The 109,156-nt window shown below is 33.0% G+C and overlaps 1 protein-coding gene across 1 annotated transcript; it reads right to left on the bottom strand.

Moving 5' to 3' along the window:
* Window positions 1-21,338: 21,338 nt before the first annotated feature.
* Window positions 21,339-108,621, bottom strand: LOC131853445 (uncharacterized). The gene is made up of 5 exons (XM_059204335.1): window positions 108,306-108,621; window positions 60,621-60,951; window positions 23,993-24,119; window positions 23,422-23,479; window positions 21,339-23,331 (listed from the first exon to the last, which is right to left on the bottom strand). The coding sequence occupies exons 2-5, from the start codon at window positions 60,700-60,702 to the stop codon at window positions 21,787-21,789; spliced, it is 1,812 nt and encodes a 603-aa protein (XP_059060318.1). The 5' UTR covers window positions 60,703-60,951; window positions 108,306-108,621; the 3' UTR covers window positions 21,339-21,786.
* Between the last annotated feature and the right edge of the window lie 535 nt (window positions 108,622-109,156).

Here is a 109,156-nt window from a genome sequence, read left to right as displayed (position 1 = left end):
CAAAATCATTAGATGTTTTAAATAATTCAGGATGCGATTTAACAAATAGGCACAGTTCGTAAATGTACATAGATGGCAATGTTTTAATTTTTGACATAACGGTTTGCAACTTGTTATTGGTGAAACATCAAATATGGCTCGTATACATTTCGTCTGGGAAAGAAAAGCTCTACTTAATTCCACCGAATTTCCCCATAAAACTAAACCGTATCTTAATTTAGAGGCAACGTAACTGTGGTATACTAGAATAGCGGTTTTTGTTCCTGCTATTTTTGCTATTCGCCATATTGCATATGAGAAACGATTTAGTTGAATACATAGATTATCAATGTGGGTTTTCCAAGTGCAGTTTTTATCCAAAGCAATTCCTAAGAACGTTAAAGCATTTGTTTCATTAATCGTTTGTCCCTGACACGTAATGTTTAGATTTCGGCAACTATTGCCATGTTGATTTTGAAATTGTATTGCATTTGTTTTTGATATATTTACTTTTAAATTATTATATGTCAACCAATTGATAACATTTTGAATAGTATTATTTATATCATCATTATATTTTGTCAAATTATTATTACAGTCTGGTATTATTATTGAGATATCGTCAGCAAAAAGTGTGCACGTATGTTCTGTTGTATTTGGTAAGTCATTTATGTAAATGAGAAATAGTAAAGGTCCCAAAATGCTACCTTGAGGTACTCCTACTCTGTTAAATTTAGATTGTGATTTGTATGTGTTTTCTTGTTTATATTTATCAATTTTATTTATCTCAACGTACTGAATTCTATTTTCCAAGTAACTATGTAACCATTTTAGAGTCTGACCTCTTAAACCATATTTTTCGCATTTAGTCAATAATACTGTATGAGATACAAAGTCAAAAGCTTTGCTCATGTCAAAGAATATAGTAGTTACTGGAATTTTTTTATCCACGTATTCCATTACTTTAGTAACAAGTTTGAAAGCTGCTAAAGTTGTTGACTTACCTTTCGTAAAACCATTTTGCTTATCTTTCAATATACAGTTTTTTTGTAAGAAACAAGTGATTCTGTAATGCATTGCTTTTTCAAAAACTTTAGACAGCACTGGTATTAGTGAGATAGGTCTGTAGTTCTCTATAACTAATTTATCTCCTTTTTTATATATTGGCTTAACTACTGATACTTTTAGGATTTCAGGAAATGTTCCTTGAATAAATGAGTTATTAATTATATAACTGAGTATTGGAGCCAATATTTTAGCAGTTATTTTTATTAACTTTGTCGGTAAGCCATCGTATCCTACAGAATGTGTATTATTTAAAGAATGTATAATTTTATTGATTTCATAAGCGTCAACGGGAAATAGAAATATACTATTATTATTATTATTTAGTGTCATATTATATTGTCCTTTGCTTTTGTTATTAAATTTAAAATTAGTCATCTTAATAAAATATTCATTGAACTTATTTGCAATTTCAGGGGATTAGTAATATATCGTTTATTTTCTATAAGTTTGTCAATACTTGGTTTAGGTTTATTTGTTGACATATTACGTTTTATTATATCCCATGAAGATCTACATTTATTTTTTGACTTTAGAACGTATTTTTCGTTGCTCAAGCGTAATGCAGTATTTATGCAGCGCTTTAAAATACGAGTATAGTTTCGGTATTTTATTTTATTTGTTACATTCCGTGATTTATAATAAGAGAAGCGTAAATATCGCTTATTGATACAGGCTTTTCTTATTCCTGTTGTTATCCAGTTCGTGCAGGAATTTTTCTTTCTCACTTTTATTCTATAAGTGGGGAAGCAAAGATTGGAGAATAGAACTAACGTTTCATGAAATATATTAAAACTTTTATTAACGTCATTTTCTTCGAAGACCTCAGACCATGACAGACTCTTCAAGCATTCGCAAAATTGACTAATATTATCGTCACTAAAATCGCGGTATGTTTTGAACCAATATTCTGGGATATTGTTCATTTTTTTAACTTGTACGGAGAGAGTTTGAGCTGTATTATGATCTGATAGACCGAGTTCGTGTAACTCTCCTATAGCTTCAGGAATATTACTTAGAATTAAATCTAGGCACGATTCCCTTCTGGTAGGTTTGTTTATGTGTATGAAAAAATTATGATTTTGAATGATTGAGTGGAGTTCTTGAGTTACTTTATTATCTTTCAATACATTAATATTGAAGTCCCCTGTTATTATAATTTTTTTATTTGTTTTGTGTTGTAATTTTGTCATGAGTGTATCTAAATGAGTCAAAAAATTGTAAGGATTTGATAAATCACTATTTGGAATTCTATAAATACAAATAACAATAATTTTGTGTTGCGTTAATTCTACGCCGCAGCATTCAAATATGAATTCCTTAGACATACTTTTGACAAATGTAATAGGTTTATGTTCAATTTCATCATTACACAAGATACAAACACCACCCCTCTTTGATTGTCGTGAATAATAATCACCAATAACAAATTTATTCAGGCTAATATTAGTTTCGGTGCCACTCTTAATAAAAGTTTCACTTAAACACACTATGTCTACCTTTTTATATATTTCTGCTAATTCATTTAACGAAATCTGTAAGAGGTCACGTTTACTAAGAAATCCTGCAATGTTTTGATGAAATATAGTCAATGTATTATTCACGAAAAAAAAATATTTTCATTTACAGTGTAATTTTTATCTAAGTTATCGGAATATAAATTCGGAAGTTCTGAGTTTGGTATTTTTGGTTTTTTTTGTTTATTAATGACCGGAAAGTAATCGAGTATTGTTTTTTTAATGTTTAAGGGTTTAACCTGATGTGAACTGTTGAAATTATTAGTGACAGGGAAATAATCAAGTAAGGTTTTTTGTTGTTTACTTTTTTTAATTTGTACTTTGTGTTGTTATCAGTATGCCTTTTTAAGTAACCGTTTGATATTGGTATCGGTTTTTTTATTAAAGTATAAAAATCTATTTTCGTAGTCAATTGTGTCAATTATAAAGTTTATACGTTTACATATTTGTGAAATAGATAGATTTTGTACATTTATAAAATGGCAATTAGTGTATTTTTTAAAATAAGGCGTATTTGTTTATTTAAATTACTTTCATTCAAGGAATTGTTTTGAATAACACTTAATAGAAGTATATTATTATTTTTATGTTTCTGTAATATCGTACATAGGTTAGACATTATTTTAATAGGATTTGAGTCATTTTCGCCAATATTTATAATCAGTTTGTCATCTTGATTTAATATAATACTCTCGCACCCTTTCCAGACCTCTTCAGTTGGTGCATATGGTTTAGTTAATCCAATTATGGAGTACTTCTCATATGGGCTGTGATTTCGAGATTTAATAAGTTGTGATGTAAGACCAATGATTTGTTGGGTACCAACAATATGAATCTTTTTAAAGATTCGGAATTATATTTTTGGCATTTTATTTCTGGTTTACTTGTAGTCGTCTTGGATATATTTATTTCTTTTGTTTCGTTATTCAAAATTTGTGTCGAATCTTCACCTTGTTCTTGGATTGAATTGTCATTATTAAGCTGACTTGATATTTTGGTTCTATTAAACGCGCTGTTTATTCTTCTTTGTACAACATACGGTATTTAAAATTAATTTGTAATGTTTCCTCTTATTTTCAAGGGTCACAATTTTTTCTTTTAAACAGTGATTCTCCTATATTGGTGTTCAATTTCTTTATCGGCACTAGTTATTTTGGATTTTAATTCTAGGATTTCGTTTTCTATTTCACTTATTTTTAAATTTCCTGCTCTAATAGATATATCCGGGAGGCTATTCAGTGAGATATCGTTTAAATTTGATAATTTGGATATGTCGGTTGAGCTATTGTCTAGTGATAATGATTTCACTTTATGCTTGCCGCGTTTTGTTATGAAGCATGTAGTACTTAATTCAGAGTTAAGACTAGGTTTTTCTGTTGATAGTGTTTTCTCACTTTCGTTAGGAAAATCGTAACACATATTTTGTACAGAAGACAAATTGTTATTTTCTTGAATCTTGGAGTTATGCGCCTTATTATACGAGTATAATGGAGTACTGGTATTTGTTTTCGATGTTGATGGTATTGGCGTTGAGGTACAAGTCATACATTTATTACAATTCCACAGGTCTGTCTTTTCCTTATTCATTAAACAAAATCGTTTTTGTGTTATATTAATGCAATTGATATGTGATTTTAATTTACATGATACACAAGTCAGAAATACGCGATTCATGATTAATTTCTTGCAGTTATTACATTTATTCGAGTTACTCATTTTGTTGTTTCTATGTTTTACGCCCTCTATCGTTATTCACTAGTAGTACGGTCTCAATATATATTATAATCTCTTAAGTTCCACACTTTTGAATTAGATGGCATCTAATTAGATTGTGAATTTATTACTAAGTAATGTTTAAATAGTAATATTTTTCGTAGTCGCACAAAAAGTCAATGCCGGCGGTGAGGATGGAACGCAGTACTAAAAAGCATAGGTGATTATTCCAAACTATGTACAACTACTCCAACAGCTGCTTGTGAATTTATGGTGAAATAGTGGATATTATAATCGTGTTATAAGTGTTCGTTACAACATCTTCATTTGAATGACTAAATTATACAACAACCGCACTTTTTCTGATTGTAAACAATAAAATTTTTAACACTGACTTTTGCTGATATTTTTTATAATACTCGTATTTTTGTTAGAATATATACCACTGGTGTCAGAAAGTATAATTTGCACTGTATTTAGCAATGTCAGATTGATATTTGTTTTTAGTCTTGAAATCACTTATTTCACTTCAAATTATACTTTTAATTATGCACTATTGTTGGGGATAACACTGTCACATGATATTTGGATAATATTAATTGTATATTTGAAGAAATTACTTGCAAATAATCAGAGATAATATTTATAAACTTTAAAATATGCAGAGCCTAATGTTTACAAGATGACAGCGCCATCTGTCATCAAACCAAAGGATATGTTGGAATTACCCTTAAATAAATTCAAAACATCTGTTAAATCATATTTACTGAGCAAAGCCTATTACTCACTAAACGATTACTTGAATGACGAGTGTGCATGGCAATAGTTGTTCATGCACTCAATTTTCATTTAATGTTAGACATAGACACCTATATAAATATACATTGTAAATAAACTGGCTTTAAAAAAAAGTAATTCAATTGTGTTTCTTGCCAGTTCTTCTCAATTGGATCTATATACCGAACTGGACGGTAGGGAAAAAAATAAAATTAGAATGTAAAAATTTGACGTTCATAAGCGGCTAAAATGTCCTACATGAATAAATGATTTTTGAATTTGAATTTGAATTTGAATGGTCACCAAGTGTATACCTACAGGCTGCTACAAAACATACCGGCGTTATAAATTTTAATGGTCATAAAGACAATAGAGGCTGCTACCAAAGCATACCAGCATTATAATCTTTAATGGTCACCAAGTGTATACCTACAGGCTGCTACCAAAACATACCGGCGTTATAAATTTTAATTGTCATAAAGGCAATAGAGGCTGCTACCAAAGCATACCAGCATTATAATCTTTAATAGTCACCAAGTGTATACCTACAGGCTGCTACCAAAACATACCGGCGTTATAATCTTTAATGGTCACCAAGTGTATACCTACAGGCTGCTACCAAAACATACCGGCGTTATAATCTTTAATGGTCACCAAGTGTATACCTACAGGCTGCTACCAAAACATACCGGCGTTATAATCTTTAATGGTCACCAAGTGTATACCTACAGGCTGCTACCAAAACATACCGGCGTTATAATCTTTAATGGTCACCAAGTGTATACCTACAGGCTGCTACCAAAACATACCGGCGTTATAATCTTTAATGGTCACCAAGTGTATACCTACAGGCTGCTACCAAAACATACCGGCGTTATAATCTTTAATGGTCACCAAGGGTTTACAGGTTGCTTCTGAAATATCTAATCACTAGCATATAAACTTTAATCCATATTCTGAATCAAATGTAATAAAAATAGCTAGGAATAACTATTTTTTTTTAAATTTTCATTCTGTCTTTATACTTACTAGCCTTACTTGTATCATAATTAGTAGAAGGTACATTGTTTAGGCGATTGTTACTTTTTAATGTTTTAACAATTCAATGGACAAAAAAGTAGGTATACCTAATATTTGGCAAGGAAAGGTAATTTATTATTATTTTACTTGACATTACTTTTTACTTTCAATACGTATTTCCGGAATACCCCAGGTTCTAGACTAATGGGAAATACCAGTTTCGCGCGAGTAGTTCCGTGGTACACTATTAGTAACACTGAACCATGATAACAACAAACCAGACAAACCAACATAATTATATTATTATTCTAACACAAGGAAATCCATCCATCATGATGTTAGATAAATCGAATTATGGTAAACATGAGACTCTATAAAGAAAATATATTAGGTATATAGAAATAAGTACTGTACTCACTTATGTTACTAAAGGTCGGAAAGTCTTTTAGTCGTGTATTTGGCACGCGTGTAGGGTTGCCACCCATTTGGATGTGTCCGGATTTGTCCTTGCTTGTCCCGGTCGCATCCGGGCGAGGTAATATCCGGCCGTCAAACAGCATCAAAGGTTTCAACACATGTTTCAAAACCTGAGATATATTTTTAAATCTATGAACGGGAATTTAATGAATTTACTATATATTTCTTTGTTAAAGGCTGAAAGGATGTGGACGAAATCAGGTTATTTAGGTCATTATAGATATTTCAACACGACAGTAAGTTTCATAAAATTTCCGGATACAGTTGTTTGTGTAAAACTGAATAGAAGTTCTATATGACCATCAAATTAACCAGGTCAAATGGTCGGGTTCGTTCTCGGAAGAGTATAGGTTGAGGTGTCTGATTGTCCGCTCCAGAGGCACTGGATATCGTAGCATTGTGGACCCAGTGCTTCTGGTCGTGGACACAGATATATGAATTAAGTGTATTTCTGTATCTTTATATTATAAATTACTAACATAGTTTTAAAAGTTGTTTACTAAGATGTAATCCGAATTAAAATAAAATAAATAAATATATAAATTATGTTTTGCTTGTAATAAATCGGCAAACAATATGACGGTCCATCTAAAAGTAAGTGGCTCATTCAAGTGGCCATTCTGGAAGACCTGCCTTCTTTATAAAGTTTATCGGCAGGCATGCATTAAGCATATATAGATGAGACAAAGATCCAAACAGACGACTTTGTAAGATGTAAGAAGTCTACGATTAGATTTTTTACCAGGGATGTAATGGATATGAAATTTCGGATACGGATAGGTTTCGGATATAGTAATGATTATTATACCGGATACGGATATGGATGCGGATATGAAATTATTTCGGATTATCCGTTAGTTTCGGATAATTTCGGTTACGGATATAAATGTTTTAAGGAATTTTGAAAAGGAAAATACAAATAGCAAATAAAATGGTTACATAACGTGTTTTAATTAGGCTCGCCCCTATCCGATATTATCCGACACATTTATTTCGTATTCGGTTACGGTTACGGATATTTTTCCATATCGGATATCCGATAGATTCGGTTACGGTTACGGAGCTCCCTAACATCCCTGTTTGTACTAAGTTGAATTAGTTAGATTTGATGATTCGAAAATTAAAAATTGAACTGTATAGTTTAGCACACGTAATACTAAACAGTATTAACTCAAAACATGCAAAATTTGAAAAACAACCTTATATTATTACCTTTAACGTGTCTATTTTAGTACTAGGACGTAAGAAGTCTTCGATTAGACTTTGTACCTACTAAGTCGAATAAGAATTGATGATTCGAAATTTAAAAATTGAGCTCTGGAACTATATGTCTTAGCATACATAATACTAAACAGTATTAACTCAAAACATGCAAAATTTGAAAAACAACTTTATTTTATTATCTTTAACGTCTATTTGAGTAAGATTAATATTTTTAATTTAATGCAGTTTTGTATTAAGAATGGGTTATTATAGTACCAACACAATAATGTAATTAATATAACATGTGCAATTGACGTCATTTAAATTCACCATGGACTTGAAATTGCAGTTTTATGTTTCAACCCCCTGTTGTATACTAAGGGTTGAGTGGATTGGTTAATTAATACCATTTAAATACCACTCCAATCGCGTCATTAGATAGTGTTTTATTTATTATCTGATGATTGCTACCATTTGTATAATTACGTATATGTTACCTTGACATTTATTTGACAAGGGTGCAAAATATATCGTTCGTTTCTGCACTCTCTAATAGATAAAAGTGGGGGATTGTTAGTAATTAATTTAATTCAGGTTACTGATATTATAAATACCTTATAGACGAACATACATATGAATGATATTATCATTAATATAAAATGTAAGTATAAATTGTCTGTGTGGTTACGGCACTGACTAACAATCTGCCACGGTAGCGACCAATACACCGCACCATTCGCTCGTAGTCCTCTTTTGTGAAGGTGGGCAGCATGTTAGTGGGGACCCGGGCCACCAACGCCTTGAAACTCGCATTGTGATTCGACTCCAGCTGCGACATCCTCAATGTCAGGTTACTTTTGGTCCGTATGTAGTCGACAATGTCCTGTTCCTTGATAGCGTAATGTAGGCGGGATAGCTACATTTCCTCCTTGTGGTCGAATTTCAACCACTAGGCGACTAGTAGGTACTCATTGATATATCTTTTAAATCTTAGCGGTACAGTATAATGTATGTATTCATGATTAAATAAGCAAATTTAATTGATACTAAAATCCAGATTCGCTTTGTTATTTTGCTACGAGCGGAATACAAATTATATTTGGATAATGAATTATTACGCGAACCACAAACGGTACTATAAATCTGTACAATGTAGTTATTTCTAACCACAGTTGCAAATCGTTAATCTTTAAACTGTAAATCTATATATAATTATGTACATTACTCACGTTCATATAATCATGTTTAATTTTAACTAGTAATGTAGATTATATTTGTTGTTAAAATGCAAGTAGGGTACTGGCACTAGTAGTCGGCCCCGCACCAGTACTCAGCCTTTTTCGGTTTAAAACCAATAGGAATAGCGCTATAACAGAAAATACCTAATCAAATTATTTTAAATAGCTTCTATGACTGCTAGAATTAAATCCAAACATAATAGCTACGTGGCTGCGAAGTACATTAAATATGAATCTATTTCGACGTCATCGGCTGACGAGGCGACATGCGGCGTGCGCGCCATTTTTTTATTAGTGAGAAGCGTTCACAGAAATGGTAATTTATTTCATTTTTTTGTTAATTTTAGGCCACATTGTATTAAAATTTACATTAATTAAGACTTTTGGCATTGTAATCAATGAAAAGTATCATGTTTTTCTTAAGAATTATTAAATAATGAAGTGGCCGACTACTGGGTCCCATTTTTATATACATTATCTAGTACTCAACCACCCCTGGCTGACTACTGGTTTTAACGCTGTTTGTCAAAAACCCAATAGTCGGCCACTTAAATAGTTAGAGTTTGTTACATGGCTGAGTACTGGTGACAGTAGACCCAGTGTTCAACCGTCCATATTTAAATTGTTTTTTATATAGTTTTTTATACAAAAAAAGAAAAGAAGCAGCTCTAGATTCTACCAAAAGTAAAGTGAAGGAGACTACAAAGAAGAAAAATTACGATTATGATAAGGAATTGAGCGTAAAATACACAAAGACAGGCTGTGATTTAGTGGAAATCAAAACAAAATAAAATTAAAATTCTCAGTAATATACTTCTATATCCTGAAACTCCTGACACAGAAACCTGTAAGGAAGATAAGCTCCTAAAAAAATTGTTAATCGGCGACTTTTAGAAAGAAGAAGAAGAACTTGAAATCTTTTTAAATACTGATGTTACTAAAGAAGTTTCCGACTGATTTAAATATAAGTTAGATAGGTATTTGATTGTTGTGATTGTTAGGGCACAGTTAAGTCCTTTTAGGTTCTATGACCGGACTAATTATTTATTAATGTTCTTAATCTTTAAGCTTGAAACTATTGATCTTAAGAGAGGCTGACCACTGGTGGCAATATGGCTGAGTACTAGTTTTTGGCGGCTGAGCACTGGTGAAAAGTGCCTTATTTTGTTAAAAAGTATTTTTCACTTTATTAAAGGATAAATTTGTAATTTTTGTTAATTTTGTAACAAAGTTTAATAAATGAGTAAGTTAAATTATACAAAAGACTTTCAATTTACTCTTTCTAATATTTTCTTATATAAGTTTGAACCCAGACTTACCACTAAAAGGCTGACTACTGGTGCCAGTACCCTATCTTGCTCGTTCTTCTTGTGAAGTGACAGCTTTCCGAATGAGCGGTAGATTAAAAAAAAAGTAATGACTATTCAAAAGTGCTTCAATGTAAGTTTATTTGAGTAAAGTATTTTCTATTCTATTCTGTTACTAAGTTTATGTGAGATAATGATTAATGGTTTGTAAGTTGATTTGTAAACGAATTTCTTGCAAAATTTCCTTATTCTGCAAGAGGAAACATAATGTAAACGAAAAGAATGCAATAATGAAAAGTTTTGTCATGTATTTATTTTTAATGCTAATATTAAAATAACAAAGATGAAAAAGCAAATGTTAAACGTAGTTGTCTAAATCTTACGTAGTATAAAACACACTCGTCTCCGCTGTTTTTTCGCTTATATCTTTTAAATTACGCTACGGATTTATAATGTTATTATTACGAAGGTTTATATATATTATAGATGCGTGTTATAGTGTAGAACTAGCCGAATATTTAAAGATTTGTAATGCATCCGTGCGAAGCCGGGACGCTATTATAGTTACAGTCACTAGTATATAATAATTTGAACTGTAGAGTGCGATCGTACCGTGTATGGCAAACTTTAGTCGCGTCGGAGATTATTTTTCGTAGAATTTACAACTCTCATAAATTTTATGAGCAATGAAAATTCATTGATCATCAATGATGAATATGAATTCAAGAGGTGCAGCCATTTGCAACTAACAACGAAATTACTACTATACGCTAAGAATTATTGACTTTTATTTTGCATTGTATTAATATAATAACTGATTGAAAATTATATTAATTAATACTGAAAATATTATAATTTGTTAAGAAAAGCTCTGCTACCAAAAATGTTGAGAATAAATGTGGAAGCGTGTGAGGGATAAAGTCAGTCGTACCTTTTAGATGCTCCGAGGTTTTCGATGATCTTCAGCTCTTATCAGGGTCCAGGACAGGTAATAGCACTATATCACTGTTTAGGAACTTGCACTCGTTGAGTTTATAACACGTTATTACTTTTAGGTTAGGAACGTCTCTCGTGCGTGTCGGCTCGGTAAGGAGTTCTTTGCAATAGTCCACGTCATGGTTGGAAAAAAAGGAGGAAAAAAGAGGGTAGGTCAAATATGCCTACCTACATTTTTGAACATAATTGATATATATGAAAAAAACTCACGGATATGAGTTGTGCTGTTCATGTATCGGTTACCACTTACCATCACAGGGTACTCAGAGTGTTTGCCATTCATTGCAACTGTAATTATGGTCGAATTTCGATCACTGAGCGATCTACTAATATATACAATAATAATATCCCTGGACAATTCACACAACGCCATCTAGTACCGACACCTATACATGAACGGAAATCCGTTGTGCTGATTATGTAGATAGACGACGGTTACCACTTACCATCACTTGTAATTGCAAGCAATTGTAATTATGGTCGAACTTTGACCACTAGGCGACACAGATTGTTTGCTCCAATTAAAAATATGGAAATTGGAATTATACAAGTTTATTGTAATAGCTTGTAATTGAAATGATATTGAAAATTAAGAAAATGGCCTATTTCTACTTAACCTGTTAACCGAGCGGGACGTATAAATACGTCAAATCTAAACACTTGCGTGTTATGTATATGAATACCTACATTTTTGAAATTTATGTTGCGCCCTGGAACCTACAACGGATGGGACGTATAGTTGCGTACAACAAAGTTTTTTTTCCCTTGTTGTTTATAAATAAAGGAAACCATATATTTCATATCATTACATAGTATAAAACAAAGTCACTGGCGCTGTCTGTCCGTCCCTATGTATGCTTAAATCTTTAAAATTACGCAACGGATTTTGAAGCGTTTTTTTTTATACATAGAGTTTCAGATTAAGAGGAAATTTTTTATATATAATACATGTACACCCGTGCGAAGCCGGGGTAAGTAGCTAGTCAAATATATATATATATATATATATATGAAATTATATTGTACTGTGACGTACTGACACGTCCTAGTGAGAGTCAGTGCCCGTTATATGCTGCGTAATTAAAAGAAATCCCCAGTTAACTGGTTAGAAGGATTGCGACTAATCTGCAATTCCCCTAGTGTTGTGTGAGCAAATGGGCGGTAGTAATCACTTGCTATCAAGTGGGCTACAAGTTCGTTTGCCCCTTATACTAATAAAATTTTCAAACTGTAACTCTATGTATTAACAGTGTACACTGGCTGGGCACCAGTGGCTGATAGGATGAGCCAGGTCAGTTAGCTTATTTGCATTAGGAATTGATATTAAATAATAGTAATATTTCTGGACAATTTACACAGCGCCATCTAGACGGCGCTCGGGACTAGTCCCGAGTTAAGTAGAACTTATGTTATTACTAGACAACTGTACTACTATACTTTTTTTTTGTAAATACATGAATAATATATATAGAAAACACACAGAGCGATAAAAATAATACTAATTATTATCTTTATTTGTCTCAAATAATAAGCTATTACAATGGCTGCTTATAATAAAATTTAGAAGTAATAATCGAGGCAAAACGGTCAACTCTATAACTCAGAAGAGGCATGAATACAAATGTTTGTATCGTTGAAGGAATTGTACCTGCTATCATCGGAAGTAAGACGATGTGCTAAACCGCTAGACTACTGAGGTCGTCATAAATAAGTAAATATCGAGTCCTTGGTCTCAACTATTTCAGCCTCTGTTCAGACGAATCTGTAGAATCTCTCTCCGTAGAGACTATATAAAATGTGTTACCCTTATCCAGATTGTTATCTCGTTTAATTTGTTACTGCAAAGGAAAAGGGTCGAAGGCGAAGTTAGACTCGTGCCGCCGGAAGTTGGGATAACGAGGTTCTACGTACATGTGAACGTTTGGGTATTACCTATACGGGTGTATGGTCAACACGAATTAACGCATGTATTCATAGAAAACTACCTACAACTCTAAACATCATAATATTTAAGATTTTCTTTAACAAAATCGAAACGAGATTTAACACTCAATCTTATATGTATCTTGTAAATATACAAAACAAATAAACGTTGTCTTGTAAATGTATACATAATATACATACATATATATAAATACTCAAACTCATGAATACAAATGTTTGAAACTTGTTCACAATACAGCTATTACAAAAATAAATACCTACGATCGAATTAACTTGTAATACAGACCAGTCTAGGGTAAATAGTTTTATAAAACATTGTTGCAAACACAGCAGTGAAGTATTGCTTTGTTTGTGAACAAATTAAGTTATATATTTCGTTACAATTCGATTTTTTAGATTTCCATACGGCATCTCGTTGATTTTATCAATAAAAAAGTAATAAATTTGACTAATTTTGTTACAGGTTTTTTCAATGAAATGACTATGTAGTACATTCCATTGCGGTCAGCGTTATGAAGTTTTATAGAATAATAGAGCGGCTTTTTTCAAAATATAATAATATATAAATAAGAACGTCTATATAAACTATCCTGGACAATTAACACAGCGCCATCTAGACTCACAGTAAACAGAGTTTGTGTTATGGGTACAAGGCAACTGATACAAATACTTAGATATTTTTTGTTGTAAATACATACATAATATACACAGAAAACATCCAGACCGGTACAAGCAATCATACTCATGAATACAAATGTTTGAAACGAGCGTGGAATCGAACCCGCGATCATAGGAAATAAAGCAGTGCGCTAAACCGGTAGATCACCGAGGCCGTCTATCTATGTCGATGTAAAAAATCATTTTAAATTTGTTTTGCAGATAGTCTCTCCTGCAGAGAGTGTTTTAGGACATGGAAGAGATAGACTTAGCACAAAATTGTCTGTATTAATAGGTGAGACAGAGGTAACCTTTATTAACTATTTCAGCCGCCAAGACTCTTGTTTTGTAAGCTATGTTGGTTATAGGATGAGATATGGCAGTAAAATAACAAGGTATGGAGACAATACTTTAGTCCTCCAGAACGGCGGCATGAATCAACTATATAGTGTAAAATCAAGATAATATTTACTTCAGAATAGATAATATATATTAGAATAATGGTTTTCTTGCGAAGTAACTTTTTTTTTATTTTGTAGTCCTTACCCTCATTACCAATGAGGTAATGAGGGTTAGGACTACAAAATAAATATAATATTCTAAGAGTTACTTCTAACTACAGTGATTTTATGTGAAGTTCCAAATCATACCAAGATTGGTTGATTGATTGATGAGACCAATTATTAATTTGTAGAGATCATAAGAAAACCCTCAATAAGATAATGACTTCCTGTTGAAAGCTCAATATATTTAATAATTTCATCAGCTTCTAGCTATCGAGCGATCTGTCGGAAACATGAGAGAGATATATCAATTACATTCCTCGAACGCGGGAGATATCAGTGGTACTGACAGTTGATAAAAAATCAACTACAACAAGTTAGGCATTTTTTGTGTGTCATTCGTATGTTTTCACATGTACATTTATTTATGTTTATATATATATACTAGCTGTACCTGCGACTTCGTCTGCGTAAAATAGTGACCTTGACCAAATAATGAAGAAATATTTAGTAATCGTGTATTCAACCGCATAAAGATAACATTGTATTTCCATTTTCAACCCCTTACAACCCTTTTTTCGCATTAAAAAGTAGCCTATGTCCTTCCTCGGCGTCTAGACTATCTGCGTACCAAATTTCATTTAAATCCGTTCAGTAGTTTTGCGTGAAAGCGACACAGACAGACAGAGTTACTTTCGCATTTATAATACTAGTAAGGATGAGGATTGGTCTGTTCAGGTTAAGAACACTGATTAAACTATTTGCTTCTGCAATAGCATGCTGGAGGTCACTCTATTCTCCCAAAATCGAATTTTAAATTCGATGAATTTGTATTATGTACATCATTTATTTGAAAGAATACGAGCTGAGTTTCTTATCAGTTTTTCTCATCTCCAAATCATTCCGAACTGACGGTAGATTTGACATACTATAAGTCTGTTATGGACCTACATGAGTAAAAATATTTCGAATTTTGAATATTTAATATGATGCTATTATAGACATATACATATAATATGATGTATATATATATGATAACATATAGATATTGGTACAGGTGTGAATAAAGATAGACCTACTAATAATTCCTTGGAAGATAAAGGAAGGGTCCCAATACAAATACAATTAGCTGTGCGGAATATCGACAGCCGCTGTTAACGAGATCCAAATTATCAGGGATTCTGGGTATTTAAGTGGAACATGGTGGTAGTGCAGACATACTCGTTGATTTTTATATAAAAAAAAAATCCTATATTGTTAATACATGATTTCTTTTTAATTCAAATTTTTTAAAATTCTAAGCATATTTAGATAAGAAAAAATATCTCTAGCAGTATATTACAAAGAAGAATCACGTAATGATTTTGCAACATAAAGTATGAAAAAAAATATACTCTAAGTATTACTTTTATAATATGTTTCACATTCACGGCCCTACTTAGGTTATTAATTTCTTATGATATTTTTTTAATGTAGAAAGTGTTGCCAATTTCTACATTACAACAAGAGTTGCTTTTTATATAAATTTTATTAACTTTTTATAATTTGAATTTCAAACAAATAATATAAAGAACTGAAAATAACTTTAATTCCGAACAGAAAGTAAGTATAGTTTTCTTCAATTGATACCTATCTCAAAATCATACCATCAATAAGAGCATTTACATATACTTAAAACCTTCGCAGCATCTCTTACATCCACTTTTATTACCCACTTTAAGATTCAATACATAGATTTCCAATTTCAACAAAATATACTATTTCACTATTTTTCCCTTTGCACACATTCCAAATAGTTCGTTCAAAATGTAGTTATTATTGATTCATAGCTATTATTTGTATCTACTATCGTTTTAGTTGTATTTTGAAAAATGAAACTATCTTATAAACTTTTTGATCACAAGGTTGAAAGGATTATTATTCCTTATTTTAAAATGCCTTCAGTTAATTCTTGAGTATAATCTATGGATTTATCTTTGGTATACCTACATACATAATATATAATTATTTATGGTACATCCATACAACTAATAGAAAATAGTAAACTGAATAATCACTAAACTGTAGACAACCATTTTCCTATTCGCATAAGATTTTCAACTGCCTATCTCTTTCAGAATGAACCGTGCTTCAGGGGGTGGGAGGTCAACGACCCCGGCGTACTCACCCCACGTAGACTAACGAAAATAATATTCCCAACATTCACTGTTTGAAGTAGCCTGAATTTACATGGTGGGAATATAATCGAACGTTAGTTTAATATTTAAATAATATTATTAATTCTGAAACTTTTAATAATTTCTCTATCTGAGTATTTAATTGAATCAGTGTTAGTTGGTAGTGTGTATTCACACACTCAACTTAAAAATATAAAGTAACATTAATATTATTTAAAAGAGCAACACGCTAATATCAATCAAATCAATAAACCAATAATAAAAAACCGATGTAAACGGCACAGCGACGAGTTACTAGTCTATTAAAATAAAAATGCTCAAACTTTGCACTATGACTGCACTTTAAGAATTTCAATATTCGTAATGCACTTAATATTTTATAGTTGAAATGAAATAGTATTATTAGTAATAATAATAAATTTATTTAATTATCTAAATATTGTACTATTTTCTTAAGCCGGGGCTTAGACCTCTTTGTAAGTATAATTAAATAATTGTGATAGAAGAACACGCTCTTCTAGGGTTATTTAGCATTATGCTGTATATGACGTGTGTATGTGTGTGTATGTGTGAAGATAAAACTCAAATTGGATAGCACCCTCGTCATATAGTTAAGTAGGCCAAAGTAATAATTAAATGCCAACGACTGGCCTAAACTTGTAAGGGCTCGCAGTGACTTTCAAAGTGTAACTACTCCATATAATTTGATGATCGCAGGGTGTCGGGGTCGTAAATAGAATAATAGCCGCTGTCAGGAAGTACTGGATAATTTCGCGTATTTGGCAACATAAAATTGGAAAATTTATCGAATAGATGTGTAACTTAAATATAATTTGTAGATACAAAATTATACAATTGACCTGACCTCATACTCATCTTATCATCCTCCACCGGTGCCCCGCCAGCGTAAACCGTTAGCGCAGGCAGCACCATTTCATTATCATCCTTAAAAAAAATTACCTCGTTCTATAACAGAATTTGAATACTTGACACCTTCAGGGTCTATGTTGTACAAATTCAACTGATTCTTGTTGCTTTGTATAAATAAGCAATTACATACAGGTGATAAAGGAAATTATTGCATGAAGTTATTATTAAATTATGTCTAGGTAATTTTATTATGTTAATAATAATAATAGTATCAGGAATCAATTCACAAAGCGCCATCTAGACCCAAGTTAAGTTCTCTAAAGCTTGTGTTATGGGTACTAGATAACTGATACAAATACATAAATATATATACATATTATACATAGAAAACACCCAGACCGATACAAACAATCATAATGTTTGTGCCGTGCGAGGTATCGAACCCGCGACCATTGGAAGTAAAGTGGTATGTTATTGATTTCTCTCCAAAGATATGAGATTCACTCAGATTTCTTTGGGGAGAGTTTTAACCGCTACAACTATACTCTATACCACTCTAACATTTTCCGTCCAGTATGACATGACATCATAGAAATACTTTCAGTAGATGCAGTTTTATTACAGTCAACAAACTTGCAACTTATAAATAATATATCTGCAAGTCTGCTCACGAAATTCTACCTTACAATGTTACAAATAGGGTACATATGTAGACTTAGCAGAGCCTTGCCGAGTCCTCCATCCGCCGGAAATAAAGTAACTACGATGCAAACTTAATTTAGAAGTAATTCTGCCAAAAGACATCTTCTTACTAACATTGTAGACAGTCATGTTGGTATTTCGTATTTTTAATTTCTTCTACAATGTTTTAGACCCTCTTGTCGTAGTTAATGCTAATGTAAGTTTAAATGACGATAATTTAATGATGCACCCGCCTGCTCTAACGGTAAGCGTTGGTTCCAGTATCGCAACTAATTAACCACAATTTTTAACAGGAGAGTCCGCAGACTCAGGTTGAACTCATCTTATTACCAGTAGTATTGGAATCACTAGTTTCTGTTACTAACAACCGATCCCTCAACAATTGTAACTTATTCGGCCGCAAAGCAGTTGATTTTGTCAGCTGTGTTTTGCTCTGAAAGTTGAGAGATGGTTGTATTTACGAGGCATGACAACTGGCCTCAGGAAAGACAACGTATAGGAGATACTATGGTTAGTATATTGTGTGTGTATTTACAAAAAAAAGAATATTTATGTATTTATATCAGTTGTCTAGTACTTATAAGAAAAACTACTGTGGGACTAGATGCGTTAATTGTCCAGTTATTTATTTCTTATATGAAGCTGTTCATGTATATATAAAATAGTTGTGTTTCCCATTTGTTGCAGCTCATCTGTATTTTTTTTTGTAAATGATAATGAAATGGTGCACCCGCCAGCGCTAACGGTTTACGCTGGCGGGGCAACCGTGGAGGATGATAAGATGAGCATGAGGTCAGGTCAGTTAGCCCATCGTGACAAATTCACCAAGAATTTATCACGATGGTTTTCAGGAGGAACCGCGTGGAGGTCAACCTGACATGGTACATTGCTAGTGAATTTGAATTTGAATTTGAATTTGAATACTCGGGTGGTGGCTATATTTCCTATTCTTGTTAAATGACGAAGAAGTTAAGTAAGTGAGCAGGGGGAAGGAGATTGTTAGTAATGTGAACTAATAACCCTATTGCTAGCAAAGTATCATATCAGAATGATCACGCGGTTCCCCCTAGAAACTGTTGTGGTAAATTCCTGGTGAAATTATCACGATAGCTAACTGACTTGACCTCGTCGTCATCTTATCATCCTCCACTGGTGTCCTGCCAGAGAAAACTGTTAGCGCTAGAGCAATTTCCATTATCATCCATAAAAAAGTCGACATATAATGTAGAATATATAGAAAAACACATTCATTGATAAAGACATCCATTAATACAAATGTTTATTTTGTACGGAGATCGATTCAGTAACCGTGGGAAAGTACCCGCTGAGTATTTACGAATAATTCAAATACATACTTTTAAAAATATCAAAAACGTCGTTAACTTTTCGGCTATAATAATGATATATAGCAACATAAAGATATGGATCTTAATCGCAGAGAAAGAAGCTGTAATGTGCACCCATCCATTCCTAACTATCGGTTCATTCTAGTCAACAAACGGCCATAAAACTTTCCAACTGTAGAGTACTTTTATATGTAGTTTCTGAGTTGCTTTATATTTCAGGGGGTGTTATCTGATCTGAGATTGGATCAAAACACGAACGAAAGATACTGCGTCTATCTTGTTGGAGAAACGAACGTAAATAAATGAATCTGACTTATGACTGTTTCTTATTAAGCATTCTATTTTCCACTTCTATTTAATCTACAAAAACTATGAAATGAGGCATTTATCTAAAAATAACATTATAAAACAAGTTTCCTAATTAGACAACAGAATTTTAAAACAATATAAAATAATTTTTTGAGCAACATAATTTTTACAATGTGGGCATCTAAATTACGACTGCCTGAGCCGAGGTTCGAACCCCTAGAGGTGCCTTCAGCCTAAAGTCGTACCTGTCAGGCGGGAGTCGTCCTTCAGCCGCTCTATAAATCCTTCCGCGGGTTTGGAGTGCCATCTGCACTCACTCCCTATCGCCGGTGAAGCTGTAATGGCCAGCTGCGGCCAACAGCATTAGAGTAGTGCGAAAAAATTGTTACTGTAGAAAAATGTATCAAATCGGTGCAATGGTTTCGAAGTTTATTTCATGAGAAAATCTACGTTCCCTCTTAAAACAATAATAACATTACAGTATTATTATATAATTTGTACAAGTAAAGCGTGACAAAGGTTTAAATCTTAAACTTACTAATATTATAAATGCAAAACTTTGTGAGTATGGATGGATGTTTGTTACTCTTTGACACAAAAACTGAACGGATTTTGATGAAACTTTACAATAACATAGCTTATACATCAGAATAACACAGGCTATAATTAAAAAAGATATTATGTAAATTGGGCTATATATAATGATGTGATGCAGACGAAGTCGCGCGTGTCAGTTAGTAGCCGTAGTCAATAATGATGATAGAAATATTAACTTTGAATAATATATTTTTATCTGTGGTATTATTAACATAATATGCCATATAGTGCCAGTTTTAACCTCTTGGGAGGGTAATCATTGCCTTTGTAAATGACAGTTCTTTTCATAATGTTCCATTCATTGAATGATTTTTTTATGAGCTACAGACGACAACGAAAATAGTTCTGTCTGTTCTACAATTCTTCAATCGATAATAATTAACTATATATAATACATAAATACTTGTCTATGGTTTCGTCCACTTGTCGCTAGTAATTTCATTCATAGGGTAAAGAGTAGTGTCTCTTCTATTAGAAATACGCTTGGGTATCAAATTAGAAGACGGAAGAGTTAGAAGGGGTTAGACTAAAAGAGAGTCAGAGTAAAAGTATTTCGATTAGGCAGTGAAATTGTAGGATAAGAGGCATAATATTTTATATAAATATTGAATTTTGACACTAAAATGAAGTTGTCTACATTAATATTATAAATACAAAACTGTGATTTCCGTCTGTGGCTTTTTCACAACTAAACTGTTGACAAATATATATAGTATTTACATATACTCGCTAAACGAAACCATAAACGATCAACTGTTGTTAGCTACTTGCTTTCATAAAGATCCGTTTACTTTATGAAAGCAATACTATATAAAAGAAATACTATATAAATTTGTCAATTTAATAAACCCTAAAATTTCGGAGGTTCTTGCTTTATCCTTTATAATTATTTATTAAAAAAATAAAACAATTTTATTCTTGGATATCGTTATTATTGGATATTTAAAATGCATCGTTCCGCACTTAAACGTACCATTTACATGTCTTTATCTAAACATATATTTAGATAGAATCTAATTCCAATTTGGAAAGATAATAAATTATAAAAAAAAATCCGTGTCTTAAAATAAAATTTACTTAAATTTAACACATTGTTGGTAGAATGATAAAGTAGTAATTGAAGTAGTTTTCTAATGGAATTGATCGTTTCGTTTTCACAAATTAAATTACCACAATAAAAAGTTCACAGTGAGACATTGATATCAAGTTTAAAGGTAAGATAAGGTAACTACATTGAATAGAGCGACTGCAACACCGACTCATAAAAAATGCTCCATAAATTCACAATTATACAAAGATAAGCACTTTGGAATCTAATTTTTACTTTACACATTATCATCAACTAGATACTAAGTACATTTAGAAAATCTACATAATTACAAACTTTTACTAAGAATCTAGACTCTTTGAATTTTTTAAAGATCTCGAGTGGAAAGGGACAGTTTTATTTTTTTTTGTTTTATTATCTAAAGCATTGCTAAACGAGTCAGTCCCGCTCGACGGTGTACTAAAACCGGAATTTTTGGAACTCGGCGCACTGTTACCGGGGGACACTCCACTGTCTGTGCTCACTGACGCCGGGCTAGGACTGTCGCTCGTACTATTGCACACGGTCAGGTCCTGCCCTGGTATCGACACGATCTGCCCGATCGGCTTCTGTCTGACTAGATTTATGCTTTGGCACACGTTATTCTTCACTTCCCCATCACCTTCCTTTTTATGGTACCTAGTTAACGTTCCCGCCGAGCCCGCAGAATTCGGCCGGTACATTGGTACGAATTGTGACTGTGGGTAGTACTGCATTTCAGGCGGTACTTGTCCCTGAACCCAAGGACCCATTGTAGACACCACTGGTGCCATATGAGGCCACATTGGCATTGGAACCATATGCGCGCCATCGGGTAAATTAAAACCGGGGGCTACAGGCATTGGCCGAACGACCCCTACCGGTGTAGGAGCGCTGTGAGGTCTCATGTTCGGATGCGTGTATTGAGGAATGTATTCTTCACCTTCGTACATACGGTTAGGGTTTGGACTTTGACTATATTCTACATTTGGAAACACTGTATGTGGACCCCTCTGTAAGTAAGTGAACATCTGTTGCTGCGCTTGTTTCATAGCGACATATTGTTGCAAATGTATAGCAGTTTGTTGCCTTTGTTGTGCCAAATCTTGGTTAATATTTGTAGTCGAATTTCCATGTATGTAATAAATATGCGGTTGAGAATTGGCAGGCGTGGCGGGCTGCTGTTGCCTTTGATTGTTATATTTATTGTCCACAACATTATTTTGTGGATCCTGGTATTCCTCTGGAGGTGCTATGTATTTAGGGGGCGATGGTGGCGTAACTTGTTGTGACATCGGATAACTTATTATTTGTGCTTTATATGGCTGTTGAGACTTTGCTGAATGCGCGGGGCTGTGTGTTTGGAATGTAGGATTGTATGTTATTTGCGACATATCTTGGCCAGATCCCGTCATATCTTCTTTTTGATTCGATCTTTGGCATTCGTTAGCTTCATTTTTCTTAGGCTTTTGATTGTAAGGCCCAACTTTAGGGTTGTTCTTCCAATTTGCTCCAGCACTCTGTGGTCGCTTGACCGGTGACTTGGTAGGATCCTGCCAATTGTCACCGTTGATTTGTCGCGGCTCTCCTTGATGATGAGATTGTGCGCTGTGCGCTCTTCTCGAAGGAGGTGACATTCCATCAGGTACATGTTGCTGTCGGTAGCAACGTCTAGGTGACCCCGGACTGCTTTGACGTTCTGGTGGCTGTGGTCTGGGAACACGCCTTCTGGCGGGAGTTGGAGGACTTGGTTGTGATTGGAAAGATTGGGACGACTGTGACGCTGATCGCCACTGGTCTATGAGAATTCTTCGTCGTTCCTTTTCTAGTCGTACTTCAGTTTCGCTGGACGAGTCGTAGTCTTTACCCTGGAAAAGAATTAAAATTAAATATCGTATCGTATTGCATAATATATTGTATTTATTTAGAGTATTTTAAAATTTGAAAGTTATTAATACCTTTTCAATTTTATCGTCCAACATTTTGAAGAAATCCTGTTGACTGGCCGACACCTCACTGCCAACAAATTTTGATTAGTTAATTTTAAAGAACGCAATAAGTACATATACGCATTACAATTACTTATGTTAAACTATATTTTATTGCTTTTCGAAGAACTATGTCCTAAAATTATATAACACATTAATAATATGTTTTTATAGTCATATTGTATTACACGTTACATAATTAAAAATTGTTATCTCTATGAGCTCATAATGGATATGGCGTGAAGATAGACAAATAAATAATTTATCTTTTTTTTTATTGATTTGTATATTTTCACGCCATATGTCCAAAGTTTGTGGTATTGCATACCCTGTTACGGGAACATGAATCAAAACTATAGCGGCTTGAGCCTAAATTTTGAACTTATTCCGGTACCTTAGTATAAAGTTTCTTTCTGCCGCTCTGTAAGTCATTTCGCGGGTTCTATGTTTGGCTTCTGCACGTCCTATTTAATATAGTGAATTTGTAAAGAACACCTGCGGCCAACATTAGAACAGTTAAAAAAAACGTAGTTGTACTAACATTGCTGGTGGGTGTGCAGCAAGTGGCAGGATATGCTTGCTCTGTTCCGCGTCATCATCGGTATCATCTGCAGGCGCTGTCCCCCCCGCCGTGCCCTCCTCCTCGTCTGCTTCTTTGTCCGCTGCGCCTGCGTAAGTATACAATATATTTTTGACATTTTCGTAGTATGTTTCGCCATATGTGTGTAATATTAATATGTGAAACAAAAACATTGTAGCCTTTCTTACGAAAATTACATAAATGCGAGACTATGACAATTTGGTACAGTAAAAATTTACATATATAGAGAAGCAGTGCAGAAGACACACATTTAGCCATTGACAATAGAAACTCAATAGTATCGTTTAAATATTAACTAAACTGCAATTTTTTTTAGTTAATATAAAATGTACTATTATAAATTTCAACATCATCGAGGTTTTATTGTTGTTCAAATTTTGTCCATACGAGTATTGTGATAATAATTGAATGGCGATTTTTTCTCCATAAATAGATAGTACATGAATAAAAAAAAATCAACCTTACTAAACCTATAATATTTATATTATATCAAGAACGGAAAGATAAAATATTTGTTCGTCTGCCGGTACGCAAATCTACGTTCATGCCGTTTGGTCTTCGAAATGCTTATTTGGGTCAAATACCGACGATATGAATTATTTATTTCATGTCTTCTCCGTATTGATTTTCCCGTGATATTATCGGTCTCGGATATATGTAAATAAAATGGGAACTTTAATACCTAGTTTATAAATAAAGTAAATCGTAAATTCATCGTACATCCTTCATTCATTTTATCATTAAAATTAACGTAAAAATGTACTCAATATATTCTACTAACCGTTTCCCACAGATTTATCATTTATTTTCCATGTGTATTATTAAAAATATCAATGCATACATCTATCTACATAAATAAAACAAATCCTGGTTACTTACTCATAAAATTAAAAAAAAACGGTGGACCAAGTTTTATGAACTCCATTTTGTTCAATTGAATGTCTTTATCCTGAACTGCAGAAAAATTATTTCTTTAATAATTTTTCTGCTGTTCCGAACAAAGACAAATAGGAAATAAAAAAACTCTCAAGTCAGTCAGGCCAGTTAATTATCATATAAATGACTAAAATTTCTACTTTTTAAACTTACTGTCCTTATTGAGTGTTGATAAATAGGACAAATATTTAATAATTTGAGATTTAATAAGATTGAGAGCATGCAGAGATTCTAACATAATATATCTATATAGGTAATAATTGCTTGCAAATTTCTTTAGCTTTGTAATAATTTGATATTGTAAAACGTTGTCTGCGTGGTTGCTTCAGTTTCATCTATTTCAGCGGCCAAGCTTCTTGCTTTGTTAGTTGTATTTCAGTTGAAGGATTAGACAATGCAGTAAAATTACAGGATAAGAGGCATGTCATCTTAGTCCTGCATAATAGCAACGCATGAGTTATATCACGGGCATTATGACAATGTAATGTCCGTAGTGCTTTTAAAGTATAGATATAGATGATACTTAACATTTACTGTCAGATGGGTCGTTACTCGTTAGGTTGTTTGATACGTTCTCATTTATTTGCTGTGAGCATCATTATAGTTGTGTTATAGCATGTATCTTATCATTACATAGTATAAAACAAAGTAGCTGTCGCTGTCTGTCCGTCCCTATGTATGCTTAAATCTTTAAAACTACGCAACGGATTTTGAATCGGTTTTTTAGTAGATAGAGTGATTAAAGAGGAAGGCGAGGCTGGCGAAGACGGGGTGAATAGCTAGTTAATATTATAAAGGCGAAAGTTTGTGAGTATGGATGGTGTTAGTTACTCTTTCACGCAAAAACTACTGAACGGATTTTGTTGAAACTCAACAGTAATATAGTTTATACATCAGGTAACACATAGGCTATAATTTAAGAAGATATTATGTAAATTGAGCGAAATATAAAGTAAGTGTGATATAGACGAAGTTGCATGGGTCAGCTAGTGTTGTAATGCATTTATTATATTCTAAAATATGTTGTTCACTTAGAACACGGATCGGGTCTGTTCTGTACCAGACTTATACATACTCGTAATTCCCTTTTAACAATCGCCACCCACGTGGTCTTACACTGAACAGACGGCTATCAATCAAGGCGGGAAACCGTAAACAGCGCACGAAACCGGTTTATTGTTACTACAGCAATGGGCGCTGTTGTTTTCCCCGCAGGATGCGTCGGAATGCGGAATGTGCATTCGGAAACTGTGTTACGATCGAATTACGATACCGTTTGTTGAGCTGGGTTTGTTTACTTATTCTGAGGCAATTAAAATAATACATTATGGACTTTAATGATCTAACAGCTGGTTTATACAGCTGGTGTAATCTTCCTATCCTTTGAGCATATTCATGACAATACATGTTTGTATGATTATGGATATTCTTCTTTACACTTAACAAAGTTGACGGCCTTGGTGGTTTAGCAGTTTAGCCCACCGCTTTACTTCAGATGATCGCGGGTTCGATTCCTCGTACGGTACAAACATTTGTATTCATGAGTATGATTGTTTGTATCGGCCTAAGTGTTTTCTATGTACATTATGTATGTGCTAATACAAAAAAAAATTACCTATATTGATATATTGATATAGGTAATTTTTTTTTAATGAGAGTAGATGGCGTTGTGTGAGTTGTCCAGGGGTATTATTACTATAAAATCAGTAGTGACATTGAAAAATAAAATTTATTCCCAGTAATATATAATATATTTTATTCTAAACTGTTATAAGTTGATCGTTGAAGATGCAGAGGACAGTTACGGCAAACAATATTATTGTATTATATTTGACAAACGAAGTTTTACACATTGTTGTACTCTTTGTACCTTTTTATATATTTATTTTTGTACCAATTTTGAGTGTATTTTATTTACAGTTTTTAGAGTTGTCATATTTTTTATTGTCACCTTTGCTTTGTTTGTACCTTCATTATAAGTATTTATCTATTGTTTAATTTATATCAGATATACAGTCCATTCATTCTATCTCCCACAAACATAATAACTATTTTTAAAATTATATAATTATCCAAAAGTAAATATGGCTCCGGATATGTATGTTTATCATCAAAACTCCATGCAAAACGCAATATATTTTGTTCAGAAATGACACATATAACGATTCCATAGTGACCCCTTAACCTAAATTTAGTCGACGGATCTCCAAAAATAAATGTTTTCCAGGTCAATGCACTTAGGTAAGTCAGACATATCGTCAATAAATTAGCGATTTTCATCACTGTTATATAGCTAACATATTACTTACAAGCTGTGCTCGCGGTTTCATCCTCGTTAAATTTCAATGTAAGATATAGCTTACACATAGGTATATATTCATATATTGATGCATAAGCTATATTACAGTAAAGTTTCATACAAATCCGTTCAGTAGTTTTCCGTGAATCATCATTGCGTAATCGTCATTGCGTAAACATCCATACTTACAAACTTTCGCATTAATAATATTATATTAAGATTAAGATATTAGTCATACAATTTAAATACTCACCAATTATCACATTAAAATTATAAAAATAACAACCTAGGACTATTAATATGGTGAAAATATCTAAGCTCAAAAGTAGAGCTTGTACTATGAGTACTAAATAAAATATCTATAGAAATCATCATGACCCATATGTATTAGTCATGATAATGATCACATTACTCATTATACAAGAATTCAAATATACTTTTAAAGTCTCGTGTTAATACACATTATCAATATAGTTATCTATATCTATATCGGGTCTTAACACGAATTTTATGGTATATAAAATTAAAAAAAAAATTACCTCTCTCGATGTTTCGACTAAATTTTATTAGCCGGGGCCAAGAACTAACTGGAGTAACAGCGATTTCAATATAGCGGTAGCTGTCAACAGTTTGTTCAACTACCGTCATTAGATTGTCCAACGAAAATACCCGACACATAGTACTCGTGGATTAATAGAGAGAAATAAAAGCGCAATCATTTCACAATATTTTAATGTATACTTTATATGAGAAAAACTCTTTAGCATTCCATGGACTTACTGTGTGGGTGTCTGTTGCATCGTGTCATAGAGAGGGAAACTCCGAGCAGTTTCCGGGACTTCTGGGACGCTTTGCAGCCCTATATCAACTTTTTTTTAAAATACCTTCACCTCTTTTTTAATAATAATATCTTCACGAATATAATACAAGACTAAACTGACCCGCATTTGCCATTGTGCAACTTGCTAACATAATCTAAGTAAGAAACAATTTTCTTGAAATCCCACAGGGAGGGCAGATAATGAGCTCATCACCAAAGCCACGGGAAAGGTTAGTTAAATATAATATACGGAAGTGGAGTAAAGCGATAAGTCGATTTGTGGCCTTCAAGGAACGTAACGTCAACAAAATTGGTGATATTCGTGAGCCCAATTCTGAACATGTCAATGGCGAATATGCACGCAGACTTGATTGTAGAGAAATCAATAATGGTATATCTATCTGTGAGAACGGATTGTGAATTGAGTTGTGTATATGATCATTTGTATATTTCACTGAAGTAGACTATGAATTAGTCTGCTTTGGTACCTTTGTTCCGCCTAATTCAGCCGCCAAACCGCTTAGTAAGAGGTGTTTATAATATTTTTTTTCGGACTACTCTAATGCTGTTGAACGCAGCTGGCTTTTAAAGCTTCACCGGACGATAGGGGGCGAGTGCAGATGGCACTCTAAACCCGCGGAATGACTTACAGAGCGGCTGAAGGCCATCTCCCGTTTGACGGACGCCACTTTAGTTTGAGGGCACCGCTAGGGGTTCGAACCTCGGCTCAGGCCTCGTACTATCCATCCCCGTTTGAATTGGACGGGGGATCGTGATCGATCGTGATTATAATAGTAATCAACAATCTACACATCGCCATCTAGTCCCAAGCTAAACAGAGCTTGTGTTAGTTAACTGCTATAAATACATATATTTGTCAATAAATTATATACATAGTAAACACCCAGACCGATACAAACAATTATGAATACAAATGTTTATACCGTGAAAAGAATTGAATCTGTTACCATCGGAAGTAAAAAGAGGCCACATTGCTTGTCCTTCCAGTACTATAAAATAAAAAAAAAATTGGCACAAATTCAATAAAATTTGCTAATTAAATACCTCATTTAACTATCTATATCTTTTTGAGATAGTTATAAATCGTTTAGTTTGTCTTTACAATCACATATTATTACACTTTTTTATATATGTACAAAATAATGTACTCTTAATTCTACTAGACATATGTGTCATGAGTGATCTGTAGCACAGAGAAGATAATATTTCTGTAGTAACACAAAAAGGTTATAACCTCAATTTGGGAGATTGTCCAGAAGTTCAGTACATCAAACAAAACAAGTATTATAACTTTATGCGACTTTGTGTACAGTTTTTCTAACTGTAAACTTCGTGTTTGATGGATTGGCACTTAGGTATTACTTTACATACTCAATCAGAGGGGAGTACATGTGAACTGGCAACTTCTGCTCGGAGTTTCATATGTTCAAAGTTACTTGTCGGCTGTCATATAAATATGTTTGGGAGTGGAGAAAAATAAAAAAGGTTGATTGGAACAGAAATGCTAATGGCATTATTTCTGTATTTTATACTACTTAATAAAATGGCTACTGAGCTCCCAGCTTCCCATGTTATTTTAATAATAATAATAATCCTGGACGATTCACATAGCGCCATCTAATCTCAAGCTAAGCAGAGTTTGTGTTATAGATACTAGATAACTGATATAAATATTTTTTTTGGTAAATGCATACATAATATACATAGAAAGCACCAAGACCAATACAAAGAAACTCATGAATACAAACGTTTGTAATGTACGAGGAATCGAACCCGCAACAATTGTATAAATGTATGTATGTATGTATTGTAAGAAGCTCAAGTTATTAAATTAATATCAGTAGATTTTAAATATACCATATAGCACGTCCTGTAACTGAAAAATTATAAATATATGGAAATAAACTTTGAAATTAAATAGTTGATTCACAAAATTTATAATATTTGGGTTAAAGCAGTATTATATTAAGAGTGCGATAGTATATTTTGGGAATCAGGTCATCTGATGGTGTAGTACATCAGTAAAATGACAATGGTTTTAATAATTTTAACGACAATTATGTTAAAATTCATTCAATTCTTGCTATTCGAATTTCATGATAGCGCGTGGCCACAGTGTATTCAAATCAGGTCAAAAAAACTTGGTGCACATTAACAGAATTTTTATCTGATTCACTCCCCCGTGATAGAAATATCAAACTAACTTCATTCGATAATTGGTGTAAGCTCATAAAGGTCAGGTCAAAAAAACTTAGTACACATTAACAGAATTTTTATCTGGTTCACTCTCCTGTGATGGAAATAATAAACTAATTTCATTCGATAATTGACATAAGCTCAAAAAGGAGGGGTCCTTTGTTCTATAAAAAAATACTCAGGGAAATATGTATAGATTTAGAATTGACGATGCCTCTAATTACCCCATCTCGGATAACTGTCGTAAAGGTTTCCGAATTTGAAACGTCCATTATAGGGTCTTTTTTCTTTAAGAAACTTGACGATGTCTTGACATAAAGATATTAAGTTGAATTAATATTTATTCCTTACTTTGTAGGAAGGCAAAAATTTTTAATTGTCCTACAACGCCTCAAGACTTTTTTCTATTTATTTAAATATAATATATTTTCTTAGGGAAAGTGGTTTTTTCCTTATCGCTAGAAAAGTTTTTGAAGTGTTATTATCTAATTAGTTTGATAATTACATTAATTGTATAATTGGATGATGGGTGTTGCCTGTATAAATATAAAATTTAGCATTGAATATACTGTACTGGTTATTGTTTTACTGGTTTGCTTTGAAAATGTTATTTTAGAAAAATAAAGTTAAATTCCACGCAGACGAAGTCGCGAGAACAGCTAATTATGAATAAAAAATATATATTCTATAATATATATGTTCTATAATTTTCGTTTTCCGAAATCTAACATTACCTAACTTCTAATTCGATGGCAGACATTTGGTAATGTTAGATTTCGAATTGTCGTGTCAGTTTGTAGCATCGTAGTTTCTAATGACTGGACTGATTATTTTGCGTTTATGTTTTGTTTGAAAGACAAATTGATTGAGATGATTCTCAGTTACAATTTATTAGTTTTTAGTTATTTGGGAGTTACTGAAAAATATGAATTTTATAATAATGTAGATAGTTCTCTAAATCATTATTTGTTTACAAATTAATCTGGGTATCTCTGCTTTGCTACGTCTGCCGCTTGCAGCTTGCTTTGTGAAAGAGTCTACACGCGGTTCTATATTGTATTGTCTGTAGGTAAACTCTAACATATAAAAATAACACTATTTGTAATGTTATGTACATTAGAAAGTTACATAATGTGTTTTTATACATTATGTAACTTTCTAATGTCCTTTCTCTGTATAGATGATGTTTACTGTAGAGTAAACAGTTTATTTGAAATACCAGTAGCTTGATAACAAATTGATCCTGAAAATTCAGCACGTGGCACTTACAATGTTTGTCGACAAAAAAAGTGAATAATTGAAATTTTCAGTAACGAGCGTTCAGGGACATTTAACGGAAGCCATAAACCGGTTCGTTAATGGCACCTCGACCCATTAACGCGTTGTCTGCTTAATCACCATTATATATTCCAATAAAGTAGATCTTAATTGGTGAGTATGTGAATACAATGATTTTTAATAAAGTGAGTGTAACATTACGACTTTTTAATGGTCGCAATGGAAAAACTGAGGTCTCTGTGTATTTTCCATTGCACATATCACGGTTGTTCTGAGGAATTTACAGCACTAGTCCGCCAGGAACTATAATACCATCCCGATCATTCGGATGAGTTGCGGCCCATCACCGTGCGTTTTTCATGAAACATTTTGTTATGTGCAGAACCACATTGTGAAATCACCTTGCAGCAATATTTTTGAACAGCTACGATATTGAAATCTTCCAGAAAATAACTTATTCCTAAAAGCTTTTTAAAAGGCTGGCAATGCACTTGCAATTCTCCTGCTGTTTCGGGTGCTTATGTGCTGTGTTAGTCATTTACTAACAAGTGACCGCAAGCTCGTTTGTTCCATGTATGGCCCTCCATGATACGTGTCTTATTTTTTTAATAATGGGCTTTATAAGAAACATGACCTTCCATGGTCCACCCGAGGTAGACTGAAAAAAGACGTCTACTTAGGTATCTCAGTCTCAACGATTTCAGGCGAAGTCGAGTAGCGTGGTTTGTAACCTGTGTTTCGATTGTAGGGTGCAGATTAGGTAGTGCAATTATAGGATAAGGCATGAAGATACCTTAGTTTGGAATGTTAACGTCTGAGTGGCATGATGGGTGTCATACCGCTTACCATTAGAGGGGCTATAGCTTCATTGGCATTTCAATTAAAAAAATGGTTATTACTAAATATCTTTAGATAAATATTAATCGGTGACTATAGCACTATAATTTGTTATCGACCACAGATAATTAATTAACTTTATTGACCAAATAAAACATGGTTCAGTAGAACTTAATGCATGAAATGAACCGTAATTCACAAATGCAGTTATTGATTAAATGAGTAGAAGTCGGACGTAATAACTTAAAAGCTCACTCATAATATATCAAAAAAGTCGTAGTATATACAAATTCAAAAATATCTCACTTAAGATTTTCGCGAAATACATCATCTAATTGAGTAGTAACTTCTTTCTTTAGGAGATAGTAGGTAATTGAAGAATGAGTAGAAGCACTAAGACACGCTGTCCAAAAAAACCAACCATAAGACAAGAAAAGAAGTGAATAATGGGTCTATAAAGTGATTTATGGGCTCGTTCATAGGTACTAATATTTCATCGCCATTTTTGTATCGTACGGTGTCAAAGTTTAACGAGGTTAATAACCACCCAATGATGTCCTTGTTAACGGTCCGTCTGGTCGTCTGTCTACTGTTCATTATTTTGCTTTCCATTAGGCATATTAACAACTAAATTTTTATTGTGCCTTGCCCACGCAAAACTTATATTGTCTTTTTGTAATGGGAATGGAATTAGGATACCTTCCTTAGTAGTTAGCCTACATTATTAATGCGTAGGTGGAGGAATACAAACTAATATACTCATGACTACGAAGTTCGTACCGTGCGAGGCATCGAACCCGCGATCATCGATGGTAAAGTGATGTGCTAAACCGCTAGACCACCGAGGCCGTCGTCATTTAATTCAATTCAGCATGCTTAATGTGAACTTTTTTATATATTTGTTTGACAAACAAGATAACGGAAAGCAGCAACCGATACCTATATACATATATAACGAGTGCCACAGTTGTCCCAAAATGAATTTGTTTTTCCCGTGCCAGCTCTTATACGTTGCTATTCGTGTGAGGACTAATATCACATGCCTCTGTACTTTGTAATATCTTCTGCCTATTTCACCCCTCAAATCGCTTATAAAGCAAGATGATTGGTGGCTAAAATATTTGAGACAATTACAAACGAGGGGTGAGTTTTGGTCTACTAAGATTTAAGGTTTCTATAATTATTGCATGGCTAATCCTTGTTAATGTTTGTATATTTAAAACACCATTTATTTAAAAGAGCTACACGTAAGTTTCTTGTTAGTACATCTTGTGATGAGCCTCCTTTCTGAATGAGCGGTATAATAAAAAACTGAGACTATTCAAAACTGCTTATACTACTTTTATTTGAATAAAGATTATTTCTATTTCTAATGATTTACAATCAAGATATATTCCCGATTTCTGCAAATTTTTTATTTTATTAAAATAATTAGTTTCATTCTAATAGCTCATCTCAATTAACAACAGAAATCCCAACTTATTAAGTTGATACTCAGTCCCTGTAAATATTTACTCTGTGGAATAGTATACTTTAGAACAAGGAAAACGTCAAGTAAACTCAAATGTTTGCATATAATTTCACTTGACAATACATGCAATAACATGAAAACTAGTAGAGTCGCGCGTACATTAGGTAGGTAGAATATACAAATATAGAATATATACATTTTATTCATAGTTTCAAAATTAAAATTCTAATATTACAGTAGTGTAGTAGTGTGTGTGTGTGTGTGTGAGAGAGAGAGAGAGAGAGAGAGAGAGAGAGAGAGAGAGAGAGTTAATATAGTGTAAATAGTATGAACTGTCATACCATTATTATTTATTATATTATAATAGTATAATATCCTCGGACAATTCACACGACGCCATCTGGTTCCAAGCTGAGCAGAGCTTGGGACTACATAACTAACTGATAGTAATATACGTAGAAAACATCCAAACAAAAACCAATACATTCACACTTATGAATGTACCGTGCGAGGAATCGAACCCGCAAACATCGAAACTAAAGTGTTGTACTGAAGAACTAGAGTAAGCGGTCAATCTAATATATACAAATAGAATATACATCACGACTGTTATCCTAAGTGGGGTAGTCAGAGGCATTCTGAACTGTCGATGTCGTTATAAACCACAGAGTTATTCCTATGTTCTATGTAGATAGATAAAATCTTTATTCGTATCGAAAATATTACAAACATACTGCTATAAATAAGTCTATACTTGTAAGAATAATACATATAAGAAAAAAAGGCGAAGGTAGTGAACACATTACTTGACATGAAATAGGTATATGTAGTAAGCGAAATATGGGATTTCGCTTAATAAATATAACTTTATTAATACAATATGTCAAGGGCGAGCCTACTACTGTCTTACTGTTTTATTTTGTTTTGATATCAATGTTTCTTTCATCTGAGTGTAAATAAGAAAAAAAAAAATTATGTTACAGGTTTGAACCCTCGACCAGATAGATTAGGGTAGTAAACCATAATAATAAATATCCCTAGACATTTAATACAACGTCATCTAGTCCCATTGTAAGCAGAGCTTGTGTTATGGGTACTAGACAACTGATATAAATACTTGAATATTTTTTTGTAAATACACACGTAATATACATAGAAAACACCCAGAACGATACAAAATTATATGATTACAAAGGTTTGTACAGTGCGAAGAATCGAACCCGCGACCATCTGAAGTTAAGCAATGTGCTAAACCACTAGACCTTCGAAGCTGTATGTATTGTATATATATATTGTAATATACCTACATAATTTCGTTACAGATTATGTCGTAAAACTGATGGCTTGTCACAAATTTTGAACATTCATCAAAGTGCGAATTTCAGCGTAACTATACAAGAACAATTTGTTCAGTAAACTCCGAAATAGCTTCACCTTGTACTTTATAACCACCAATATCTTTGAGGGGTTGAGACACGTTAAATTTATGCAGGCGCTGTTACCCTAAAGGGGTGCATAAATACCTGGCAACGGCATATAATGCAGGGTTGAAGAAATTGAATCCATGTTTCCTCGACTGTGTTAGAGGCTAATGTTTCATATATGTATGTAAGTACATCTAATTTTATATAGCGAAAAAAGTAGCTTATTTTCAAACATATAGGTAAGTCTAATAATAATAATAACTTAGAACAATTTACACGGCGCCATCTAGTCCTAAGCTACGCAGACCTTGTATCATATGATGATGATACGGACGACCCCGGTGATCTAGCGGTTAAACACACTGCCTTTCGATGATTGCGGGTTCCCTTCTTCCAACATTTGTTTTCATGAGTACGATTATTTGTATCGGTCTGGATGTTTACTATGTACATTATGTATGTAATTTTAAAAATCATATGTATGTATTTATATCCGTTGTCTAATAGCCATAACACATGGTCTGATACGTAAAGAAAGTAATATATTTAAGAAAATAATGTAGTGATATAGAATACAAATGGGTGATCTGAATAACTAAAGGTAATAAAAAGATATATCTGCCGTTATGATACAATCTCACATTGCAGTGGCAAAAATTAAGTGAAACGCTTCCATCGCTTCCTCTCGCCATGAAAGCGGTTTATATCTCCGGTGCGGTGACGGGAATGACGTTTCCTCGACAATTTATCGGCACGAGAAATTGTTACCATTGTGAAATAGAATGCACGGCATTAATTATGCTGTTTTCTTTATGAATTAATAATATAAAACTAATATATTGATATATTGAAATTGACTGTGTGGTCACGGTATTGACGACGGTAATCTGCCACAGTAGTGCCGATACACCACACCGTCAGTAGTCCTCCTTCATGAAGGTGGACAGCAATTTGGTGGGGAATATGTACCGGGGCACAAACGCCTTGAAACTAGCGTTGTGACTCGACTCTACTTTTGTCCCCCTAAATGTCAGGTACTTGGTCCATATATAATCGAAAATGTTTGACGGCGGGGGAAAAGGGGATTGTTAGTAATGTGGATTGATGAAATTAGGCCTTAGTTTGACAACAATCTGCAGATTTTGCTAAGCATAAGAGGAAACACCACTACACATCTTATGTAGGTTGTAGTGTAGCCCACTTATGCATAAATGAAATATCTTGTTTGGAAAGTATATACTATATCCTAACGTAAAAACTAACGCTCCTAAGAACATCCTACAAATCTTATTCCCCACGGGTTCAGGCAGTGAACTTTGAAAAAGGGCGAGCACAATAGGTCTGTGCAGGTCGCAGTGTCACAGGTCTTAGCATCTGACTATTGCCCAAAACCCACAATAAAACAAAAATGTGGATTGATGACCTAATTGCTACCATTAAACCATGACAGGTTGACCTCCACGCGGTTTCACCTGGAAATCGTCGTGATAAATTGCTAGTGTATTTAACCTGACCTCATGCTCATCTTATTATCCTTCACTGTTGTCCTGCCAGCGAAAACCGTTAGCGTAGGCGTGTGCGCCATTATATTATCATCCATAAAAAACAAAATAGGTAGATTTATAAGTAAAACATATAAATATATACTGGCATATTCATATTAGTCCTTTCTAACTGGCCTGTGATTTATGTCGCCGCAGGGTGTACGAAACGGAGAATTATGTAGATCGTATAAAGGAAGCCTGTTGTTATTTATTTTTCTGTTTTATATAGACTTTGTAAATACTTGTTGTATAATATGTTATGTACATCTATATAATATCTGAAAATTAAAAGAAATAAACTTTTCTTGATAAATAAAAAATAATATGTAATTACAAATAAGAATGTTAGAATTAATAATAATCCCTGTACAATATAAACAGCGCCATCTAGTCCTAAGTTACGCAGAACTCATATTATGGGTACTAGACAATTGATATTTACCAAAGAAAATCTAAGTATATCTACTTAGATTTTCTTTGGTAAATAGATACATAATATACATAGAAAACTACAGACTCATGAGTATAAATGTTTCTACCGTACGAGGAATCGTACCCGCGACCATCCTAAGTAAAGCGGTGTGCTAAACGTTAGACCACCGAGACCTTTAGTCCATATATAAATATAAAAAAATGTAACTGGTCGTATATCGAAGATATATGAGAAAATCTATTATTGGGAGACTTTTAACGTAACCGAAACTAAAACAATGATCACTAATCCCATAAAAGGCCTTAACTGATTTGGGGACGGTTTTCTCTAATGTATTGTGGTAAGAATCTCTTAAGTATTTGTTTTATTCCAGTTTATACACATTTTTATGTATATTGTATTAAATAAGATCATGGTACACCTGATGGTAAATGGTAACCGTCGCCTGTATATATGAACAGCACCATCACGTTATCATGATGGCGCCTGTGATACCATTCATTGGCATTTAGGAGAATTAAGATGTGATGTCTCTATAACCTGATATTTCACTGCCTTGCCTCCACTTTGTAAGTTGTGTTTCAGTTGCAGGATGGACCCTATAACTAACAAACAACTTATAAAGCAAGTTAAGTTAGTAAGTTAAAAAATAGGTACATAAAAGTCGCCGGCACAGCAGGATATTTAATATCATCATACGAGTCTGTCTGTTTACAATTTAAAGGACGTAGATTAATTTCTTCGAGTGTACATAATCCGGTGCAAGATGCAATCAGGTAGAAATTATGAAGGAAATCAATGTGTAATTTCTCTCTGCTTTGCAGTAGTTTATTACTCGTGTTCATTGAACTGCAACACGTCTTAAAGTAGTCTCCTGATATATTTTAATATGCCATTAGAAGAAGTATTGAGAAATGTTTATTTAGAAGTTTAGATTCACTGTAGTGAACATATTAGTTCTATAATACCTTATTCTAGATCACAAATTTCCTTTGAAGTACTGTTTGATAGACAAATATTGAACATTGTAATAATATTTTTTTTATAAATTGTTGTTTTATAAACTTGATGTCTTTATTGGTGATGTCGTAGAAACTACGATAGAGCAATGAACCTTATGTCTTACAATTTGGCACTGGCCTTGTGAGAATGAAACAAAAACTAATCTATAGAAGAATTTAATAATAACATTCTAATGATTCTAAAAATAGATGCTTCTAAAAAAAGTTTACCAGTTTCATACAAAATCGTTTTGTTTTAATTGAAGTGAGCTTAGACTGGGTTATGAAAACTTTAATATCAAACTATGCAAAACAATTGAAAATAATGGAAATAACATAGATATAAAAATTATTTGTTCCTATTGGACGCAAGACTGGAATGTATGAGTAGAAAAGTATTTAATTTACAAAAAGGAACAAAACAAAATGAAAAAGTTTTATGTTCCACGTTCTATTTTCAAAATATTGTATTTTATTTTTAAGAAACTGTTTAATGGCTGTTGGTGTTAAGTAAGTATTATAAACTAATTTATAAATACAAGCAGGTATTTGTATTCATTATTTAATCGTTACAATAATAATTATAACCATCACCATTCTTATCACAGATGAAAATAGGAAAGTTGCGTTATAAGCTGTCAACATAGTAGTATAAGCAATAGTTGACCTGCCACATTTTTTTCACAAAAAATTAATACAAAGAATCTCATTTCGGTCGGTATGGTCGCGGTCTGAGTGTTTTCTATATGCATTTAAAAACGTATCTATGTATTTATATCAATTGTCTAGTACCCATTATACCAGCTGTGCTTAGCTTGGGACTAGATGACGCTGTTCAATTGTCCTGACATATTATTACATGTGAATTTAACATAGGAGGGAACGAGACTACCGTAATCGTCTCAAATTATTAATGAACACATGGTTTTTTTTTTTGGACTACTCTAATGCTGTTGGCCGTAGCTGGCCTTTACAGCTTCACCGAACGTTAGGGGCGAGTGCAGATGCCACTCCAAACCCGCGGAAGGACTTATGGAGCGGCTTAAGGCCAACTCCTGCCTGACGGATACGACTTTAGTCTGAGGGCACCACTAGGGGTTCGAACCTCGGCTCAGGCCGTCGTAATTTCGATCCCCGTTTGAATTGGACGGGGGATCGATCGGAGGGGAACACATTGTGTTTGTGTCGTCAAAATTTGAACTCACAACTCTTCGGTATATTTCGAGATAGTAAACGACTAAGCTACGACGCTCTTGGGGGCTCACGGGCTTGCCTTTAGTAGATACTTATTAAATCAATACTAACACTACAAATAGAATATTTAGTTGCACGTGCGAGTGCGACCGCCGTACTACAATAGAAGTTAACTTTGACACTTTTAAAAGCAACTTTGCTTCTAAACTCGGCTTTCAAGCGACTATTGAATAAAAAATGCCCACTCTGTCACATGGCAAGCCGGAAATACGTCATTGTGCATACTATAACGATTTGGAGCCTTTGTCAAACACAATGGGTTACAACTGGGGGGAACCATTCTGAATGGGCCAATGATGCACGTGTGTAGTGTAATAAGTCCATTATATCCTGTATATAATAATAACCCTGGACAATCCACGCAGCGCCATCTATTCACAAGCTAAGCCGAGTTTGTGTAATAGGTACTAGACAATACAATATTTGTAAATACATATATAATGTATATAGAAAACAACCAGACCAGTACTCATGAATAAAATGTTAGTACCGAGGAATCGAATCTGCGGCCATCGGAGGTAAAGCGGTATACTAAATCGCTATACCATCGATAGCAGTATTACACAATAGTTAGTTGTAAAAAATATAGGAAGCCAATAGACATTTCATGAAACCGAATAACTTTACCCAAAAGGTAAGAGGAAACATGAATATAAATTTAGAACTGCATATAAATGTGAAGTGTTTCCATTCGTTATCTAAATAGGAGTAACGGGTAGAGGAGATTCGTAGTAATGGTACCTACGTACCATGTCAGCTCGATTTCCAATCGGTCACCTCTGGAAACTCTCCTGGATAAAGCTATTGAATTGTCCCAAATAGTACTCAAATTCACAATCGTCACACGTAGTATAAAATATAAATCAGTAAAATTATTTAATAACTAGCTGTACCCGTGACTTCGTTCGCGTGGAATTGAACTTTATTTTTCTAAAATAAATGTAGCCTAAGTTACTCCTTATTACATTAGCTTCCTGCCAATAAAAGTCCCGTCAAAATCGATCCAGCCATTTCAAACAGACAGACAGACAGACCGACATAAATTATAAAAAATGGTATTTATATTCATATGCATGTAGTAAAAAACGGTTATTTCAATATTACAAACAGACACTCCAATTTTATTTAAATGTATAGACTAGCTAACCCGCACCACTGTTTCTGTATCGCACTTACTAGTCATTTATCCCAATTTACGTCAATTTACATAATATTTATAGCCTGTGTGTTATTGTGATATATAAGCTATATTACTGTAAAGTTTCATTAAAATTCGTTCAGTAGTTTTTGCGTGAAAGAGTAACAAAAATTCAACCATACTAAAAAACTTTTGCATTTATAATATTATTATTAAGATTTAAAAACTATTTGCAACTTTCCATTCTTTAGACTAGATTGAATTTTTTGAATAAGTAATATAGACTTCAGTTGACCTATTGCACTATACTAGCTGACTTAACAAGATTTATTGATTAAGTTGCTATTATGTTGTAGACAAAAATTTACTGTATAATTACTATTACATTATTTTATAAATTTTTTTGGATAAATAAATAAATAAATAAAATTCATCTTCCATTGGTGTCTTGCCAGCGTATACATTTAGTGCAGGAAGCAGCAAAACTTCATCATCATGTAATTTAGTACAAACGAGTCTAAGTGGGCACCCCTGTTGACTCAATATTCTACGATTTGCCATACTCGGACTTTAAACTTAATTATTGGAAGTTTATGAACGTTAATGGTCGTGATTGAGTTTCTTTGACAGTTTTAAGATAAATTTCAAACGATTCCATCAAATTGTTTATGGATTGTACTTTGTAATTTAATTTAGCCCTTATATCCGGATAATGTTCTATAATCGATTTTAAATTAAGAACGTTTCCTAATTTAATAATTTGAGAAATATTTGAAATTGGAACTAAAGTCGCTATGTTTTAATTCACATAAACGATTCATCAAAGATAGTGCAAAAAAATTAAAGTTAATAACTTATATATTGAAATGTACCTGTTTATTTATTGATATATACTCTAACCTTGCTGGTCTAGCACGCCGTGTGACTCCGATGTTTGGCCGATGGTCGCGGGTTCTATTCTCCGCACGGCACAAACATTTGTATTCATGTATTATTGTTTGTATCGGTATGTGTGTTTTCTATGTATAATATGTATATATTTACGAAAAAAAACTATATCTATTTATGTGTATCAGTTATCTAGTACCCATAACACAAGCATTAGCTAGCTTAACTTGGTCTAGATGGCGCTGTGTGAATTGTCCTGAGAATATTATTATTATTTGAAATTGGAATAAGCTCGCCATGTAAAATTTTACATAAAATTTTATACAATTCACCAAAGAAACTGTAACAAAATTAAAGTTAATAACAACCAAGCCATACTTAGGAAATTAGTTTTTAGTAGGGATGCTGTAATGATAATATTTTATAGTTTCAGTGCCGTTATCTGTCACGTACTATTCACATTAGATATAGACAGTAAGATATATGTACATAATGGACAATTTTATTGCCCTCACGTTCAGCATTTATTCATAAAATGGCAACCCACATTGCCACTAGCGTCTAGCGCCGCTCTTGTTGTTCACAGCTAAGGTACCACTATAAATTATTTATGGTTATTATTCTTTGAACTACATAATAAAGTATATAAAAGATATAATTAGATATCCTCACGTTTGTAACCTGTATATGGGCAAATCAGAAATACTACCCAACTTATCTATTATAGGGCACAGAAAAAGTAAACACAGAATCCTTTCAGTTTAATTCATAAATAGGTTTAAGGTGGTAAAATAGATTTATATAATAATAATTATTATTATTTAAATCTTAAGGAGTGTAAATTTGATCAGTCCTGACTCCAAAACTAGCGTGAATATAACTTACGCACCATAAATCAGGAGTCAGTTCCTTCCCAAAGTCCAAAAACATAAGTACATATTAGGTACAGGTATAGGTGCAGATAGATGACATATATATTTATAGCTTAGCGGCTTCGTGTAAGATTTCTAAAAACCATAAACTATATAAATAGTCTTCTAAATAAATAATTAAAATCCTTTGTCAGTTATAATAAAAACAATTCGCTACAATCGCAAAGCACCTATTTTTTCAACGGCCAAAAATATTTTCCTTTTTCAGCGTACGAGTAGACCACGAACGTTTGCCCTGTCGTTTGCAGAGCGTCGTTGTATCGAGGTATGGAATTTTATTCCTGGGTTGATAAAAATAAAAAAGGTCTGACGGTGCCGGGGTATACAGGTAAATTATCCTGATGGCATACCTACGAGTATATATGGCGGAATGTTTTTAAATTGCATGTTAGAATCTCTCCAGTGTTGCCAGGTAAATACTAAATTCTGAAGTAGAGGAGAGAATTGTCAGTAATGGTGAGTAGTGGTGGCATGGCTTGTTAGGTGAAGAAGGGGCATCTCATTCGTTGTTAGAAATGTGGACTTTTAACCTCATTGTTAGCAATGTATCATGTCAGTTTGATTTCCTCGCGGTTCGGTCTGAAAACCAGCGTTGTTAATTTCTTCACGATGGGCTACGTGACGTGATGTCATGTTTATGGTCATTATCATACTCCACTGGTGCTATATTCATCAAATATCTATTCGGTCCCCCTTGGTGGGCTATCTCACCAAACTTCATCTCATTATCATCTACTTAAAAATAAGCTAAATTATTTCATAGACCATGCGGATTTCGTCACCGAATCTTCTATGGAAGAAATACATACAATAGTGGTAAAGGATTGTTAGTAAATGCAATGTACTCAATCAGATCGGCACCACGCGGACGAGGTCCAAGGTTTAGCTAACTGACCTAATTTCATGCTTATCCTACCATCCTCTATTGGTGTCCTACCAGCGCACCTATATTATTACCTTAAGTGACTGCACCATACAATTTACATCTTAATAATATTATAAACTCGAAAGTTTGTAAATATGGATGTTTGTTACTCTTTCACGCAAAAACTACTGAACGAATTTTGATGAAATTATAGTAATATGTCTTATGCATCAGAATAATAAATATAATATTTTATATTGAAATTTAACGCGGGTGAAAGCACGGGCACAACTAGTCATCTATGTAATAATACATTAAGAAAAATTATGTACCCCTTTTTACGAATTTTTGTGCGGACAGAGGAATTGAAATTTCGCAAACTTATAATTTATAATGGGAGGTGTGCAGAATTCTAATATTTTTTATAACAATAGAACCTTATTAGTTCTCAAAATTATAATTTAAACTAATTAAGGTTGAATTTCGATAATTAGGTGATCATTAGTAAGTAAATAAAAATACATAAAACATAAAGCGTATTTCTCCCTGTTACAAAGGGGAGTTATCTGGTCATATTGATGAAGCCAATACCCATTATTAATCTGGTTCTGTCAATATTATCAAGCGGCAATTGGAAAATTGATTTTCGATATAGGGTTGCGTACTGACGATGCATAAACGTCATAGCATTTTCACTTTATGAATTAACTAATAACTTATCTTAGGAACTACCTACTGAATAATCAAATATCGTATTATAATAATAATAATCTCAGGACAATTCACACAGTGTCATGTAGACCAAAGTTAAGCTAGCTAAAGCTTGTGTTATTGATACTAGATAATGCATAGATATATATTTGTTCGTAAATATATACATATTCGACATAGAAAACACCCAGATTGGTATAAACAATTATACTATGTTTGTAATATAGTAATACAGATGTTTGAGCCGTGCGAGGAAACGAACCCGCGATCATCGGAAGTAAGGCATTGTGCTAAACCGTTAGACCGCCGAGGCTGTCGAAATTGGAAAATTATTTTAGTGTATGATGGACCATTTATAAAGGAAGGCTATATAAAATGCCGACCATATGGAGCGGAGCATCAATGAAGTGTTGGAAAATCAGGTAATATTTTTCCGTCTCTCTTTCACTTATGTACGTTGTAGGGGTTGTTCCTACACTTGTTGATAATGATAATTGATATTGATAATTGATAATTGATAGTGATAATTGATAGTTATAATTGATAATCTACGGGGATGATAAATAAAAGATACGTCCCGTAGTGAGCGCTTGATGTTATACACTGATTTATTGTATAGTAATATATGTATAGTGAAATGATATATGCTACGTAAGTGATAATTTATAAGTATATTATTATTATGGTACGGTGTTCCGTACATCCTGCCCCTCTAAAAAGAAAAAAAAAATTGCTATATTTGAACATTAAACAAAAATAATAATGAGTCTTAATTTTAAATGATATAAAGTTATTTTACATGCTATAAGGTGATTGAACAATATTTATCTTACAACTAAACAAACTATAACTAAACACTAATTACACAACACAAGAAACGTTACGTAGTTTGAGATTTTGTTGATAAATGTACATAACTATTCACTTCAGGCATCAAATAATCTTTATAAAAACCTCTTTCCTTTTCTGTGTAAATTTCCCTTATTATATTTTCTGATGGATAATGTATCCACATTGTACAATTATTTTTGTTTTGTTGTAATCCGACTCCATAATTGTTGTCTATTTGATAATTGTTTGCGAGCTTCTCTACATTCTTTATAGTAGTTTAGCGTTTTCGTTACATAACCCACGCCATAAATCAGACCTTCACGTTTTACTTGTAAAATATTACTATTATAAATTAAGCTATAAATATGATGATACAAATAATTATAAATGAATAATTAAATATTATTTTGATTTTATGTTAGTTATGAATATTGGTAGAGTGCGTGTGTTAGTGGTGCTGTGTATTTGTGGAGTCGTCATTGCTGAATTTTGTAGTCGACCTCCTACTTTTAGAAGCCCGTATTCGTCTAGATAAGGATTTAAACTAGATATTTTACTACTGGCGTGTACCCGCCCAGTCTGCTTAATATGACGTATGTCATTTTCAAAGTCATGTTTTTGTACTTCCTTTACAATTAAATTATATGATTTATTTATTTCTAATGACGATAATGATTTGTAATATGATGTATGAGATTGTTTTTCGCGTGTTCGCGAAATGAAACGTGAGATCCAGCCGACGATATTTACAATTCGTGTTAAGGAGCTGTACCTATTTAATAAGTCTATAATAAGTGAATTGTCTTTAATTATATTATTATGTAAAGCTGCATACACAATAATATTTTTTTTTGTTCGATAGTGGTAGGTTGATAAATATTATTGGTTATATGTTCATGATTAAAATTACGTAACCATTCTGGCCCTTCCCACCACAAAATATGGTTTGATAAACGATCAAATGATAAACCTCTTGTTGCGCAATCAGCTGAATTATCTTCTGAACGTACATGATGCCAGCGTGATGATGGGATCACCTCAAGAATTTGCTTAACTCTGTTGGCTACGAAAGGCTTCCATTTTGATATATCTCCGTGCAGCCAACCTAACACAAGCATGGAGTCAGTCCATGCCTGAATTGTGGTATTTTGATTTGGTACTGATTCTAGTACCTTTTGTAATAACTGACTCAAGAGTAAAGCGCGACATAATTCCAAACGTGGCAATGATACCTTTTTGTTTAATGGTACTAGTTTCGTTTTGGCGGCGATGAGTGTTAGTGTGACGTCGCCCTTATCGTTGACACAGCGCGCATATATGACACAAGCAAACGCTTTGTCTGACGCGTCACAAAATGCATGTAATTGATATAAGTTGTATGTATTACCGAAATATCGTGGTATGATAAGTTTATTGATATTTTGTAATTCACCTTTTAACTGTAACCATTCATCTTGTAAATTTGTTGGTAATACTTGATCCCACTCTGTAATACCGGATGACCATGCTTTTTGAAAAATAAGTTTTGCTCTAATTGTAAGTGGTGGCAACCAGCCGAGTGGATCAAATAACTTCGATATGTCGGATAATAACTGTCTTTTTGTGATAGAGTGTAAAGTATGATAGTCTAGGTGATGATTGAAAGTGAATGAGTCAGATGATGGATGCCACTTCAGTCCTAGTGTTTTTCTGGATTCAGTACATCTAAATTCATATGGACTATTTATTTGATCTGGATTTAAATCTTGCAATAACTCTGGAGCATTACTAGACCATTTGCGTAGATTCATCCCTCCCCTGCGCAGCATACTGATAAGCTGTTTCTGTAACTCTCTAGCTTCTGATAAGGTGTTTCCTCCACTGAGTAAGTCGTCCATAAATAGAGAGTTCTCTACTACTGGCGCTGCCAAGGGATATGTACTGCTTTCATCCCTAGCAAGTTGTTTAAGGGTTCTCATAGCCAAATACGGAGCTGCCTTTGTGCCGTACGTGACAGTAGTAAGATGATACTCACGAAGTAGTTGGTGGAGTGAGTCACGCCATATGATGGATTGTAGATGCTGGTCACACTGTCGAATGCGTATCTGGCGGAACATTTTTTCAATGTCCGCAGTAAGGACGTACTTATAAGTCCTCCAGTTTAAAATAAGTGTGAACATATCTCGCTGTAAATTAGGACCACTGTACATGAGGTCATTGAGGCTACTACCGGATGAAGTTTTTGATGATGCGTTGAATACTACTCTCAACTGAGTAGTTGTTGAATCGGGTTTTTCTACCCCGTGATGCGGCATATAATAAGCATTTTTATAATTATTGATATTTTCGACTAAAGTCATGTGATTAAGCTGCTCATATTCACAAATAAAATGTTTATAATTTTCTGCCAAAGTTTGATTTTTAGACAGTTTATTTTCTGACTGCTTGAACTGTGCGATGGCTTTGGGTTTGGACAACCCTAGTTGATTTTGGTAGTTAGGTATCATAGGTCACGCTACTTCATATGTACCGCTACTCAATCTTATAGTAGTATTTTGATCTAAATCCTCACAATACTGCTCAGCTTCAGTGAGATCAGATGTGGATTGATTAATTCCTTCTATCTCCCAATATTTTGATAAATCTGATAGGTCATGTATAACTACATGACACTTGAATGTTTTGGTATTACCGGACAATATCCAACCTAGTTTGGTTTGCTGTGCTATGGGTGCCTGTGCTGGACCCTTGATAAGACCCTCCATGATAATTTGTGAATAGACACTAGCGTCCAACAAAAGGTCAATTGGTCTAGACACGTTGTACTCGGGATCTGCTAGATTTAATTGTTGTAAGTGTGGCCATGATTGGCTGTTAAAAGACACAGAAGGTAAATTGTTTACCACCTTTGATATAATTAATGCTTGAGTTTCAAATTTATAATCGCCATAAATAGACTGGCAATTTAATGATACAATACCCCTACTCTGTTTAGATCCGGGACCTATTCCTGTAATTGATGCATGATAATGATTCCTTTTTAATTCTAATATTTGAGCTGCGTTCTCAGATATTAATGAGATTTGAGACCCTTGGTCCAAAAGAGCTCGTAATTTGATATAACTACCATCCGCGGATACTACATTTAATAAAACAGTAGTCAATAAAATTTCTTCATTATTACTCGCCACGTGATTGACCTTATGCTTAGTCTGCGAAGTTGTTGGCGTGGCAATGGTCGGCGGCGAAGGTAATTTTGCAATACATGCGTCATGAATTAGTGTATTATGATTTTCTGTACATAATTTACACCGTTTTGTGGAAATGCAATTTTTATCGTAATGATTATAAAGACAATTATGACAGTAACCTAATTTCGTAAGTGTGTTCAATCGAGTGTCCGGTGTCATGTTAAGGAATTTGTGACACATGTATATGTGATGATGATAATTGCACAATGGACACCTAGAATTGTTATGTGTTGTAATAGTATGATAATCATAATAATAATAAACTCTTTATTGTGCACATAGAAGAAATACAATAAGAAAAAAAAACAATAAATAGAAAATTATGAACAATAGTATGATAATTGTTATATGAGAAGTTTCGATGATTATGAATATTAGATTTATTATAATTAGGTTTATTTAAAGTATTTCTAGGTTGGTATGATGAAATGATATTCTGTTGCGATTGTGGTTTCACAACGCTATTCTCTACAACCTGAATAGGTTCCAGAGCTATGAATTTGGATTCGATGAAGGACATGAATTCATTTAATGATGGCAACTCTCTAGGAGAGTCACGTGCTTCTTTATAATCGCTATAGGTTTGGCTATCTAACTTTTTACAGAGAAGATGAACAAGTAATGGATCCCACGTATTAGTATTGATCCCTAAATTGTGAATGGCATGAATACATTCGGTGGATGTGTCATACAATCTTTTTAAATTAAATGAAGTTTGTTTTGGAATTACTGTCTGATTTAAAAATATCTCTATCTGTTTGGTAAAAAGAATTTGAGGGTTGTTATACCTATTTGTTAAAATTTCCCATGCTGTATCATAATTTTCAGAGGATACATGCAGGTGTTGTATTAATCGTTCAGCTTCACCTTTAAGTTTTCCTTTAAGGTGTTGCATCTTCTGAGCCTTAGTAATGGATTTATTGTTGTGAATGGTTTCAGTGAATAAATCTAAGAATGTGGGCCATTGGGTATAATTTCCAGTAAATGATGGAATCTCTATTTGAGGTGTTGATAAATGGATATGGGTTATGGACGCTAATTTCATATTTAACTCGCGTTTAATCTTTTTATATGATTGCTCGTATTCGCTAAACTCTTCCTCATATGATATATCTCCGCCTTGTAATATATGATCTATTTGAAGGTGTAAACTGTCAATAACATTCCACTTAGTTTGTACATTCCTAAGCTCATCTTCAATCTCCCACTTCTCTGTTATGGTGTTTATGCTAATGTTCTTTACTGATCGATTAAATGCTCTAAAATTCGTACGTTGTAATGCTATTAAGTTGTCAATTTCACCACTTGGTTGCGTGGCCTTATCCTCCTTTGAATAAGTGGATAATATCTGTCGTATGGACTGATACTGCTCTTGACAATATTGGTAAACATTTCTCGTAAAATATTCGGACTTGACATCTGGTTGGACCGAGAGTTGTAAATGATTTTGTTGAAACTCTCCCCAGAAATTATCTAGTATCCAGACGAATCTACGGGGATGATAAATAAAAGATACGTCCCGTAGTGAGCGCTTGATGTTGTACACTGATTTATTGTATAGTAATATATGTATAGTGAAATGATATATGCTACGTAAGTGATAATATATTATTATTATGGTACGGTGTTCCGTACATACGTAGACGTAGAACAGGTTTTTTTATTGAGGGTTTTTGGCTATTGTCAGGTGATTAGACCTGTAGCACTTCGACCTACATAGATAGACCTATTGTGCTCGCCATTTTTCAATATTCAAGAATGAAAGGATATTCTTATGAGCGATAGTTCTACCTCGAGGATAGAGTGTATACTTTCCAAAGGAGATATATCGTTTATGCTTGGACAAGGTGTTTCACGTTTTCTAAAACAGTAAGGTCAGTTATTTTATATACAAATATAGTAGAAAGAAAGATATGCCAGAAATGCATGTGGTTTTATGGATAAAATATCAACACAATATTTTATTTCTTTTGTGACGTCTTGTTATGATATGAAAGAATAACTTAGCATTTAAATTGTAAAATTACGATTTTGTTTTTCTTTTATTTTGGTATGTCATTACAAAACATATTTTATATGATATACTTATATTAATTTTCGGTTGGGGGCCTGGTGATCTGTATTACAGGTTATGCCTATTTCAGACACCAGCTCCTCACAGCAAATCGATTAAAATAATAAATTTAAGTATTTTACTATAAAGGTATATTCTTTCTAGTACAATACATTCTTTATAGTAAAATACATGTATTGTTGCCATCATGTTTGTGAGGAGAAATAAATAAATCATATTATATTATTATATTATATTATATATTATATGTAACACATTAAAGTACTTTTCTCTTAAATAGTAATATTTTTCTTGTTACAGTTTTTCTCCGTAAATTCAACATCTAATATAATATATGTTGTATATTAATTTGTTTAATAACGAGTTAGAAATATTTAAATTTAATTATTTTTGCTTAAAATATGATGATGTTTTTATAAAACAAAATCTTCATTTACACATGTATATATAATCATTTTTTACGCAGCAACACGCAAGTATCTCGCTCGATCTTTTTGACAAGAGTCTACGTTCCAATGAGTGGTAGAATAAAAAAAACTATTCCAAAGAGCTTATATTAAGTTTATTTAAATGAAGATTATTTCTATTTACATGTCTTTGTCACCTAACTTCTTTTAAACGTCTGGGCCAATTCCAATGAAATTTTGTGTAAATATTTCAATCGGTTCCTGGACAGTTTGGTAAAATAATCCATTTTCCGGACAGGATGACATCTGCCCTGTCCACAAGTATTATATATAAAAACTAATAGCATTTCCATAAGTATGATTGGATTGTTTTATATACATAATAATTGTCTGTCTGTAACACCTCGTCCCTTATGATATAGACAAAGGATCATAACCGCTTTAGATCTCTATTTTTAAAAACAAGTCTTTTTACGTTCATGGACCATCTCTACATAAATTAAAATTGTATCCTATTTAATATCGCCTATAACAACATTATTCTCTGCCCTTGAGGCTAATAAAGGATAAAGGATTTTCTTTCAAGAGAAATTAGAGACACTCTCGTGGGATAACCCAAAATCCTTTAATATTTTAATTTTAATTATCTATTATACAGTATTTGTAAGTTTCCTTCTTATTCTTATATGTTGTTAAATGTTTATTATTCTCTTAATAACCATACTTTACACACGATTCCTTATTAGAAACCTATACTGCAGATAAAAACAAACGCAATTCAACTTTTAGATCGCTTTGTCGCTTTTAATTTTAAATTAAGAAAATATATTTTTTAGAAATCACATTTTCTTTAAATATACAGAACATATATACATTTTAATACACACAGATTAGATACAGACATAGACACGGATACATTTAAGGACAGGTGCCATTTTAATAATTTTGAAACAAAGATTTTTAATAATAATAGAATAATACATTCGCCTGCCAATGAGCATGAAGACAGGTCAGTTGGCTTGTTGGTTTGTTGTAGGGAATTTACAGGAATTATTGACGATCGTTCACAAAAGTAATCGCGGGGAGGTCCTGCTAGTTCCTAATATTTATAATCTACTTCTCTTATTATATTGGCTCGTACATTGATTATGACAAGTCAACTTTTACGTGGTAACTGAATATTATCCTGATAGATTCCATGTGAATTTGTCACTATGGGCTAACTGACCTGACTTCATGTGATAGGGACACTCTTCGATTCCATTAGCATCCATTAAAAAAAGTAATGGTTTCACTAGACTCCATTACCGATTATTCCCCACCCCTCCTGAATAAGGGCTGCTTTTATAATACCATTGACATAGTATACCATACCATAGATATATATACCATGTATGTAGTAGACATAATTCAAATTCGACGAGCTTCTCGAGCGGGTTCGATTCCTTAGTACAAAGATTTGTATTCATGACTATTTGTATTGTTTATCTTAGTATTGGTCTGGGTGTTTATTATGTATATTATGTATGCATTTCCAAAAAAAAAAAATTATTAGTATCAGTTGTCTAGTATCTACAAAACAGGCTCTTAGCTTGGCGCTGTGTATATTGTACAGGGTTATTATTATTTCATAAATACAGTATACTTTATCATCATTTGTCAGATTTCAATCAGCAAATTGTATACTGTAGCGGTGTATTGATTTTTAAATGCAATACGACGGTAACTCGACGAGCGTTTTCCGTGCGTTGGCCGACTGTATAGCATCTGTTGATTACTTCGTTGTATGCATAAACGATTGTGTTTTCCGTCTATATGTACACAATAGTGATTACTTAATTTGTTTTATAACGTCCCCTATGTTGTAAAACAAATTAAGTAAAACAAAATTAAGTAAGCAAATCAGTATGCAGCTGATGGTAAATGATACATTTTCAGAACGTTTTTTTTATAGAAGTACTATTATAATAATAATAACAATAATATCCCTGAATTATTCACATAGCGCCATCTAGTCTCATGGTAAGCAGAGCTTGTGTTATAGGTACTAGATAACTCATATAAAATTTGTCTAAAGTTAATTTTCCAAAACCATTTTTCAGGTAATTCAGTTTACTATTAAGTGCGCGATGATAGTAATGCCGTTGATGTCCATACATCATACGCGCTTTTTGTTTGTTATGATTCCATAACAACCATACCAAACCATATAACATACAAGTTGTACGTTGGTACATACTGAAAGAGCTAGAAAAATGGTTAACTATAGAGAGTGTGACTGGAGCGAGTTTCCTATGCGATTTATTTAATAAAAATCCAAAAATATAGGCAACGAAGATAGTTCACAACAATACAGTCAAAATATATAATGGACTTGTTATTTATTGATCCTTCTATAATTCAATATAGCTTGTTTGTTAGTTGTTCAGTTTGTTAGTCACTAACTAAGAAATCACTATTAAATTACACTAGCTGTGGCCCACGATTTCACCCGCATTAAATTTATAGCCTATATGTTATCTGATATATAAGCTATATTACTGTAAAGTTTCATCAAAATCCGTTAAGTAGTTTTTGAGTGAATGAGTAACAAACATCAGTTATAGTCACAAACTTTCGCGTTTATAATATTAATAATAAGATTAAGTAAGAACTAGTACTAGCGCTTACTGAAACAACATTTCATCATGGTCCATGATAAAAATATTGTACCCCTTTTCAACGCGTCCGATCCGCTCTCAGCTCTATTATTTTCCTTTCTTTATTTCTAATTCCTTTACTGAATGAAAGTTGGGTCAATTGCGGTTAGCGGTATATTTTTTATTTGATGCTCTTATAATATTTATGTTGGAAGAAAAACAATCTTTATAATCCGATTCTAATCCAGTCTCTCGAGTTTTGTCAAAATTACGATTCCATTCCCTTCGTTGTTCATTTTAAACTGATTATAAAGAGATTTTGGTTTGCAATAGGGTAGGGGATCAACTTCAAGGCAAATAATCGGGGGAGACTGTACAAAGTCGTTTGCTTGGGTACCTCTGTCCCGCCTATTTCTGCCGTCAAGCAGCTTGCTGTGTAAGCTGTATTCAATTTGAAGATTAAGATTTAGTAGTAAAATGATACAAGTTTTGTCATCAATCTACGGAATGATACCTTAGTCCTCTGGAATGGAATATATGGGGCATTAATGCCACATTAGGTATAAAAAAATGTCTAAATCTGTCAAAAATTTTAAAAAATGTTAGGGGTGAACAACCCTTATCAGGAGTAGGAAATATATCCAAATATATTATTAAATAGCCGATTCTCAGAACTACTGAATATGCATATAAAATTTCCTAAAAATCGGTCAAGTTGTTTCGGAGAAGTATGGTAACTAACATTGTGATACTAGAATTTTTATATAAGATTATAAAACAACTTGTTATTAAACATATTAATTAAACACTAATTTGTATTCATAGTGAAGTGTCTAATAAACTTATTTGTGATTTGACCTCATTAATAGGAGATATACAGAAGATAAAAGACAGCAGTTTAGATAAAGATATTGTAGAGAGCCCGACTTGTAATAACAAGAAGGTTATTGTGCCGATAAAAGGATCTGTCTGTTCTTATTAATATGATAATAGCGGCATTTTCAACACTGTAACACGACAATTTTATGTATTAGATAGAAATATCTAATAAAATCGCGGACATAGCTGTTGATGATGTAATCTTACCGTCTCATTTTTTGTACTATTAGCAAACCGTAAAAATGCTAAGGACCCACCTGATGGAACGTCGTAACTGTTGCATATATATCAACAGCATCACGGAATCACAAAATAAATTGAGCTATTGGTTGCAAAATTAAGCGAGACAGGGATACCTCTGACAAAGACAAGACAATGTACAAAGTTTTCCTGTGATAAGATTGAAAGAAACGGACAGAAGAATACAATATCTATAATAATTACCCGAATACAATACTTATAATAATTAACCTTAAAAAACTGACTACGAAAACTAACAACAATGGATCAATCTGAATGTATAACGCTTTCAATTAAAAAATGCTTTATCAAATCAATTTATAAATAACGGAATTGTGATATAACAAACATAAAAAATACAGCCGAACTGAGAACCTCCTCCAGGTTTTTTGAGTCTGTCAAAAATAGAAGGATTAATAATATAATAAATATTTTGGGTGTTAACCGCTTCCTTTGAAGATACGAACAACTGATTATAAAATAAGCATCAAATTATTCCTAATAACTCAGTATATGACTTAAAACAGTCTATAGAAAACTCTAAAATCAGGAGAAATATCGAGGCAATGGTGGTCAGTATGAAATCGGGAGGCGAAGGTACTAAAACTACTAAAATTGGCCTGAATTTTAGAACAATAAGTTGGTAAGAGGATTTTTAATTACAATTTAATTGGTAAAAAATACTGTTCACCTGATGGTAATCCATAACTATCGCCATTAGTAACTATATCTATATGTATCGCATGTACATGAACAACACTACGAACACGTTATTGTGACACGTGTGAATTCACTCATGCGTTGCTATTCCAGAAGACTAAGATGTCATGCCTCTTATCCCCTAATTTAGAATTCATGTGTTCATACACATGGTCAAAATCTTGTATACGAAAATGCTCGTAAGCTTGGCATCCCTGGGGAGCCCCCTTACTGTTGTATATTACTCCTGATTTTAGGCCCGTGTGTAGTCCGTTTAAGTTTATGTTTGCCGGTCCCGCACCCGTCCCGCCCATTCCTTCCGGCATCTCATTAATAATTAGTGAAAAATTTTCAAGTTCCCCCATCTGCTACGAGATCGACATTGTTTATTATTATTACGGGTATTTCTAAAACAAATGTCTGGAAACACTAACTTCTTGTCGTGACTTTGAGTGGTTTTCGGCAATCCCTTACCATTGATTAAACAGTAGCACAGTGTAGTTTTCCTCTAAGAATTGTATGTCATCATATTATATCTTTATTATATATTTTTTACACATATGAAAATCGGAAAAACTAAGAGATAATCTGTTAATCAGTTTGTATGTTCATGTTTCACTTATGAGTTATAATGAATAACTGAAGTATATATGATGAAATTTTCACAAAGTAATTTGGGTATTTTAATATGGGTTTTTTATATATATGAAAATTTAATTAGGAAAAATGCCCCTGTGGCAGAAATAAATTACTATATATATATAGACGTCGGTGTTGATGTGGGTGTCTTAATAAAATATTTTATTATAATACTAGCTGTGCCCGCGGTTTCACACGCGTGATATTTATAGTCTATATATTATTCTGATGTATAAGCTTCATCAAATTCCGTTCAGTAGTTTTTGCGTGAAAGTGTAACAAACATCCACCCATACCCACAAACTTTTTACTTTACAATATTAATAAAATATATTTAAAACATTGTTTTAACTTCCATTACTTGTTAATTATTTTCTATGTACGAGTACGTACAAACAAATTTACAGATTTAATATATATAGACATATTTCGTTTTTATCATAATAGAATTATGTACTTGCGCGTTACCATATGTTTATACAGGGTGTCAGTGTAAACAGCACTCAGAACAAGAGTGATGATTTAGAAGCTGAAACAATATTCTATATTCATACTGTATCCAAAAAAATTCAATGTTATTACATTTATTGTTATATGTGATAATAACGCGGGCCCAATGGCTATATTCCATGTCTTATATCAAAGAGATAATATAACTAGTTGTGCCCTACGGTTTCAGTCGATTTTACATTCAGTATTACTAGGTACTTATTCTTATTTAGTATGGAAGTGTTTCTATATAACTGCAATAGTAAACAAAGCTCACTTGATGGTGAGTGGTAACGGTCGCCTATATACATAACACCACGGACATCCACTTACAACGTCATATCTGTATGAGTGCAAGCGTTGTAAGACTAAGATATCTTTATCAGATCATATCTTGTAATTTCGTTGCTTTATATCACTCAATCGAAAATATTACAAAGCAAGACTCTGCGATTGAAATAGGTGTGATAAAGATACTCAAGCAGACAATATAGTAGAAAGTCTACCTTTGTTAAGACATAAGTTTATTAATAACTACATAGCTACTCGCCCCGGCTTCGCACAGTGTGTATAATACATATACATATATTATACACTCTATATATTCCTAAAATCTAAATATAAATCAATTACGTATTTTAAAAAATCTAAGCTGAAGCGACTTCATTTTATACTATGTAAAGATTGGCAGTGTTTATTACGTAATAACTGAACTAAACTATAGTGTATAGGCAAATTGTTATTATTATTATTATTATTATACTCCCTGACGTTTTATCTATACATGAGGCGATCTAGGACACTCTCCGAGTTTAGGGTTACAATAATAATAATATTAGGACAATTCACAGAGCGCCATCTGACCCAAGTTAAGCTAGCTAGAGCTTGTATTATAGGTACTAGACAACTGATACAAATAGATAGATTTCTTTTTCGTAAATATATACATATTATACATACAAAACAATCATACTCATGAATACAAAAGTTTGTGCCGTGCGAGGAATAGAACCCGCGACCATCGGAAGTAAGGTGCTAAACCGCTAAACCACCGCGGCTGTCAATGTCAAGTTATGTGTAAAACCCTTTATTAATCGTTACTGGCTACAATAAGCGTCACTAAGCTATAAGCAAGACGCTATATATTTGATAGAGGTGAGGCATACCAACGATTACAAAGGACGCCGTGATTTCAAATATTCATGAGGCACCTTCAGAAGCCCGTACGACACTTTGTATTACTCTAAAATCTGCTTGTGAATACACAAAATTTACCTGTTAATTGTATTACATCAGTAATAAATGATAGAAGTGAATACTGGAATGTTACGTCGTGAAATTTTCCTGTAGGCTCTACGATTTTACTTTGCTTAATATATATTCATGACTGAAATCCCAAATAGGTCTTATAAGATTTATTTTCGGTTTTCGAAAATTCGATCATGTTTCCGAGTTTCGCACTAAACTCAAGTGGCCTCCTATTCGCTTTCGCCGGAATACTCACATTCTCCCTTCTCCATAATACCCTTTATCCTTTATAACTATTCAACTCCTAACTATTTGAAGAAGGAGCGGTTTGTTTTCCTTCATAACTCTAATAACGCCAATCTTAGGTCATCGGAGAATCTCCAGTTAAGGACACCAGTACATCATACTGCTTTTTACGACATGTCCTTCACGGTACTTGCTGTCCGACTATGGAACGAACTCCCACTTCCCATACGTAAATTGACATCACTGTCTACTTTTAAATCGAGAGTTAAAAAATATTATTCACGAAATTTATCTTCACAGTAACTTCGCTATTGTATAGATAATATTATTTTATTTATTTATATGTATGTATGTATATTTTATATATAATGATTATTATGTAGTTACATATAATTGTTATACCTCGACCAGACACAGTCTAATGACGCCTCTCCATCCTAAGGTTGCATGGAAGAAACCGCTATTTAGCGATAAGGCCGCCCATTGTTACCTCTATATTATAATGATGTTGTTTTTTCTTTTTATATTTGATGTACATATTAATTTAGGTAATTATTCTTTCTGTGAGAGGAACAATAAAGTGTTTTTCATTTCATTCATTTTTCATTTAGTTTAAAGCATTGTCTCGAAAACTCATCAAATCAAATTAAAATAAATTTATATATTAGTAGGACATTTTAGCCGCTTATGAACGTCAAGTTTTGCCGTCTGGAATGGACGGGGAGCGATCGAAGGAGAAAGACTGTGATTAAGGCAACATAACGTGCCAACTTTTCGCTGATAATAATTGATTTCTACGTGCCAACAAGTCTACCGCAATCTCTCGGATAGTTTGTTATCGTTTTTTTTATACTAGAGGAACGCTGGTCAGAGATTTAATTAACACATATAGTTTGCATAATATGATATCCTCTGTATATAATTCTTTCTTTCTATGTATATAATTACGAGAATGTAAGGACGGTAAGTACATATAATATGAAATGAGATGAAATTCGGTAGATACTTAAAAACACGATTCTCACAGTTACTATCGACTTAAAATAAAATTGAACAAAGACAATAAAACACAAACAAAACCAATGTATCATTTTTCTTTTTATATTTTAAAATCCATACTAATATTATGAATGCAAAAAGGCGTCTGTCTGATTGTTAGCTTTTACCGACTAAACTTATTATCATAATGAATTTTGACGTAAAGATGGTATCACTGTGGCTATTTTTAGTAAAAAAAAGCTATCAGTCAAACTGTAACAGTCATAATTATAACTTAATATAATCCTATTAGAATTTATTCATTTCCATTTCACATACAATGGATATTTTTGTGACCCTAAACATGGTAGACAAGAGTCTTCCCAAAAGCCTTGTATAGCACCATATATATAAATAAATATATATAGAAGTAAATGATGTTAGAATTGTCTGTAAAGACAGAACCTATTTACACCCAGTTGTCTCTATCTGGCCCTTAGGGAGCAAGCGTTAAGATAGATAATGTATAACAGTGTAACATTAATCCAATCTGTTACGCCCAAAGGTCGTAAGTTCATATTTAGTCGGCACTAAGAACTTTGTGTCCATTTAAATTTATAACTAACTCTCAAAACTAGTTTAATTCAAATTAGTACAAGACTATATGCCTCTGACTGCGTTCATGTGTATAATAAATTCAAATTTAATAATTTAGGTCTATTACAGGCTCTTATGATATGTATGTCAAATCTACCGCCAGTACGGAATGATTTCGAAATGTGAAGAACTGACAAGAAACTCAGCTCGTATTCTTTTCAAATAAATGTAGTACATGTTTATAATAATACAGATTCAGGGAGTACTCTATTCAGAGAATAGAGTGATCACAAAACAATTTATATTCAATACTATATAACAGACAGCTTTCGACAGCTATCGAGGTAGGCTGTGTACAAAGCTTTCCGATTACAGCTTGTTTTAAGCTGTGTTTGCGTTGAAGGTTGAGATATAGCAGTTAAATTACAGGACACAGAGGTACCTTAGCCTTCCGGAATGGCAAGATAAGGGTAACGCTGAGTGTTCGTGCTGTTTATGTGAGTACATAGACAGCAATTGACAATTACCATGAAGTATTTATTGTAAACTAGCTGTCACGGCAAACGTTGTTTTGCCTTAAAATAAAAAAAAAATTTAGGGGTGGACTACCCTTAACATTTAGGGGGATGAAAAATAGATGTTGGCCGATTCTCAGACCTACTTAATACGCTTGCAAAAATTCATGAGAATCAAAAACAGTTTTGTCACTAACACCGCAGCCTGCACCTAACTCGGACGTGGTTTGTGATAGATCCGCTTTCACAATAGCCTTCAATTCTTCATTATCAACCTTGGACTCCGACCGCCCACGGGGCTTGTTTTGTAGGTCGAAATTTAGTGAACGAAAACGTTGAAACCCAAAAAGCACTGTGTTTTTTTTGGGACACCACCGCCATACACATTATTAATCCCTCGAGCCGTTTCTGCACAGCACAGTAAATAACGCGATATTCGACGATAGTAAATAACGCGATCGGTCAAGCCGTTTCGGGGGAGTATGGGAACGAAAACTGTGACACGAGAATTTTATATATAAGATAAAGTATTTATGTATCGATTATTATACACGAAGTATGTATTATAACTAGATTGTATTAAGTACCATTTAAATATATAAAATTATTAGTATTTTTTATAACGTAATCGCGGCAAACAAGCGTACGGCCCATCATAAATACAAACTGATATACTGTAGTTAATAATATCTGAAGCAATGGCAAGTCTTACATTTTATGGTCAACAAAATACAAGGACACGTTACATAGCCTAGGGTTGCCAATTCACATATAAAAGCTAATAAAATAATATATTCTAACATACTGACCTGACTTTTTGGCACTGTTACCCTTTCCGCCATTTTTGTTTCTTCTCGGGTAGAGATTTATTTTGCTCTGACCACACCCCATCACAGTTGTTATTCATCCATCATCATCACCCGTGTTCACCTAATTATCACTCAATTCACTAGACATAGCAATATTAATGTTAAAATCTATATTTAATTTCGAATTCAGTTACGTTAGATTAACTTTATATTTTAATATGAAACGTCTGTTGCCAACAGTTGGAGACATTTCCGTTTCATTTTATATTTTTTTGTTTGTTTCTCTTCAACAGCGTTTCGACAGCGTTGTGTTGGCCGCATGATTTGTTGTCTGTAAAGAAATATATTTATATTACATTTGGAAATTAAATACATAACACTTATATGTATAGTCTGTAGTATAATACTTATATATTTATTTATTTAACTTTAATGCACATATTACAATATATAGTACAGTACATTTGGCGGACTTAACACTATGGGGCATTTTCTACCAGTCAACCATAGGTGGTGCAGAGAATAATTGTTGTATAATATATATAGTGTGTATTCACGCGAAGTTCATAAGAATGTAATTCTGAACAACATATATTTAAAAGAGCACGCAAGTTTCGTGTCCGTTCTTATTGTGATTAGTCTGCGTTCCGAATGAGTGGTAGAATTAAAAAATATGAATACTCAAAAGTGCTTATAATAAGTTTATTTCAATAAATATTATTTCGATTTCTATAAAAAACTAGCTGACCCGCACATCTTCGACTACAGCTCCAATCCTACTATTTATTTTATATCGTGATATTATCCTCCTAAAGCCTTCCTTGATAAATGAGCTATCTAACAGTATAAGAATTATCAAAATCGGTTCACTAGATCCAGAGATTACCCACTACAACCTTATAAACTCACTAACTTTATTTCTTTATAATGTATGCATACATAATATCAGAGAGAGATTTTGTACGTAAGTCTAAATTCAAAGGGTTTTTCATTATTTTACTAGTACAACCTTTTTGAAGTATTAATTAAAAAATGTTTTCAATATTACTGTATTATTTCATTATTATTTATAGAGTTTAGTAATTGCATAGAGTTTAAGATAGATAAATATCAGGCGATATGACAGTAAAATCCCATATCAAATATGATTACACCACATTGGCCTTAATACCAAATCCAGCCTCGCAGTCGCCGGACAACTTTATCCGGGTTTCCCAAGGTCAATATGAGGATCAAATATATGTTTAGTGTAAGCAGATTGTAACAATCAACCTACTCTCAGAGCAGACGTTCTAAATTCGAATTTATTTTTTATACGTTACGTGATATGTTCGCGATAAGTTTCTTTTTTTAAACATGAAAGTTTAAACCTATGCTAATTTTCTCAATATTAATAGTATATAGGATTAGTCATAAAGAGTGCACGCAGCTAAAAGCTAAATAGAAAACTCATGAAATTAAAACAAATAGGAGTGTTAATTCGACCATTGTCTCGCGCTACGGTCCATGAGGTGCAAGCAGGGAGATGTTCTCCGCGCAGGCACCGCGAAGTAAAGTCTTGGAGCTGTGTTTAACGAGGCGATATTATGGCGATAACAACTAATACATTAGGAGATATATAAGTGAACAATAACCCCCCTCCCCCTCCAACAAGTCGGGTTACATAATTTATAACTTAAGAACGGCAACAATGTATTAACATTGTTCCAAGCAAGATTAGAATTATTAAATTGCTAATTTGTTGTATTCATCTTCGCCCGAAAGAAGATATTTTAAAATTAAAATATTAGAATTGAAACATATGTAATCATAAATAACGAGATCAAATGACAACAGTCAGTATCAAATTGATTGATAGATCTTCATTCTAAATTGTTCTAAATCAGTCGATCAATCATCTTGTCAATCAAGAAACTAATTGACTGTTAGGCGGTCCTAAGTTCGTCGGGTCAATTTATAAATTACACGCTAAACTAATAAGTATCTCTAATAGACCTACATGAATAAACATATTTTGATTTGATTTGAAACTACTAAATAATAATAAACTAGGACAATTTATACAACGTCACCTAAGCCTAACTTAAGCTAAGCAGAACTTGTTTTGTGGGTACTAGACGATGGTGTTTGAAAACATTTTTTTTAAATAACCAGACCAATACAAACCACTCATACTCTGCGTATTATATATTTACCTATTTTGTATCAGATTTATTGACAATCTAACATAAAATTTGGTTCAAGTATCGACGATTACCTAGTTGATAACGTAATTGGTGTATTCTGTAATCGTTTAAGTGCGTTCGATAAGGTTTGATAAGAAAATATGTATGAAACAAGCTAATCTGTACGGCATTCTGGTTGAAAGCTACAACGCTTTGTTGTTTTTTGTTCTTTATGGTGAATATTTTAAGGGAATCACTTAAAATTCGCAATAAAAAAACAAATAAAAATTCCCCAATGTGTCACTAGTTCTGGTTGTTCCCCTCAGAGTTGATGGTAGGGCAAAGGAGTTCGATTAGAGCCCCCAAGCTTCACCCCTAGGGGATGCGGAGGTCTTATGTTTGACTGGGATTTCTTGAGTTTGGCTACATTGATTCGAGGTACATCGTGTGAATTTTTTATAAAGGAGTAATAAAATTGTTAATAATAGTAGTAAATAGGATTATTGGTCCTATCGCTTAAGGTATTATGTCCACCATGTGTATTTGTGTATTAGTTTTAATAAATAAAATAAACAAATTACTAGCAATATTACAGATCTAAGTAAATTCATAGTGAATGTTTAACTGCCCTATTTTTATCCTCGCACTAATGATCTTTCACAGGTGCTCTACCACACCGTTAGTGCAGGCGGGTGCACCATTCCATCATCACCCATAAAAAATGACTAAACGCTTTTGACTTTGATAAATAATCTTGATGTAATAAAATAAACATAACGTCGGTTAATCATTATAGCGTAACATTAACCTGATGAAGTTATTTATAGATTATGATATAAAGAAACAATACTTCCGTTACGGCTGTAAGAGTATAACCGTAACGGAAGTATGTTACATCTCGTTCCTCTGAACGAGATGTTACAGATATAACTGTAATATGAAAAGTCATAACAACAATTCACGTTTGATCTTAGCGAGATGAATCCTAACTAGCGTAGATCTGTTTTAAATAAACTAAATTTGTTTTAATTCGATTCGTAGAATTTTTATTTGGCATAATGTAAGAATCATAAACAAGTTTGAATAATTAAGAGTTGTAGATGTATTTAGATGTAGGTATGTATGAGGGGAAGGGGAGGTGCATTAAATTATATAATGAAATAATAATGCATAAACTGGCAGCCTGAGCACTTCAGCAGCTTGCCCCTGAAATTCCCAATTTGTTGTGAAGTCATTTTATACAATTGATTAAATATAGATGCTGTGATGATTGAGTTAATGTCTACTGATATAATAAAGGGGTTGCAGTGCCAAGTTCAACTATATTCAAAATTTAATTATTATTTGTATACATGTATGAATTAAAAAAAAATTGAAGTGTTTGTTTAGAATTTCAAAAAACAGCTTTTCACTAAATTCATATGAAAGTATATACAGTAGGTACTTACATCAATAAATTAACTTTAAAATGTATGTGTCTATCTGTTTGTTCTTGCTAATCTCTGAAATGGCTGGACTGATTTTGAAGGGAGTTTCGCTCGCAGTTAGCTAATGTTATAAGGAGTAAGTTAGGCCACTTTTATTTTAGAAAAAATATTTATTTTGGATCTACCATTTAATAAATTTTAAATGTTTATTGCGTAATACTTATTTAATAAACCCTATTACTCTACAGACGATTGTTTGGAAGATAAAATTGCCTGGCAGTAGTTGTTCAAGGAATTTTCGATATTTTAAATATGTTAGACATACCCACACTTATGTTAGTTTTAACCACAGATAAGATATTTTAACATTGAAAATTAAAAATGTACTAGTATAAAAAACAGTACTGTGTTCATACAATAAAACCATTCTTATTTTTTATGAACATCGAACAGGCGAGGCTACTTGATGGCAACAGGTGGCATGATTTACACAATGCGGCTTTTATGATGTTTTAATTCTTTTTTATTTGGCAGGTTACGGTCGTAGACACGTAATAAAACAAGAACTAAACCTAGAACTCGTTGTGAAACTCATCGACCTGATTCGTCATGGAAAGAGGGTCTGGAAAGATGCTGTCTCGAGATTCAGTCCGAAGGTCCAACTGGATAACTATATTGAGATAGCTATTATTAATAAAATTGTATTAGGAAACGATGGGTGGAAAGAAGAATCCCCTTGCTCTAATTCAAAACGCTAGCAAGTACCAGTAAAACATGAGATGAAGAGAAGTCAATCATGATGGTTAGGGGCTGGAGGAATTAGTAATAGAGACTATTGCTATTAGTCTACACCATGTAAACCACGTCGTCACCCACGTAGTCCTCCTGGAAATGATCCTGGTCAATTCCTGATAAATTTACTATATAACTTATTGACAAGATTTCATATACATCTTCTTCTTCTCTCATCGCCAATAATAAAAGCAGCCTTCTCCCTGTATATAGCAGAACTGCGTTGAAGTGTTGAAGATACAATTGTAATTATTAATCAAGATAATACAATTAATATTAAGTAAAATAACATTTTTTTTATAAAAAGCAGAATGTTTTTTTATGTATTTCTGCACATATTTTTATTACTATACTATATTACTATTAGTATTTTTATTATTATTTTAAAACACTTATCTCGTGTTAATACTGTGAAAACCTACATATAAGATGTTTCTTTCTTTCATTTATGTTTATTATTGTGCTTGTCTTGGTTTTCAAATATAAATAAATGAATAAATAAAAAAATACTTTGTTAGCAACGTTAGTAGCGGAGCTTATAGCTTTTATGACTTAGCAATTCTCCGCTTGTAAAAATCAGCACCTTGCCCCTAAAATTCCCACAGTATAATTTTTAGAAGTGAAATTTCTAAAAATCGCACTATTTTTCAGACCAATATAATTACGTTACACTACTACAGATTTGATAATTAGGACAAGGCTCAACGCAATCCGATTTTAAGTGGTTACAGCCAGCCTCTTTGAGAGCTTATTTTAGGCACATCCTTTCGTTATCGTGTCTTATTAGGTGGACATAAAACCAGACGCTATTATCCCGTCCTATAATGGCATAGACTCGAATACTGTTATGTCACTGTGGGATAAGTCTCCTGTTTGATGAGTTGAGATCACTCTAATATTGTCCTTCATTATTCTTATGAAAGTGTTATTTCCAGATGGCTTTCTTTATTTCTTTTATTATGTCTTGCTAGTAGTATTTACATCGTAAATGAAGACCTCAATTCGATTTTAGGGACCGAATTGAATGAAGGACGTACCTTTCTAAACAGATCTGCATATATTAGGGCATTTCGAGAATAGAGTGGGATATATAAGTGAAGGATAAAAGGATTTTAAAAGTAATATTTGCATGTTTAAATAAAATTACTTGTTACCTGTTATTGGCATTCTCTAGAAATTTACTGTTAATTTTATATATTGACGTGTAAGCTGTTGTTTTTATTATTTAATAAATTAAATTAACAAATGGATTAAGTTATAACAATGGATATAGAGAAAATGACAAGGTAACACGTAAGTAGAGTAATATTAAGGGGATCTTAGAATAAGTCTATCTTATAATGGTGTCGACTACACAACTATGCAACAAGACCCCTCGAATGTCTAAGTGGCAGGAGGGTACTTCAGGCTCTCCGCCTTTCATTGGCAAGCCCCTCTATCGAGGGTCGTAGGAGGTATGGTATATACAACCTTGTAGCTATGTATACAAGTAGCTTTGTCGACATATTCAGTGGCGAATTTGTTGTCTTTAAAGTTATGGAGTTTGAGAATATTTAAATGATACTAAATGTTTAAATTATAATTATAAGCAGAAAAGATTAGATTGATTTGCAATAAATAAAATTTCTCAATCTATTTGTACAAATTGATTTTTTATAATAAATTTTGTACCGATAGAATGTCAGACTATCAGTTAATAATTATATTCGATGAAAAAAAACCCATACTAATTGTAATTGTACGAAATTATCCGGTATACTCTGTAAATTAAATACTGAATGTGCAGTTTCATACTTTTTTATACCCTTGTATTATATACTAGCAACGTATTAATTCTACAATTAATGTAAACAACGAAGGAACTGGCTCTAAAGAACAGTACAAAAATTTACTGAATAGAAATTGATATAAGGATGAGACTCCAGTCCTCCAAATCTGCAAGTGTTGAACGAAAGTAATGTACATTTATTTCTATTAATAAATAGAATTTGTTACTCACGAAGAGTTCTCTAAGAATAATACTTCTTTGAAACAAATTTCTCAAAGTTAATTTGATTTATATGAGGACAGTCTGTTTAGGAAAGCGTTCCCGTTCCTCAAATAATGCCTTTGAAAGTTAAAGCGGAAAGCTATGACTCGATAAGTTGAAATGCTAACATTTAAATGTACAGTCCAAATTTACAATCTCGTAAATAAAATATATTCTTCCTTATTCACGCTGATATTATAAATGAGAAAAAGTTGTCTGTATGTTTGTTACATAGACTCATGACTAAACGACTGAACGGATTTTATTGAAATTTGACGCCTTGATCTTGACGTATCTCGAGAATGGATATAGGCTTTTATTGTTTAAAATATATTCTTCTGTTATGTTAATTTTAGACTGTATGTACGATATTAACTCGTAATCTAATGTGTGACTGTACATAGAATCACCAGGACTAGGACGTAATCATTCTCGAGGAAATAAAAAAAACATATTTCCTCAGTTTATGGATGCAGACGTCAGAACGGCCAATAAAAATGATTCAACGTGGGTACATGTGTACGTGTGGAAGTGTTGTAGTGAACACAAACAAACGCGTCATAAAATATTGCGTTTTACATTGTTTGCGTTGTAAATCGCTTCGCACCTCGCTATTCGTCTACTAAATCGTTCATAAAATATGTAAAAGAATCGAAATCATATTTGTTTTGACATGAAATTACTGGCGTAGATGTTATAAAATTATAATGGCGTACTTCAAGGACGTTACGTAGGACCAATGCTATTTTATTATAATAAATCATCTTCACGAATGTGAATGTATATTTATATCTGTACATTTTCTGGTAAACGACTTTAACGATTTCAATTACATACATTTCCTATCGTATAAGTCTATATTATGTACACGATCAAAGTTTTTCGATTTTAATTTTTGCTACTGACTAGTCTTATTAAGTATATATATTTTGTAGAATTAGGTATTAATTACATTGTTAGCCGGATGTTAACTTAATATTTTTTTGGTAAACAAAGGTATTTACCTCTCTTGACGTTTCGACTAGGTTACACTAATCATGGTCACCAGCTTACTGATAATTTCTAAACAATCTATTATTCATCAATACTGAACCTACAATCCCTGAACTGGACGGTAGGGAAATAAAATAGAATTTAACCTTTGGATGAGACTCTAATGTTCCAAATATCTAAAAAAAAATTGAATTTGGAATAAGAGTAATTCCAAGTATTTAGGAAAGAATTTTAGCCTTTAAAAATCTGTAATATTTTACGTAAAGCAGATCGATTAATATGTATATCTGTTTCTCTTGTTACCCTGCAATTCTCCATAATGAGGGAATGATATTTTTATACGACCCTACCACGTCACGTATAGCGTAGACCGACGTCAAAGTACTTTAGCAACCCATAAATAACGTCATTTGAGTAAAATGTAGATATATATAAATTACTACCTACTCTACTTCAGACGTCAATTAAAATGTAATATATCACGGAATTAAGTATAGTTCTAAAATACAAAATAATATGTTGAAACATAAATGAATGTTACATATATATGTAACATTCATTTATGTAGGGAAAAAAATTATATTGTAAAAACTTGACGTTCATAAGCGGCTAAAATGTCCTACATGAATAAATCATTTTTGAATTTGAATTTGAATTTGAATATGTATGTCGATTCTAATTTCAGAACTGTCTCAATTTTCATTGGGTTTTATCATATACTTATTTGTTTGTAAACCAAATAATAAAATTAAAAAAATTGTACTTATCGAGGAATCAAACTTGCGACCATCGAACGCAGGGTGGTGTGATAAACCACCAAGCTAGACCTCCAAGGCCGTCGCGTCTTCTCTCTTCAATTAAACACTAGCAATATTTTGAGTTTCATATTTCGTGTTTAATGGAAACACTAACTGATATTGTTATGGAATTAAATGGTTTAATCACAATTACGTTTTAAAATAACAATATAAAAATGATTTGAACTTAAATCCATATTGATATTGTACCCTAGATACCTGCTGGATCTGTTAATATATCTACAAAAGGAATATCATTATCCTCTATCTATATATGTATTTGTCATATATCTCAAATATATGTATAGGTATATTAATAAATTATAAATTATTCTAAACTTACTACATAAACTATGAAGACTCCTGACACAGCATTTCTATTTTATTTTCTTTTATTTTTATTTAACTTTAATGCACACAATACAATATATAGTACAGTACATTTGGCGGACTTAACACCATGCGGCATTTTCTACCAGTCAACCATAGGTGGTGTAGAGAATAATTTTTATGCTTAAAAGGCCTCAACAATTACATAGAAATTGTGTTATCTAAATAAATAATTCTGAATTATTAATTTTGAATATGCATATATATGTACATATACATAAATAAATAGACGAAGACGATCTGCCTGTGGTTGGTATGTACTCTCGGTCCGTCGACAATCAAGATGAGAATAAAGTAGTTTGTTCTACCAGTGTCTGGGTCTTACCTGAACAAATGGACCATTAGGTAGTTCAATTCATGAATATTAAATGGTATCTATGTAACTTGTTTATATTTACAACTAGCTGCTACCCGCGGATTCGTCTGCATGGAAATAAACTAAAATAAATTTCTAAAATAAAAGTGGCATGAGCTAGTTATAACATTAGCAATCTGTGTGTGAAAGTCCTGTCAAAAACGGTCCAGGTATTTCAAAGATCAGCACTAACAATTACACAGATAGACATACCACATGTAAGTGCCGTATATATTTACTTAGGCATGCATTTAGTGAAAAGCTGTTGATTTAAATTTACAAACAGACACTCCAATTTTATTTGTTTCTATAGATTTGAATTAATTTGTATGTGTAGAGGGTCTGTACCACCGTGTTAGTAGTCATAGCACTGAAACAAATCTCCCCAAGGAGTGAAATGGAAAATTGAAAATAATATTAAAAACTTTCATATGAACTGCGCAGACATGTGATCAAATTAGAATAAAAGTTCAAAGACGTTTTTTAACTTTATTTCTTAGTGTTAGTAATTCAGTTTTTATTATTGTTTGCAATTGTCGAAAAAAATTTTGGGTTTAAACATATACGTAAAATAAATATTGCCACATTGTCGTTCAATTTATATATATTTATTTATACTTTTTATTGCAACAATTACTGAATATAATTAAAATAGTAACTACACATTAACTGATACATGAAGCAAACTTATCGCTAAGCAATCTCTTCCAAACTACTTTTAGATGGATAGAGAAAGTAAATATAAGAGAAGGGCAAATAGAAGTAATCTTTATTCAGATAAACTCGATATAAGCACTTTTGACAGTCATATTTTTTTATTCTACCCCTTCTTCGGAACGCAGACAGACAGAAGTAAAAGGCATACGATAATCAATATAGAAACCGCTACGCATTCATTCTTAGTGCAATCAGATATTTTATTTATTCTTTTAAATCGGATATCCATCTGTACTATGTTAGTAAACAACTTATAAACTATGTTAGTAATTACAATTTATATCCTTTCAATACATGTATCTATGTCTATGTCCACGTCCAGAGGCACTAGGTCTACAGCAGTGCAGTGATGTCCAGTGTCTCTAGAGCGGAAAATCCGACATATTTGCTATGGTGTTTAGGAGGCTGTTTACGCTTGAATTCTACACATCATTGATGCAGTTCTATTCCGCATTATATCGCGATTCGTTCTCGAGATTCGTACTAAATATCTGTAAAATATATAACAACATGTAGTAACGCACAAGTGACACCAGTTTTGCGACTATATTTCACAGATATTTAGTACTAATCTATTCGGACGAAGCGCCTCGTATAATTATGATAGAACTTCACTCAGGTAAGTTCGTTTAATCCTTAAATATTGCTTCATATTATTGTCAGCGCAAAATCGCTAAAGCATAAAACGAAAACTGGGTTTCATTTTCTGATTTCGTACAGACAAAGCTAGAGCGGGCAGTTAGTATAGTATAATATCACAAAGAATAACTTACGAGTACAATGGGAATAACAAACGAAACGGAAAATCAAATTTGGCGGGTACTCCTTTAAAGCAGCAAGCTGTTATAATAAATTCGTTGCGCTGACGATTACAAAATGGGTTCTGTCAACATCAACATGAATGGAGTGGAATGTACATATCTCTCATAAATATTATGATACTCGAGGGATTTCAAGTTGCAAATTGAAATAAATACGACGTCTGTTACTCTAGATGGGATGCTGTGTAAAGATTTTGCATAGTGGAAATTGTATTAAATAGTTACTAACTGATATAGCTTATATTTAAATATATACTTATATAACGATATTATGTGATAGTTATAAAGATTTAAACTGTGACATAAAACAAAAATTTACTTCAATATGACTCACTGTTGCACACCTCCGTACTTGTGACGGTCGCGGGTTCATTTCGCGTCTAATACAAATTGTAGTCATGGGTATTAGTTCTAAGTTTTTCTATGTATCTGTATATGTATTATGTAGTAGTTAAGCTAAGCAGAGCTTGTGTTATTGATATTAGACAAGTGATAGATATACTTAGATATTTTTTTTTTGTAAATACACTCATAACATGCATAAAAATACCCAGATCAATACAAATCGTACTCCTGATACTTTCAGTACAATTGTTTGTACTGTGCGAGGAAGCGAACCCGCGAACAGAAGTAAAGTGGTGTACTAAACTGCTAGACCAACGAGGCCATCAAGATAAAGATTTAAAAGATATAAACTTTTGTTACATTGAAATGTAATTTAATTGCACATTTTCTTTTATATGACATGTAAACAAAATTTATAAATATGATGACATTTGATGAGTGACAATAAAGTAAATTAATTAAGCGAATGTTTGTGAGTATGCATGTTTGTTACTCTTTTACGCAAAAACTACTAAACGGATCTTAATGAAACTTTACAGCAATATAGCTTATACATATATCAGAATAACACATAGGCTATAATATGCGGGTGAAATCACGGACACAGCTAGTATAGAAATAAAAGAGCCTTCTTTGTATAGGTTCAGACTTGATGACGAAATCGCGCGCTAAATACAGTCTCTGGACAGTCAAGACTGGACTACTCTTATCACTACGACAGATTTACTCTTATCTAACCAATCACCGAACGTTCATATTTTGTCGCTAATTATTTAATACGATGTGGTTGTTTATATATTCACATATATTTTAACTTAAAAATGTAGAGTGTCAACATTCGTTTAAAAGAGCAACACGTAAGTTTCTTACTTGTTCCCTTGTGCTTGTGCTGAAACAGCGTTCCGAATGAGTGGTAGATTAAAAAAAAATTACCATGATTATTCAAAAATATTTGTAATTTAAGTTTACTCAAATTAAGACTTTTCTATTCTAGTCCATTCATCTTTATTTCACAAATTAAAGCCTCTTTCCGTTACAAAATAAAAGTTGTATATACGACGCCGCGATGGGGTGATTTTTATAAGTTTCTTTCATACCAAAAGGAACACTTTATAAGCGATTATTCCACCTGACTGTCAACCTTTGCCTTATTGAAAGGAAGGGTCTTCCACCAAAAGATCAAAGGCATCAATATTTAAACCCATCAACCTTGTTAGCTGTCCTTATGTGTGTAGAAAGATAGACATATCTCGAGAAAACTAATCCCAATACGCTTTAACATATTCAGATTGCCAGCATCTTTGTTGTTATAAATCTTTTATTAGTTATGAATAATATATACAATGGAATTCTTTGCGTTTCAACTTTATTTTTATTGATAATCTACAAACGAGAAACTTTTTAGATTCTATAAATATGAAATGGTGCATCCGAGCTAACGGTATATGATGTATAAAGAGATCATAACTGACTGTATTACATTATCCAGCCGTTGGATATTCGACAGCTTTGGTGGTCTAGCGGTTTGGCACACCGTCTTACTTCCGATGGTTACGGGTTCGATTCCTCGCACAGCACAAACAAATTTAATATTCATGAGTATGATTGTTTGTATCGGTCTGGGTGTTTTCTATGTCTAATATGTATGTAACTACGAAAAAATATCTATGTACTTGTATGAGTTATCTAGTGACCATAACACAAGCTTTAGCTAGCTTAACTTGGGACTAGATGGAGTAGTAATAGTAGTGAATTGTTCTGAGATTATTATTATTAAAAATTTTGCGGTTGTACCTTTTGTAAGTGTAGGTAATGAATTTACTTTGATATAATACATGCTATTTATCTCTGTGTGATGACACAAGGTATGTACAGAATATGTGATATATTTTCATTTTAATATATTTTAAATATAATTAATTTATTAGAAAACTAGAGCACAGTGCTACCGTTACTATATTATATAGATGTAGTAGTATGTAACGCCAATGTCACTTGTTTTGGAATGGCAATCTAGATTTCCACCTCCTCCTTGTGAGGAAAGTGAGGAAAGTTGGACTTATCTCTAAAAGAGATCAACTTAATACATCGTGACATAGCTAGTAGTGAGTGGGTAACACTAGTGCAACTAATGTTGAAATGTTCTAAATTTGAAAATAATCATTTTAAATTTTTCACAGTTAATTGTAATGTATATTGAGTGGTATATATTATAACCACCATAGCGTGTTCAGGGTGTGGTGTATGCGAGTTCACAAATGAAACGCCGGAGTCATAATCACAGATGTAATACACACACATTTAACTACATCATTAACAAGACTGACGGGGTAGGGAAGTGCAGTAGGTGCGCTATGCAACGCGGTGTAATGTGATCGTACTTATACTGTATATATGTGCATAGCACGCCTACAAATTCAACAAATTAAATAATGTTTCAATTACATTTCAATAATTTAAACTTGAAATACTTTTACTAAATCTATGTACATAATTAATATCTAATATAGATTGCAGTATTAGTCAGAAAATACAGCACTTTGTACTCAGTTTTAAAAGTCGGTGATGAATGTAACGGTCATTAGCGGTAATAAACGCAGGAATTAACTTTTGAACTTTTCTTTAAAAATATTAATCCGCGGCCATCTTAAAAGATTAGCGGTATTATGGGCTAAAGGGTTGCCATTATACAGTCTATCTAGAATTTTCATAGTTGATTTTTTTTAATTATTAATATTATATACAATGTAATAGATTATATATATGACGGCCTCGGTGGTCTGGCGTTTTAGCACACCGCTTTACTTCCGATGGAGGAATTGAACCCGCGACCAGGTACAATTCCTCGCACGGTGCAAACAATTGTACCTATTCGTGAGTATGATTGTTTGTATCGGTCTGGGTGTTTTTTTATATTATGTATTTACCAAAAAAAATTAAGCTTTATATCAGTTTCTAGTACCCATACACAAGCTCTGCTTATCGGGACTAGATGGCGCTGTGTTAAATGTACAAGGTTATTTAAAAAATAATATATGTACCTTAATGAAAAACTTTATGAAAACAATGTAAATGTGTCTATGTTATTTTCTTTATGTTATGTCTTTGTCCATATTATCTTGCATATAAATCACGACTTACTTTATTCTACATATATTATAAATAGCATATAATCTGGCAATTTGTTCTCAAGTATCTTTATCCTCGATACAAAAAAATGTACCCAAGGTTTTTCACAAGTAAAATGCCACGAGTGATTTATGGTCACCCATTTGTACGGGTAATGTGTGCTCTGTACAATTGACAGTAGGTCTTATAAAAACTGGTAATAACCCGCGAATTCGTCTACTTTTTAGGATATAAGACATAGCCTATGTCCATACTCGGATTACAATTTATGTTAGTATCAAATTTCAATACGAACCGTTCAGTCGTGCCCCAACCTTCATGGTAAGGTACTTAATTTGTGGATGGGCCTTTAATCGTGGTAATAATCGATAGATAGACGTGTGTCTATCTATCGATTATTACGGAACGTGTGTTCCTATTTATATTATTAATATAGATGTAAATAGACCAGGTTGAATTGAAAATAAGTTTTCATAATAAAGATTCAGATGTCGTATAAAACACTTTCTTTATAAAAAAAAAGCTTATTATAAAATTAAAGAATTTGTAAGTGATAATAAGAGTTTTGTAAAAAAACTTGAAATCACAGTGTTGACAATATAATCTGATTGCAAAGAATGAGCGTGTGAGTAATTTTTATACTGTTCGTCGCATGCCTCGTCCTTATTAATGTGCGTTTATTTAAAAGAGTAACACGCAACTTGCAACTTTTTTCTTTTGATTGAATCCTACTCATTCTTCTTGTCATGAGTCTATATTTCGAATTAGTTGAAGAATAAAAGAAATTACTATTCAAAAATGCCCATATTAAGTTTATTTGAATAAAGATTATTTGTATTTCATATGTTATTGGAATAAACAAACTAATAGCCCATCTGATTGAAAATAATGTGATTATTTTACCTGCAACCTATAACCTATGAACATGAATATCACAATTTGAACTTGTGTGGTCTGTAGTTCCCTCATGCATTGTCATTTCTATGGATTATGACGTCAGGCCTCTGTACCAAGTAATTTCACTGCAATATCCCACATTTCAAACAGGTACATAGCCTACAAAGCGAGTAGTTTGGCTTATTTATTCTGCGTGTACGTGGTAGTACTGTTACTGAACTGTTCATGTTTACATACACGCGATGATTTTCATTTTTCATAAAGCGGACTTTATAATTTCAATGTATATATTTTATTTCTTTTCTATTTCATCAACATTATCATTGACTTGCCTTTATCCCATTATTTGGTGTCGGTGCAGAATGTCTTATATATATATATTATTCATTATTGTATATTTTTTAAATTTCAATCGCATCCCGTATGTATGTCTGAACGATCAGTCATGGTATTAGTTGTTCATGCACGGGATTTTCAATGAATGTTAAACATAGATCTACTTATATAAATAAAAATTGTAAATAAACTGGCTTTAAAAAACGTTTTTTCCTGTTCTTCTCAATTGAATCTGTATACTAAACTGGAGTGTAGGGAAAAATAAAGCTAAAGTAGCATATATGAATAAAACATTTTTGAATTTGAATTTAAATAGTGTCGAGTAGAGAGAACGTTAGACGCATGCAACTCAATTCAGTGATTTATTCCAGCCTACAGCACACGATCAGCAAACGCAGATTTGTGTAGGTAGCGATTTTTTACTATATAAATCATTATTTATATAAAACACCAAATTAAAAACAAAAATTAATGAGTAGTTAAACTGAAAAATCTCTGAGGTCTTTAAACGTTTGATTTAAAAATACATCTGTTATATTGTCGCTGTAATAATAATTCGGCTGGATAATGTTGAGGCTGCGTCAGACGTAGGGGGACATAAGCCTCCCTCTGCCGACGTCGCGGCTACCGCACCCCAATCGATTAAGGAATACTTTGAACTCAACTACACAACTGTGATAAAGTTGGGATAAATACCGGGGAATATTAAAAAAAATAAGGTAATTATATCCTTTACTATGTAATTGCAACATTTTAATTTTTACCTATATGTCGTTGGAAGAAAATAGTATCTATTATACAGGCCTAGTATAGATATCACTAGTAAATTCTCTGTATGATGCGTATTTAACAAAATGTAATAGTTTATAAGAAGAATAACTAACTGTAACTACGTAAATTGGTGTCAATAAATATTATTATTATTATTATTAATTTAAATGGTAAATATGGTGACTGCCCATCTGATGGTAAATGGTAACTGTCATCTACAAACATGAATAGCTTTGGTATCACGTTATCATGTGACACTGTTGGTATCGATTATGCGTTGTCATTTTGGAGGTCTAAGATGTCATGATTCCGCGACCCTGTAATTTCACTGCGAAACAGTTTTTACAAAACTGCTTGGAGGGTTAAATAGGTACACAGATGACCCTGTACATTCTACATCGGTATATATATATATGTCTATACATTAGCTGACCCCTCAAACGTTGTTTTGACATATACATTAAAATCATAGGGGTTTAAACATAGGGGTTGGTGAAAATTTAGGGATGTATGTATTTTTAATGCCACATTTTAGAAAATGAAAATAAAAAAAAATGTGCAGAGAATAAAATATAAATTTAGGGTGGACAACCCTTTATCACTTAAGGATATGAAAAATAGATAGTAGTCGATTCTCAGACAGATAATAGTGTTGTAGAATGAACACAGTCGTCGTGTAAAAGAGCGCAATTAAAGTACAACTACTTATCTTATGTTTACGATATTTCAGTATACCGTCAAATCTGACGTATTGCATCACGTAACAGAATCGCAATATAATATTAATAAGAACTCACACGCCTTGACCTATATGAGTTTTAGTTTATAGTTGTCTGTGCGAAGTTCCTTTGCCTTAATTTTGTTAGTGAAACTTCTCCACTAGTGACTAGTGATGTATTATTAATTGTAAATGGATTAGTGTTGGCCGCTGTTAGATGAAATTCTAAGTAACAATTAGTATTTAACGTGACATTCATATTACTGTTGCGCACGTTATTTTATCTATACATCTATACATATAAATAAAATTGGAGAGTCTGTTTGTAATATTGAAATATCATTTTTTTATTCCATGCATATGAACATAAATGCGGTACATACACTAAACTAAACATTTTTTACAATTTTTGTCTGTCTGTCTGTTTGTTCCGGCTAATCTCTAAAATAGCTGGAGCAATTTTGACGGGCATTTTTTTGGCTGATGTAATAAGGAGAACTTAGGCTACTTTTATTGTAGAAAAATAAAGTTATAACCAAGCGGACGAAGTCGCGGGTACAGCTAGTATTTTATATTTTCTGTGTAAACTTCTTGAGTTTCATTTCTATATGCCATCTATTGATGATGATCAATCAACGACAATAATTAAAAAATATTTATTATACATATATTCATCATCATCATCATCGCAGCCCGGAAGACGTCCACTGCTGGACATAGGCCTCCCCCAAAGATCTCCACGACGATCGGTCCTGCGCTGCTCGCATCCAATGCCTTCCAGCGATCTTGACCAGATCGTCGGTCCACCTTGCTGGAGGCCTTCCCACGATGCGTCTTCCGGTCTGTGGTCGCCACTCGAGGACTTTACTGCCTTAACGGCCATCTGTCCTACGAGCTATGTGCCCTGCCCATTGCCATTTCAGAGTCGCAATTCTTCAGGCTACGTCGGTCACTCTGGTTCTCCTGCGGATCTCCTCATTTCTGATTCGATCACACAGAGTAACTCTGCGTTATATATACATATATTAGTATTAAGAAATTATTGTCATCGCCTTGCCTTTATCTCATTATTAGGGGTCGGCACAGTATGTCATCCTCTTCCACTGATCCCTATCGTCCGTCATATCTGAGCATATTTTTCTTTTATTCATATCATCTTATAGATAATCCATCCACCTTTTTTTGGTAGTCGTTTCGTTAGTATTAAGAAATATTGACAAAGATAATTATTGTATCCATAGCATATATATTGACCCATTTTACAATATAAGTATGAAGTGAAAATATCTTCCCAATTCGTCCAGTCGTTTTTACATGAAACCTTCACGCAGACAGAAAATTTTGTTTTTTTTTATTCCATTTAGGTGGCAAACAAGCATACGGCCCATCTGATGGTAAACGGTTACCGTAGCCTATGGACGCCTGAAACACCAGGGGTGTCACGTGCGCGTTGCCGACCCTTAAGAAACCTTAATATACCCTTCTTGAAAAACCCCATGCTGTAGTCTATCGAGAAAACCTCGGCAGGTAGTTCATTCCACAATCTAAGTGTACGCGGGAGGAAGCTTTTCTGAAACCGCACTGTCCGAGACCACTTAGGTTCCAGCGTGTGGGGATGAATTCCCTGTCGATGGCGAGCGGTGCGATGGTAAAAGGTAGCCGTAGGCATCATGTCAAACAATTCAACAGAACACAGTATTATTATGTGAAACAATGTATTTATTATGTGAAAAAAAATGGGGATATAATGATGATCCTGGTTGCTTTCATGTTATATCTGTGCGGGCTATCGATAGTAACGAACAGACTGATACTCTTTAGTATTTATAATAGGTATTAGTATAATAGTAAACCTGGAGAAGCCACCAAGGCCGTAAATAAATTACCTTAAATCCTTATTAGATATTTTAGGAATATATTTAGTTTAGTATAACTGTCAAAAACATGGCCACAATAACAAAGGATTGTAAACAAACGTCGGCAAAACATTTGGCCACGCCCCCATAGTCCGCAGTAAAATGTAGTACAATAATAGTCACTAAAATGATTGATTCATTCTTGTTTTGTTTAATTTTGTCGCGGCGGACATGTTTTTCGAACGGAAATTCAAATATGGAATGATGAAAACATGGAATAAATAATCTACATTTTTTTAAAAAGTTAATTTGTTTGTTTTTCAATTTGGAATGCTCTGTATTCCATATTCGAATTTACATTGTTTATTTAAAGTTAATTTTGTTTCTGTGATTTAACTTTGGTTTACTCTCTGTACAATGTATTTATCTGTGCATATACAAAACGGGTAGCATCCATAGTGATAAAGTCATAACCATTATAGTTGACTGGTTTTTACTCGGGAGTAATTACTTAAATCAAATATCATTTATTCATGTAGGACTTTTTAGTCACTCATGAACGTCAAGGTTTTTGTTTTAATATATTTTCCCTACCGTCCAGTTCAGTTTAGAGATTCAATTGAGAAGAACTGACATGAAACTCATCTGGATTACAAACTAATATTGAATGAAATTTATGACAATGAGTGGCACCACGGATGTCAAATGATAACATGAGTGTATATTTATAACACGTGTATGTTTTGCTATATACAGGGTGTTGTTATATTTACGGTTGTGATTTCGCAGCCGTATATTGTATATTAGGTTGTCGCAAAAAAAATATATATATACCAATTTATACTCTTATTTTATGGCCTTCCCAAGTGAGATATACGATGTACGTGGTAAGATTGTAACATGAAAAAGGGATGCGAGGATTTGTTTCGATCCGTTCGTATGATTCAATGCAGATAAAATATAATAGTTAAATTTTATAATTTGTTTTTCTGTAGTAATCTATACATATAAATAAAATGGGAATATCTGTTTGTAATATTGAATTAACCGTTTTTTACTACATGCATATATGTATAAATACGGTACATACACCAAAATAACTTTTTTTACAATTTTTATCTGTCTGTCTGTTTGTTTATATTAAACAAATGTTATGTTATGTTATGTTATGTTCCGGCTAATCTCTGAAATGGCTGAACCGATTTTGTCGGGACTTTTTTTGGTAGGTAGCTGATGTAATATGGAGTAACATAGGCTACTTTTGTTTTAGAAAAATAAAGTTAAATTCCACGCGGACGAAGTCGCGGGAACAGCTAGTAACTAATACAATAAAAAAACACACACAACGGCGTCAAGTCCCAAACTAAATAGAGCTGATAGAAATACCTTAATATATACACAATTTACATACAAAACACTCAGACTAACATACAAACAAGCATATTTATGTAAGTATTGAAACACAAACTAACGAAAAATGTGTTAAGAATTTCTAACAGTTGTCTAGTAGTAACACAATCTCTGATTGGGATAAGATGGCGCTGTGTGAATTGTGCAGGGTTATTATTATGATTATTATATAAAATCTACCACTGTACACATATACATATTTGCATCGTGTGAGAATTGAACTTACGACTAAAGGATGGCGTGTTTGTACACTAGGCCACCGAAGCTATGGTATGGTGTGTTATATAATAACACAATGACAAAGTGGAAAAATGCAAAAGAATATTTAGATTGAATTATTACCATCGAGGGAGGGAATAATAATAATGGGGAGTAGTAGTCCCATTGTACAATATTGTGTCGACCTCTACACGGTCCCTCTTTTAAACCATAACGGTGAATTCTATTGGCTAACTGATCTGACTTTATGCTTGTCCTTATAATCCATCGTTAATGCAGGCGGATGTAAACTGCCATTCATCCAATTGCCAAATTTATCCAACTGCCATTCTGCCAAAATCATTTATCATCATTCATAATAAAAAAAACACAATCACACATTATGTTCCATCTGATGACGAAGCCAAAAGTCATCATAATAGATTTGTTTACTTAATATGAGTTATGACGGTGGAGGAATTGAAAGTAACCATGGTAAGAACAAAAGAATAAGGTACACCGGTTATCTATATCAATTCTATAAGGAACTAGTTGTGAAAATATTGTATTCAAATATATGTAGCTAAAATATGTATGAGCTGAATAAAAGTTTAGTAAAAGCCCAGTCATATATGAAAAGTCTGCATTGCAGGCTGTACGGGGAACAATGCATCCGTTAGTTTCCGACGACCGTACGTTTAATCCGGTTATATATCACAGCTCTGTTCATTACCGGTTATAAAAATATATATTGCATATTATATATACTGCATTTTATTCGTCCCTACATAATAATTATTAATTTATATCTATTTACTCAATATATACATACATATTTATAAACAATAAACGATTTAGCCGTCATATTTCCTGGTCCTTCTTAAGATGTCTCTATTTGTTATGATGCCTGTATATGTATATATATGAAATATTTATTTGTATCCGAGACATATATATACCTACCTGCATTTAGTTCTTTAGTAATTTAGTTTCTTACAATATTATTTTCCTTCTTCATTAAGTTATTATTCTCATATATTTTTTATTCACAATTCTATCCGTTATCTAAGGTTGTCTTTAAAAAAATACTTTTAACAATTAGTCCGCCTTATTGTATTTAGACAGATGTATATATTTAATCCATAAATGTACCTATTTTCTGTGACTGTATAATATATATTCTATATGACTATAATTGATGTCATGAGAGTTACAGTAAAAGTATTTCTATTAGTGGTGCTCCCGATTTCTAATGGTGATAATCACACGACTATCTATTAGTTTATTAATAAACTACCTGACCTGCGTAACTTCGTCTGTGTCATTTCTCCACGTTTTTGCAAAATTTCTCTTTGCAGCTCCACTTTATTTGTCATACCGTAATATTAGCTTACGTGAGAATGGGATTGTTAGTAATGTGAATTAATGAAGCCATTGCTAGCAATGTACCATATCAGATTGTCCTCCACGTGGTTCCCCCTGGAAACTATCGTGGTAAATTCCTGGTGAATTTGTCACGATGGGCCAACTAACCTGACCTCATGCTCATCTTATCATCCTCTACTGATGCTCCGCCAGTGGAAACCGTGCACGCATTATTACATTATCATTTATTAAAAAAAATATTAGCCTAGTTTTTCTGGATAAATGAAATATCCTTCACTAAAATATTTTTTTAAATAATTACAATATTTTGTTACGTAAAAATAAATTAATTTTCAGAACTGTTAATAAATAAAATATTTAGGACAAAAAATAAATTATACTAAGATTTTATTCTAATTTTCAATTATATTATTAAACGCTTCCCTCGTAATACACCGCACAGACAATCACCATTTTTATTCTTCTTTTGTTCATTAATTATTTTCACGTGCCCTAAAATAGGTTTCAGCTGAAAAACACTGTTTTGTACCTTAACAATCTTTTACGACCTTTTTGTATTATTTGCGATCGCACATAATGTCACAAACTTGTTAATCATCGTCATCTGCTTCTTCCTTATCCCATTTATTTGGAGTCGGCGTAACATGTTCATCCCTGTTCGCAGTCATCTCGTTATTTATTCCCTTTCTTACCAAATCATCTTTCACACAGTCTATCCATCTCTTCTTCTTTCTTTCTGTTGTTGATGCTAATATTATTCTATTTATTATTTAATTCAAGCTACTAATTGACATATTATAAATACCATACAGACTAACATACATCTGAATGATATTGAAATTAATATAAAATATAATTTGTCTGTGTGGTCATGTCACTGATGATGGCAAACTGCTACTGTAGCGCCGATACAACACATACCCTTCAGCCAGTAGTCCTCCTACATGAAGGTGGGCGGCATGTTGGTGGGGCCGAACAAATCAAATCAAATGTATTTGAGCTCAACATAGGTACACATTTTCAATAGGTATGTAAAATTTTAAATTATTTAAAATATTTGTCGTCAGGGCAATTATAAATACATATCATTATTATTTTATACACATATATTTTATATATCTCCCTTTTAACAGGGGTAATACATTCAAACACGCGGGCCTTAGCCACGCGTGGATGAGTTTAAAAGTTATATGTGGTATATATAAGTCATTATTATTCCTAACTTCCAAAAAAAATCTCATCTCCCCTCTTAAGGAGAGGAGATGGCAACTCACCCCCGGCAGAAGCACAGTCGGCCGGGGTTCAGGGCCCCAGGGAGAGAAACCGGCGTACAATGCGGGCAGAATCTAAGAGCACCGCTTTCTGCATCTTTCCCGGGAGGGAGCCGTTATTATTATTATTATTATCACATTATTATGCATTTAAAAACTCGTATTTAAACACTTGTCAAGTAACCAATTATTTAATTTATTTATCAATGGTCCTCGTGAAAGTTATTTTATATCGTATGATATTTTCTTATATATTTTTATTTTGTTATATATATATATTTAGTTCCATGTATGTATAATTTCGTTCCTACTCTAATGTTCCGATTATGTCGAGCTATGTAATAATCAAATAAGCGATTTATCTGTCTGAATATTAACTTATGTTTAAACAAAAGTACTAACAACTTGTTTATACTTTTGTTTAAACACAACGAATACACGCTTTCAACTAGTCCAATACAAATATCCGAATGCAATAGCGAAATCGTAAATCGACGACACATAAACCCATCTGCACACATCGTTACGTACGTACAGACATTTTCTGTCCAATTTCAAGGGTTTGTATCGACCGGCTTCCCTTCTTTTTATTGAAGTACAGTTATACACAACTACATAACTACAGCTGAAACGATTTCTGTCGACTGCTCGTACTGAGTTTATATGTTTTGTTTGATGAGTTCTAGATTGTTACTGGCAGCGCTTAGGTACGCTAGATTTATACATACATATTATAAGGATTTATATATGTATAAGGACATATAATTGACTTCGGTAGTCTAGCGGTTTAGCAGACCGATTTACTACTGATGGTCGCAACTTCGATTCCTCGCATGGTGCAAACACTTGTATTCAGCAGTATGATTGTTTGCATCGGTCTGGATGTATTCTAGATATAGTAGGTATTTATTTATAATAAAAAATATCTAATAATTTATATTAAGTTGTTTAGTACCCATAACACACACTCTGATTACAGTTGGATTAAATGGCTTTGTGTTAATTTATACAAAAGAACAGGATATTATCGCTACTATTAGGACCAAAAGTAACCAGACATTAAAAGTGACGCAGCTGGAGACGAGTCACATTATGATAGATATCATTTTATGATAGGTTTCAAATATACCCAATTATATTTTTATTAAACATAATATAATTTAGTTTAAAATAAGTATATAACTACCCCTTAATACCGTGATTAACAGGGTATTATGAGGTAGTTATATACCAGGCAAATGTTAACGTAATTCGAAATAACAAATTAATGAGAGATATTTATCGGAATAACTACGCATAACGTAATAAATTGGACTAAATTAAATAAAACATACAGTTTGCCATATTTAAAAAGAATTTACTTACTGCGCTTACTACTAACCAATTTTTATGATCACTTTTTATAGTAAATATCATGCAAGATTTTTATATTTTATAATATATATCATATTATATATAATGAAACACGATAACATGAATTAGAAATTCTTTTAACAATAAAACTCTTTATGCTTTACTAAGAACTTTTGTGATATTCATAAAAATGTACCAACTTAAATAAACTTAACGCTACTAGAAATGAACCCAGTATAATAAGATTTCCGTAGAACATGCTACGAAACAACCACGTTAGAACAATAAACTCGTATGACAGAGACGTGTCTCCAATTCTAAACGCGACGCTTGTTATTTGAAATATTTGCTAGATAAGCTGGGAATAACATATATGAAATACTCATATAAAGGGTTTGCTACATAAAGCCTTTACTGCTTTTAATCATACTTACTAATATTATAAACAAACTGAGCCCGTGACTTCATATTTATATAAGTTTTTTATTTCTAAACATTGACATAAAGAAAACAGATACTAAAATATACTTTACAAAAAACCGCATCCAAATGGGTTAAGCTAATTCTAAGCTAACCGCACGCAGTGCTCAGACAGAAATTCTAACAATAATTATTTTTGATTCTTTTACATTGATAAAGTCCTATAATAATAGTTTTTCGTATATATCTTTAATGAACAGACAGAGATACATTTTTATTATATAAATAGTTGTAAAACTGGAAAGTCATTTAGTTTCTTTGTCATTTCCCAGCGATTTATTGGTACTAAGTTGTATTGAGATGGTGTAGCACAAGTCTTCAAAATTTGATTGCAAATGAGATGTCTAGAGTTGTAGCTTTCATTACGATCCGTTTAGCTATTTAGTCGTAACAAGATAACGGGCAGACAGACACACTTTGTACTTTTATATTACTACAAATATATGTGAATATGGATGTATACGTATGTACGACATGTGGAGTTGCCATACAAATTCCAACTTTGTTGGTTTACAGTACATAACAACGACTCTACAATAGTGTTTGGAACTTTTCGTACATTCTCCACAACAAGCAAATTCCATAAAACTATAAAGATAAACCCACAAACTTGGAACAAACTCGTCCACTTGTGAACTCGGAGAATTTCCTTGTTACGATCGTTACCAGATCCCGTCAGAGTTTAGGCAAGTAACTTAGAAAATTTAATTTGATAGAGAAATTGTAAACGTCTTTGATGTACCTTCGCAAAGATCGTAATGTTTTTAATTCAATATGTCTTTAGTATTCATAAGTTGAAATAGGGTTTATTATGAATAAATCAATTAATCTATGGAATCCTTAATTTAGTAAGATCTGCAAATCTTCATATATACCATGCCTTCATTTATCTCTGTTTTTCTGTTTCATTCATGTACTACACTTTTTGTAGTCTCCTCGACCCAAAGTTATCTAAAAGAGTTTTAGATTTTATCACCCAAATTTATATTTTTTGTATTGTAATATCTAAATAAGCTGTTGCAATAGACAAGTAATTGTTAGTCACTCTAAAACTCGTAAACGCCGGGACTGATTTAGTTAATTTCGGCAAAGTCCATTGAATGTACAAAAACAATAATTTTCATCTTAGAAACCATAAAACAGGGAATGTTCAGAGATGTGTATTTTATTTCCTTTTCAGCAATTTTTATCAGTTTCATGAGTATTCTACCTTACTTGTAGCCTTTACGACAAACACGTACGAAGAATTTTAAACATTTCATGGAAGTTCCGTTTAAAGATGTAAAATTGAAGGAAGAACAAACTACCGAAGTTTGTAAATGGTCGATATATGAAAACATATGAAACACAATTAATAATGCACTTTATCAACGAAATAGAACTCGAAACAATTAATGTTATAATTTTCTACGCATTTGTGCGAGCTAAACTGAAAATCGGTTTAACCGCCGTCGTAGCGTTTTATACCAATATAGTTTTAAACTTCACTAAATGTTTCTTTTATTCAAAAAAAAGCTATTGTTATTCTAATACTACGGACCCGTAGTCTCGGGCTTAGCTACCCATAAACTATTTTCATAATAACCACATATAAACCGGGACGAGGTAAATCTCTTTATCCATAATAAGCCAATACTGGCAAGCTGTAAAAACTCGCCAAAATCCGCTCAATCCCCACTTTTCAGTACCAATATCTTCTCAATATCCTATTATATGTACGTCGGCATCTTTCATTCATGTACCAAATCTGTGGTAAACGATTTTTAATAGTCATTTATCGAATGAAACTCTTATAAGTTAGATGTTCAGATTCCTCGGAGATAATGAGCTATGGAACAAGTGACACAGAGAAGAAATAGATATAAATATAATAAATTAGAAAATAACATTTCTATTAATAACCTATGGACAGGGTGATATCCTCCTAGCTATTTCACAGGTTTCAACAACTAAATAGAATTAAGCAAAATTTGTGTGAAGAATTTAGATTTTTGTTTAAAGAGCATAATTGTGTATCCTAAATAAAGAATTTAGATTTTTGTTTAATATGTCTATTACTTATTATGCATGTATGTTGTATAAGTGATTTACTGATAGCAATATATTGAACATACAACTACATTGAAAGCATGCTGTCCTCTCTTGAAGTAGCAAATTTCAAAATGGCTAACTGACCTAACTTCACACATATCCTTTCATTATTCACTGGTACCAGCGTTCAATAGGTACAAAAGCACCAGTCCATAAATCGTTTATAATAACAAAATTGAACCCGCTACATATAATAACTAAAACACTGATTAGAAAATCCTAAATCTTAATTCCTTAAATGCTAAAACAATGGTGAGTGTTAACGCCTCACCGTAATACAATATAAATAATAACTGGTTCCTGATGCGGTGAGGCGGGGAGCGGGGCGCGCGTCGTCTAGTTTCTGTGTTACGTGCATATTGCGATCTCTGTAATTGCATCCATCATTTCATTCCATTACACACCTTTCTACAAAGCGCTGTATTTTTATTTCGCATCGATATCAACTTTAACAGTGAGACAGATTAGGAATTGAAAGTTTGGCCATATATTTACCAATATAATTAAGGGAATTGTTACTACGTTTTTCGATTCCTTTTCTCATTCTAATGGCAATCGAAATTACAACGCCAGAGCCGATATTCGAACCCCGAGCAGTGCTTTTAATCTAAAGTCTTATCTAACAGGCAGGTTTGGCCTTCGGCCTATTTCCACAGACTTATGGGCCGTCTACAATCGCCCCAATTTTCGTCGGATGAAGCTGTAAAGGTCAACCACTCCTGACACCACTAGAATATTTTCAAAAATACTAAGAAAAACTAACACTAGACTGTAGCTATCAGACAAAAGAAATTATTATATATCTGTGTAAGAAAAGATCAAATCACGAAGGCCAAATCTCTTATATGCGGTATAAATGCGTAAATTCCTATCAAATGAAGATTATCCATATGATTACAGTGTAAGAGAGAAGCGGCTGAGTATTTATTTTTAGACAAGATCTAAAGCAGAAATACTTCAGATGTTATATAGGCGCGGCGTCATATATATCTATCTATTTTCTCGCCAGATCCTTTATTTGGTAGGCAAAGAACAAGTGCAATTGGCTTTTAGCGTTGCTACATTCAGATTAATATCCTTACATCATCCTAGAAAACTTTTATGAAAATCAATCCTTAACTTTCTAAGTTCCTACATAAACAGTAGACTTTAAATAATTTTGGTCTTTGTTAAAAAGGAGAGTTACTTAATCGATGGATCGCTACCGCTTATTCAATATAACCAATACTTTGCTGTAATTGGTTACGACGGAACACCCCGCTATTCTTTGTGTGAGACAGCGCCCTTGGGAGAGCTTCGGGTAATATATGTTTTGTGTATAGGTACATATTTGAGTAGCCATGCGTCTCGATTCTGCCGGGATAGTCCCGAATTGCTGAGTTTCGACAACCTATCAATTTTGTTTGAGCTGATTTTAACCCGATAAGAATGTGGAAGATAAAGAAGTGTAGAGAAATTTATATTCTATGCTAATAGACGCAAACTTGCAAATGACAATAAACCAGACTTGTACAAATATCAATAGAAATTAATATAATAAAGTTGTAATATGCCAATGTCTGTATACTATACATATTGAAGAAATCATTGAAAGATGTTCTAATATACTTCATTTTAGATTTTCTTGACTAAAGCAAATCTATATCAGTCTGTCCGTCCGTAAAATTTCGAAATGAAATTTACATGGAATTTATTGCAGTTTTCACATATTGTTAGAGGTTAAATATTTTGATATTTTTCTGCTTTCAAACGGACTGTGGCATTTGCTACGTTTGCTAGTCGTAAATAAATGTTAAAAGATACCAAATTCATCATAGTCCTTAAGTACAACAAAACGTATTAATGAAAAGAAATCCTGTAGTACAAATATTCATTTTATTTAGGTAACCCCAATCTGTCCCCATTGTTTTGCAAAAAGTGGTAGCCCTGACCTACATATAAAGGCGTGGGTAACCGAGTCAAGAAAATTCTTTGTTGTTTTTATGTAGGATTCGATTACAATTAGCTTTGTGTTGAAGCCTTCTGAAAACATCGTAAATAGTCCGATTTCTACATGGCATCTTAAGTCGCCTTAAATAACCTTAATCCACCAGAAATTAGTACGGATAAGTGAGTTGTGGATATCGCCCAACGAACTCTAAAGTTTCGAGTTGCTTATAAGCCTTTGATGTGGTTTCACAATTGTTATCTCACAAAAACTATTAGGATAAAAGGATTAGTACACGTTCTACCAAAGTGAAGCGATTACGTTAATGTATCTTCATTCCAGTTGTATATAAACTGTAAGCGATGGAAACCGTTTTATCTGACGCATTCAAGTCAATTGTCATATTCATATTACATTATACTACGTTGGTGCCATACAAGCATACAGCCTATCAGATGGTTAACGGTTACCGTAGCCTATAGATCTCTAAAGAAACTACGTTCCCCGACCATTAATAAAACTATATACCCTTCTTGAAAAGCCCCATATTGTAGTCTTGCGAGAAAACCTCGGCAGGTAGTTCACACAATCTACGTGTGCCCGGGAGGAGGCTCCTCTGAAACCGCACTGTCCGAGACCACTTAGGTTCCAGCATGTGGTGTAAATTCCCTCTCCATGGCGAGCTATACTTCTACAACAGACACACTTTCCTGAGATTAAGTTGTGCAAATTAGTCTGTTTTGCCTATTTCAGCAGCTAAACAACGGAAGCATGACATTTTAGTCATACATAGTTCATGTATTAATTTATTCGTTAGTCAATAATAATAAATTAATGCGCCACAATTATATACAGGTCTTAAATTAACCTTTTCGCAAGCAATTTGTGATTATATGAGCTTGGACTGTATAAACTGAGCTAGGTATGAGGTTTGTATCTCAGTAGACCAGAACAAACCCCTCATTTGTTCGGTTCTAAATGGAAGGATTGTACCATGTTATGTTGCCATCCACGCGATTCCCCCTGGAAACTATTGTGATAAATTCTTGGTAGATTTGTCACAATAAGCTAACAGACTGTCACAAGGTAACTAACCTAACTTCATATTCATCCTATCATCCTCCACTGGTGCCCCGTCAGTGTATTCCGTTAGCCTAGGTGTATCAATGTGATTTCAGATACGGAACTACTCAGCCGTGTACTACTAACCATAAGCTTGTTTGCCATTTCAAGTAATTAGAATTAATGTAAACACTTTTTCCTTTAGATTTTGTGTCGCTTTAATTGGATTGAATAAATAAGGCAAGGAAAATTCCTAACTCACCCTAATTCCTTTTTGAATATCGGACGCATTGTTAGGTGGCTGGTCTGTACTGCTTTTCAAATTACAACTGAAGTTTCAATCTAGTTTGTGTTGATTTAGACGACAGATGTCAATAATTTTTTGGACACCTGAGAGTTTGAAATTTTCCCTGAAGCTCTGCAAGTTGTGGGAAGGATACACTAAATAAATTGTTGTATGTGTCTGTGAAGGCATGTAACGTGAAAAATTAAATAACGACGACCTCGGTGGTAGTGCGGTATAGCACAGCGCCAGCGCCTTGCTTCCGCTGGTTCGATTTCTCGCACGATACAAATATTTGTATTCGTGAGTCATACTCACTATATTGTTAGTATTGGTCTGAGTGTTTTCTATGCGTATTATGTATGTATTAATATCAATTGTCTAGTAAAAAAACATAAATAGTTATCGCTATATACCAAGTGGACCATAAACTTCTTGACCATTCTATTTAAATAAAAAAATCGTTGTTAATTTTAGGTTCGTTTCACCGTTATTCATGTTTTAATCGTATATCCCCATATATAACGATGCGGCACTTTGATCCCAACAAATTCGGTTTGCGAGTCCTTGGATAAAACGGGATCCTACATAAAGTCCTTTTAAATTACAGGAAAATAAATTTGATGCGACACATAATTTGCGATATTGGTATGCGAATTATAGAATTTATGCTGTTCATTTTTTTTAGAATGTCGTGACCTGGTTCACATATTACTTGAAAAGGTTCGTACATATCGTATCGGTCGTAAGTTCAAATCGTGAGTTCGACGCCAATAAACTTTAGCATCTTTTCTATAATTTAGCAGCTTGCTTTGTAAATGTTTCGGTTGAACAAGGCTTGTAGATAAGGAAGTTAAAAGATAGAATGAGAGGCACGACACCCCACGTAGCCTATGGGCGCTACATTATACTATGTAATGATATGCATGTATTATAGAAACTCAATTTGTAATTAATTTTTGAAAAATTACATATTTGTCATTCGGAACGGTATCTCATGGTATCACGGGCGTCGTATGATAACGAAATGTCATGTATATTGGCGACGGTACTTATTATTCACATGGATCGTCAGTTTGTTTGCATTTCAATTAAATGAAAATAAACACACCTAAAGCAACAATAGTAGTTTAATGTTTAAAGTGAAAAACACTCCTAAAGATAAAGTGTTTAGTTTCGATATGTAACATGAACCACGTGTGACCATTAAACTAAAGGTAATATAAAACTTGCCGCGACCCTCAGCTATCGAATAACCACTATGCTCAATGAAGAGTTAAATAATGTTTATTTATAGACAAACTATTTTAGATCAAATGGTAAGGTATCCCTAATACGTCTATTTATCCCTTTCTTTCGTACCCGTTAAAATTACTAAACATTTTTTGTAATAGATGATAATGGAATGGTGCACCCGCCTGCACTAATATGAGTGTCTTCAGTAGAGGATGAGATTAGATCAGTCAGCCCTCGTGGCAATTTCATCAGGAATTTAACGCGATGGCTGCTAGGACGAACCGCGTGAAGTTCAAGCTGGCAATGGGGTTAATAATTCAGATTACTAACAATCCCTTTCATCTCTATTACTAATATTATAAATGCTAAAATATGTTCCACGCGTTAACTCTTAGAATAGTCATTATAGAGGGTAAAGATTGTTAATAATGGGAACTAGAGGCCCCATTGCCGGCAATGTTCCAGGTCGACATACAATCAGTCGCTGTTGTGACTTCACTGAATCGGTTCAATATGCTCATTCTGTTATCATCTACTGGTGCTTTGCCACCGAATACCTTAGCGTAAACGGTAATTGGTAACTGCATTAAAACACATTAAAAATATGTAAAGGTTCCTTTTACAATTTTAAAACCTTTCCAAATTTTATTGTTGTGTCTTATATTTTCTTCTCAAACAACGTTACTTGCTAAACTGCGTTAAAATGACTTATACATTACTACTTCGTATAAGACCACAAGTATACAGTGTGGAAACCTGACCACCGCTACTGGAAGCGTAACGTCCTTCTCTATTGGTGATCAAATTACACCCGGTATTGAATCTACACCCATATTGGAACACGTGTTTCGCTTCTGAACGAGGCATCATTAGGCATTAGATAGTTTCGGATATAGCTTGGAAGCCTAGTGTTGATTTTTCGTTAAAACCTATTCATACTAGAGAAGATCATTACAAGTCGTAACGGAAGCATTAGCTATTAAATAGAGTTCTGATATAGCTAAATATATAAAAAAAGTTGTATGTTTGTCAGTCAAACTGCGAATTCAGTTAAAAATAGGTATGACCGTATTTTCTGACTTGAACTTTAATAATGCTGTGACTTCTAACTAGCGCAGTAGCGTTAGTAAAGTAGTTAATAGACACGTAAAACAGTTAAAAACTTACATTAACGTGTAGTTTACTAACTTTATATGGTTGAAAGCATAAAACGCCAGCGGCAGTAATTAGTGGTGGCTGGTATATTGCAGATGAAATCCCTTTGGCGGACTTCGTTTGGTATTGCAGGTCGACGCGCAGAAAACTAACACCGAGTCACTCGCTCCATTGTTAATGTTTTGAACTAAATAAATGACAATGTTGATTAATTGGATATTCATTATGCTATATGTATTGAAATGAAAAAATTAAGAGCTGTATGTTTTTTAATAATAGTATACAAACCCATGCCAGTTTTATTCGACTATTTTTTTTACTAATGACGACGTGTACCGTACCGACCGTATGGCCATAAAAACAGGTCACTATTTTTAATTTTAATTTTATTATGACTTAAATATCTATATCAATATGTCACCTATATATTTTAATTTGGAATTCTAAATTCAAAACTTTGAATTGTACATAAATCAGAGTGCACCCACACATTTTTGTTAGATTATATCACACATACCAAACCATCCATAAACCTACGACTCATATTGTTGCCAAAAATGTTGAAGTTATAATGTAAAAGTATATAATGTTGCATATATCTGCACTTGAATACTTTTGATTATCATTTAGTAAATACTGTTTTATTTTTTTACGGTTGTTTACAATTGGACACATCATATAAATAAGATATTTATCATTTATTTATTTATTTATTTATCATAATAATATTATTTAGGAGCTCCCGATATTACGACGCTGTTTCACAGGTCGGGTCGACCTATGATTAGGACGAGTGAGTAAAAATAATTAAAACACATAATATCATAGTAAGTATCTCGTTTATATAATGTACATATATACAATAGCCTATAGTATCAATCGGCATATCCATCTAAGTGACGACCTCTTACTACCTTTGCCTTACCTCCTTTATCGACAGCGGGCAATGACGTCAATGAAAGTTACAAGTTTTGTCACCAATGAAGGATATTTTTATGCTAGTATTGACTTTTTAGTATCTGAAGTCGATACACGTAGCTGCTAAAACGCCTACTGTTTAGTTGTCGTCGGGGTAGGTTTCGGTTGGGTCGTCCCAGGAACGTGGGTTGGTTAAACAATAGCCGAGACAACTTTTAAAAATTCCCTTCAGGTACTAGGTAACTATTGCAACCTTCCAAAGTTTTTGTCCGAAGAAAAACAACAACGAAAACTTTGGTTTGAGAAAGATTACTTTATTATTAGATAAAGTATACCTGTAGCGAGATCGTAAATGCTCTTAGTCTATTCTAATTTGAATATCGAATAACTAAAAACTTTGTCCGATGCTTAAAACTAACCTTAGCTAAATTCCATTATTTATGTAGGACTTGAAGTGTGTGAGCCATCGATCGAAAAGCAATCAAAAAGATTACTATTAACTACTACTTAATTTGATAGAGTTTAAAAAAAGAATAAATCGACTTTATGCCACCATCTATCGAGCGTGACATATTATTGGCTGTATAGTCTACAGACGTTTGCCTGCCTAAATGACAAATCTAGAATAAAAATAGAAATATTAGAATTTTGAATATAGAAGCGTAGGCACAATGTGACATTAGTTACGAAAGAGAATGCCTTTGATGATGTCTGCGTCACGTGACACACGTCATATATTCGTTCCTCGTTTTTTCCGTTCATTGTATTTGTGTGAAAACAATGATTTATGATAACGAAGGATTCATTGTTTACACGTGATGATAATGGAACGTGTTCCATTCGTGTGGAATCTGATAAACGATTTATTAATTAATTATGAGTAAAACCGGTCAAATTCTTGTATAACTACAGAAAGATATATATAATATAAGGTTTTTAAAAGACTGAAAAACTACTTGTTGTAGTGGATATTTTCTGGTTTATTTTTCCATGCAAAATAATGGAATGGTGCACCCTAAACCAATGTTATATGAGGGTGGAACCAGACCAGGACCAGTGGAAGATGGTTGAAGGTTGGTAATAAAACCACTAGTTATATTACGATAGTCTTCGACATTATGTGGGTCCACTCTGATTTCGTAGCTTATTAGTCTCAAAATAAATTAAACAGTTTTTATGAATATTTTAAAATATATTTGCTTTTTGAAAAAAATGTGCTCCGAGAGAAAATTGAAATTTTCTGACTACTATCACTGGCATTCAGGTTGTCATACATTTTACGTATTAACTCCATAGGTATAGATTTTGGATTCGATATCTGATATGGAACGGACAATGTGAAAGATAAATGGAATGTATGAATTACCAAGACAAATAGGACCGGGCGATTCATTTGTACCGATATCGGGTTACCGGAATATCAGATACCTCACGATAAAGCATTATTTAGTAGGACTGACACGGCAAACGTAATTATGCCATATAAATAAATATCAAAATTAGGTTGATGGTAGAAAGGTTGAAAATTTAGGGCTGTATGCAATTTTTATGCCAAATCAAAAATAATTTATTTTAATAACAATAATTTATTTCTCATCCAATATTGACGTTTCACATTTCACATTTAGGTACCAGTTCCCTCCACTTACAATTTACAATTATTGGAATTACAATTGAGCGAAAACATAAAAAAAAGAGAATCAATATTAACATAAACTTAACAGACCATCATTACATGTAGTGTGTGTGTGTGTGTGTGTGTGTAAGCACAATTAGAAAGGTTATAATATGAAAACTATTTTTTGAAGCATTAAAACAAAAGGCTTTTTATTTTTATTTTACTTTATTAGTGGTGTACAAACCAAGCACAGCAGGTATGAAATGCAGCTACAAAATTTCTTTAACAACATTTTCGCAGCAAGAATTTATGCAGACAACTTGCCATCTTATTTCAAACATAACATGAAGTATTTTCAAAACTTCATCAAAGGAATTCCAGACTAAATTTAGAAGATGCTTTCAATTTGGTGTATATTTTGAGAAAATTTAGTCTTAATTATGAACTGACAGCTTTTCTACAACACAACGAGTTTCTTTCTCCGAATGCCTAACAATTCCTCTGAACAAAAAACCCGTTTTTAATTACTTTTAACCAATATCATTATGACTGATTTAATTTGTTCCTCAAGTAATTACATATTTAGTTAATATTTTATTCTTCTGAATTGATGCTATTGTGGTGGTGTACTGGTGGTCTAGCGGTTTTGCACATCGTTTTATCAGACCGTCGCGGGTTCGATACATCACACGACACAAACATTTGTATTCATGAGCACGATTGTTTATATTGGTATGGGTGTGTTCTATGTACATTATGTACTAGCTGACCCAAGCAACTTTATCTGCGTCACACTTTCGCGGTTTATGCACATTTCTCGCATCGCTCCTAATATTATTACTGTAAAATTTCCTCAAAATCCGTTCAGTAATGAAAGAATAACAAAAATTCAGTCGTATATACTCACAAACTTTCGCATATATAATATTAATAAGGATATATTTACAAAAACTAATGTTTTTCTATCAGTCGTGTAGCTGATAACCATAAAGCTGAAACAATATCAAGATCCATGAGTTCTTGGGAATGGGTATTCCTATATATACCCATAGAAAAGCATACTTTTGTCATGTGCATATTTTCTATACCAAAAATAAACTAGAAAACTCCGAAAATAAAGTTTTTAATACCTTGCTATCTACGTACCATTACAGCGGACCAACAACCAAGTATCTCAGTTTGGAACAACTTTTTTGAGGAATGACTATTTGTGTCTACGAACTTCCAGCTGTTTCTGATGATAGCAAAGTTTTATAAGACATTCTAAATATTAGTAACCGGATACTAATTGCAAACTGCAGTTGTCTTTGGAAGATTAATGGTTTGTAATATGTGCGTCAGCTTTTTAGAGTCAAGAGATCACAGAAGGAATTATAAGATATGGTAAATATATGTAATCCATTTTTGTTGAGAAAAATCTTTTGTTATTAATAAAGTTAAAGTCTTCTTGTATTCTATATTCAAAAATATAAAAACAAAATTATATAATCTGTCACTTCACTCTCTACCATCTTACCATTAAATACATTTTTCCAGTCATAAATAGTTTTCCTACATATTTCTACAGCAATTTTACTTTATTTTGTTACGGACCATGATTCCAATATTTTTTCGTAGTTTGTTAAAAACACGTAAAGTTTTATTTATTTTATTCAAAAGAGAACTAGTGAACTTTTTAGTCATTTTTACTAGCTGAAAAATATTCATTTGTATTTAAAGAGAAATTATTTTTGTAAAATGTTTTAAATGATATTATTTACAAGGATCCACTATTCCTACTATCATAAAGATTTCTATCTACTTGTAGTCTACTTGAATTCCTTAATTTTTTATAGTAATTGATCTCGAAATAAATGTACCGCACAATTATTGTTAATAATACGTTTTCTACTTTGTTCCTAATTAATATTATAATATAGTCTGTATAAGTATCTCAAACTTCACAATATTCCGTTAAAAATATATTTCTTTATATTATTTATCTATAAAATAGTGTTATTTTTCCATAAAAGGGACGCATAATGATTAAACTGAAGATGCAAAACCTTAACTAAATACAATGTACATATACTATCATATTGTACAGGAATTTCTCATACAATGTAATAAGATACATCTAAGACAAGTAGGTATCACAGTTGATGAGATTCCTGTAAGTAAATCCAAAGGTGGTTGACTGGAAGAGATATCTCTAGGGATATCTCCGGGATTAAGTCTTAGTAAGATTGATTTTATAGGATGAGGAATCTGGGTCATTCCAATTTTCCTGCAGAAATACTATAGCCTTGGACGACCTCGGTGGTCTAGCGGTTTAGCACACCGCTTTACGTCCGATGGTCGCGGGTTCGATTCCTGGCACGGTACATTTGTATTCATGATGATTGTTGGGAATTTTACAAAAAAAGGATATATATTTATTTATATCGGTTATCTAGTAACCATAACACAAGTTTTGCTTAGCTTAGGACTAGATGGCGCTGTGTGGATTGTCCTGAATTACAATTATTATTCCTAGCCTTACTCTGGTAAATGTCATCGTGTGTACAATTTAGTACCATAATGGAAGGCAACATAGCAGCCACTTGCAGTTTGAATGCAATTCGTTAACGTCGTTAGCATGAATACAGATACGCTCACATTTACATCACGAGAAATCCTTACTAAACTAATATTATAAATGCGAAAGCAACTCTGTCGCACTTTCACGCCAAAACTGCTGAACCGATTTAGATGAAAGTTGGTATACGGATAGTCTAGATCCTGAGAAAGAACATACATACATAGAAAGTCTACTTTTAGAAAGCGAAAAAAGGGAGATGAAAGGTTGTATGGAAATATCGCCCTTTGTAAAGTAGCTTTATTAATTTTTCTTTACTTGATACTTCTTTTAAGATTTTTTATAAGTTTATTAAAAAAAATCTTATAAAACCTGTCTCTCATTCTCTCATATTTGTCCACTTGCTACTCCATCCATATACCAATGGAATAAGTGGAGTACCGTTCAATAAAATTTCCTTGGTTTTTGTACCTGTGTTTTCTACTATGGTTTCGTGTAGTCCCTAAATCACTTACAAGACATTACTCTTCACTATTTGATCTAAAACAGTCTAATATTAACCAAGCACGTACGGGAGATGTAAACAGTATACGTCATTATAACATTAACATTTATAATGTCTGTTTGTATTTTTGTAATACGGAGCTTATAAGTTATGGATATTTTACGAATTTACAATTTTAAACTTTATACCCTAATTGCAATGTGCTAAATTGAATGAATTTAGTGTAGAGGTACAATTTGTGTCTGGAGACTGAACAAGATACTTGTACCTGCAAGACAAGTGCATGTAAAGTCCGGCTGATCAGAGTTTCATTTCTGACAGGTCGGGATCGAATGACCGACCTGTCAGAAACGCAAACTCTGAGCAGCCGGACTGAAGAGTAAGACAATCGATGGAGAAGAATAGAGTTCAGCAAAGCTGACCCAGTGGGAGCCTTACTGGGCCAAGCTGCTGCTATATCTGCACTGACGTGGAGTCAACGGTATAGTTAGTCGATTTCCAGACGACATAATTAACGACGTAATTTGGTGGATTTTCGTAGAATGGCAGTAGATTATTTAGGTACTGTATAAATTTGAAATTGTATTTCTTTTAATTAATAATAATAATAACTCTGGATAATTTACAGATCGCCATCTAGTCCCAAGCTAATCAGCGCCTGTTTTAGTACTAGACAACTGATATAAATACTTAAATTCATATATTTTTGTAATTATACATAATATATCCTGGAAACACTCAGACTAATACAAACAATCACACTCATGAATTCAATTGAGTGAGGAATCAAACCCTAAAAAATTGGAGAAAGGCGGTTTTTAATTATTATTTATATGTGATACTAATAAAGATCTAAGAGCATTTGGGTAAAGGTTCCAATATGCTTACTGGCAAGTAATCATTTTCAGAGAGACTGTTAGAAGGTTTCGTATTTTAAAACCCGCCCATTTTAAAAGAAATATTTTTTTGTGTAAAATGGCACATATTTTTTTTAATTATTACAGTTTGTTATAATGATTCAGATTTGTTTCATTTCTCATAAAGGCCGGGAGATCTCTTATAAAACGTAATGTTAATTGCTCTATGATATTAACTATTATTTAGTAAATCATTGTATCGTCTGCAACACTCTTTATATTAAAAATATTCTTTCTTTATAGATTTCATTTGGAATTATTCCACATCTGTTTTTAGTACCTTTGTGTTTATATTTTAATGTAATTACAACTATTTAAAATTTATTACATGCAGTTACGAATACTTATTTGCTCAGCATCGTAAGTTTATTTTCGTCTGTTTCTTATAGCAATTAAGCAATATTTATTACCCGCGCTGCCCGTGGTAAGGGTAAAAACCATCCTCTATATACTATACCTATCTACATATTAATTTCACTCGACTCCGTCTGATTATTTAAACCAGACTGAGTACAGACTTCAAAACATATAAACCATAACATATAATATAAAGCGTACAGGGCCCATAAATAGTCTTAAAAAAATTAAAATAATTAAATTGTAATAACAATAATTAAACAATAATAATCAATATATTTTTAATTAATAAATTAATTTAGCTAATCTTGTAACAAATCATTAAGTGACATTGTAATAAAACAAAGTCGCTGTCGCTGTCGCTGTCTGTCCGTCCCTATGTATGCTTAATTCTTTAAAACTACGCAACGGATTTTGAAACGGTTTTTTTATTAGATAGAGTGATTCAAGAGGAAGGTTTATATATATAATACATGTACACCTGGGCGAAGCCGGGGAGTGTTAACTATATAAATCACCTAAAAATCGTAAAAGGCAAATGCGAGTGTAGATCGGAACCGCAAATGTAAGTGCAAAAAGTTTAACTATGCACAATGCTACACTTGAAAAATACGCAAATCAATACAAACAGGTATACTCATATTATATATCAGGTATATCTTAATATATATAGATATGCATTAATCAATATACATGGTTTGTATTGTTCGGTTATAGAACCTGTCCCCAGCCTAAAGTAGTGCGGTGTAAAAAAACTGTTAACCTACCGAGGTCATTTTAGTCAATGACCTGGAAAAAAGTGCTAATTTCAGCGATGCGTGGTTAATCCATCAAACCACAGAATAAAGTATAAGATGCATTAAAAATCCTTAAATATAAATATATATAAAATAGAAATTGAGATCATGAATAGGTAGGAATTCAATTCAAATCTTCCTTTGATGACAGAAAAAAGCCATTAATCAATGAAACGCCGATAAATCTTCAAACGTTTAATTCTCTCAGCGACTTAACTTCAGATATGCCGTTTTAAAGAAAGTTTCTAAAGATAATTGTAAATTTATTTTGACAATTTCAAACGATGGTAATATCGTCTATGCATTATAAACATATAAAATGTATATTCATTTGAAATCGATATACATATCTAAAAGGGATTTTAATCAAATCTGAAATCATAAATGTAACTGAATTTTACATTGAGGCACGTGAAGTTCATTAAAATTTAAGAGACAATCTGATTTTCAATAGTCTACCGAATCCAATATTTTGCTCAAAAGGGCCTTTATTTGGGAAAGGTCACGTGCAAATGGATCCGTAAATTTTTGTTCTCATTTTTTTATGCGTAAGGACATTAGAGGTGTGGTAATCGTCGTTTATAGACATACGAGGGTCAAACTGAAAGTTCTTAGAAAATAAAAAACTGATTAAATTAGCAAGTTATTACCTTTATTTTATGTTTTCAAAATAGTGTCCATTCACGTCAATACATGTGTATCTGTATCAGCTGCATCCGATAGAACCACTGAGAAAAGCACTTTGACCACTCGTCCTTAGGGGTCTCTTTGACGGCCTTCTGAAACGTAGCCACAGCATTCTCGGCGTCCATAAAACGTTTTCCTCGAAGTTTTTCTTTTAATTTTCGGAATAAATAAAAATCGCAAGGTACGAGGTCGGAGCTATAAGGCGGATGACCCAGTAGTTCTACGTCTGAGGTCACCAAAGTGAAATTATGAGGTATCCACCGGGCACAAGGCTTCCTGGCCGCCAATTGTTCATGGAGGATTTTGTGCACTTGACTCATACCAATCCTTAAGCTTGCCTGGATCTGCTGATAGGTCACTCTTTTGTCAGTCTCTATCATACGCCGCACAACACGAATGTTATCTTCAGTTGTCGCCGTAGAAGGCCGTCCCTCACGCAAATCATCGGTAAGATTAGTGCGACCACGTTTAAACTCATTAAACCAGTTGTAAACAGTGGCACGAGACGGGGCTTCATCGTGGAAGGCCAATCGTAGTCTATCATAACTTTCTTGTTGACTTAGATGACATCGAAAGTCATAAAAAATCATCACACGAAAAATTTCTCGTTTTAATTTCATGATAACGTTACACAGACTATTTTCAATTCGCCGCCAAACCGTAAAACACATGACAAACAAATAAATTATATACTCAGTATTATTCGTAAAGAGTTCCATTTTCAAAATTTTAACATTTTTTTTATTATATTGCTTTCAAGTAATCAGTTCTAAAAACTTTCAGTGTAGCCCTCGTACATATTCGTGAAAAGAATATTTGTAGTAATATCTAATGACCCCCATGCTAACAATGTACCATCAGGTTATATCAGCATGATCTACATGGGGTTCCCCTTGGAAGCCATTTTGATAAATTCCTATGAATTTGTCACTATGGGCTAACTGAACTGACATCAACGTCTACAGGTGCTCCGCCACTGTAAACCGTTAGCGCAAGCGTGTGTACCATTCTATTATCATTCATTTGAAAATGGACGAATATAGGTTATCTTTTATCTAAAACAGCTATTTTGAAATATGAACTTTGTGCGATAATTAACTTCAAAAAGTCATTAACTTGTCGTCATTAAACCATGACACAGATAATAACAGTCGGAAGGTAAGCCTTTAACGGTCTATTTATTGTTTCGATGAAGCCGCACTTAAATACGCTGTCAGATCAAGTTACAGCTTCGTAAAATCATGAAAAAGATGAATATTTTACATCTGTAACTTTTTGCTTTTTTATTTATGTATTGCGTAATTTTACCGTAAGTAGTTCCTGCTAAATAAGTACTGTAAAATTATGGAATGAAATTAAAAATGAAAATAAAGCTATTAAAAGGAATAATAGTGGTAGACTTTATATGAAGTACTATACGATACAATAGAGTTATTGCCTTCTAAATTACAAGGAATTTAAATGTAAAAATATAATTATAGAGATAATTAATAGAAAACTTTTGTCTTTCATGTTCCACTCTATATCTAGTCTAACTTTAAAACGTTTTCAAAGGACTGAAAGGAGGTTGAAATTGGAATGCTTCAATTATTAACGATTCATTGTTTGTATTTATTATAAATACCTTAATAGACTAACATAGACACATATGTGTAATAATAATCATTATTACATAGTATAAAACAAAGTCGCTGTCGCTGTCTGTCCGTCCCTATGTATGCTTAAATCTTTAAAACTATGCAACGGATTTTGAAGCGGTTTTTTTTAATAGATAAAGTGATTCTACAGGAAAAGTTTATATATAGTATATATAAAAAATGTACACCCGGGCGAAGCCGGGGCGAGTAGTCAGTAATAATATAAATATAAATTGTCTCTGTAGCCGACTGAAGACGTCTGTGCCGTGACACAAACGTCTATAATCTGCCACGGTAGCGCCTGCATCCCTTAATATCTAGTGATGTTAGAAGTGAAATACAGCACATTTAGATTTTCTTTAAATTTATTGTTTCTTTGTCTATTTCTACAAGCTAATCTCCGAAATTGATAGACCGATTTAAATAAAATTTTGCATGGAGGTAGCTTACATCTTAGATACTTTTAATCACGGAAAATTAAAGACTTCCCGTGAGATAGTTAAAAATCTACAGTCACTTATTTAGCTTAGTACACAACCTACTACAGTAAAGTCATTTTGACCTAAGGCAAACAGTGAGAACGACACGTCATTTGAAAACGGAGATGAAAGTTCTTATTAAAGTATCGTCATTTTTTAAGTAGAACAATGAAACGTTTTTTGGGTTATACTTAATGTAACTAAACATATTTTCTTCTCAAGGTCACTATGCGGACATAGTCGCGGGCACAGCTAGTATACTATGTCTTCCCAACTATTACCTGAGATAGAAGAGATATTGCCAATTGTCGATATCGTGTTAAACGCAACATTTGATATAGCTACATTTCACTTTATATATATATATATATATATATATATATATATATATATATATATATATATATATATATATATATATATATATAAATTCAATGTTAGGAGACAAGCCTACCTACAGTCAGGCATACAATTTTTTTTGGCGTCATCCAGATTTGATCTCACTACCTTTAGGATCTAATTCGTGATGATATGTAAACCACCCGGTCGCTATGTCTCAATGTAATAACTGTACTTTGTGAGAAAATAATGACATCCGAGCATCTGGCTGATGAATTGTTGCTTTTCATGCGGCCCATCTAGCGAAGCTCAAATGAATAGGGCTGTAAACATAACTACAAATGAAGTACCCGTGTTCGTACCGGTTACACCTGTTACTTAATCAAATGTATTAGTTACTACAGTATCGTTACGTTACTTTGTTAAATCAATGGTAAATAACGTATAATTTTTATATTTTACTTCTTTATTATTAACTACTTAACTATAATAACTAGGAAACTACAATAACTAAGTAATTGCAGTAAATAATAATAACTTCAATCACTATGAGATGCTATGGGACTACAAGAATTACAAAGTACCGACACGGTACTTAGTTACAAATGCTGTACTCGTTCCGTACCGTTTCAAGCAGCTCTAAAAATGAATTAGTCCAAACGAGAAAGAGATTACTGCAGTCTATAGTTACAGTAGGTATACACCGTAATATGATGACGCTATTGTGTATTACGATCTTATTGTTCGCAGTTTGCAGATCCGCACTTATTTATGAGATTCATTTTCGTATTTTAACTAAAAGAAATATAAAATTTCTTAATATTTTATAATAGGTATTCAAATTCAAATTCAAAATATGTATTATATGTATTCTTTATTCATGTAGGTTTATTACAGACTCTTATGATATGTCAAATCTACCCGTTCGTTCGGAATGATTTCGAGATGAGAAGAACGGACAAAAATATCAGATCGTATTCTTTTCAAATAAATGTTGAACATGTTTATAATAATACAGATTCATGTTTAAATTTAAATTTGGAAGAATAGAGTGACTACCAGCATATGCTATTGCAAAAGCAAATAGTCTAATCAGTGTTCCTAACCCGAACAGACCAGTCCACACAAGCAGCATCAGGTCACGAGTATGACGGATGAGTCAGCCATCATTGCACTCAACCATATTAGAGGGAGCACATTGACAGGACCCACCACGCTGCCACAAGTTTGAACTTTATTGCGAGCATTAATATTGAACTTTAGATCTTAGACGGAAACCCTAAAATAGTCGTCTAACTGTGACCTTCGTACTAAATTATACAATCGAATTCAACCCAAAGAAACAATCCGATTATAACTAAATTGCCATTTTCATTAGCCCGAAGCCACTGGCGGACACTGGGTTGGACCTACTTACTAATCTTATTATGTTATTAAACCTTAGGCTGGAACAAAGCCGTTTAATATAAGTTGGTTAACTCTATTGTGTTATGTCTATCTATATTTAGTTCTATCAATTTGAATTTTATTGTAATTTTGTAAATTAAAACGGGACTGGACTACTCACACAGCGCCATACAATCCCACATTAAATAATAACAATAATGCCCCTGGAAAATTCACACGATGTCATCTAGTCCCAAGGTAAGCAGAGCTTGTATTACGGATACTAAACGACTGATATAATAGTATTTTTTTTGTCAATATATAATATACATGGATAAGACCCAGACCGATGCAATTATATTCATGAATACAAATGTTTGTACTCTGGTGGGTCATCAATAAATAACCCTGGACAACTCACATAACAGGACAACAATACAGCGCCATGTAATTCCATATTAATTACATATAAGCTTTATAGCCCAAGGATAGGATAATATAAAACTAAATATTATTACCTTTTTTATATAATTGGAATTGCAGACATTCTTACGACTCACCTGATTGTAATAGGTAAACATCGCCTATATACATATATATCACGTTGTCATATCGCACAACCAAATTTTGGAAAACACACTCTAAAATTTCATGTTCTAACATTTGAAATATTTTGAGTTATTCTACTATTCTACTATGTATGCGATATGGTGGGCCGTCGAGTCGGGGTAGACTGCACATAGCGAACTCCTGACTCCGGAATAGACGCTTGCAGATACACCGTGTGGTTTTTAGTGGGTAAATATACTATACATCACCTCACCGTCCCTCTGCCGTGGTGATGGTCTTATTGATGATTGTCCACATGTAGCGAAAAATATATGCGATGCGGTAACCTTGCAGATTTTGCCAATCAGAAGAGGAAACGCCACTGCACATACTATGGGGCTGTAACCCTCTCTCATGCATAAACGAAATATCGCCTTTGGAAAGTATACACCATATCCTGAGGAGATAAAAACCATCACTGCTAAGAATATCCTTTAATTCTTGTCCCTTACGGGTCTAGGTAGCGAACTTTGAATTAGGGCGAGCACAATAGATCTATATAAGTCGCAGTGTTACAGGTCATAGCACCTGATAATAGTAAACCCCCCATAAAATAATAAAAAAGGGTAACCTTCATTTAAAATGTTTATTTTGTTTTATTCCTATTTGTTTAAATAGGAATAAAACTACAGGAGTACAAAGTCGCGGGTTCATCTTGTATTCTAATGAACACAAACCACAAACCAACTAAACTAACATTTCGTTACGCGGCCTCCAGAATCTAGCTCGAACTAAGTATACACAACTTTCTTGATAGGCACCTAACTTGACTTGATCCGATTGTCAGACTGCGAACGAACTGAAATATGTTAAAGTACGCAATGTATTTTCATCTCTATTTAGAGGCTATAAAAACTGTATTTGCAGAAAACTCTATAGATTTAGATATTGGTATTTTGGGTGATCGTCTGTCCTTCACCCCTGCTTTTTCTCCGTTTTCCGAGACGGTCTCTGTCTCTCAAGCAGGCTGCTTTTTCGACCATTATTCTTTCTTATCTATGCCTACGTAAGATACGACTTCTTTATTACGTACTAACCGTTTTCGGTGACTTTGCCTGCTCTTTTTGGGGTTTAAAGATATACTGTGTCCGTCGTCATAATATAATCTTTAGCTATCAAAATGTAATAAGATCTTTGTGTGATTAGTTTTGAAAAGACTACGAACAGACAGATCGTTAGGTAAACAGATAGGTACATTTCTCATTTATTGAAAAGATTTGTATTTTATTTTAGTTAACGTACTAATCCTGTAGGCTAGTGAGCGGGAATATGTGTCATATGTGATTTAGGGTTCTTTTCGAACTATTTCGTACAGTTTCATCAAACGATAAGGTACTTCAAACCCGCGGTAGGACTTATGGAGTGGCTGAAGGCCAACTTCTGCCTGACGGATACGACTTTAGTCTGACGGCACCGCTAAGGATTGATGCCTCGGCCCAGGCGGCCGTAATTTCGATCCCCCTTTGAATTGGACGAGGAATTGAAAGTAGTCTGTTTTCCAAAGTTCTTTCAAATCCGTGTAGTAGTTTTTGCGTGATAGAATAACAAACACTTATACAACCAACTTTTGCATTTATAATATTGGCAGGATGTAATTAATTCATAATTTTATCTAATTAACTTAAATTTAGGTAATTAATAGACAATATATGTACCTACTAGTAATGGTCGGTATGATATGTATTAGGTACATTTTAATTTGGGTAATATTTTTAATTTAGTTATTATATTACTATATACTTAAACGATAAAATATTTGGAAGTAAATGTAAGTAAAAATAACTAGTTTCGTACATTTGCAAAGAAGTTATTTTTGCATCTGTGCAAACTCTCTTTTTTTATAATCATTATAGATACATTGATACATATAATAATTGATTCAGTTCTCATAAGGGCGGTGCCAACTCCGTTTTATAAAAACGGTGTTCATTGCTTAATAGTGCCTATATAACAAAAAAATGCATTGAAAATTCTGCATCTATTTCTTATTTCTACAAAAGTTGTGTTTAGTGCGCGTGTTTTACTTTCGAAAGAAATTAACCGCCAGACTAATTTAAAATTAGAACGGTTTGCAATTGTTTAACTTTTAATTACTTTTCTTATAAATTGATCCTTGGAAATTAACGGCTGCGGTTATTTTATTTTTCTATTCTAAGTTGCTTTGAGTAATTTTAATGGAAACCCTTTTGTTTATTAGATAATTAAAAGAAAATTAAGACTAATAGTATTAAGTGAATAATTTATATTTCGGTTTGGTAAACGATAAATTAATAAAATTGTTCAACAAACCTCCGATTTGACGTTTATAAAAAAGTATGTGATCTATTACTGTATAAAAAATATAAGATTAATTGCAATAATTGCACCGCTAATTAAAAATACGTAACTAATATCATAGCATTTTTTAAAACGTATAAAATACAATATTTTCTGTAATATATCAATATATAAGTATACGATCTCTGCGATAATATAAATGTATCTCTTACCATGAATAAAGAGGTATTGAGCAATCCAATCACATAAACAGTTATCATTATCACACCCATATCCACTCGGCATCACCCTTATCACAAAACAAAACACGAAAAGTCAATACACGACACTTATTAATTGTAATATCGAAAACTTAATCACATGTCCTGTAGCCATGTTTTGAATTGTCATCCAATTCGAACCGTTGAATTTTTGAAATGATTGACAATAATTGGCGGGATTAAGAAGACGAGGTTTTATTCTTTTTTTTTATTGAAATATGAACATTGATATATTCGCGTACAGCCAGCACGCTTGCGCGGTTCTCCCGACATTGCGCGACTGAGTGAGCGAATGAAACGGACGTACTGCGATTCGCGTACCTGTTACATTTTTGAGGGTTCTGCGCTTGCGTAGAGGGAACCCAGTACGGAACCATCATTAAGTCTAGCAGTTATTAAGTTTGCATATTTCAGATAATTATATGGAGTTTGCGAACGTCGATGTAGGTAGTTGTAAATGTTGACTTTATGCAGTGCACATCACAGATTTGAGAATAAAATTACCATTACGGAACACATATAAATCGGTGTACTTATTTCTATTTTCTTCTGCGCGGTGCGGATGCGGCATCCAATACTATATATTCACGACTATTAGATCAGATGTGGTAATCAGAGACATTCCGTAGTACCGATGTAGTTGTGAACGCAATGCTCACATTTAGCTACATGGAATCCAATATGGCTGGAGACGAGCTTAGTACTGTCTGTCCATCTAATTTGTTATCGGTGTTTCCATCACCAGTTTTTAATTTTTTAATACCCACGGTAACGTCATAAGCTGGCGGGACATCAGTGCAGCA

Source organism: Achroia grisella, unplaced genomic scaffold, assembly GCF_030625045.1.
Source record: "Achroia grisella isolate CSIRO2021 unplaced genomic scaffold, CSIRO_AGI_Agris_v1 utg902, whole genome shotgun sequence".
NCBI classification, from domain to species: domain Eukaryota; kingdom Metazoa; phylum Arthropoda; class Insecta; order Lepidoptera; family Pyralidae; genus Achroia; species Achroia grisella.
The sequence above is the reverse complement of the archived record's forward strand: the minus strand, read 5'-3'. Positions and strand labels throughout refer to the sequence as shown.

Bases quoted from the DNA above. Each gene is read 5' to 3' on its own strand.
- LOC131853445 (XM_059204335.1), bottom strand. From the start codon at position 60,702: ATGGGGTGTGGTCAGAGCAAAATAAATCTCTACCCGAGAAGAAACAAA. The intron at 24,120-60,620 runs GTCAGTATGTTA...ATACTTACGCAG, and splicing joins TAACAGTGCCAAAAAGTCAG to GCGCAGCGGACAAAGAAGCA. The intron at 23,480-23,992 runs GTTAGTACAACT...ATTTGTTGGCAG, and splicing joins GCTGCACACCCACCAGCAAT to TGAGGTGTCGGCCAGTCAAC.